Source organism: Moschus berezovskii, chromosome 4, assembly GCF_049115385.1.
Source record: "Moschus berezovskii isolate FMDL1 chromosome 4, NW_MosBer_1.0, whole genome shotgun sequence".
NCBI classification, from domain to species: Eukaryota; Metazoa; Chordata; class Mammalia; order Artiodactyla; family Moschidae; genus Moschus; species Moschus berezovskii.
Window position 1 is genome coordinate 2,302,785 of NC_142463.1, and position 143,015 is coordinate 2,445,799.

A 143,015-nucleotide genomic window follows, 5' to 3' on the forward strand; every position below is an offset into this window, starting at 1 on the left:
GCTGGGAGCGCCACAGCTCAGCCCTTCCAGCAACACCGAGGAGTCAGAGTCCCTAGAAACTCATCAACCGCCAGCTCTGTTCACACGCACGCAAGAGTGAAAGTGTCCACTGAAGTGCACACATCTTACAGCGGAATCAAGAACAGCGGGGATGTCGGGACTTCAAAGCTTCCATCTCCTCCTTGCCCTCTGATATGGTGTCTCAGGATTCTGGTAAGTTCATCCCTAAATGCCCTTGGGTTTTATCGTTGCCCGAGATGTGCGCAATCCACCACGTCCCAGCTGGAAACACCTTGTGTAAAAACACCCAGAGGTGCTTTCAGGTCTGGCGGTAAGGGGCCTGCAGCTGCAGGGGGCCACCTCCCTTCGCTCCCTGGGCGTGCAGGGCTCTGGGGAACACTGAGTTTCTATGGCCCCTGTGATCGCACAGTTTCCTCCCTTAAATCAAGCCTTGATCTTTGAAGCCCTGAGGTTTGTAGATTTAAACTGACCTGAAGGGACTGAGAAAGGACTCAGTGAGGCTGGGAGTCTCCCCGGCTGCTCTGAACACAGCAGGGAAGGGTTGGATTGCTCACCCCTCTGAAGGGACCCCAACACCGCAGCTAACTTTGCAAAGACTCCTGAGGTTAGAAGGGCTACAGGGTGGGCCCGGGCTGGGAGTCGGATCACGGCTTCTGCCCCCTCCAAACAGCCAAAGGGGGCATTGTAAAGCAGGGGCTCAGCTTGTGAAGGATTTGTGCCTGAATTCGGGCTTTTTTTTTTTTTTTTGGCTTTAAGCTGGACATTTTGCTTTGAAGGGAGAGATGACCATGGAACTGGAGGCCAGAGAGGCTGGACATGTACCTGCAGTGGAGTGGACACTCAGCAAGAGCTAGAGGGCCTCTCTGTCGGGCAATGATCCTGCTGTCGGCCAGGCGGCCTGGCTCAACTGCTGATGGTGATGTTTACTTTCAGTCAGGAGAAGTCAGTCCAGTGGGTTCTTCTCCTTGCTCAAGACCTGAAGCGGTGCTGGGAGAACAAGCTGCCTAGACGGCCTCCTCCAGCTGTTGGTAAAAGTGAAACCTGGAAGTGTAGCAGTTTTATCCAGAGCCTTTTCTGTGACGTGTGTTCAGGACCCCCTGAAATGGTCCCCTTGGCTTTGTCAGTTCCAGAGACCCAGATGGACACCATTTGTGCTATTGAAAGATGCTTCTCATGGCCTAGGTATTACGACCTCTTTCCACATTTCCATGGAAAACTTGTGGATGGCAATGTTAATTTAAGAAACTCTACCTGATTAGGTAGAGGGAGAGAGACATAGATGGGTGAGCCCTCAGACTACACGGCAGGTAGAGTGGCTATCAAGCCGCTAACTGGGCTGTCACTATTCCCATCACTGGGCCTAGAGCCTGGACCTGGAGAAGCGGGCTTCCTCTGAGCATGTGTCCAGACAGGGGAGGGATCCAGGGGCAAAGAGTCGGGTTTCGTGGGTCCCCAGATATGACCTGGGTTCTCTCCTTGGACTGTGGCCTCGGGGTCTCCTGACTCTCCGGTGTGGAGACTCTCTCGTGTGGAGAGTCCTGTGTGCCCACCTCCTTGTTCCTTGCCCACTCTGTGGCCACCCCTGGCCAGGCCCCCTGCCTTGGGCTTGGGTGTGGGAGGCTCATAGGGCCTGGTCACCAGAAGTAGAGACCAAGGGGCTGGTCAGTCTGCAGGGACTCAAGACACCCTCCAGCTCTAGGAGGAGGGGTGTGGACTTTACGATTCGGAAATCAAGAACGTTCTCTATGGCCACGCCATCGTAAGTTTTCAATGATTTGATCTGGCATTCCTCTAATCAGCCCCCGGAGAACGACCATGACCTTTGCAGTCTTCATGACCTCCAAAGGCCTCAAGGAACCTGCGGGACAGCACAAGACATGGCGGGACTTCATTGCCAAGACAGCAGCTCTGCCTTCCGAGGTCTCAGCAAGGAGTCCAGGTGCATGTGTGTGTGTATGCATCTGTGTTTGCTGTATGCAGCGGCCCCTGGGGCTCGTGCTGCAGGGCGCCGCCCCAAGGTCACTTCTAGGGGCCAGCAAAGTGATGGAAGTTGAGGACCGGCTGGCATTTCTGGAACGCCTGTCTTTCTTGTGGGCTCGGGCACAGGAGTAAAGAGTGGGGTGAGAAAGTTCAGGGTCCACCATGTTCTGGCACAGACCCCACTCTCCAGAACCCTGTCTGGAGGCGGTACAGGGTCTGCATGGCCTCTCACCCATGGACAGCTCCATCCAGCTGACCCAGGTACCAGCTGTCCCCCATGATCCATGCTTTTGGAGCCTCAGGGTGGTGAGCAGGTGACTTGCAGCTCCCCAGCCGGAAACTCTTTACCTGGGCGTCACCCCAGTTCCTACTGATGCCCACGGACACAGTAAGGGGGCCAGCAGGTGGGGAGTGGGACTTCCTGCCCACGTGGAGTGTGTCTGCACCGTCCCCCTGCCCACCCGGGCCAGAGTCTCCTTCTCGGCCACAGACCGTGGCCTTCGTGGGGCCTCTGCCCCAGGCTTCCTCCTTACCTGCACGCACAGCATTGCACCCTCACCCTTGCCCAGCCGCACGTACCGGGCTGTGGGGGGCGGGTCAGCTGCCGTAGAATTCGTCATCGGGGAAACTGAAGGCACTCAGAGCAGACAGTGACCAAAACGTAAGTGGGCACAGAGGTCGTGTCTGGGGGGAAGCAAGGAATTCCACCTGGGAAGGCTCTGCAGGGCTGGCCCTGGCTGGCACTGACCTTGGACCGCAGGGGTAGGGCATAGGATGGGTGGCTGATGGGGGTGGGGGATAGCAGACAGGCACATGGAGGGGCTGTGGCCGGCTTCCCGAGACCTGGGCCCGCTGAACACGCTCAACCACATCAACACTGGTGGCTCTAGAAAGTTCTATGGTCATTCACAGCCTGGCACGTCTCCCATCCCTCCTGGTCCCCCTTAAAGTGATGCGACTGTTATTTCTGCAGCCGGTTCCAAGCTTCTCAGGCCGTGCTTGGGCTGCAGTGTAGAGAAAAGAGACGGAAGACGGGGGCTGCAGGGACGTCTTTATTGTTCCTGGGAGGGGAGCAGTATACACAGCCACACTGCAGTCACTGAGATCGTTAAAGACACCTCAATAAATAAAACAAACAAGCAACATATACACTGAAACAGAAAATATTCAAAAAAAAGGCTAGCTGAGCGAACCATGGAGGAAGAGAAAGGCGAGAGGCGCGAGTTCCAGGCTGACGTGAGCCAGTCGTGCAGAGGCTGGGGTGGGCGGTGTGGGTGCAGCTCGAGGTTCCTTTGCTAAGAGCCTTGGTCCAGTTGAAACAGAATGTACAGGAAGGCATTTCTGGTTTATTTTTTTAAAAATATACACTAAAAATAAGGCACTTAGAGGGAAATACAAAATCAAAATCCTCATAAATGTGTTCCTGAATTCAGCGATCTTCAGAATCAATCCCCACCCCCTCAAAAAATAAAAAAAAATAGAACCCAGGGCTGGGGCTGTGAACACTCTCAAACAGCGGTGAGATGGACCGTGAGCGCCACTTCCCGGGCAGGGGCGTCTCGGGGGCGGAGGCCGCGCAGTCCAGGGGGGCTGCCGCTGGGCCCTTGTCTGGACGCCGTGCGGGAGCGCCGAGATGATGGGGCGGGGGGCTTCCTGGAGGTCGTTCGGGTTTCAGAAGTTGCAGACTCGGACGTTCCCCGATGCCAGTTGCACTCAGCCCCGCAAGAGAGTCTGGAAGATAAGGTACAGGGAGGTTGAGAAGCCGCTGCAGCCCTCATGTCCCGGGGCCGCATGGCTGTTTCACCCCACGCCCTCCCCGCGACAGGATGTGACAGGTGCAAGCTGTTCTGATACCTGGCTGCCCCCATCCTCCCGGCAGGAGCTGGACAGGCGGCCCGTGGTCAGGGCCACCAGGCACCTGCAGGCCGCTGCCTCCAGGGACCCAGGCCCGGCCCAGAGGGCTCCCTCTCTCCCCACCTCCACCCTCTGCTGCCGCTCCCAGACCCCAAGGGCCGGAAGCCCTGCCTCCTGCGCCCACCAGAGCCTCCTCCTGCACAGTGCCCCACAGGCTGCTGCCGCCCCGTGGAGGAGCCGCCCCAGCTGGGCTCCCGAGGACAAAAGCAGTGCCCCCCTGGTAGGGGAAGGGAGTTAGGGTGAGGAGACTGTTGGGGCTTCAGGGTCACGGTGAAAGCAAAGCCAGCTATGGGGGAGGGCAGGGAGTTGAGGATGCAGAGCAACAGGACGGCCATGGGGTCGGGGCTGACAAGGGGAGATGACTGTTTAAACCTGAGCTTTTTTAAAAATGTGCTTATTATGCTGCTTGGGTCTTAGGTGCAGCGCACGGGCTCAGCAGTTGTGGTGGGTGGGCTTAGTTGCCCCGTGGCGTGGGGGATCTTTGTTCCCCGACCAGGGACCGAACCTGAGTCCCCTGCATTGCAAGGCAGAGTCTAAACCAGTGGACCACAAGCTCAGTCCTTAAACCTGTGCTTTTGAAATAACTATATATTCACAGACGGCTGCAAAAAGAAAATGTATAGGGAGGTCCCACATACATCCCACTGGGTTTCTCCAGTCTTATCACCTCGCACTAGTCAAGTGAGGCGTCTCAACCAGAAGAGGGCCCTGGGCGTGGCGGGCAGGCTGACTCACACTTCACTCGTGCGCGCGCGCGTGTGCGTGTGTGTGTGTGTGTGTGCGTGTGCGTGTGTGTGTGTGCGTGTGTGTGCGTGTGCGTGTGTGTGCGTGTGTGTGCGTGCGTGTGTGTGTGCGTGCGTGCGTGTGTGTGTGCGTGTGTGCGTGTGCGCGCGTGTGCGTGGTCTGACCCCGCTGGGCAGTGGGCAGCAGCAGCAGGGATGTGCCCCGCCCTCCCCTGGAGCCTGGGCTCCACACTGAGGCTGCAGCTCAGGGGTCTCTGGGACCCGTGTCTGTATCCGGACAAACCCCTGCGAGTGTGAAGACCCTGCCTCCCTGAACCCCAGAGCCTGGAGACACACACGCACTCCTTTTTTCCAATTTCTGAGCACTCCAAATATGTCAGCCGTTTAAAGTGGTCCTGGGCAGAAAGTCAAAGGCTGCTCTCTCGGAGAATGTGGTTGTAATTAGATAATTAATAAGGGGGGCAGCTAGAGAAAGCTAAATGGAAGCCTTCCTCCATGGGAGGAAGTCATTACAACAGGTTTTGATATATGAGCCTCGCCAGCCCTCCAAGGGGAAACACGGCATCATCCGTGGAAGCCAGGACGGCAGGGCCGCCCCAAGCAGTGTGGGTTTCGGGGTTCACTCTGCACGCCCGTGGGCCCCGGGCCCAGGCGGGAGCCGGCGGCAGGTTCATTAGTTTTTCTGGCCGAGGGCCCCTGGGCCCACCCCCTTGATGTCACCCTGACCCCGGCCGAGTCTGCTGATGTGGGCAGTGCTCTCAGCCACAAATGTGAGACAGCTGGGGTCCTGACTGCCTCCTGCGTGGGACAGCCACCTGAAACCGTGTGCGTGTGTCCTGTGCACAGCTCAGCCGGCCGTGGTCTGCCTGTTCCAGAAGCGGGGCAGGCGGAGAGGCCAGGCGGCGGCTGAACTGAGAGGGTGGACACCCCTCTCACCCAGGCCAGACCACAGGGCTCTGAGAAGCAGTGGAGGGTCTTACTCCAATCTGTGTCGTGAGGGCCTGACATGGGGAGGGGGCGCCAAAGGTTCTCCAGAAATAGAGGTAGGTGGGCTTAAGGGAAGCACGCATTCTAGGGCCTTCCATTCGCTAACTGATCCCCACCCACCCATCCCTCCACCCACGGTCTTCCCTTCCTTCCTCCCTCCCCACTTCCTTTCTTCCTTCTTTCCATCCACCCGTCCATCCACCATCCACCCGTCCATCCGCCATCCATCTAGTCATCCATCAATCTACCCACCATCCATCCACCATGCATCCATCCACCCACCATCCATCCACCCACCATCCATCCACCCAATATCCATTCATCCATCCATCCACCATCCACCCACCATCCATCTAGTCATCCATCAATCTACCATCCATCCACCCACCATCCATCCACCCACCATCCATCCACCATCCATCTAGTCATCCATCAATCTACCATCCATCCACCCACCATCCATCCACCATCCACCCACCATCCATCCACCCAATATCCATTCATCCATCCATCCACCATCCATCCACCATCCATCTAGTCATCCATCAATCTACCATCCATCCACCCATCCACCCACCATGCATCCATCCACCCACCATCCAGTCATCCACCCATCCATCCACCCACCATCCACCCACCATCCATCCATCCACCATCGATCCATCAACCACCCTTCCACCCATCCATCCACCCACCCGTCCATCTATCCATCCCTCTTTCCAACAGGCACTGAGCACCTTCCACGTGCGAGGATTGCTGCTGGTTGTTTCAGAAGCTCAGGCACGGACCCGAGAAGTCCATCCAGGGAGGAGAAACATGCTGATAAACAACTAGAGCTCAGGGCAGACAATGGCAACTTTTTTTAGAGGAAGTGCCGCTGAGACTCTGCAACCAGAAAGTAAGGGACAAAATACCCTGACTTTTGTTGGGGCTACCAAAAAAGGCTGCCAGTGGGACACTGAAGGCTAGAAGGGAGGCCAGGAGCTGCTCCCCAAAGTTCGGGGCTGTGGCTGTGGCCGCAGCACGGAGCAGACGTCCAGGGCACTGCCCCAGCTCTCACGGCCCCTTCCAAGTGAAAAGCAGAGGCACATTCAGCTCCATAGATCCCGGCATCCACAGAAGGGGCCAGGCTGCTCTCGCTGCCACAACTCTTCCCTCCTCCCACTCACTGCGCCCTCAACTCCTGGGCTCCCACGGACACTGGGGTGGGGGTGGGGGTGCCAGGGCAGATGAGCAGGAGTGGGCCCAGCAGGGGAAAAGCTGGCAGCGGCTCCCCGCCCTGGCAGCTCTCCCCCAGTCTGCACAGTTGGGTTCCCCTGCCTCTCGGGTCTGTCTAGCACTGGCCTTCAGCTGCGGCCCTCCGGCCCCTCACCGAGCCTGGACCCAGCCTCCTGACCATCTGAACACAGCTCCCAAGAGCGGTTTGGAGGGAGAGAACCAACAAAACGTGCCGTCAATATGGGTAGAAAACAAATGACGACTCACAACAGGGGACTGAGGGCCACAGAGCGGAAACGGCCTTGCTGAGCACCACACACATGCACACACACACACGGCCCCATGAACAGGGACCAAACCCTCAAACAAGCAGAAATTATCATCACACAGCCAGGGGAGTGTGTGAAGATGAAACAGGGACACTCTGCTTTGAAAGCAGAGTCTGAGAGTCACCCACTGATCTGGCCGGGTTCTCTTCTTCCCGCTGGGTAAGGCCTCTAGGAGACCATGGGGCCCCGGGTGCAGCAGGCTCTGCTCGCATCCTTTCCTGCTCCTGGCCAGACTGGGATGGGCAGGGACAGTAGGTGGCCAGAGCAAAGCTCAGCCCCAGGGCCGCGTGCCTGCCCCAAGGCCATCTCTGTGACACGTTTGTCCAGGGATGAGAGGAGATAGGGGCTCTGCTTCCACGGCAGAGAATGGGAAGCCAGGCTTCAGGCATCGAGCTCCGAGCTCCGACCAGGCCTGGCTAACAGGACAGCGCGCAGGCGGTAAACAGCACCGCCCATTTGGGGACGGGGCCGAGGCCCGCCGGCACGGGTGGGCTCCCCTGGGACGGGTGGGCTGCCCTGGGCCATCATAGAGGCCGGGCTCCGGCCGCCCTTGCTGGGTGCTGGGCGGGAGAGGGTGGCTCAGAGGCGGGGCGTCCCGCCTGTTCGGGCCCCCTCCTCCCTGCGGCCTCTGGGCACCTCTCCTGGCTGGAAGGCCAGAGGGGCAGAAGCGTAGAGAAACGGCCATGCTGAACAACAAACCAGACCTGCTCCCGCGACTGCCTGGGAACCCACGCCTAGCAGGGCAGGAGCGGGCCGGAAGCCACTCTGTGCAGGTCCGACGTTATCAACTGCGACTCGATTTTCAGAGGAGTTTAAGGACACATGCCTGTGAGATGACGGTGGGCCAAGGAGGGACAAAAGCGAAGCCTGCCTCCTCTTCCAGCAAATGGAAACCCGAAGGCAGCCGGCCTGTGAGAGCGCTGCGCTGCTGCCGGCTTCCCCGGACGCAGCTCGCTCCTCTCCCTGTCCTCCCTGCCCTGGAAGGGGCTGTCAGTGGCCCCTGAGCCAGGCAGTGGCTTCAAGAGGCGGGACACCCCGGTCACTCTCTGCAGGCCCCTGGGCGCTTTGTCCGAGACGGCACAGAGGCCATGGCCAAGTGAGTCTCCTTAGCCCAGCCACCAGCCAGGAGGCAGCATACGGGGCCAGAGGTAAGATCCCACATTTCTCTGCTGGGGGCCGGCCCATCCCCTCTGGACAGGCCTGCTCACCCCAGAATTGCTGGGTTGGCAGGATCCCCTGACTACACCTCGAAGCTCTTAGGACTCCTGGCAGCAGTAGGGGCTTCGGCTCCTCTGCAAAGAAGCTCGGGCCCTGGCCACTCTGCTCGGCTCTGCTGGGACCACAAAGATTCCAGGATCTGTGTGTCCAGCTCCAGGGTGACACTCAGGACTGCCGCTCCAACCCTGGTACAGGCTGTGGGCTCCAAAGGGACCGTGCCCGTCTGTGCTGGTGGCCTTGGACCCCCCAAGGGCTCCCTGTCCCCTCTCGGCCTCCCAGACAAGCCCCCAGCTTGCAGACCCCATTTGCCTGGGGCCCCTGCCCTGCTCAGGGTCTGGGGTCAGTGGGAGGGTGAAGGGGGTAAGGACCCCTCTCTCCAAACTCCGGGACTCAGACGACTGAACCCAGACTGTCCACCACGCATGAGAAAGAGGATTCCCCTCTGGAAAGGCCGTATGTATGATGCCAGGGCACTTCTGTGGCTCCCTGGTGGCTTGCTCCCGCAGGAAGCAGGAGCTTCACATCCACTCAGAGCCAGAGCTGGCGCACGCTCTGTCCCTCCCCCCATCCTCTCCCTGGACTTGGCCTCGGTGACTCAGGCTGACGCGTCTGGAGGGGCCTGTCTGCCAAGGGGAGATCGCCCTGAGAACAGGCTGGGGAGGGGGCGAGCTTGCCTCTGGGCGACCCGGCAGCTCCCTCCCACTGGCTGCTTCCCAGCGTCCAGGCCTGGAAAGGCCCGCCCTGTGGGGCCCACCCCGGCGGCCCGCACCTCCGCAGGGCCAGCCCAGCTCCCCCGGGAGCTGCAGCAGGAAGGCCCCGGGTCCCCGCCGACCCACCCTCAGCGCTACCCTGTGCAGCCTGCCTCCGAGGGAGGCTGTCCCATTTCTTCTCCATGAGTCACGAGACGCTGCCGAGGGTCCTCCCACGTTTCAGAGACAGACAGGGAGTAAGTCAGCAGACAAGGAGGGCGCAGTCTCTTCCTGGTACACGGCCTCCCAACCTGGAACTACTTTAACCAGTAAACCAGCATTTCTTCAGATGCCACTGCGTCCAGCTTCCGGATAAAGCTCACGAGTGGAAGAGAGGGGACAGACACCCACCCTGCAGGCGCCCCCTTTCAGGCTGGAGGTGCAGCAAGTGCCTTTAGAGGCGGTCATCCAGGGCCATCATTTCAGAGATGGCCAGAAGGAGCCTGGGGGTGACTTCCCCCAGGTCACCGGGTGGGTGTGGAATCGCCCGCAGCACTCGGGTCAGCTGAGCCCTGGGTCAGAAGCCCTCCCCCACCCACAGCCAACTTCATTCCCACGACCCTTCTCTCGGGTCCAAACCTGGGGGCACCGACTTAACAAGCGTCTGTACGTGTTTGACAGATGAGTGTGTGGAGACACAAGGGTCCTAGCGACGGCGGCACCAGCACGAGAGAGAGAACAGCAGCTGAAGGGTTTCGGATGTCACGTGCTCTGCTGACACTGGTGTGTGGCGGTCAGCGGCACCTGGGCCCTGCTTCCAACCAGCTAACAGTTCGCTTGGGGACAGACAAGCATTATTATCACAAACTGCACTGTGCTCTAATGAAGGTCTAATAAAGGTACATAGAGGTCTCCGATTATTTCAAAGTCGCTCAGTCGGGTCTGACTCTCTGCGACCCCATGGACTGCAGCCCACCAGGCTCCTCCGTCCATGGGATTCTCCAGGCAAGAACACTGGAGTGGTTGCCATGCCCTCCTCCAGGGGATCTTCCTGACCCAGGGATCAAACCCAGGTCTCCTGCCTTGCAGGCAGATTCTTTACTGTTTGAGCTACCTGGGAAGCCCTCACTTTAAAAACACAAACATATAAATATCAATGATTATACAAAAATATAAGAAACATTGGGGCTTCCCAGGTGGCGCTAGCGGTAAAGAATCCAAATACCAGTGCAGGAGACATAAGAGACCTGGGCTCGATCCCTGGAAGGGAAGATTCCCTGGGGGAGGGCGTGGCTACCACTCCAGTGTTCTTGCCTGGAGAATCCCATGGACAGAGGAGCCTGGTGGGCTGCAGTCCCTGGGGTCGCAGAGTCGGACACGACTGAAGTCACTGAACAGGCATGCTCATGAGAAACGTTGTAATAGAAGTAAACCTATAAAAACACATAGAAAAGCGCAGAGAAAGCAAAGGTTACGTTTCCAGGCTTTGGGGCACTCTTCAGAGGGTCAGGGGCTGGCACCGGGTCTTCAGGAAGCCTAGTCTTGGGCAGGAGGGCAGAGGGTCTTGTGGGCAGAGGCGAGGGTACACAGGCACAGGCAGGTGTGCTGGAGGGAGGGGAGGACCAGGATGATGGAGCGGCAGCTCTGGGGCTCAGAGGTTGGTGGGACCCCACGGGGCAGCAGGGAGCGGGTGGACAGGGAGGAACGCCCTGCAAGACGAGCTGGACTTTTCAGAGATTACGGTGGGGAGGCCCCAAGGAGGCCTGGTGGGGAAGAAGCCTGGCAGGGCAACTGCTGCCGTCCAGGAGGAAGGGCCGGAGGACCCCAGGGAGACCCAGCAGCTGCGGAGAGTCAGCCAGAGGTGAGGCAGCCAGGGCTACAGTGCAGGTCCCAGGAGGGGCCATGGTCCCAGGAACTAAACGGGGGTCACGGGAGAAGGCGCCTTTGTGGGGAAGCAAGACTAGGTCTGTTTCCTAGTCTTGTGAGCAGCAGATGGTCTGAGGACTCCCTGAAGGTCAAGTTCAGCCAGCAGGATGCACAGCTCTGGCCCCAGGAGAGGGCTGGGAGCCTCACACTTGGGAGCAAGACCCTCCCCTTGGAAGTGATGAGGGCACCTTGCTTTGCCGGAATTTGAAGCCAGGCCTCTGGCGCCCTTCTCCATTCCTGCACACCCTGTCGGGGACAGAACCAGGGGACCCGGGCCTTTAGGGTCACATGTTCAGGGAACGCGTGGGGCTGAGCTTGAATCTTCTGTAAGAAGTCTTCTCAAGAAGACTCTTCCAGTCCCTTGGACTGCAAAGAGATCCAACCAGTCCATCCTAAAGGAAATCAGCCCTGAATATTCATTGGAAGGACTGATGCTGGAGCTGAAGCTCCACTACTTTGACCTCCTGATGCAAAGAACGGACTCACTAGAAAAGACCCTGATGCTGGGAAAGCCTGAAGGTGGGAGGAGAAGGGTCCGACAGAGGATGAGATGGCTGGATGACATCACCGACTCAATGGACATGAGTTTGAGTAGGCCCCGGGAGCTGGTGATGGACAGGGAGGCCTGGCGTGCTGCAGTCCGTGGGGTCGCAGAGAGTCGGACACTGCTGAGCAACTGAACAAGTGTGCGCAGCTGGCCAGCAGTGCCCCCTCCTGGCGGGAGGACCGCATCGCAGCAGAGAGCTAAGATTTTCACCCCGCCCTTGGGGTCCCTAGGTGAGCGGGGCTGGCTGGGAGCAGTCTTTTGCACATTGGAAGGAATGGGGCGTGCCAGGAGCTGGCTCTCCACAGGCGATTCTGCCCTCGTTTCCCACGTCTTCCACGTAAACACACCGTGTGAATCGCTGGGGTCAGAGCAGAGGAGCCAGAGCTGGGAAGGAAACCGAGACCCCTGCTGTTTGAAGAGGCCACCGCCCATCCCTTCCGGGGGAGGACAGCCTGGAAAATGCTAAAGAAAGTTTCCCATGAATGATGAAAATGGGGGACAGAAAACTGTTTCCAGGAACATGTAGGCTGTGATGACAACCTCTCCCTGACTACTGCCGGCCTTCAGTTCCCAAACGGATCTCAGAAAGGCAGGCGATTTTTAAAATGCAAAATGGTTTACAGAAATAGCTTCACCTTTATTTATTTTACTGGACACTCTTTCTTGCAACCACCAAGAAAATACCTGCTACGTTTGAAACATTATGTGCATAGGCGTGCAAACCCAGGAAAAAACAAAACCTTGGTGAGCGGCCGGAAGACTCCAACTGTGACCTGGTCCCCAGTCGGCCCGTCTCTGGGTGCCCTGAGTCTGGCGATTGAGGTGGACAAACCGACAGCACACAGGGGTTCCTGGCAGGAGGCTGTCCTTCTGGGCATGGGGACACCCCGGGTGCTGGGGAGAAGCCAGAGGCTTGGCTTCCCAAGCTCTGAATGCAGGTGCTCTGAGCCCATTCCCTATCCTCAAGCTTTAGCACCACCTGAATACAACTGACCTCTGCTGGGAAACATCATACTTAGAAATTGGCCAGGGAGTCTCCTGGTCATCCTACGGTTAAGATACCTCGCTTCCACTGCAGGGGCCAGGGGGCACAGGTTCAATCCCTGGTCGAGGAACTAAGATCCTGCATGCCTCTGGGCACGGCCATAAAAGAGAGAGAGAAAGACAGGACAGAAATGAACTGGTCCTCACTTAAGCGTGAAAGGCCCTCAGGCGTTTGGGTAAGATGAGCTCAGAGAAGCAGGGCAGGGTGAGTGAGTGACCCCGGGCCGGACCGGCTAGGCGGCTATGAGCGGTCAGCACTGCCCCTCCGGGTGGAGGCAAGGCGTGGGGTCCCTGGGAAAGGTGTGCATGGTGACAGGCCCTCCTGCAGAGCTGGGTCCCCTGCCCTCGGTGGTCACTAACTCTGACCAGATAACACCTACCTGATGGGCCTGCAGGACAGGGGTTCATGTGTCTCAGGGCAAATGGGGGGTTCTGGACTGGCCGCTCTTCCCAGGCAGCCCCCAGCCCCCAGCGAGAGGGTGACCCCAGGCCCGTGGCTCCCACCCTGTCTTATCCCTTGGCCTCCACATGCTGCTCATGACCACGGCCTCCTGCTGGCGGGGAAGCCAACACCCTCGCTTGTACAGACACTTGAGTTCCTGGCAGCAAGGAAGTGGGGTCCTCAGGGGACCAGCCGAGGGTCCCACCCCTCCAGATACACGTGTGCGTGTGTGTGGCTGTGAAAGTAGCTCAATCCTGTCCCACTCTTTGCGACTGTACAGTCCACGGAATGCTCCAGGCCAGATGCTCCTTCTCCTTCTCCAGGGGATCTTCCGAACCCAGGGACTGAACCCATGTCTCCTGCACGGCAGGCGGATTCTTTACCAGCTGAGCCACCAGTCAAGGTTACTCTGTGGATCTTCAAAGAACCTGGAGCTGCTGCTGCCTCTGGGAAATGTGTTAGATAATTTCTCCAAAACAAAGTCATCCATCACTCTCCTTCCAACAAAGAGCACAATTAATTCCCAATGACTAGGTTTTGAGATTCAAACTTCTAATTTCACAAAATACAAATGTAAGGGCTCTTTTGTCTGCTGAACAGACAAAGGTCCACTGAACCTAGAAGGACTTGTGCGTGTGGGCAACAGACTCTTTGAACTGAGTGACTGCTGACATTCCATGCTGTGCTAATCTCAGCTGGCCAGCAAAGTGCCTCAGTGATTCACAAATCTAGTCAGTCTTTTTCAGGTTCTTTTCCATTACAGGTTCTCACAAGATGCTGAGTACAGTTCCCTGTGCGATACTGCGGGTCCTTGCTGATTCTGTGTTTCATGCGTACATGTTAATATATGCCTGTGTGTACCTGTTAACCGGAACTCCTAATTTACCCCTGCCCGGCTTTCCCCTTTGGTAACCCTAAGCTTGTTTTCCATGTCTTCAGTCTGCTTCTCTTTTGGAAATGAGCTCATTTGCATCATCTTTTCAGGTCCCACAGTGAGTGCTATCACGTGGCACTGGTGTTTGCCTGACTTACTTCCCTGAGTGCGGGACTCTCACCAGGCCACTGCTAACTGCCCGCTGCTGACTGTCACTGGGGGCTGAGCGGTCCGCTCTGGGAAGGGTGGGTTCTGGGAGACCGATGCTGGGACGGGGGCCTTCTCGGCCTTGGCTTCCACGAGATAGTTCTGGGTCACGCCCTTGTCCCGGACAGCTCGCGGCCCCTGGGGCCAAGGATGGAGACACAGAAATATGCTCATTATTGCTCAATTTTTAAAAATTCAATTTTCCTGGACTGAAATCCCACATTTATAAATTACAGAAGACTCAAATCCTAAGGAATAGACTGTGTTTTTAAAATATTTGGAATAGGAAAAAAAGAAAACACCAAATTATTCTGTATTTTCCTACCTAGCGTTTTTCCACAAAAAGTGATGTGATGAGAAGTGACCGCCGGGTACACACGCGTCTGCCATCAGACCTCAGCAGCACAGCCCGTCCTAGGCCGTGCGGTGACCCAGGGGCCCCTCTATTTTAAAGGCTTTGTGGAATGGCTGGCTCTTCAGTGCCTCTTCCTAAGCTGAGGGCTGTTGCAGTGAAGCATTTGAAAATAAACGAAACCCCTCCCTGGATGCCCCGACGGGGAGGCGGTGACCTCTGCCCAGGGGTGTGACCAGGCCTGACCTGGGGACGTCCTGCAAGGCTGGGGCCGGAGGTCTGTGAGCCTGCAGCCTGGTCCTGTCTCTCATCTATAGCACGGGCTGCTTCTATCTGCCCAGGTGAGCTCATACCTGCCATATGACAGATGCCCACTTTGTGTCTGCGAGGAACGTTAGTGAATGAACCAGCTGGCATTCCAGGGATGGAAGCCCGTTTCAGGTCACACGCACCGGCTCCCCCGGATTTGGGATGACCGTACGGCACAGGCTGAGCAACTCGAGTGGCCTGATTGGATGGTACAAATACAAATAGACGTTTCTCTGAAATGCAACTGCGTATAACAAAGACCTGTCGTGCAGAGAGCGTGTGTGGGGCTCTGCAGACCCAGCAGGTGGTGTGGACAGGGGCAGGGAGCAAGGCCGGGGGCTTCCAGGCCTTCGGTACTCGGATCGTGTGTGCATTTGTGTGTACACACGTGCCACCATAGTCCACCTACCTATGTATATATGCACTGGATACACACACACACTCCACACATACACACATCACACAGAAATAGGCACACACACCGCCACACTCCTCTCTGAGAGGGCTCACCTCTGTCCCCAGGGTGCTGCTGACTTAGTGGTTTGGGGGTTGAGATCGTGCACTCACGTTGCTCCTGACGGCCCACTACACAGATGTTGGCAGGAATTCAGGGCCAGCTTCAATCAGACCCAGCCACTCCCCTGGGCATGATGGTTCAGGGTGCCTCCACGGCTCCTACGCTGAGACCAGGAGCCCTGGGGTGGCCGGGCGTGGACAGCAGATGGAGAAGGGGCAACTCTGCACCCTGGAGTCTGCCCAAGGAGGACACGGGATGCCCTCTTCTTAAAAGTACCTTTCTGATCGCTCGTGCCAACACTTCCCACCTCTTCCTTTCTGGTCGAGTCAGCCTGATAGTCACTCAAGGAAATCACAGATCTCCATGTGCCACACAGATCTGTGTACGCCCCTGACATTCCTCTGTAGTCCTTCATTGATTGCAACTGTATTCCTGAGTTTGCAAGCCGGAAAAGACTGCTTTTATTAGAGACAGCAGGGCCAAGTCCCAGAGATAGGGGATGAGACTGCAGAGTTAGGGTCAAAGCAGAGTAGGTGAATCTCTCAAAGCGAGATCTCACGTTTCTGAACAAACCAAAGGCTGCTGCTCCTTAAAGGGAATCACCCTTCCATAGTCAGTCCACTTCTAACGCGTCTGTTTACCATTCAGACTCCAGCTTAATATCCTACAGTAATTTCTTTTGCCGAGACAGACCCACGAATAAGGAAAGCAGTGTGTTTGTCAGTGTTTATAAAGGAATTCAGCTTCTGCTTTGAGTCTTAGACGTAGCAATCCACCTTCCCCTCTAGACGCTCTTTAATCAAGCTTTGTCAATAAATAGATGCAATGCAGATGTTCTGTGCAGTTTTAAAGAATTCAGGTTGAATCCACTTTAAAATAAACCACTACCCAGCCATCATGTACAGAGGAGGGAAGCTCACGGCCTGCAGACAGCCTCACCAAATCCCAAAACGGAGGCAGGATTCTGAAAAGCAGCAAATACACCGTGAACCAGAAACGAGAATTTGAATAACACTTCGGGAAAGCAAAGAAAGACCGAAACACTTTCAACAACTCACAGGAGTTACTTCAAGGAGATCTGGGTCTCACATTTGGTGAACAAAGAAAAGAAGCCACGGTTACACTCTGAAAAAGTTTCATGATTTGTTAAGAACTTGAGTGAAAAGCGCCCTTAGAAACGGAGCTGCCCTCCCAAATGAATCTGAAATGAGTTCATTTAGACAGTTCTCCCAAGCACACACCCACGTCACAAAGTGCGGTGAACACGTCTAAGGCTTCAGGACATGAGAGAGACCGACCCCTGTGTTGTCGGACTGTCTTCCCTCGCGTCACGGGGCGGGTCTGGTCGGGGCGAGGGTGGTGAGGCTGCAGCCACAGACACCCGCCGCCTTTCCTGGGGTGACACCAGGTCCTCGGTCTGTCTTCCTGCTCCTCCAGGCCTGCTGGGGCTCGACTCCACATGGCCACTCAGGACTCAGGCTGGTAGAGTCTGCGCTGTCTCTGCCCCGTGGGGGCACACAGCCCCCCAGCCACTCGGGACGGTGGCGGACAGACCCTAAGCTGTCCACACTGACTCCTGCACACGTCCACCCGGACATGCTGCTCCCACTTCCACCAGGAGCTCCCCGGCTGGTGCCAGTCACCTGGCCCGGCCCAACTGCAGGGTCTGAGGAGTGCAGCAGGGAGAGTCAGGCTTTGGGGGTGCCACTGAGTCCACCCCAAGGGCCAAGGCAAGGTTTTAAACAAACACTTCTCCAAAACACAAATAATTGGCAGACAGTCACTTGGGAGACCATCTGATCATCGATGACACTGTGTGTGTGTGTTAGTCACTTAGTCGTGTCCAACTCTTTGTGGCCCCACGGACTGTAGCCCACCAGGCTCCTCTGTTCACGGGATTCTCCAGGCAAGAATACCAGAGTGGACTGCCATTTCCTCCTCCAGGGGTTCTTCCTGATCCAGGGATCGAACCCAGGTCTCCTGCATTGCAGGCAGATTCTTTACCATCTGAGTTACAGCGAAGTCCCTGACTATACGACTTTCTCTAAATGTGGGCCTCAGAGTCCTGAAGGTTCCAAGTGGCAGAATCATGCCCGAATCACGCCTATGAGGGGCCAGATACTGGATGAATGTGTGAAAGAACGCAACCTTTAGAAAATAGTCATTGAGGTCAGCCAAGCCGGAATCAAGATTGCCGGGAAAAATATAAACAACCTCCAATATGCAAATGACACCACCCTCATGGCAGAAAGCAAAGGGGAAGTAAAGAGCCTCTTGATGAAGGTGAAAGGAGAGTGAAAAAGCTGACCTAAAACTCAACGTTCAAAAAACTAAGATTGTTGCATCTGGTCCCATCATTTCATGGCAAATAGATGGGGAAAAAATGGAAACAGTGACAGACTTTATTTTCTTGGGCTCCAAAATCACTGCAGATGCTGACTGCAGCCATGAAATTAAAAGATGCTTGCTTCTTGGAAGAAAAGCTATGATAAACCTAGACAGTGTATTAAGACAGAAATATTGCCGACAAAGGTCCATATAGCAAAAGCTATGGTTTTTCGCCTGGAGAATACCCAGGGACTGAGGAGCCTGGTGGGCTGCAGTCCATGGAGTCACAAAGAGTCGGACACGACTGAGCGACTCAGCACAGCACAGCACATGGCTTTTCCAGTAGTCATGTGTGGATGTGAGAGTTGGACCATAAAGAAGGCTGAGGACCAAAGAATTGATGCTTTCAAACTGTGGTGCTGGAGAAGACGCTTGCGAGTCCCTTGGACTGCAAGGAGAACAAACCACTCAATCCTAAAGGAGACAAGTCCTGAACAGTCATTGGAAGGACTGATGCTGAAGCTGAAGCTGCAGTATTTTGGCCTCCTGGTGAGAAGCGCTGACTCACTGGAAAAGACCCTGATGCTGGGAAAGACTGAGGGCAAAAGGATAAAGGGGCAACAGGATGAGATGGCTGGATGGCATCACTGACTCAGTGGACAAGTTTGAGCAAATTCACAGAGACAGTGAAGGACAGGGAAGCCTGGTGTGCTGCAGTCCTCGCTGTTGCAAAGCGTCAGACACGACTAAGCAACTGAATAGCACCACACAAAGATCAGCCAAAATGGCAAAACAGCACGGTGAACACAGTGAAGTGAGCCCCACCCAGCGGGGCCCCACTCACTGACCCCCACCCTGTGTAGCTGAGAGGATGTGCTGGCTGGAAGGGGGGTGCGGAGGGTGAGCACTGGGCTCCCAGGTGCCGCCCCCACTTTCCTCTCCCCACTCCAAGAGACGGGCCACCTGGCTCTCAGGAGTGGGTGCGCTGCTGTGACAGCTCCACCGTTACTTCAGGAGGCTGGTCATGGCGGAGGGAACATCCATCCTTGCTTGATACCCCCGGGCTTTGTGAAGGCTCCTTGCTGAGCTCAGACAACAGCTCCACGGGACACTGCTAACTCATTAATTCCAAACCCAGTATCCCAGGGTTCTGGAAGGCCTCCCCCTTCTTCCTGGTTGCTGCCCTGGTCACTTCACGCCCATCACGACCAGCAGGTGTAGCTGGGCAGCTCACTCGGGATGTCCGTCATGGTGAAGCTTCTCTGTGCTGGAGACAGAGCTCCCACTGACCCGACATTCGACTCCCCCACCTCCCCTGCCCGCTAGCCCCATTCAGCTCAGAGGGACCTCGCAGAGCCCTGCACAAAACGGCAGCCTGGGTGCTGCACACACACCCAATATCCCCCTGGCTCCAGAAAACAACCTAAAAGCTAACTCTCTCACATTCTGAGTGAGATGAAGTGGGGCTGGATGAGGGATTACCATGTACCCTGTGCTCATCTATCTTCAAAGACCCAGGAACCCTACGGCATATCCTGGGAAGGAACTTGGGTTCTCTCTCATACCTTCTCTTGGGGACTAGAGAAGCATAAATGTAAGCTTTTCAGTGAACCAAAAGGATGTGGAAGGAAACCAGTTCCTCCCCCCAATATAGTTCAGCCTGAGTTTCAAGAATTTTAATCACTGAGTTGAGCACAGAATTAACACTAAGTAAAGCTGTGACCCGGGATATTTACAGGGTTTCAAAGGTTAATGTCATTTCACTAGCAGCTGGGGACTCAGAACCCAGAAGAGGCTCTAGGCAGGTGGGAAGCATGGGGGCTGTTCTGTTGGTCTTTATAATAAAATTCACAACACAGTGGCTGTCTTAGTAGGGATTTACAAAAGCTAATGGTTTTCCCAATAAGACGTCCAATCAAGGTCCGTCTAGTCAAAGCTATGGTTTTTCCCGTGGACATGTATGGATGTGAGAGATGGACCATAAAGAAGGCTAAGCAGCAAAGAATGGATGCTTTTGAACTGTGGTGTTGGAGAAGGCTCTTGAGAGTCCCTTGTACCGCAAGGAGATCCAACCAGTCCATTCTAAAGGAGATCGGTCCTGGGTGTTCATTGGAAGGACTGATGCTAAAGCTGAAACTCCAATACTTTGGCCGCCTCGTGCGACGAGTTGACTCACTGGAAAAGGCTCTGATGCTGGGAGGGATTAGGGGCAGGAGGAGACGGGGACAACAGAGAATGAGATGGCTGGATGGCATCACCGACTCAATGGACATGAGTTTGAGTGAACTCCGGGAGTTGGTGACGGACAGGGAGGCCTGGTGTGCTGCAGTCCATGGGGTCGCAGAGTGAGACATGATTGAGCGATGAACTGAACTGAAGTTCAGACAGTGAAGATCACAAACATACTTAGAAAATGTAAAATCACCTTGGTTTCCTCAGGAAGTGACCCTACAGCATTCAGCAACATTCCCTCCACCTCCCCAGGGCCACAGAGGGCACTGACGGCCTGGTCTGCAGGATTCTCGGAGATCTCCGTGGTCAAGTCTCCTCACCACCCTCAAGCTCTTCAAACAGAAACTCACCTACTGACTGGCACCGCCCCCAGACCCTGACGTCCCTGCTGGGCTGGGGGCTGACAGAGTGGACCCCAAGGGCACCACACAGCCACGGGGGAAGTCATCAATAAACCTCCCGCCTGAATTTGTCCCTTGGTCAACTGTGCAAAGTAAACTCAGCTTTTCACCTTCTGTCACTTTGCCCAGATGAAACAGACCTGGCCACGCCAGGCAGCAGGCGTCAGGGCCTTGGCAGGGCATCCCGTGGGCCACTGAAGCTCAGGGCAACGAGTGGACACCACGCGCAGAGGGAGAGACCTGCCAGCCCTACAGAGAGCCAGGGGCTCCGAGAAGGAGACGGCGCAGCTGCCAGCCACCACCCTGTCTCCCCCGTTTGGGAGGCTCTGGGCACTGGAGGCATGAGAAGCCACCCCAAACCACTCCGAGCATCTCAGGGGCGCAGCTTCACGTGTATCCTAGGCTGCTGTGTCTTTTTTCATGGGGGAAACTCAGTGGACGCCGCCGCAGCCCCTCTGCCCCTTTATCCACCCCGGTCGGGGGAGGTGGATGTGGGGAGGGAAGCTGAGTGCTCAGCGCAGGACCCTAGGAGCTGGCTGCAGGGAGCACATCCCCACCCCACCATCAGCAGTTGCCCCCCTACACCCCAGCCCCGCGGGGAGGCCCCGCTTAGCCCAGCCCTGCCGACACAGAGCTGCGTCTGCCTAACCCCGAGCCCTCCATCTCAGCCACCATCTGTACAAAGTGGGGGCAGCCCACTCCAGGGGGAGCTTCAGAACCTTAGGGCTAGGGCTGCCCTCGGGAGTCAGGCAGCTTCACAGAGGAAAATTCCATCAGCTAAGCCCTCCCGCCTCCACTTCAACACCGGCCATCTGATGACTTTGGTCACGGCTCGTCCCCAGGCTGGACCTCACGTCAACTGGGTGGAAGCGGGCACCTGGCTTGAGGTCTCCATGGCCCTGGGGGTCTGCTGATTTTTGAGAATCTCAAGGGGAGGTGTGAGAGCTCCCTCGCCTGTCCCTGTGGGGGCACAGCTTGTTGTCACTGTTTAGTCCCTAAGTCGTGTTCAATTCTTTGTGACCCCTTGGACTGTAGCCCTCCAGGCTCCTCTGTCCATGGAACTCTCCAGGCAAGGAATACTGAAGCAGGCTGCCGTTCCCTTCTCCAGGGGATCTTCCGGACCCAGGGATCGAATCCACGTCTCCAGCACTGGCAGGTGGATTTTTCACCTCTGAGCCAGCAGGGAAGCCCCGGGGGCACAGGTAGTGTTTGATTAACCTGTTTGAAGACCTGGTTAGAGCTGCAGAATCCTCAGTTTTCCCAGAAGATGCTCAGCATTGAGAGCACACACACACCCGCTTCTTGAGGAGGAGGCTGGTTTAACCAGCAGATTTCTGAAGGGAAGCAAGAGGCTAGAAGGAACCCAGATAAACACTGCAGGGTGGGGGAGGCCAGGAGCAGTTGAAGCTGTGGGTCCAGATGGACTGAAGCCAGACGTGCCGCCCACGGCCCTGGTTTTGCAGAGCAGCCCTTATCGGCCATCGCTTCCGGACGCTTCGCAGATGTACAAGCAGAGAAAAGCCAGTTCCGTCCACCTAACAGTTGGGAGCCCAGCCACACGCAGCCCTGAGACGTCCACTCCCGAGAGCCGGTGCCCTCTGCCCCAGCTCCTCTGGAGGCCCCTGGAGCTGGGGTGCCGCTGACCCCTCTCCCTCCTTGCATCAGAGCTCCTCCCTGGCCAGGCCTCTAGAAAACTCTTCTGCTCCAGTGCTGAAGGGCTTCCTGCTCTGTCTTCAAAACCCCGGCCTTTTCTTTCTGCTGGAGCGGGAGGCGGGTGCGTGGCGACGATGGGCCGGCCTCACTCTGCCCTGTCTCCGTGCCCCCCTTGGCTCCCGGTTTTTCTCTCCTGATTTCTCCTGTTTAACTCAGGAGAGCCAGCCCGGCCCCTCAGGGACAAGCCGCTGCAGGAAGGTGCGGGAGGCGGATTTAAATCACAAATTTAAGAAGAGGGACGTGGTCACCTTCCGTGCTCCCCGACCTGTGCTCACAGCTCCCCCGCTTCTGGGCGAGGACGGACAGGCACAGGGCGACTTCAGGGGTCGGGGAAGCAGCCCCCAGCTCCATCCTCACAGTAAAACAGGATTCTCAGCAACGCCACGCTCTCCTCCAAGGGATAGCAGGCATCAGAAGCAGAAAATGGTGCCCCAGGAACCCGAGGTCTCGCGAATTAGCAGAAAAATAGATGCTGGAAAGAAAGAATCATCAGAGATGTTCACGTCCAGCTCGCCCCAGACTTCCCTTGGGCTGAGTCCCCAGGGGCCACGCTGTCCAGCCCCGTCTGAACACCCTTGGGCTCGGGGTCTGAGGACAGGCCAGACTTCGGCACTTGGGGGACAGCTCCAACCGTCTCAGGTTCTGATCCTTGGGCCACACTGGACGATACCCTTGGCCCATCACAGGAAGCTCTGCCTTTAAACCCCAAGGCCCCTGGACACACACCTCCCTAGGCGCACACCTGGACTGGTCTCCCTGTCCCCCCGGCCATCACCTGCCCTGGCTCTCGGCAGCTGGGACTGTCCCCAGTGCCCCAGTTTCCGGAGGGCTCGTCAGGACGCAGATTCTACTTGCTAAGAGAAGCTCTGTCCTTGGAGAACTCTTAAAACTGAGTTATCGCTTCTCAGTGATTCAAGCAGACTCACGCCCCAAAAGCTCCCTCACACAAAGCAAAGTGAATCCGTGAGCTACAAACAAATGTGCTCCTCCCAAGGAGTTCTCCTCACGAACTTAAGTGCTTTTACAGGTCATTAACTCCCTGGCTGAGGGGCTGGAGCAGGGAGAGAGCTGAGCTGGGGTCCTGGTGGCTGCCGCCCCGAAGGCCAATCAGAGTCGGCCTAAAAAGCTCTGAAATCATAATAACATGAGTCAACATTCAGCCAAATGAAATTTGCACATGCTTCTGAGCGCTGTCTGTTTTCTGGGGCTGGGCACCCTGGCACAGGGAGGGCCTCGGGGCTTCTGCGTTTCTGTTTAGGCCACGGCACAAAAGTGGAAAAAAGTCCTGATCTGTTTTCCAGCCGTTAACTGATTTCAGGTCCCAGCAGTTCGGAGGTCGGTCAGTGCAGGTGGATGGCGGTGCTGGTGCCAAGGGGCCCTGGGCTCCCAGGAGAGCACGGAGCAGGGGTGTGTCCTGCTCGGCGCCCTGGGCTCACGGGACCCAGCTGCTGCTGGGGGCAGCAGGAGAGAGCCCTCGGAGGAAGGGGAGAGGGGGCCTGGTGTGGACGGGGGTCATGGCCAGAGGCGCCTGAACCTAAATCCTAACCCTGTGTGCCCGTGAGAGGACGGTGAGTCTGTGTGTGAGAGAGTGTGTGTGTGTGTCAGTGTGAGAGAGAGTGTATATCTGTGTGTGTGTGTCTGTGTGTCTGTGTGAGAGTGTGTGTGTGTCTGTGTGTGTGTGTGTGAGCGTGCATGTGTGTGTGTGTATCTGTGTGAGCGTGCGTGTGAGTCTGTGTGAGAGAGTGTGTGTGTTTGTGTGTGTGTGTCTGTGTATGTGTGTCTGTGTTTGTGTGACTGTGTGCGAGAGTGTGTGTGTGTGTGAGAGAGTGTGTGTGTCTGTGTGAGAGAGTGTGTGTGTGTGTGAGAGAGTGTGTGTGTCTGTGTGAGAGAGTGTGTGTGTTTGTGTGTGTGTGTCTGTGTATGTGTGTCTGTGTGAGAGTGCGTGTGTGTCTGTGTGTGTGTCTGTGTGTGTGCCTGTGTGAGAGAGTGTGTGTGTGTGTGAGACAGAGTGTGTGTGTCAGTGTGAGAGAGTGTGTGTGTCTGTGTGTGTGTCTGTGTTTGTGTGACTGTGTGCGAGAGTGTGTGTGTGTGTGAGAGAGTGTGTGTGTCTGTGTGAGAGAGTGTGTGTGTGTGTGAGAGAGTGTGTGTGTCTGTGTGAGAGAGTGTGTGTGTTTGTGTGTGTGTGTCTGTGTATGTGTGTCTGTGTGAGAGTGCGTGTGTGTCTGTGTGTGTGTCTGTGTGTGTGTGCCTGTGTGAGAGAGTGTGTGTGTGTGTGAGACAGAGTGTGTGTGTCAGTGTGAGAGAGTGTGTGTGTAAGTGTGAGACAGTATGTGTGTGTCAGTGTGAGAGTGTATGTGTGTATGAGTGTGAGACAAAGTGTGTGTGTGTGTCTGTGTGTGTATGAGAGTGTCTCTGTGAGCGTGTGTGAGTCTGTGTGAGAGAGTGTGTGTGTTTGTGTGTGTGTGTCTGTGTATGTGTGTCTGTGTGAGCGTGCATGTGTCTGTGTGAGAGTGCGTGTGTGTCTGTGTGTGTGTCTGTGTGTGTGTGCCTGTGTGAGAGAGTGTGTGTGTGTGTGAGACAGAGTGTGTGTGTCAGTGTGAGAGAGTGTGTGTGTAAGTGTGAGACAGTATGTGTGTGTCTGTGTGTATGAGAGTGTCTGTGTGAGTGTGCATGTGTGTTTGTGTGAGAGAGAGTATGTGTGTGTCAGTGTGAGACAAAGTGTGTGTGTGTGTCTGTGTGTGTATGAGAGTGTCTCTGTGAGCGTGTGTGTGTCTGTGTGAGAGTGTGTGTGTAAGTGTATGTGTGTGTCTGTGTATGAAAGAGTGTGTCTGTGTGAGTGTGTGTCTGTGTGAGCGTGTGTCTGTGTGTGTATGAGAGTGTCTGTGTGAGCGTGCGTGTGTGTGTGTGAGAGAGTGTATGTGAGTGTATGTGTGTATGACAGTGTGTGCGTGCATGTGTGTGTGAACATGTGTATGTATGATTGTGTGTATGTAAGCGTGTGTGTGTATGTGTGTGTATGAGAGTGTGTGCATGTGTGTGTGTGAGCTTGTGTACGTGTATGAGTGTGTGAGTTGTGTTTATGAGTGTGTGAGCGTGTGTATGTGTGTGAGCATGTTTATGTGTATGAGTGTGTATGTGTGAGCGTGTGTGTGTGTATGAGTGTGTGTGTATGTGAGCGTGTGTGTGAGCATGTGTGTGTGTATGTGTGTATGTGTATGAGTGTGTGTGTGTGAGCATGTGTGTATGTGTATGAGAGTGTGTGTGTTTGTGAGCATGTGTGTGTATGAGTGTGTGTGTGACCGTGTGTGTATATGTGTATGAGTGTGTATGAGTGTGTGTGTGAGAGCGTGTGTGTATGAGAGCGTGTGTGAGCATGTGTTTGTGTGTATGAGTGTGTGTGTGAGCATGTGTGTGTATGTTTATGAGTGTGTGTGTATGACAGTGTGTATGCCTGTGTATGCGTGTATGTGAGCATGTGTATGTGTGTGTGTATGAGAGTGTATGTGTTTGTGTGTGTATGAGTGTGTGTGTGTGTATATATATGAGAGTGTGTGTGTGTATGAGAGTGAATGTGTTTGTGTGTGCATGAGTGTGTGTGTGAGCGTGTGTGTATGAGTGTGTGTGTGTGTGTATGTATATGAGAGTGTGTGTGTATGACAGTGTGTGTGTGCCTGTGTATGCGTGTATGTGAGCATGTGTATGTGTGTGTGTATGAGAGTGTATGTGTTTGTGTGTGTATGAGTGTGTGTGTGTGTGTATATATATGAGAGTGTGTGTGTGTATGAGAGTGAATGTGTTTGTGTGTGCATGAGTGTGTGTGTGAGCGTGTGTGTATGAGTGTGTGTGTGTGTGTATGTATATGAGAGTGTGTGTGTATGACAGTGTGTGTGCCTGTGTATGCGTGTATGTGAGCATGTGTATGTGTGTGTGTATGAGAGTGAATGTGTTTGTGTGTGTATGAGTGTGTGTGTGTGTGTATGTATATGAGAGTGTGTGTGTCTATGAGAGTGTGTGTGTGCCTGTATATGTGTGTATGTGAGCGTGTATATGTGTATGAGTGTATGTGAGCGTGTGTATGTGTATGTGTATGAGAGTGTATGTGTGTTTGTGTGTGTATGAGTGTGTGTGTGACCGTGTGTGTATATGTGTATGAGTGTGTATGAGAGTGTGTGTGAGCATGTGTTTGTGTGTATGAGTGTGTGTGAGCATGTGTGTGTATGTGTATGAGTGTGTGTGTATGACAGTGTGTGTGCCTGTGTATGCGTGTATGTGAGCATGTGTATGTGTGTGTGTATGAGAGTGAATGTGTTTGTGTGTGCATGAGTGTGTGTGTGAGCGTGTGTGTATGAGTGTGTGTGTGTGTATGTATATGAGAGTGTGTGTGTGTATGAGAGTGAATGTGTTTGTGTGTGCATGAGTGTGTGTGTGAGCGTGTGTGTATGAGTGTGTGTGTGTGTGTATGTATATGAGAGTGTGTGTGTGTATGAGAGTGTGTGTGTGCCTGTATATGTGTGTATGTGAGCGTGTGTATGTGTATGAGTGTGTGTGAGTGTGTGTGTGTGTATGAGAGTGTGTGTGTATGAGAGAGAGACAGGATTCCTGATTCATGGGTTGGAGTCGGGCTGGCGGTGCACACGGACAGGAAGCCCAGCTCCGCCCGGGTGGGCACTGTCCCCCCCCAGCCCTGTGATGCCCAGCGTCCCCATCGAGGGCTGAGCAGCCCCAGAAAGCACACAGACACAGGATCCCTCCGGGTCTGAACAGAACTGCAGGCACAGGTGCTGCGCAGCAGACCCTGCTGCACGGAGCTGAGCGGAGGTGGGGACCGGAGCTCGCGGCCAGGGAGGCGAGCCCAGCCCAGCTCTGAGCAGCAGCCCCGTGCCAGGTGGGCACGACCTCCCAGCCCAGCCCAGGGAGGATCCTAGGAACCCTCCCTGCGACAGAGGCGGGCTGTGGGCGCTGGTGAGTGAGGGGATGGGTGGATGAGTGAGGAGCAGAGGCAGGGGGGCTGAGCGCCCTCCGGGCCCCGGCCCCCGCTGGGGGATGTGCACACTCCGGGCTCACTGGCTGGAGGGTGAGCGCCCGCCGCTCACTCAACAATGATAACAAGCGGCAGCAACGCCCCACTGCTGCCCCCGCCCTAAGGCACCGGCGGCCCCAGATCCTGCCGGGGCCCTTCTCTGCCCACAGGGCACACGCTCTGCCTGGGGCCTTCCCTCCCTCCGGGCCTCCAGTCACGCCCACCTCGTCACTGCCCTCACCCCACCTTGACCTCCCACATGGAGACCCGCACTGTCTTGAGCAGATGACCGCAAACAAGAGCCCCGTGAAGGACGGTGACGGACCTCTGCTCCCCTCGTGGGAATGGAGTGCCCTCTCTCCTGGGTGCCTGGACCCCCAGCCCAGCCCTCCCTCCACATGTCCAGCAGGCTTCCCACCAGGGCAGCCTGACCGGGGGACTCGGTCAGTGTGGCTGTGATGAGCACAGCCCGGGGCCTGGGGCTAGACTCGGGATGGGGTCTTGCTAACACCCGGCCTGACGCCAGGTCCCTGCTATCACAGGGTGGGGGCAGCACTAGGCTCTCGAGGGGCAGGGTGGGATTTCTGCACATGCCTCTAGCTGGGCGGGGAGGGATGGCGAGGGGGGAGCAGGGCAGAGAGAGGACGGAGTGTTGTAGAAAGTGAGGAGCAATTCTAGCAAACATCCCCGGGAGCGGCAAGCATCAGAGAACAGGTCAGCAGCCCTGGAAGGAGGCTGTGCTTGTGTGTGCGTGTGTGTGTGCATGTTTGTGCATGTGTGCGTGTGTGTGAGTGTGTGAGCTTGTGTATGTGTATGAGAGTGTGTGTGTGCGCATTTGTGTGTGTACACACACGGGTGTGCGTCTGTGTGTGTGCACGTGTGTGTGCACGTGTGTGCACATGTGCTCACTGGCAGGATGACCACAGGGCACATCAGCTGAGACACTCCTGAGAGTGACAGGCAGTCACTGACCAGGGCTGAACCAGGGTGACCCCAGGCAGATGGGCAGGGACAGTCACCCTTTCGACAGGGCATCCTTTTCTTGCCTCCCCCTGCCACAGCCCAGAGGAGTCCTGCTGGTCGACCTCATCTTGGGTGCACCAGCCCTTGACCTCCTTAAGATGCTCAATCCCCGGCAAGACTCAGAGTCCCAGCGGGCACACGTCCGTGCAAGCGCACCCACAGCAGCGACCCCCTCCTGCCGTCTCTGCAGAGCACCCAGCGCCCCTGGCATTACACAGTTAGGATTCTTTTCAATCATGGCCTCGGGTTTATCCTGCGTGTCCCAGTCCTTCCCGCGATGACATGCCCTCATTGGGTATGTGTCATTGACAAATGCTCGCTGAGGCCTTCAGCACTAACATTTAATGAAGCGTGAAGAAGAAAAGTGACTCCTCCAGGGGTGGGCACGTGGGGTTTCCAGCTGAAAGCACAGACCCCCCACACTGTGAATCTGAACACACGAGTCAGTTGGCACAGGGGTTCCAGACGGGGCCTGATAAAGGCCGGCCGTGGGGCCTACATCCTGCAGACGCCCAGGCCTTCACTGCTGAGCCTCCGGCTTGTGTACGAGGTGGGCTGCAGCTGGGGAGTGTGCTGGCCTAGAGCTGGGGGCTGTGCTCACTGGCAGAGAACCTGGCTCTGCACAACCCCACGGCTGTTCCTACAGAGACCTGGCAAGCCCTGCCTTTCTGGAATCACACTCTGAATAGTGGCCCCTCTGCCTGCGCCTGGGGACCACAGATACTGGGGTGCCTCTGAGCTTTCCCTCAGGCTCTGCTTCATGCTGTTTCCTTCTGGTCTTGAACCCCTCCTATGATTCCAGTCCAAGGCTTGCTCAGAGACCCCAGCCCAGGCCACACCAGCCCGTCCTCCACACTCTCCGTCAAAAATCTCTTGGCTTTGTCTGTCGTCTGCATCTTCTGTGTTTCCCTGACAACAACTTACTTGAATTAAAAGTTACATTAAAAATATCCATTACATTGGGAAAGAAAAGGTACCTTCACGAGCGTACGTGTTTCCAAACAGCCTCACAGTAAGCGGAGCTTCTCATTCAGAAAAATACTGTGTTGGATTCCCCAGCTAAGAGATGTGCCTTATCAAGGCATAATCTACACACAGCACAAAAGAGAGAGAGAAAGAAAGAATTGAAAACGGACGAGCACAGAGCCACTGACCCATCAGAGCGGGTGTGGAGAGAAAAATCTACGCGTGTGTGTTAAAACTGGTGGGGCGCTGTGCTCAGTTGCATTCAACTTTGAAACCCCATGGTCTGCAGCTCTCCAGGCCCCTCTCTCTAAGGGGTTCTTCAGGCAAGGACACTGGAGTGGGTTGTCATTTCCTCCTCCAGGGGATCTTCTCAGGCCAGGGATATCGAATCTGTGTCTCCTGGATGTCCTGCATTGCAGGCAGATTCTTTATTGCTGAGCCGAGCCACCAGGGAAGCCCATGTTAAGCACCAAGAGTTAAAAGAAAAAAAACAAACTCAATAAATAGATGCAGCACAGTCGCAGTTCTTACCATGAAAGCACACACAGAAAATTTCTCAGCTCTTGTTCAAAAAAGTCCTTCATTTTTCTCATGAAGGATATGGGCAGTATTGTCAAGCTTTTGTTTCTCTGAATGGAGTCTTTTTGTTTTATTATATAATCTGATTGTTGATCCCTAGTGTGTATGAGGACATTCTTAACATTTATCTCCCGTTAGTAACCGGCCTCCATTCTAAATGTTCCTTTGCTTCTAATGGTTCTGAATTGGTTTCTTTTTTTGTTGCTGGGGGCAGAGGGGCAGGGCAAGCTCCCAGGTAGATAACTGTGTCTTCTCGGAGTAATAACACTGCTGCTGTTCCGCTTTCCAATCGTCCTGTCTCTACTTCTCCCTCCTGTTTCACAGGTTCGCATCCGTGTTCCAGGCAGCGTCGCCATACAGAACGCTGCCAAGGATGCTCCCGACCTTCATGCCAAGGCAGTGACGGCCACAACAGCTTCTGGAACAGGTATGCTTCGTGAGGGTGAGGACGAATCTTACTGTAGCTTCTGGAGACTTGAAATACCAGAAAAAGAGATTTTAATATCAGAAATGCATAACATTTTCCCAGATGCATCTTCAGCATCTATTGAGATGATTATATTTATTTTCTTTTTTGACTATGGATGGACTGGAAGGCGTGACTCGAGGGAGAATTAGGAACAATGTCAGTGCTTCTGAGACATATTGACAGTATGTCCAGAAACCTGGTGTGCGTGCGTGCTCAGTTGCTTCAGCCGTGTCTGACTGCAACCCCATGGACTGTAGCCCACCAGGCTCTTCTGTCTATGAGATTTTCCTGGTAAGAATACTAGAGTGACTTGCCATTTCTTCCTCCAGGGGACCTTCCTGACCCAGGAATCGAACCCATGTCTCCTGCGTTGCAGGTGGATTCTTTTACCGCTGAGCCACTGGGGAAGCCCCAAAACCTGGCCGAGAGACCCAAAAGTTCAACTGGTCTTCCAGTTCATAAATGAAACCTCCTTCTAGTGGGGCTTAATCTTGGGAAATACTGCGGAATTTATTTTTCCTATACTTTGCGTGGAATGTGATCTAAAAGGAGGTGGGTCGGTTTGTTTTTTAAATCTCCAACAGGTTTTCGTTTATAGATGTGACAAACACTGAGATGTTTTTTCTTTCTCTTGACTAGTTTCTGGGTGATGGAGGTGGTCCCCGGAGGGGCACTCTTCCTCGGTCCCCAGGGGAAGTGAGCACCCTGAAGCTTCGATGCTCCAAAGTAGGAGTCACCTGGATAGAGCTCACCTGGAGCCTGACGTCTCCATAGGCTCTTCATGAAACATCTGACAGCCATTCTTTTCGCAGGCTCTGCTCCTCTCAATTTTGAAATTCTTTAGAAGGAAGTTAAGAGCCACTCAGAGCCGCCTGGTCCCCAGTGCAGAGCTGCCTGTCTGTCCACTTGGACCCTCGACTCCCCTCTAGTGAGGGCTCAGCAGCTGCTGCGTCTCCGGAGGGCCCCCCGGTCATCTCACAGTTACCCAGGGCGCCGAGGCGGGGCAGGCGGCTGGGGCTAAGTTCTGCTGGCCCCCTCGCCATAGGCATTGAGTAATTTTGGACTTGAGCCCTGGCCTGTGGGCCTCGGGAGTCCCCCTGCCTCCTGCCATCCTGGCGCCTCCCTCCAGCCTTGCCAGACAGGGGAGCCCCACGAGAGATGGGTCCCCTTATCTTTGTCCTGCCTTTTCTCTATTGCATCAGAATCTTCTGAAGCAAACATTCACTTGGGATAGAGCTTTGCGATTCCAGGGGTCTTTGCCAAAGATCTGCGAGGTGACGTTTTCATCTGTTTATTTATTGTTTGGTGCTTGGGGACAGGGTAGAAATGTGCAGACACCCATGACCCCAAGAAAGCGGGCCGAGGGAGTCACCATGGGAATTGGTCCGGCTGATTTACGGCACTCCCGTGACCCAGGTCAGGAAGCTCAAGTTCACAGCATTTTCTTGGCACCCCTCTGCTCCTAAACATCCAGCTCACTGCAAGCCAGTCCCCATCTCAAGGTGATGTGCAATTCTTCAATTTCCTAACAAGTAACAAATGCCAGCCACGCGAAAACAGAGCACACAGGTTGCACCCTGGCTTGGAAGGCTTGGCCGCCATCACACAAACTTTTCATTGCTCTTCTTTGATTTTTTGAGTCCATTTGTTCTCCCCTCCAGGGAGGAGGCTGCTGGAGTCTGTCCCAGGGGGTCGCACCGCCGGAGGGGTCTGGGAAGTGGCCTTTTGAGCCTTGGCTAAGCCCTGCAACTGGACCTTCCCTCTCATCTGTCATCAGGGCTCCTTGAAGGGCCAAGTGTCCACCGTGTCCCAGCCCAGAAGGAAGACACAGAGCTGGCTCCACTGTGGCCTGAGACCATGACAGCTTCCAGATGTCCCCTGTCCCCGGCTGGGGTCTGCCCACTTGAATCAAGCCGTGGAAGAGACAGGAAAGCCAAGGACAGTTCTGCGTTGTTTCCTGAGTCCTCTGGTTGTAAGACAGGAGATCGTGTGAGGTTGGGAATGCCCTGCCGTCCTCTCATTTTTGTGCTTTCATGCATTCGGCACCAAGTCACAGGCAGAGTTTCCATGAGCACAGGGGCTCTGCAGGGAGGGGTCCAGTATGGCAGAGAGGGAGCACGTGTCCCTGCCCCTGGACAGCTCAGGAGCTTGGGAGCCCAGGGCAGATACAACCACAGCAAGCATCCAAACGATGCCCACCTTTACCTTGCCAGGGAGGCGGCCTCTGCAGGTGCTCCAGGAGAGGAGCAAAGAGCCGGATGTAAGATTTTTTTAGAAAACTACCTCAAGGCATTTGGAAATGGACCTCAATGGCAGTTGGTGGAGACTGGCATCCACCAGGGAGAAAGTCAGTGGGCCGGTGTCCAACCAGGACACAAATCATTGCAAAAGTTCAGCCTTCTGTTCAGAGGCGAGGGACGTTGCAATGTCTCGTTGGGCTGTATCCTAACATTTTTTCCATTCTTTTGCAAAAGGCGAACATTAAATAACTAAATTGGACACTTTAAGCCCCAGTAACATGGGACTGAAGAGGAACACTGTGCTTGCAATTAAGATAACCACAAGAGGAAAGGCAGGAGCTTTGAGCAAATGAGGTTTCCATTCTACTGGGCTCAGTAACGCAGGAGGAGTCCACCAAGGGCCTGCAGACAGCCGTGTCCCCACAGCCTTGCTTCCCTTGAACAACGGAGGCTGCTAACTGCCCCCGTCCCCTCCAGCTTACAGTCTCGGCCTGCCATGCTGCAGGAAACCCATCTTCTGGGAAGATGGTGCCCACCCCTCACCAGCTTGCCCAGCCCCCTCGTCTCCCAGAAGGGTTCCTAAGTTCTCCAAGACACAGGCCATGTCTCAGCCTGGTGGAGAACAGCCAGTGATTATCAGCAAGGTTAGAGTGAGTTACAGCCCAGCTGTGGGGTGACGCAGAGTCCCCGTTTTCTGGGCAGGTTTGGGGACAGGGACCATAGACGCCTAGGTTTCCAGGCTCTCCCAAGCAAGATGTGAAAAAAACACATTTCATTATTTTGCTTTTGGCACTGAGACATTCCAGAACATTCCTTACAGCCTCACTTATCAAGTCTTTCAAAGACAAATGGGACTCTGGGTTGAGTTTGGCTTCTGTCCTCCGGGAGGGGGGACTTGGTAGCACATAGTTGAGGGGGGTACGTGCAGGTGTGGATTCCAGCTGGCTCTGTAGCCCGCCCTCCCCCAGCCAGCCCCACCCCACCCCCACGTGCACCCCACACCCTGGATGCTCACCCCCCACGCCTGCCGTCCCCTGCCCCTGGGCCCTCTGGCGACACCCTGCTCAGTTCTGCTAACCCTCCACCTTGGCAGGACCCCCTCGCTCCAGGCAACCCTCTGCTCAAGCCGCCTCTTCAGAGAAGCCATGAGTGGCCAGGGTGACACCAGCCTCCCATCACCCCCTCCGTGCGTCCCCAGCTTTGCCTTCCTGCACAGCCCCTGTGACAATGACTTGAAGTCTGCTTCCCAGTGTGTGTCCTGCCTGCTGTCCCCTGCCCGTCAGGCCAAGCTCTGTGGAGGCGAGAACCGTCTTCCTCTGCCCTGAATCCCAGCCTCTAATCAGAGCCCAGCACACAGCTGGAGCTCAACCAGTTTCTGCCCAAATGAAGGGCTGAGTCCACAGAGTCCCACACTTCTGTCTGGCCTTCCCAGGAGACGAACCCACTGCTTCCTGGTTTGGAAACCATGCTCACACCACACTGATGTCCAGCATCACAAGTGGGGGCTTGCACGTCTGTCTCCCCAACTGGGTGGGGCATCCTCCACAGGAGAAAGCAGATCAGGATCACCTTGAGTCTCCAAGCAGCCAGGGCTCAATAAACGTGTGTGCAACGTGCAGACAGGGCTCCGAGCGCCAGCGCCTCTGGACCGGCCCAAGAAGGCGCTCTGGGCCGCGCGTCCCAGACCTCACGTTCGGACCTGCAGGACGGGGAGGACTGTTCAGAAGGTGAACTGGCACCGCCTGGGCCCAACGCACCTGCCACCTCGGCGAGGCCACCTGCCCCCAGGCACGTCCCACCACCCAGGACCTGTTCCTCTTCCCGTTAGCATGGCAGGAACACGTCCTGAAAGTCTTTCTTTAGATTGTAGTGAAAAATATATACCATTACACATTACTATATATAAAATAGGTAACCAACAAGGGCCTACTATATAGCACAGAGAATTATACGCAACAGTTTACAATAATATATAAGGGGAGAAACTCCGAAGGATACATTGGTGATGTTCACTCACTAAGTCATATCTGACTCTTTGTGACCCCATGGATTGCAGCATGCCAGGCTCCCCTGTCCTCCACTATCTCCTGGAGCTTGCTCAAACTCATGTCCATCAAGTCGGTGATGCCATCCAACCACCTCATCCTCTGTCGTCCCCTTCTTCTCCTGCCTTCAATCTTTCCCAGCATCAGGGTCTTTTCCAATGAGTCGGCTCTTCACATCAGGTGGCCAAAGTACTGGAGCTTCCACTCCAAGGATGGACGAATGCCTGTTCCAAGGATATATATGTGTGTGTATCTACAGTATCTTGCTAGTTTGGGGATACAGCACAGTGACACAGCTTTATATGTGAATACAGACTGCATGCTGCTGGTCAGTCACTAAGTTGTGTCCATGGACTGCAGCCAGTCAGGCTCCTCTGTCCATGTGATTTCCCGGTCAAGAATACTGGAGTGGGTTGCCGTTTGCTTTTCCAATAGATTATACACACACACACATACACACACACACACACCCCTATGTGTATAACTGAACTCATGCAGTATACCTGAAACTAACAGACAATAAATAAACTATACCTCAATGTTTTAAATAAATGTGGGGAAGATGCAGCATAAAACTTACCATCTTTACCATTTTAGGTGTATAGTTCAGTAGCATTTAAATATCACACAGTTGTGCAAGCAACCTCTGAAACTTTCCCATCTTGAAAAACTGAAGCTTTGTACCCATGAAGCAGCATCTCTCCTATTTCCTCTTCTGCCCAGAATCTGTCTCTAGGACTCCGACCACGCCAGAGACCTCACATGAGCGGAATCGCACAGTATTTGTCTTTTTGTGGCTGGCTTATTTCTCTTGGCCTAATATCCTCAAGGCCCATCCACAGCGGAGCCTGTGTCAGCAGGCCATCCCCTCTCAAGGCTGAGCAACTTCCCCCTAAGGGATAAACTCCGTTTTGCTCATCCATTCAGCCCTCAGTGAGTACTCAGGTGGCCCCCACTGCTTCACTGTCCTTTCGGGAGATTTACTCGGAAAGGGAGCTGCTAGATCCCATGGCCATCCTGCAAGCTTCTGAAGAACCGCCACACTGTTTCCACAGCCGCGGCACCATCTTACACGCTACCAACGGGGCACGTTTCCCCACATCCTCACCAAGGCTTGCTGCTTTTCGGCTTCATGGAAGCAGGCACCATAACAGGTGTGAGGAGGTATCTTACTGTGGGTTTAATTTACATTTATCTCATGACGAGTAACGTTGAGTATCTTTTCCTGTACTTGTCAGCCATTTGTGTATTGTCTTTTTCATTTCTACTTTTTCGTGTTCTTTGATGCAATTTTTAAAGTCTTTACTGAGTTTGTTACATTACTTCTGTTTTATGATTTGTTTTCTTTGACCCTGACGCATGTGAGATCTTGGCTCCCCCATCAGGGATCAAACCCGCACGCCCTGTGTTGGAAGGTGAAGTCCTAACCACTGGACCCCCAGGGGAGTCCCTGCGTATCAACTTGGAGAAACATCTGTTCAGGTATTTTGCCCATTTTAAAATCAGATCTCAGTCGTTGCTGTTAAGGTCAGAAGTCCTTCACGTGTCCTGGACTTGCGCGCGTTTTCTCAGACACACAATTGGCACCTACTGTCTCCCATCTGTAGCTGCCTTTTCACTCTGTTCGTTGAGCCCTGTCACGCACAGAAGTCCTTCCAGTGGATGGAGGCCCATCAGCCTATTTTTGCCTGTCTTGCTGTCTCCTGAAAGTTTTACTGCCAGAGCCTAGATTGTTCTTTTTGGAAGGAGAAGATTCCATCACCACGGGGTAAACAAGCCGCGGCAACAGCAGCCGGTGCCAGCACGCCTCGTGAGCTCCCTTCCTCCAGAGAGCTCCTCGCACGCTTGCCTGGTTTCTGTTCTGTGCCCTCGAGCCCACGATGCCCCCTCCTCCGTGAGCCATGCCTGCCTGGCCACTTCTCCGTGGAGTCCTCCCTGGCCTCTGCAGGAAACAACTCAGATTTCAGGTGTCTGCATCCCCCACTCCCCGCCATCTGACTGCCCTCCGTCAGTGCAGTCCACCCCGTCCCCTCATCTGACCGCACAGCACCCCCGTCACCAGCGTCAGAGCGGGCAGAGACCAGGGTGCGGGGCGTCCCACCGCAGCTGTGCTGAGCCACCGCCTCTGATCCTTTTTCGTCCCCACGTCCCCCCGCTCCGGAGGCTGGACTGTCGTGGGGACTGGTGGGTGCAGGACCGGGCAGGGAGGGGCTCGCCAAGCCTGTGTCCTGTCCACAATGAGCCCGGCTAGCCACATCTGCACGTGTGAGCGACAGAACGGCATGGGGGCCCGGGGCCCGGAGACTCAGCCAGCTTGCCTCGCAGACTGAGCCACGGCCCACCCCAGAGGACAGCACCTTCTGTCCTTGGGGGACCAGCCAGGGGCTCCCGTGGGTCAGCCGGCAATGGCAGGATGGAGTGACACCGAGGGGAGGGCACCGCAGGCTGGGCCGGTCCTGCCCCCAGGTGCTGTGTGACTCGGCCCCCTCCCCTCCTCCACCTGAGACCTGCAGCCTCATCTCTGCCCCGAAACCCACTGGACCGGAGCCTTGCCCAGCGTGTGCTGGGGTGAGAAGGCAGCTCTAGGCAGATGGCAGTTTGGGGGCTTGGAGCCCACCAGCTCTCTGCTCCACCGAGCCCCCAGGATGATGCTCCAGACGATGCCCAGGCCCCTGAGTCCCCCGGGAGCCTCAGGCTGGTCCGGCCAGCAGAGCCCCAGCACCCGGGCTTGCATCTCAGGGACGCGGTCAGCGCCGCGCTGTGCTGGTGCGTGCTGGTCAGGGAGGTGGTCCTGGGGTGCCAGCTGCTGCCCCGGGCTTCCACTACCTCCGTTCCTCCCTTCAGTCATCCTCTCATTCCCTGTAAAGGGCCTCACGCCGGCGAAGGCAGGGCCGCCTCCTGCCTCAGTCCTGCAGGGCGTCACCTCTGGCTCCTCCTGCTTCTGGCCGCCACCTGGCACACCCCACCCTCTGGCCCTCCTTCCCACATCATCTAGGCCCTTGGGGAGAGAGCTCGGTGGGGGGGCTCCCTGCCCCCGGCCGCTCTGCCTGCTCGTCAGCTTCTTTCTGGTGAGGAGACTGCTGTGCTTCAGCCCTGGGTTCGAGGCACGTACCAGGCGCAGCAGGGTGACCTGGAGCCCACGCCTGGCGGCCAATCTGTCCGCCCTGCCCTCCGTCTCTGCAGGCTGTTTTCTGGCGACCTGACCAGTGCCCACCCTGTGCGCCTGGGCACACGAGCCATCCTGCAGCCTCTGCAGTAAACGTGTCTTCTGTCTCCTCCACGGCTAACCAGACTCACCCCCTCCTACTGCAGCCGCCCCACTCCAGGAGGGGGCTGGGTTCTCCTTGGTGTGCCCTGACCCTCAAAGCCACTGCAGAGAACCTGGTGAGTGTGTGTGAGAGTGTGTGTTGAGGTCAGGGGAGATATCACACGGTGTAGAGCAGCAATTCTCGAAAATCACCAGAGTCACACCCGAGATTCACCAATCACCCTCCCCCCGATCCAGGTGTGTGTCTTCCCCATATCACCAAAGATAACCACTCACACCCAAAAATCACCACTCACACCCCAAATCACCAGTCACGGCCCCCAGATCCGGGTGTGTGTCTTCCCCCAATCACCCCCCTGCCCCCGCTAGGACGCACTGTGGCAGCCCTCTGTTCCTCCCCCCGCTCTCTCCCTCTGCAGAGAGCGGCTCAGGAGCTGTGTCCCCTCCAGCGTCACAGCCCACCCCTGCCCCCGCAAACCATCCCCGGCTCCTAGGATGGACAAGGCCGACGCTCTGTTGTCCACAAGCCCAAGGCCCCCAGCCAGCATCCGGGGAACCGCACGTCACCAGCATTTCATTCTGTCACCCAGAAAACACACTCCTGTGTCACAGACACAGCGTGATTGCTTTGGGCACTTGGTAGGAAACAGAGGACCCCCCCTGCGACCCCCTCGCCTGTATTTTCGCATCATGCAAACATGCCCCGTGTGCAAGCTGCAGGCCCGGCCTCGGGCTGGGCCAGGCGGGTGCCCACATAAGTAGGCCACGGCCCCCAAGGTGCTCAGGCCATCCTGAGGGTCAGACGTGCCTGGGGAGGGTTCCAGAGCCAGGGCCAGAGCGGGGAGCGCCACACACACCACAGCCGGCGGGCTGCAGCCAAAGCCACACAGCTTCCCCATCTGCAGACTGACAGTCAGCGCACCCACTCACGGGCAGTTGCAGGATGAGAAGAAACTCTGCTCGTCAAGCGCCGGGACCCGCAGGGAAGTGCTGCACTCACGGCCTCAGCAGGCCCCTCCTTGGTCTCACTGGCTCCCTCTGCTTCTCCTGGGCCATGTGGTTCTGCCCCGACACCAATCTGGAGGGGTGGCCCTTACACCCCCATGCAGCCAGGACTGTGGGTGGGAGGCACTCCCCCCCCGAGCCACCCCTGAGCCACCCCCAACCCTGGTCTCACCCAGCTGCTCCCTCGGGGCCTCTTACCCCCATGGACCCATCCCTTAGAGCACAGGAGCCCAGAGAAGGGACTGCTCAAGGGGAGGTGCCCGGAAGGCAGTTCTGAAGGGTGGGGTGCAGGGCACGGAGCAGTGCTCCATCTGGGCCCGAGTGGGCCAGGCCAGAGGCACCCAGGGGCGGGTGGACCCCAAGCAGGGTGGGCCCTGGGCCCTGCATCTCTGCAAAGCAACCCAGGCTGGCACCCGCCTCCCCCAGACCTCCTTGACACATCGCACGCAGTCCTGGCCCCAGCCTAGGTTCTGACATCCTGGGCCCCTCGTCCCCTTGCCCAGGCCGGCCCTCAGGAGCTGGGCGCTGCCTCTTGCCCCGGGTTCCTGGCGCCCCATTCAAGCCTCCCTGCTCTGTTTATCTGCACAGCCAGAAGACAAAAAGCCATCGCTCTGAGTCACTCCTGTTCCCCAGTCGGCTCTGATTCATGCAGGAGGCCCACGGCGGGGACTAACCCGGCCGTTAACCTCTTGGTTTCTTTATGTCTCTACGGCAAAGGCATGTGTGGTTTCGGATTGAGAATTCAAGCATGGCCCGCTGCATCCGCGTGCTTGTGGGAGAACTGCTGAGGACGGGCGGCCCGCAGGAGAGGGCCTGCTCCGGGCTTCCCCTCCTGGACACCTCAGAGCCACCTCACCCGACAGTGTTGGAAACTTACAAACATTTCAATCATCGTCCTGCAAAGGATCGGGCCATCTGGCAAGGGTGGTTCCAGGATGTGCCAGAAGTATGCACCAACACAGCCCCGGGTGTGAAAGAAGACAGGCTCAGAGAAAATTCGATTATGGTTCAGAATCGGAAAGGAAATGTGAGGTTCAAAGCCGGGCTCAGCCTGGGGACCCTTGGTTGGAAGGTTGCAGATACAATTCAGACCCTAGAGGAGGCTGAACCCAGGGGTTCCAGAGAACCTGACTTGCCCAGATGGGAGGGAGTGGAAACCCACTGGCACCACCAGCCTCTCCTTGGGTCCTGAATGTGTGAGGTTTGTCCCCGAAGGCCAGGAGTGAGGGGTGAGCGATTTCTGTCTCAAGTCCCAGTGACCGGTGAACACAAGCGCCCCCAGAAGGGAAAGTGGTCCTCTCTGGGCCCCTCTGAGTCTGGGTTAGGGGGACCGCCTGTTCACTGTATCTTCTCCACTTGCTTCTATTCATACAGATCTGAAATGGTGCGTGATTAAGAGCAGATATCCCCAGTACAGACAGAAGAACAGAAAAGAAAGACGAATGGGGAGGCTGAACCCAAACGGAGGGCGGGGGTGACCACGGGGGCAGAGGATGAGCTCAGCGCCTGTGCCGATCTGCCCGGGAGATAAAGGGCAGAAAACGGAAAGGTGCCCGCCCCCGGCCCCCCACAAGCCGGCCCCGGGGTTCTGCTAGGGAGCCCGGCTGGGCCAGGTTGGCCGGTTCCGGGAGAATACGTTGGATGGTCAAGCACGGAAGGCGCTGCCGTGTGAACACAGCGGACGGGGACAGAACGGTGCCCGGGGCTCACAGGAGACGCAGAAACCGTCTCGGAGTTACTCCCGCGGAACCGAAGCTGGGACTGGGAGAGGAAGCTCCGGCGAGGGCGGGCCTGTGCGAGGGCAGAGGGCTGCACCGGGCGGGGGCCGGAGGGCGTGGACGAGCCCTTCACCCTCTCTCTCTCAAAAAGTCCCAGTGGCTTTTCTCAAACTGCGTAAGTGGTACACGGCATTTGCGGAAAATTTGGAAAATAAAGGAAAGCAGTAACAGTACGGAGGAGAGCTCCGGTCCACAGACATCGTCCTTCACCTTTCTCTGGACGAGGACACCCACGCAAGCACACACGCTGACTCTCCAATCTGCGATCGTATTGGGTCTACCCGTTTCCCTCCCATGATTACATCTCTGCTGAGAGGTGAAGGGAAGTGCAAGTCGCTCAGTCGTGCCCAACTCTTTGCGACCCCATGGACTGATTCTCCAGGCCAGGATACTGGAGTGGGTAGCCGTTTCCTTCTCCAGGGGATCGTCCCAACGCAGGGATGGAACCCAGGTCTCCCACATTGCAGGCGGACTCTTTACCAGCTGAGCCACCAGGGAAGCCCTACATCTCTGCTGACGCCACAAAACTTGCTGGCTGTATAGTGCTTCAGCTTAGGGATAAACCACTTATTCAACAGCTTCCCAGGACACTTTAAACATTCCCCTAGTGTTAGCAGAGCTGATAAGAGTGTCTGTGTTGCAAGACAGAGCCGCAGTGATCCACTCAAGATAACTCCTGAAAGTGGATTTGCTCCACCCAAGCCACTTCCCAATTTTTCAGTCTTTTTTCAGTTCAGTTCAGTTCAGTCGCTCAGTCGTGTCTGACTCTCCGCGACCCCATGAATCACAGCACGCCAGGCCTCCCTGTCCATCACCAACTCTCGGAGTACACTCAAACTCATGTCCATTGAGTCGGTGATGCCATCCAGCCATCTCAGTCTCTGTCATCCCCTTCTCCTCCCGCCCCCAACCTTTCCCAGCATCAGAGTCTTTTCCAGTGAGTCAACTCGTCACATGAGGTGGCCAAAGTATTGCAGTTTCAGCTTTAGCATCAGTCCTTCCAATGAACACCCAGGATTGATCTCCTCTAGAATGGACTGGTTGGATCTCCTTGCAGTATACCTACTGTCAAAACCTCTTTAGAAAGATTTTACAGCTTATCTTCTCCCTGGCAGGGACAAGAGGCCCTGGCTTCTCACAGTTTCCTCAATAATGGGAATTATCATCATATATTTTTATATATATTATTATATAATAAATTATATAATACATAAAATAAATATATAATATATAATAAAATGTATAAAAAGTGGAAAATCCACTCTAATATAAAATCATGTCCTCTTATTTTATTTTGAGTTTCTTGGCTACTGTTGAGGTTCAACACTTTTTTATGTGTACTGGTCAACTGAATTTCCTCTTTTATAAATTCATATATAAATTCATATATTTTGCCCTTATTTTCTGCTGGGTAATTATCTTTTCTCTTATGGATCTTTAAGGGTTCTTTGTCTTGTTATGAATATTGATTCATTATGAAACAGATTGTAAATACTTCCCAGGATATACTTGTACATCCTTTCAAAACTCTGGATATCCTAGTTCTTTGGTGCTTGGAAGTTTAATTTTTTAGACTTTTTCTTTGTGACTTGTTTGCTGTTCCCGGATGAAGCTCTGAACGCAGGAGTAGGCTGTGAAGGCTCCATCAGCAGTGTCCCTTCAGTTCCCTCCGTGTCCCCTGTCAGACTCTGGGGTGGGTGCACCCCGGGGTTGGGGGGCATGCATGTCAGCGATTCCTGTCGAACAGAACCGCGGACCTTGGCGGGACAAACCACACTCACTGTGTCTGCCCAGATTCACTGGGAGGCCCGATTTTCCACTAGTTTTGGTGGCAGACGTTTTCTCAGAGAGGCTGGGCAACACCTGACCAGCTCTGGGCACAGGGAGAGGGCGAGGTGGGTGGAGGGTGCTCCCTGTGTGCGTGTCTCCCTGATGGCGCAGGGCCAGTCAAAAACCTCATGTAACGTCTTGTGGAAAACCCCAAATGAACGTTTTGGCCCACCTGATATTTCTGACTCGATGGGATCACCGACGAGATGGACATGGGTTTGGGTGATCTCCAGGAGTTGGACAGGGAGTCCTGGCACGCTGCGGTCCATGGGGTCGCAAAGAGTTGGACATTACTGAGCGACTGAACTGAACTGATATTTCTGAAACCCAGCTGGAGGAAGGATGGAGACCCCCCCACCCTGACCCTGGACAGTGCCCTCCCTGGAGTGTTGGCCCAGTGTCCACAGAGTGGCCCACAGGGGAACACGGCGAGCCCCTGGCTCAGGCACTCAGAACAGAGGTGGCAGGACAGCAGGGCAGTGTCCCCGGGCACAGAGACACTGGACTGCACGTGTGCACAGTGCCCTCGTGAATCAAAGCTCACGCCCTCTGCATCTGGGCTCCGTGCTCACACCTGCGGGAGGAAATGCACCGCAGGGAGGCATCGGGGTCCCCAGATGTGTCTGGCTTGTGGGGGGCCCCTGGGTTCTGGTCAGGGAACCAAACCACTTAGCTCGGGAAGCCGACGGACAGCCAGGGTCCTGCCTTGTATCTCCATGTGAGCCCTCATGGAGCAGCTCGGGGGAATCTATCTGCCTCCCTTCTTCCCCTCCTGGTGGCTTTCTTTTCTTGGGGGGAGGGTGTAGGGGAAGAGGGGAACAGCAGCAGCAAATCTGCTTGCACCCCTCCTGGGAAGAGTCTTCTCCATCAGCTTCCAGCTCTCCTGGGCCCTCTCATCTGGATTCTCCAAACACAGCCCATGAGCCCAACCCCACCTGTGGGGTTTCTGCCAGCAAGTCAACATTCGGACTGGGCAACACCATGAAGGTGGTGGTGTCTTTAGAAACGGACCCGAACCCCGGCAGAGGAAGCCCCAGGCAAGCATGCGCCCTCCAGCCCTCTTGGCGGGTCCCCAGGGCGGTGGCCAGAAAACAGGTGAGGGGTGAACACGTTCACAAGGGCAGCATTCCTGTTGGCAGCCCAGCACCACTGTGCCCAGGGACACTGCTCTGCCTGGAGACAGTGCTCTGCTGTCCAAGCACCTCTGCTCGGAGCAATTGAACTGGGGTCTCACCACGACCCCCTGGGCGCCACACCCCGTGGACACCAGGCCAACACTCCAGGGAGGACAGCAGACATACATCCGTAAGGGAAGGAGAGAGAGACGACCCCCCAACCGGCCCTGAACAATGTCCTGCCCGCGCCGTCCCTCTCTCTGTGGGCAGCCCCCACGAGGCTGGTCACACGTCCACTCTGCACTGGGCCAGGGTTCCGGCCCTGAGAAAGGTGACTTTGGAGAGAGAGAGGGATTCATCCACAAGAGCAGCTCAGGGCCTCAGGCCCCCTTCTCAGGAATCACCAAGTCAGGGCGGCCACAGAATCCGTCCCCTGTGAGCCTGCAAACCGGACTGAAATGGTCTGATGAGTGGGTGGGCCCTGGGCTTTGGGGAGCCCAGTGTTGGATACGATGGGCTCCAGGGATCCCAGGCCAGCCACTCGCACGGGTGTGGAAGATGCTTCTGCTCTGGTCCATTGGGTCGACGGCCAGCAGGGCAGAACCCTGCGGCCACTCACTCCCCTGCCCCCTGCCCCGCCACCCCAGCGCCCAGCCCCCAAGCAGAGGCTTCTAGAGGTAAATCGACGGGCTGCCAAATGTGCTGTCAGAATTGTTTGAGGAACTTTTCTGATGAAGATGTAAGAGAGATTTCAAAAGGAAAACGCTTTTAGGCTTCACAAGTTGACGAGATAAGAAGCCTCTGATGAGGCCTGAACCACGTGGGCCAGTGGACAACGTCTCGGGAAAGTGGACGAAAGCAGACGGTCTCACCCACCTCTACCCTCGAGGCCTACTGGTCACCAGAGAGGCCCATGGTCTGACTCACAGGGGTTTTTTTTGGTGCCAAAATACACACAATATACAATTTATCGTTTCAACCATTTTAAAGTATACAATCCAATAGAATTTCACTCGGTTGTGCAAACATCACCACGATAGAGTTCCAGACCGTTTCCATCACCCCAAACAGCAATCCCACACCCGTGAAGCGGCCCCACCCAGCCCTGGTCCCTGGCAACCACGAATCGGCTTCTTCTTTTTCCGGATATTTCACACAAATGGAGTCACACGCTCTCCGGTCTGTTGTGTCTGAGTTCTTTAACTCAGCATATGATGTTTTCAAGGTCCGCCCATGTTGTATGAATAGCCTGAGCCAGAGCACCGTTCCCTCGGCCGAGTGATACTCCACTCGACAGCCAGAGCGCGCCACGCTGACCGCCCCCAGCTGGCGGGCGTCTGCATCGCTTTCAGCTCCGGCCGCTGTACGCAGCACTGCTGGGAACATTAGTGAACACTTCGGTCTAAACACCTGCTTTCAATTCTTTGTTGTATACGTCCAGGAGGAAATGGCTGGTCCGACCGGCTCTTGGAATGTTGATAACCACAGGGCTATCTGCACCTTACTCCGCCTTTTTACAGACAAGAAGACTGAGTCCAGCAAGGCTATGCCATGCCTCAGCCCAGAACGGCAGGGCTGAGAGCAGGACAGTGGTGCCCACTGCATGTTCAAACCCAGGGAGTCCTACTCAGACTCTCCCTGCCTTACACACGAGACAACGGGCTTCCCCCAACAGAGTCACTTGGAGACCGAACCTGCTCCCACAAGAGCAAAGCCTTTGCTTTCTAATTATAGTCTCCCCAAATAGAAAAAGACCATGTCAGAGAAGTTCTTTCTAAGGGAAGGAATTACAGATGGTTTATTCTGGAAACGGTATTTTCACTGAAATGAAAATGCATTGTGGAGAGAGACGATGACCACAGACAGTCACAGACATTAAACCCTCAGAATTCATGAATTGCTGCTTTACCCTAGGAAGCATCAAGCAGAAGAGCGCTCAGCACACGATGGAGACACAGCAGCTTTGCCTTCTGCGTCCTCACGTCCCCTTTGCCTCTTTCTGATTAGAAACAGTGAAATTATGTAATTAACACTGAATGACACTCGCTGTAACTTTCAAGAAATACACAACACAAGCAGATTGTACAGAGCGCGCGTCACAGAATCTGCACATTGACACACTGCTGAGGACGAGCCAGGAAGGCGAGCTCTGCCGTCCAGCAAATAACACTTTATCACCGTTAGGAGCTTGACCACTTCAGCAGAAGGATGCTTCAGGAGATGGACAGTGTGGTCGCTCGGCTTCTCTCAGCGCAGCCAGGCTTGTCTGTTTCCCCTGCCACTCTCGGAGGTGGGCAGGTGTCTGTAGATGAGGGGAGCTTGAAAGTGAAATTTGGCGGATGGGGCTGGATCCCCAGGAGAAGGAAATAAACGCTGAGCTCCCGCTGCCTCCCGTCAACCTTTACAAAGACCGAGCCACACTGGGCTCACACTCAGGCATCCGTCTGAGTGACCTGAGGGTACATCAGGAGCAGGTCCAAGACCCACCCGGTCCAGCTGAGCACTGCGGAGACCCCCATTGTGGAGACCCACCCCTAGGCGGAGGGACCACCCTGGCCACCGAGCTCTCAGGGACCTCTGCTTTCTCGGGCACCGGAGGCACCAAGGGACGGGGGCGGGGTCCTGCAGTCGCGGGCCACCTCTGGGACGCCTCTGATGCCGCCTGGGGTGACGCTGAGCCCTGGGGGCACATGGCAGGTGAAGGCTCTTCAGGTCCTCGTTTAGAGGCCCCGCAACCTCCGGCCTGGGGTGTCATCCCAGCAGGGCTGAGGGGGCCCTACTGGATTTTACAAAGTGCCACCTTCTGGGAAGACCAGGAGCGTGTGGCTCTGATAAACCACTCTTTTCTAGGTTCCTGAGGGAGCCTGGGTGGTGGGGGATGGGTCTGCAGGGACAAGCAGGGGGAGGGCCAGCTTCTGTTTCCTTATTAAGGGGCCTCAATCCCCTTGGTCACCCTATTTTTGTGTGAAATTCTCCACACACTGCTTTTCCTGTTCATACCTTCACTTTCTCTTTTATTTTGCCACTTTTGCTGAAAAAGTTACCTTTGTCATACTATAAAGCTTTAAGTGATTGATTCATGTTTACAGCATCACTGGAGATGCATACAAACACTGAATTACTCAAATACAATTGCTCAATGTAATAAAACAAAAGTGGATGCAGATAATAGCAATCTTTTAAATGAGCGGATAAATATATCATAGTCCCTGCTTTTTGCTTACTGTTTAATTAAAAGAGAATCTCTATCCTCAAAAAATTGTCTTAAAGAGATTTCTGGAACTGGCAATAATTTAACATCCAGCAAAACAGCCTTGACTTAATTCTGCCCTTAGATACCTGACTGTGTGGACTCTTGACACGAGAGGGAGGAACATGAGTATCTCGTGCAGCTCTGAAACGGGCTCCATGAAACTCCAGCCCCGGACGCACTCGCTGGTGGAATCACCATGTCATCCATGCAGTTCTGGCCGGCTGAAGCAGGTCATTTTACACAAGAGAGATCAACAGAACAGGACACACCACCCTTCCTTGGGTACAGACATCCATTAGGGGGACTTCCAGTAACAGTGAAGCAATTTTCCTAAAAAAATATTAGCGACAGTCACTAAGGAGAAGGAGTCGCCAAGCACACGGGCGTGTGCGGTGCGGCGGGGGGCGGGGGCATCTGACCGCACATCTATTGCTGAGCCCACTGGACTCCCACCCAGAAGCCCCGGGACCGCCCAACTCAGACAGCCTGAGATGTGCGATGATTCCGTGTCTGTGCGTGATACTGTGGGGACGTGATGATGGGTTTTGCGTTCCTCCTGTATCACCTGCTGTGACTTAAAACCTTATGTGGACTCCAGTCAATAATCGTGATAGACTTCAGTTAGAGAATAAGCACAAGAAAGGGTGGGGGTTGTGGGTGCCAGGAAGCGGGAGGAGCTGAAGCAGAAAGGCTCACGAGATCAAAAAAAAAAAAAAAATGCACAAAGGACCAAGTCTGCTCAGGTTCCACCAGCGCACACACATACCATGAAAGAGGACAGCCACCTGGCCGTGTGCATTCTGAAGATTTTGGATAGTTTAGGCCCCGCGTATAGTACGCAGTTTGGAATGATTTAAACTCAGGAAAATTAATCTTCAGGGAAGACATTACTTGTCAATTGAACCCAATTATGTGAACAGAGTGGTTCCATCCCTGGGTCGGGAAGATCCCCTGGAGGAGGGCATGGCAACCCACTGCAGTATCCCTGCCTGGAGAATCCCGTGGACAGAGTCTGGCGCTGCCGTCCATTGCACTGCCAAGAGTCAGACACGACTGAAGCGACCTAGCACGCACAGATGCACGTGAACAGAGATGCGGTGACGCTCAACTTGAGACAGAAAATAAAGACTTTTCCTCCCTCCTTTCCTCTCCAATTTGCAGTGAGGCAGGCATTTCCCAAAGAAACAATAAGCACCTGTGTACAGGTCAAGGCAGTCTCTAAGAACAGGGCTTTCAACATGCCCGGCCCTACGGAAGTGACCCAGTAAGGATCGATCCTGCCAGCGCTGCAGGCGAGCTTGCTGTGTGCTTCCTCCGTGGACTTGAGCGTCCAGGTTCTGAAAGCAGACGAGCAGGGAGCAGGCACTTCTGCAGCGACGGGGCCAGAAAGTCAAACAAAGCAAATGGCTTTTGACTTCTGATCCCACTGCACTCCCTGCAAACGAATCTACTTAAGGGACTGAGATTATGAAAGGAAATAGCGGCTCAACGTCCATTTCTGGGTCTCCTGATTGAAAGAGCACGCCGCCTGCTCGCGTTCTGACTTCCAGGATGTTAAATCAAAGTGGAACACACAAAGAAACCCACCGCGGCAGCAGAGTCAGAGATGGTAAACTACGGGCCTGTGTTTTCTTTCAGGGAGTTTGTTTATTTTACAAGCTGTCCCTCAAGAAGCCCTCACTTGTCTCTGGAGCAGGCAAACGTCTCCTGACTCTCTAAGGAGAGGGAGACTCTCAGAGAGAATGTAACAGAAAGGCCAGTGTGACATTTTATTTGTACAGCCACAGAAGACTGCAGGAACAACAAAAGCTGGGGCATCTGTTCCCCACGGGGAGTCGGAAAAAGGCTCCCCACGCCTCCCTTCTCCAAGCACAAAGCTAAACGCCCACCCTCAGGTTTCCTTCTGAGTTGCTCTGCCTGACTCTCCAGAGAGGCTCTGGCTGTGACCCCACCACAAACCTCAGCTCCCAGGGTTGGGGTTGGATGTCTGGTCACCATCAAAGGGTTAATACGAATTAAAGTCTTTACCCAAATCTTTCCTGCCAGTCACACGCCAGATCTGCATGTCCAGAAAACCAAATGCAAACTCTCCATCACAAACAGCAAGAAAAAGGAATTTAATGTCAGACAAGTCAGTTGACCATTCCCTCCACCCCAAAGATGCAGGTGGCTATTTTCAAGACTGAATATAAGTTAAAAAGAAAGGAGTATTTTTCAGAATAACCGAATTTGATAACTTAAAGCTCATTGGATTCAACCCCGCCCTTCATTCAATCGACGGGAAATTCTGGTCTAAATAAAGGAGAGACGTGCCCAGTTTTAGAGGCACCGCTCTTAGGATGGGAAAAGTGAAATGACCATTCCACAGGAGCTGTCACGAGAAGCTGGGTCATCTTAGTCTTTCCCTGGTCAAATAACAGGAAAACAAAATGATGGGAAGAAATTGAGCAATAACTAAGAGCCTCCACAGACACCATGCCTCAACTCTCCCAGTCAGGTCCCTTCTTACACATAATCACAGGATCATATTATTCTGAACGAGAGCGTTGTGGATAAAATAATACAGACATTCAAAGCACAAAAGACATTGTTATGATTCAAAATGACTCTCTTTTCAACCAACCATGAAACATTTCTCTTACGTCGGAATAAAGTTACATGTTGACTTTTCCAATTTCTGATTTGAGTCTGCTCTTAGCGTGATAACTGCTAGCAATCACGGAAGAAAAATCCCACCGTGCTTTAGTTGACATCAGCATGAAAATCAGTGTTAATATCGCCGTGTCTCACTCCAAAACAAACATTAAGTTAAGGCTCATTTAATATAACTAAATTGCACTCAAAGACTTACTGCTGAACCTAAACACAAAATACGTCCCTATTGACAACAAACAAATCCTAATGTAAAATAAACATGACTGAGTTTAGGATTTGATACCTGTCTGTTTTTCTCTTTCTCTCCCTCTCTCCCCCCGCACCCCTCAACTGTGTATGACTCCAAATACTAAAAGTTCAAGCTCTCCACTTCTTGGATGAATAATTTTGATAAATCATTGGCTTTAGAATAGTTGTGTGTGTGAGAGAGAAATGTAAGTCAATGGAGACAGTATCTTACAAGCAAATGTTGTCAGTTTCAGCCTTAGTATCTTTCAAGGAAATGTGTCAGTTTCGATCAATATTTCCGAAAATTCCTCTGAAAAATATATTCTTGATTAGCACAGGAATAAATATATCGATTGGTATTTCTCCTCCAGATTTCTCAGATTTTACTCTTTGTTTCTGAATGATAAGGAACCACTTCTAAATAGTTACATGTTGAAAATATGAGCAGTCCCCTTATATTCTGAAAAGTGTAGTAATGCAAATAACATCAGGAAAAAAGTGTATTTGTTCTCAAAGCATATTTTTGGCTTATTACTCTGAGATGGGTATAATCCTTCCTTATATAATTTGCTCACTTGAATGAAACTTTTAAAATTCTTGTGGGATACCTTTTCTTTTGTTTTAAAGTGCTTTTGTGTGGAGCATTGTTTACAGTCTTAACTGAACTTGTTACAATATTGTTTCTGTTGGTACAATTGGTGTTTTAACCATGAAGTACTTGGGATCTTAACTCCCCGACCAGGGGTGGAACCTACACCCCCCCTGCATTGGAAGGCAAAGTGTTAACCACTGGACTGCCAGGGAAGTCCCCTGGAATATCTTTTCTTTTAAATTTTTTATTTTGAGTCAAAGTTAGATTCACATGACGTGGTAGGAAATAACACACAGAGATTCTTTTACATTCTGCATTTCGTTTCCCCCAGTGGGAACATCTCAAAAAACTATATACACTATCACAATCAGGAGACTCACACTGACACACCCTCCAGACCTTATATACAGATTTCGCCAGTTTTACATGTACCCGTGCGTGTGTGAGCGCGCGCACATGTGTGTGCATATTTCATTCTATACAGTTTTATCACATATGTACCCAGGGACAGGGGAGCCTGGTGGGTTGCCGTCTATGGGGTCGCACAGAGTCGGACACGACTGAAGTGACTTAGCAGCAGCAGCAGACTCTGACCATGTAAAATACGTTTTTAAGCAGTTTCTGCTTGTAGGGTTTCACCTTGGCTTTACTTTGAATGCACCCATGTGCGTCTCCCTTAGATTCTGTGACTACTCTATGGCTCTCTCCGTATCTTGGCTATGCTAACCTAGTCATCTCTGCTTTGAATTTTACTGCCTCATCCATGAACTCTTTCTTGCAGAAGGCTTTGTTTTTGGTTGGCTTTTTGCAGCACATTTATCCTTTCCCAGGACAAGACACAAACATAAACAGACATTCCAGCATACATTCACAGGGTTTTTAAAGATACCAGTGAGAATAGATTAATATAAATACTAAGCTTAAAAACTGTCATAAAAGTTCAGCCTTTAAAATTGGCTTATTAAAATATTTGTTTTTTTAAAGCCCAGATTTAAACTGCAGTTATGAGTTATAGTACTCCGCTCAGAAAGAGTTTACTTTATGATCTTTCTGCCAGGCAAAAGGGATCTGGCATCTCTGTCGTCTGTCCAAAATATAGAGAAGCAATGAGCATGAAAACTCAATTCTTTCAGGCTCAAGACTTGCCTGAAAACAGTACAGCCCTCAGAAAACCTCAATAAAGTACTACATTTCAAATGACCTCAAACAGCCACTCTCAAAGTCCCAAGCCTCCAGCCCCCACTCTGGCCAGATGGGCAGCGAGACCTGCTTCCTGCAGATGGAAAGAGTAACTACAGACATTTAAGGGAACAATATCCAGGAAGGGAGGTCAGCCCCTGCATTGGATCTTTTCAATGGGTGTTTTATAACAAAATGTTGCTTATATTTCAAGTAGCTGGGTCATTCATTCTACTTCTTCCCATGACCAAGCAGAAGGTCGATTCGGATTCTGCATTTCCATTCTCCATAGGCAATTCATTTTCTTTCAAGACCAGCTAGCATTCCGAATGTAGCTATTGACAGGTACCTCCAAGAAGTCAGTTTTCTGAAGAGAGGAAAAGGCTTACACATATTGGATGATTAGAGGGTCACCCTCTGTTCTCCAAAGTAGCTAAAAGTTCTTAGGAAAACAAAGCTAGTATGTTGAGAGTAGGGACCTATGGGAAACCTGCACATAGTGCTGAAGTTAGAGAGATGTCTTCTTTATCCACAAAGCAGGGAACAGGAAAAATGTCCGGTAAGTAACCACCTCAGCCAGGTGCCTCTGACCATGCACTGGGACTCAGGCATTTATTGAGAAAACAGAAAACTCCTTTAGAGATTTTCTGCTTAGATGAACGCAGATGACTGTCCAAAGACACCTGATTTATTGTGTATTTGCATTTTTAAATACCAGGCCAAAGAAGAAGGTCAGGATAAACGTTAGCACCAGCCAAACTCCAACATTTCCTGTGTCTCTTTGTACTAAGGGACAGTTTTGCCATTTAACAGCATTGCTACTCATTTAAACACAGACTTTCTCATGCATCTCAACAGACACTAAAATCGCATACCACTAACGGGAAGGTCTAGAATTTCTTTACTAATACATATGCCTATGTTTTAACATTAATATAACCTATGCAGCAACATTTTCAGGAAATCAAACCGATTATGCCTGTATTTACACTCATACAGACTAACGGGTTAAAAATGGAAAGAAAGCAAAAGTTGGTTGAACACGCCTGACAGTAAAAACACGGCAAGTCCAGAGTCATCCGTGTGTCAGCAATTTTCACATTTCCCTTCTCATCCCGTACACAGTGGGCATCTGTCTACTAAGGAAACTGCTTTATCAGACCTAGTCAGTCACACTCAAGTATATAAAAGTAAATAGTGGGTCCCACAAAGACCATTTGCTCTCCAGCTAAACCTGTTTCTCTCTTACATTTTGCAGATTTTTTCCCCCAAGCACACTCTTAAACACTTTTCATTTATTCATTACAAATAATACCTTTCATTTTACATATTGTTTAATTGTGATCTATGTCTGATAAGTTTCAGGAATGCACTTCTTTTAAAGTGAATTTTATATGATCCTAAAAATTCTTGCATTAAGGTAATACCTCTTGCTTTTGCTTTCAATAATTTTCTGGAGGGAAGCCTTAATGATAATTGTGTTGACATTTTCCTTAAACAAGGCTATATATGTGTACATTTTAAAAAGATGACCTTCCTCGTCTGTTTGTTCTTATTTCAGATGTGCTATAAACTATGCGTGGTGGAAAGGGTAAATGGAATTAACTAATGGACCCTCATAATTTAGGCAGCAAAAACCAGAATTAATGTATTATACCACTGCAGCATTTTAGTACTCGCCAATCCAAACTTTCTTTCCTGGGAAAATATGTGATTGAGACATTTTCCATCTGCTTTCGACAGAGATCGGAGAAGATCCCCGTAAGTGACTCTCTACTAAAAATTCTTTAAAAAAAAAAAGCCTATAAAATGATTATTATCTTAGGGGCCTATTTCACAAACGAATGTTCAGTGGCACAGAAATGAAAACTAAAAAAAAAAAAGAAGAAGAAATAAAATCCACCTGTGCTAGAGGAGCCTTTCCTCCCCGCAGCAAAAACGTGCAGATATTATAGAGCAGATAGGAAAGAAGGGCATATGCTTGGGAGAGAGGGCGGCTGCACGCCCGTGATTAATCTAAATTCCTTCTGTGTGAAGTGGAGACGCGAAGAAAAACACTGCGAGACGAGAGAAAGCCCAACAGACCAAGGAGGGAGGCTTTTTAACTGGGCCCTCTCCCACCAAAAATCGTCAGCCCTTCCTTCCATTGCCCGAGAGACAGGCACGGTCACAGAGCCTTCTGGAAGGGACAGAACAGCATCTCCGCGGATAGGGACGGTCTGAGGGTCTCCCGAAGTGTCTGATGATAGGGGGCCGGCGCGGGACGCCCCCCGAGCGCTCCCCTAGAGAAAGCCGGGACTCGCCGGCTCGGGAGGCTGCACTCCTTCGCCGGGTCCCGCGCAGGCCCCCGCTGCACCGTCTCGCCTCCCTTCCCACCGCCCCCTCTACCCCCGCAAACCTGTCTCTCAGCCTGGACCCTGCGGGGGTCCACCCAGACTCTGGAGGGTCACAGCTGGGGCCACAGACCGCCAGCTCCGAGGTCCACGCCACCTGCCCGCGGGCAGCCGGGGTTCCCGCGGCGATGTCTGCCTCCGGCCTCCGCGCTCGGGTCTCCGCGCCTCCGCCTCGGCCCTGTCCTCCGCCTGTCGGATGCGGACGGTCCTCGGCTCCCGGGCTGCACTGGCCCCGGCGCCGCCCGCGCGGGGCAGGGTCCTCCCGCCTTCCCCAGGCCAACCGAGGCGCCGCCGGTCCGCACCTCTGCGCCCACCGGGCAGCCAAGGCGCCGACGGCCGGGTCCCCGAGGCGCGGGCCGGGGTACCTGCACGAGCAGCCAAGGAGAAGTGGGTGTCCGTACGACGAAAGCGCGCTGCCTCTCCCAGGGAATCGTGCGAAGCCACCGTCAGGCCCGGCAGCTTCGCCGGCGGCCTCCGCTCCGAAGGACGCAAAGAACGACTGGTCCTCAGCCCTTTGCCCCCCGCCGGCTTCAGGCAATTCTGATGTCCACTCCCCCGACAGTCAACCGCAGACCTTTACCCACCACTCCCACAGCACCAAGGATGGAAAATAACGACTGTCAGCAGTCCGCCCGTTCCCTACCGATACCCTGCCTGGGAGCTTGTCCCAAACCACAGGGATGCCCCTGGGACCTGGCAGCTTCCCGACCGACCCCCATCTCTGGCTAGGACGAAAGGCGCACCCCATCCTCGCAGCCGCGGCCCGCGGGCCTGCGCCCACCGCGCGCGCAGCACCTACCCTGGCGCGCCGGTCCGGACGTGGGTGGCGCGGCGCTAGTGGGAGGCGGACATGGACCACGCGCCCTCCATGCGCCACACGGAGAAGGCGTAGCTGAGGCGCTCATGGGCCACGTAGCTGCAGCTGGTCATCTTATTGTCCATCTCGTCGCTCTGCAGGACCTGGTAGAGGAAGTCTATGTACCTGGCGGCCAGCTTGAGCGTCTGGATCTTGCTGAGCTTGTCCGAGGGCAGCGTGGGGATGATCTTGCGCAGCGCAGCGAAGGCCTCGTTGAGCGACTGGGTGCGCTGGCGCTCGCGCACGTTGGCCAGGATGCGCTGGCTCTGCAGCTCCTCGAAGGACTGCGCGCTCGGGCTGCCCTTCTTGCCGCGCTTGCCGGGGGTCGGGCTGCCATCTTCGCTCGACTTCTTGCTGTAGCGCCGTTTCCGGCCGAAGCGCTTGGGCTGCCGCTCGAGCTCCTCCTCGCTGGTGCCCAGGCTGTCCACAGGGGACACGGGCGAGCTGGAGCCCTCCTCCATGGCGCCCGCCCGGCGCGCGAGGGGCTGGGGGCGCCGGGCGCAGAGCGCACGCCGCTGGCCAAGCCCGCGGTCGCCGAGCACACGCTCCCCGAGTTGCTCGAAAGGCTCTGATTTCAAGGCCGGCTTGTGCAAAACCGAGGTCTCCGGGAGAGGAAGTTATTCTAACTTTTTTGGAAACCCTAGCCGGGCTGGGTTGCTAAATAGTTGTCAGTAGCGAGGGCGGCGCGCTGATTGGTCGCCGCGACCGGGGGCAGGACGAGTTCTGGGGCCTCCGCCGGCCGCCCCCGCCCCCCGGCGCGGCACTTTCAGTTTTGCCTCCCCCTTCGGCCCCGGCCGCGGCGGGCACCCGGGACTGCCCGGCCCTCGGGCGCGCCGCCCGCGCCTCCGCCCCGGGCTCTGACCGCTCTCCGGCCGCGCCGCGGGCTCAGCCGATCCCGCTTTGTCTGCTCCTTAACTGGAGATCGGGCCCCGCCGAGCTGCGGGGTCTCTCCCGCGGCGCGAGGGGTGCGGGAGGCAAGTCCTACCCTAGATGCGCTCCCAGGAGGTGAGGACGCGGCGGGGAGGCCCCGGGGACGCCCTGGCCAGTGTGAGCCTTGCCTGTTCCCGGGCACACAGCGAGTTGGCGAGGTGGCCCGCACGTTCGGCCAGGGGAGGGGGACGTGCGGGACCAGTGGCCCTGTCTGCGGGCGGGCTGACACTCGGGTGCCCTCGGAGACGCGGCTACCTACGGCCGCGCCGCGGGGATCCTTGGAGGCGCGCGGCCCGCTTTGCCCAGCTGTTATATGGTGGGGTGTCTCACCCCAACTTGCTGAGGAGCCCCGTCCCCCCCGACGCCCTTCGCAGGCGGTCCTTCTAAGTGCGTTAAAATCTCAGCACCAGCGCGCTCCTCCGCGGGAGCGCCCAGTGCCCACGGAGCCCACCTGCCTGGCCCAGCCCGGGGTACGAGAGCCGGCAGGGCGCCGGCTAGGCCGCGGGGCCGGGCCTCCCCCTCTGCGAATCGGCTGGGGACGGAGGGCGGTCTGGGGAGGCGCCCGGCCTCCCCTACGCTGGGCGCCTGCGGGCAGCACGAGCGGCCGCGGCGCGGGGCCCGGCCCGGCTTCCGCGGGCGACCCGGGCGGGGGCCGCCGGCCCCGCGCCATCTGGACGCCGAGCGCGGGCGCGTTTGAAGTGGTTCGGGGGCTCTTTGTTCGCCAGGCCGCTCTGGCTTGGGGCCTGGAGGTGGTTTACGGCCTGGATGCCTTTGAACCTATTCCCAGGTGAGCCGGGCTCAATTAGGCCCGGGCCTGAGCGGGCTGTCAGGCGAGCCGCGTGATCAAGGGCGCGCTGGGCTCTTTTATTGCAGTTGAACTCGGGGCCGGGGGAGCTCGGCCTCGGCTGCTCCTAGGCGGACCGCGACCCCCGCGTTAGGAAATCCAAGGGCGAGGGCTGCGCTTGCGGCCGGGCGGCTCAGGGCGGCCCCCACAGCCGGCGATTGCGGGGCAGAGCAGCGGGGCGAGGCCTTGCACAGCGCGGTAGCGTTCTCGCTCTGTGGGCTTGCAGCTTCTCCTGGGCGGGCCCGCGGGCCGCAGGGTCCTGGGAGTCGCCGCGCCCCGTCCGCCCAGCCTGACCGCCTGCCCCCTTCTCCAGCTCTGCTATGGCCCTCACATTTTCCAGGGCAGCGCTTTCCCTGTCTTTAAAAAGTCTAAAATCTTAAGGAACAAGAGAGGGCGAGAAAGGCCCGGGGAGCGATCTGGCCTCGAAGGGCCCCAGCCTCACCGAGGCAGGGCTCCCGCGCCTTCCGGAGACATGAAGAACTTGCTGCTCTTAACCTCTTCTGTTTCGCTCAGTGTGGGGAGGCAGCTTCCAGAGCACCGCTTCCTTCACGCTTAAATTAGTCCAGAGACATCCCTCCCCTCCGCCTGCCCTTGAACCTGGCGGTCTAAGGAGCAGAGGAGTCGGCCTGGTAGCCTGCTCCACCCGGCTGTCTGTCTCACTGCGCTTGGGCCTAAGAATAATGTCTGGAAGTTGGGGTCTAAGAGCCAGGCATCCGCCTCAGCTGCCGCAATAGGTGGAGTAGGCTTGTGAGCTGCTGACAACTGATGTCCAAGTAACACTGTTGCATACAGGTGAGATTCTCCTGTTAGAAAATCTGCTTTAAAAATGTCCCCTTGAAAAGTCGCTCAGGAGGGCACAGGACAAGCCCTCATTATGCTGCTTGTACCCTTGCCTTGTACATATGCGTGCTAAGTCGCTAAGTTGTGTCCAACTCTTTGTGACCCTGTGGACTGCAGCCCGCCAGGCTCCTCTGTCCATGGGATTCTCCAGGCAAGAATCCTGGAGTGGGGTGCCATTTCCTCCTCCAGGGGATCTTCCCAATCTTAGCACAACAAGGCTTAAAAGCATGGTTCCCGATGTACGTGGTGGGTATGGTGGACAGATAGGTGCTCACTCTTTCCTTTGCATCCTTGTTCTACTGTTCCTTCCTGAATCGCAGGGGATGAAAGGCTGCAAATGACCTCGCTCAGCCTTTGGCAGCCCTGGTCTGCAAGATGTCATCTTATGGGGTGTGGGATGGAAGAGGGCTGTGGCCCTGCCTGCCCTGTCCTTGGTGAGTCTCGGGTGGAGGTGTTTGATTGCTCCTGGTAATGCAGTGTCTGGTCACATCTAGAGGGGAGGGAAGGTGTCACTCTTCTGGAGCAGAACCCAGCAGCCCGGGGGGCTGGCAGAGATGGCAGTGGCAGTCACTCCCTGATTCCAGCCCGGTTCTGGAACCAGTTTTCCTGATACAGTGGGTTAAGGGCTCCACTTCTGCACTGCAGTTTGCAAGTCAGTCCAAAACATTCTACCTAGAATCTGTCATCAGTTCCACTGCAATTACGTCATAGTCCCTAATAAGTTGTTTCCCACATAAACCAGCCACAGTGTGAGCCCTGTTCTCTGCCAAAGAACCCCAAGACACCCCCACTCTGGACTGGGGTGTGGGAGACAAACACCAGGGCTCTCCCCAGGGGGCCTTGTTTTCTTGACAACACTCACTCGTAATGTGAGATAACACGGGCCTTTGCCACACATTTAGGAATGCCTTTAAGATCAAATCAACAACTAACTCACACTCTGACTTTTTTTTTCACATGGAATATATATACCAAATTTCAATTTAAAAACAACACTGGAAAGATCAACGGTGGCCTAAAGAGAATGGAAAGAGAGAAAAGAGTGAAGGGCTCTGGGACAGGAGCCAGTCTCCTCTGCATAAACCTTGTTTTGTAGATTTGACTTTGGAACCATGTAAGTGTTCCGCATAATTATTTAAAAATTGAAGCAAAATGAGGAAAAATAGAAATCCCAAAAAGTCAAAAGCAAAATCAGACAGATGTACCTAATTTTGTATCATCTTGGTGGCTTACCCAAGCAGGCAGGAATAATTAAAGATCACTTTAAATGCTGTGATTTGACTGCACGCATCCCTGGAGGGGTACACTGCAAAGGAGAGAGGAAAGAAGGAAATCCAGTCTGAATTTGTTTTCAGTATTCATATTCCTAGTAACGGGATTGCTGTTGTCATTCTGAAACTGTGAGCTAAAGCAAGTCATTATGTTTACATCTTTGGGAGTCAAGATTTCCAGCCTAGAAGAAGAGAGATACAAACATACAATGAAAGACTTAGGAACGTTCTTGTTAAACTTGCTGGAACTATCAGTGTGAGCTCACTGTGTCCTCCCTCTTAAATCAGGCATCTGCTGACCCTGACCAGTGAAAAGACAGAAGCACTGAGTGGCCCAGGGGCAGTGAGCACCACCGGTGTCCAGTTTATGGTCTGTTCTTGAAGAAATAGCTGGACTAAGGGCCAGAGCAAGATGTGGGCCAGGTAAACAGGGTGCACCTTCTCACCAGAGAGCACGGGAGCTTTCGGTGACCCCTGGTCTTGCTGGGGTCTTGTCACTGCACAGGAACTTTCCCACCGTAGTGGACTGGGAGAGGCTGTCATCCAGTGTGGTTCTCGGAGTTGTTATTCAGTCTCTAAGTTGTGTCCAACTCTTTGCAACCCCATGAACTGCAGCACACCGCGCTTCCGTCCCTGAGTTTGCTCAAACCCATGTCCATCGAGTCGGTGATGCCATCCACCATCTCATCCTCTGTCGCCCCCTTCTCCTCTTACCCTCAATCTTTCCCAGCATCAGGGGCTTTTCCAATGAGCTGGCTCTTCGCATCAGGTGGCGAGAGGATTGGAGCTCCAGCTTCAGCACCAGTCCTTCCAGTGAATATTCAGGACTGATTTCCTTTATGATGGACTGGTTTGATCTCCTTGCAGTCCAAGGGACTCTCAAGAGTCTTCTCCAACACCACAGTTTGAAAGCCCCAAACTTTAATGAGCCTCACTTTAATTCATGACTCAGGAAGGTTTGTTTTCTCTCCCCGTCCCCACCCTTTTCAAATAGTTCCTTTGAGTTCTCACTGTCCTGTCTTGTTGGTTTTTAATCTTAAAATCTGTTACTTACATCTTCTGCCCACTCCTTCCCCCTCACCATCAAACCCTGCTCTTCAGACTTTGCACTTCCCAGTGGAGCCCGGCAGATCCTGTTGACTGATGGGTGAAGAGATAATATGGCCTGTGGTCAGTGCAGTCAGTTCAGTCGCTCAGCCGTGTCCGACTCTCCGCGACCCCACGAATCACAGCACGCCAGGCCTCCCTGTCCATCACCAACTCCCGGAGTTCACTCAAACTCATGTCCACAGAGTCGGTGATGCCATCCAGCCATCTCATTCTCTGCCGTCCCCTTCTCCTCCTGCCCCCAACCTTTCCCAGCATCAGAGTCTTTTCCAGTGAGTCAACACGTCACATGAGGTGGCCAAAGTATTGGAGTTTCTGCTTTAGCATCAGTCCTTCCAATGAACACCTAGGACTGATCTCCCTTAGAATGGACTGGTTGGATCTCCTTGCAGTCCAAGGGACTCTCAAGAGTCTTCTCCAGCACCACAGTTCAAAAGCATCAATTCTTCGGCGATCAGCTTTCTTCATAGTCCAACTCTCACATCCATACATGACCACGGGAAAAACCATAGCCTTTGTTGGCAAAGTAATGTCTCTGCTTTTTAATATACTATCAAGGTTGGTCATAACTTTCCTTCCAAGGAGTAAGCGTCTTTTAATTTCATGGCTGCAATCACACTCTAGTAAAAGCATGCACTTTGTTGCCCACTGTGGAGAGGACTGAACAGAGAACAGAAGAGGGTCAGTCCAGCCTTTAAACTGTCGCTGACTGTGCGCTTGGTATCAGAGCCGAGAAGGGGAGGCGGGGCCACCTAACAGAGACTTCACGATGCAGCACATCGAGGGGTGCAGTGGAGTGGTGAACCCAGACCGAGAAGGGAGAGCAGGGCAGGTCAGGGAGGCCAGGAAAGACATCAGCAAAGGGCGAGCAAGTCCGCCAGGAGACGTGAGGATGTGCAAGGCCACAGGGTGAAAGAGGCGTGGGTGTCCCCACTGTGGGCAGGCTCCTGCAGGTGGGAGCTCGGAAGATCAGTGGCCGGCACTCTTGGCTGTAGGTAATACACGTATAGCCCGTGCCTGCTTAACAGAGGAGTTTGCTCACTGCTCGGGGAGCTCAGGCTCCAGCGGGCTTCAGGCTCAGGATCTGGGGTTCCAGTTGTCGTATCTCTCCCCTCTCCACCCTGCAGCTCTGCTTCCCTCTGTGTGGGGGCCTCACACAGGTGCAAGGGGGCCTCCCCTTTCTGCCTGAGGGCGACAGGCATCACACGCCAGGGTCGTATCCTCCTGGGGTGGCATCGCTGATTCGACACAGTTTTCTCCTGTTGCTTTAGCATAAAAGGTGAGCATGGAGCCCCATCTGGCTGGACTCCACCATGTGGCTGGGGGCCCTGAGAGTGGGTAGGTTCCCCCGGAAGAGACATTGGGCCCATGAGCAAGGTGTGTACAATGCGGGGTGCAGCAGCAGCACCATGGACGAAGGTTGGCGCCAGGCTCTCCAGAGTCTCAGAAGACCGGTTACCAAGGTGGGATTTCCTTCTGAGGGTGATGGAGACGAAAACAGGGCTCTGAGGAAAGACGTGATGGCCAACTGTTACTTTGAGAGAAGTTGAGAGCCCCGTGGGAGGTCACAGCCAACTGGGAGGCTGTCGAAAGAGCCCAGCCAGTTGACCTAGGAACCAAGAAACCAGGGAACCAATGGACCAGGGAAACAAGGGAGTAGAGAACCAAGGGACCAGGAACCAAGAGACCAGGGAACCAAGAGACTAGAGAACCAAGGGACTGGGAACCAAGGGACTAGAGAACCAAGAGACCAGGGAACCAAGAGACCAGGGAACCAAGAGACCAGGGAACCAAGGGACTGGGAACCAAGAGACTAGAGAACCAAGGGACTGGGAACCAAGGGACTAGAGAACCAAGAGACCAGGGAACCAAGAGACCAGGGAACCAAGAGACTAGAGAACCAAGGGACTGGGAACCAAGAAACTAGAGAACCAAGGGACTGGGAACCAAGAGACCAGGGAACCAAGGGACTGGGAACCAAGAGACTAGAGAACCAAGGGACTGGGAACCAAGAGACCAGGGAACCAAGGGACCGGGAACCAAGGGACCGGGAACCAAGGGACCGGGAACCAAGAGACTAGAGAACCAAGGGACTGGGAACCAAGGGACTGGGAACCAAGGGACTAGAGAACCAAGGGACTGGGAACCAAGGGACTGGGAACCAAGAGACTAGAGAACCAAGGGACTGGGAACCAAGGGACTAGAGAACCAAGGGACTGGGAACCAAGGGACTGGGAACCAAGAGACCAGGGAACCAAGGGACTGGGAACAAAGGGACTAGAGAACCAAGGGACTGGGAACCAAGAGACTAGAGAACCAAGAGACTAGAGAACCAAGGGACTGGGAACCAAGGGACTAGAGAACCAAGGGACTGGGAACCAAGGGACTGGGAACCAAGAGACTAGAGAACCAAGGGACTGGGAACCAAGAGACTAGAGAACCAAGGGACTGGGAACCAAGAGACTAGAGAACCAAGGGACTGGGAACCAAGGGACTAGAGAACCAAGGGACTGGGAACCAAGAAACTAGAGAACCAAGGGACCAGAGAACCAAGAAACTAGAGAACCAAGGAACCGGGGAACCAAGAGACTAGAGAACCAAGGGACTGGGAACCAAGAAACTAGAGAACCAAGGGACTGGGAACCAAGGGACTGGGAACCAAGAGACCAGGGAACCAAGGGACCAGGGAACCAAGGGACTAGAGAACCAAAGGACTGGGAACCAAGAGACTAGAGAACCAAGGGACTGGGAACCAAGGGACTGGGAACCAAGGGACTAGAGAACCAAGGGACTAGAGAACCAAGGGACTAGAGAACCAAGGGACTGGGAACCAAGGGACTGGGAACCAAGAGACTGGGAACCAAGAGACTAGAGAACCAAGGGACTGGGAACCAAGGGACTAGAGAACCAAGGGACTGGGAACCAAGGGACTGGGAACCAAGAGACCAGGGAACCAAGGGACTGGGAACAAAGGGACTAGAGAACCAAGGGACTGGGAACCAAGGGACTGGGAACCAAGAGACTAGAGAACCAAGAGACTAGAGAACCAAGGGACTGGGAACCAAGGGACTAGAGAACCAAGGGACTGGGAACCAAGGGACTGGGAACCAAGAGACTGGGAACCAAGAGACTAGAGAACCAAGGGACTGGGAACCAAGAGACTAGAGAACCAAGGGACTGGGAACCAAGAGACTAGAGAACCAAGGGACTGGGAACCAAGGGACTAGAGAACCAAGGGACCAGAGAACCAAGAAACTAGAGAACCAAGGAACCGGGGAACCAAGAGACTGGGAACCAAGGGACTGGGAACCAAGAGACTAGAGAACCAAGGGACTGGGAACCAAGAAACTAGAGAACCAAGGGACTGGGAACCAAGAGACCAGGGAACCAAGGGACCAGGGAACCAAGGGACTAGAGAACCAAGGGACTGGGAACCAAGGGACTAGAGAACCAAGGGACTGGGAACCAAGGGACTAGAGAACCAAGGGACTGGGAACCAAGGGACTAGAGAACCAAGGGACTGAGAACCAAGGGACTGGGGACCAAGGGACTAGAGAACCAAGGGACTGGGAACCAAGGGACTGGGAACCAAGGGACTAGAGAACCAAGGGCCTGGGAACCAAGGGACTAGAAAACCAAGGGACTGGGAACCAAGAAACTAGAGAACCAAGGGACCAGGGAACCAAGGGACCAGAGAATCAAGAAACTAGAGAACCGGGGAACCAAGAGACTGGGAACCAAGGGACTGGGAACCAAGGGACCAGGGAACCAAGGGACTAGAGGACCAAGGGACCAGGGAACCAAGGGACCAGAGAACCAAGAAACTAGAGAACCAAGGAACCGGGGAACCAAGGGAGCAGGGAACCGAAGGACCTGGAACCAGGGAACCTAGGGGCCAGGAACCAAGGGACTAGAGAACCAAGGGACCAGGGAACCAAGGGACCAGAGAACCAAAGGACCAGGAACCAAGGGACCAGGGAACCGAAGGACCTGGAACCAAGGGACCAGGAACCAAGGGGCCAGGGAACCAAGGGGCCAGGGAACCAGGAAAAGGCAAGGCATGAGGTGGGGAGGATGAGGAGGGATTTAAGAGAGAGAGGCTGCAGGACTTGATTCTGAGGAGGAGTCAGGATTCGATGTCCTGTCATTGACCGGGGTTAGGACCAAGGTTAGTCCCCGGATTAGGGACTTGGCTGTTTCTTCCTCTCAGTGGGAATCAGTTTCCCCTCTGTTAAATAATAGGTTGGGGTGAAAGATTCCTAAGGTTCCTTGAACATGACAGTGTCCAGGCTCTGTTTTCAGAAACTGAAATCCCAGTTTGGTAACTTAAGCTTCTTGTCACACTTGGATGCATTGTGGAGTTTTAGAAAGGCAGGGGGCAGGGTAGATACTTCCAGAACTTAGGGACTCTGATTTTCTTTAAGTAATGTGCAGGGGAGCCTAGGTGACCACATATGCCCTGACCCCTCATAAAGTCCTTCCCCTCCTGTGACCTGGTCATAAACTTTCCTGAAAAGGTCATGTGAATTTATCGTCCCCAATACTTTATAATTAGAAATTACGGTCTCCCTTCCACATGACACTTTTGAGTTCTAGCAGATCTTAAATTAAAACTGTATACATGTTTCAAAATGTTCTTTGGAAAAGTTGAAATGTGCAAGTTGAAAATTCGATAAGGTCCTGAACAGCTATCTAAATAAACAGACAAATTCGACCTCAAATGTTTTAGAGAACACATGTGGAATTAAATGTGTGTGTTAAAACTCTGATTATATCTTAAATATAAAAACTCATCAAAGAAGTCTTCTAGGGGAAACACTTCAGGGTGTGTGGCAAATTTCTCTTTTATGGAGGTCACCGGAGTGGTGAGGAAGTGGGTTGCAGGGCTCTCCCAAGTGACCGGGAGACGGAGCGATTGGCTGCCCTTGTTTAAAGAAGAAAATGTGTGTTTGTGTGTGTGTGTTTACGTAGGGGTAAAGGGCAAGATGAGCTTCCCCAGGCTACACAGTTTCTTAAGCGTTTTTAATTATTTTACTTGACTCTGTGTCCCTGCTTCATTTCTTTATCTTGTACTTTGGGGAAGATGGGTAGATAACGACCAAGAATACCTCATTCCCCTCCTTTTGGGTGGAAATCTGGTCGGAAGCTGGGAGGGGCCTTAGTCCCACCCAGGTTTTTCTCCCTCTAATTTGCCTTCCCCCTCCTGGCTCCGCTGACTTTCCCTTCCTTCTCTTCAAAGAGGCCCTCACACCTAACTCCGAGGAGATGCTATCTGAACTCTTCTGAATATAAAGGAAAGCTAGTTTTGTTTTATTTTTCTGATGGATACCCCCCCCACTGAGGAACAGTTCATGAACACTGGCACCTCCATCAGATAACGGAGGTGTCACCTCTATCCCCCTGGGCCACACAGGGAGCAATTTGACCATACATGGTGCATCTTTTGGGTGTGACTTCGGTACTCTGGATCCATTCTGAAATCTGTGGCTTGCTGGCTCGCGGCTGAACAGCTTGAATCATAATTGATTATGTTTTTGGCTGTACAGAGGTTTGCAGGTGAAGAGGAAAATGTTTGCACTCATTTTCCATTTTTACAGTCTTCGTGTAAAAACTCTGGAATATTGTGTTTCTTAAATCCTGCAGGAAAAGTTTTTGGATATACTAATATTCAAATAACAGCAATGCAAAGAATGGAGATCCTCAAGTAACTAGGTGTTTTCTTACTGATCAGACTGATGAAGAGCAAGGTGGAGGAGAGAAGGTGATGAAGGTGCTGATTACGTTAACTGAGAAAGAAAACAAAAGCAAGAAACAGAAGCCAGCCTGCCAGCTCTTGTTGCTGGGGTGGGTGGAGAAGGGTCCAACGTCCCTCCCCACGGCCTCTTCCGACTCCTTGGTTGTGTGTTTTGAGACACTGAGATCCCCAGTCAATAAGCAAGTGTATCCCATATACTCAAGCAGGAAAGTGGTTCTAAGTTATGCAATGAAGAACTGGGTCTCTTTATCCTTTTTAGAAGGCATGTGTATGTATGCTTAGTCAGTCAGTTGTATCCAACTCTGCGACCTCATGGACTATATATAACCCACCAATCACCTACCCCAATAAACTGCACCCATTTTGAATTTAAAACATGATGCCTTTTGATGAATGTGGAACCACCTCTTCAATGCAAACATTTCCACCACTCTGGAAAGTTCCCCTATGCCCCTTGCAGTCAACCACCTCCTCCTCCCCAGCCACCAGCACCCACAGATCTAATTTATGTGCCTGTTTTGCTTTTTCCAGAAAGTCATAAAAACAAAGTTGTACAGGACATAGCCCTTTGTGTCTGGCTTTTTACGCTTACAACACTGCCTTTTAGATCCAGCCACACTGTGCATGCATGCTGAGTATTCTGTCGTATGGAGAGAGTACAGTCTGTGTCCATCCATCTATCAGCTGATGGACGTGGGGGTTGTATCTGGCTTTTGGTGATGTGAATAAAGCTGCATTTAAGTCCTTTTTCTTCTCTCTCAGGTAAATACTTAGGAGTGGGATTCTTGTAAGTAGATACTTAAGAAGAAACTGCTCAACTGTTTTCCAAAACGGCAGGACTATTTTGCATTCCCAGCAACAATGTATGAAATTTCAGCTGTGGATGGCTATAAACAACAACAAAAACCCAGCAAATGGCAAGAGTGGGCAAGGATGTGGAGACACTGGCAGTCTCACACCGTGCTGATCGGGGTGTAACATGGCTCAGCTGCCCAGAATGACAGCTTGGTGACTCCTCAATGGGTTAAATATAGAATGATCACGCGACCCAGCAATGCCACCCTAGGGTACTAAATACCCCCAATAATTGAAAATAGGTGTTCAGCAAAGCCTGTACACAAACGTTTATAACAGAGTTATTCAAAATTGCCGAAATGTGGAAACAGCACCAATGTCCACTGATGGATGGACGGACTTACAAAACGTGGTGCAGCCATACAATGGAATATTACTCAGTCTTTAAAAAGAATGAAGTACTTGTTGGATGTCCCTTATGTACAGAATCTAAAAAATATAACACACTAGTGATGGTTCAAATGGCAAAGCGTCTGCCTCCAGCGCGGGAGGCCCGGGTTCGATCCCTGGGTTTGGAAGATCCCTGGAGGAGGAAATGGCAACCCACTCCAATACTCTTGCCTGGAGAATCCTACGGACGGAGGAGCCTGGCGGGCTACAGTCCACGGGGTCGCAAAGAGTCGGACACGCCTGAGCAACTTCACTTTCCAGTGACTATAACAAAAAAGAAGCAGACTCGAAGATCTAGAGAACAAGCTAGTGGTTAGCCGTGGGGGTGCTGAGGGGAATTTAGCGCTGGGGAGTGGGAGATACACACTGCCGGGTGGAAGATGGGCTCCAGGATGTATGGTGCAGCTTGGGGAATACAGCCCATATTTGGTAATAACCGTAAATGGAAAGTAACCCTTCAACATCATGTAACACAATTTTTAAAAATAAGGAATGATATACTTAGGTATGCTACAAAATGGGTGGACCTTGACAACATTATATAAAATGAAATAAGCCAGGGAAAAAAATCATGGATTGTATGCTCCCATTTATGTGAAATGTCCAGAAAAGGCAAATCCATAGAGACAGAAATTAGTAGTTGCCAGGGGTTAGGAGGAGGGGATGTATTAATCATGTTTTCCATTTTCTGTATTTTATAATGCTTTGACATCTTGGGGCCTCGTGGGCCCACAGGACTGCCCCTCCCAGAGTCAGCTGATTCCTGGAGATAGCAAACAGCTTGCCTAAGGACATCCCTTTGATATGTAAACCAAGCCAGCTCATCTGTCTGGAACACGGTTCCTTCCCTTAAGCGCTCCAGGCTCAGTTCAGTTCAGTTTAGTTCAGTTCAGTCGCTCAGTCGTGTCCGACTCTCCGCGACCCCATGAATCACAGCACGTCAGGCCTCCCTGTCCACCACCAACTCCCGGAGTACACTCAAACTCATGTCCATAGAGTCGGTGATGCCATCCAGCCATCTCATTCTCCGTCGTCCCCTTCTCCTCCCGCCCCCAACCTTTCCCAGCATCAGAGTCTTTTCCAGTGAGTCAACTCGTCGCATGAGGTGGCCAAAGTATTGCAGTTTCAGCTTTAGCATCAGTCCCTCCAATGAACATCCAGGATTGATCTCCTTTAGAATGGACTGGTTGGATCTCCTTGCAATATAAGGGACTCTCAAGAGTCTTCTCCAACACCACAGCTCAAAAGCATCGATTCTTCGGCAATCAGCCTTCTTCACAGTCCAACTCTCACATCCATACATGACCACGGGAAAAACCATTGCCTTGACTAGACGGACCTTGGTTGGCAAAGTAATGTCTCTGCTTTTTAATATACTATCAAGGTTGATCATAACTTTCCTTCCAAGGAGCAAGCGTCTTTTAATTTCATGGCTGCAATCAGCATCTGCAGTGATTTTGGAGCCCCAAAAAACAAAGTCTGACACTGTTTCCACTGTTCCTTCCCTCAAGCACTCCAGGCTCAGTTACCAACAACTCGGGGCCACCTTCACAGAACCAGCTGCTCCGAGTGTTTCCCTCTCCAGCCCGCAGTCTGCTCGACTCGCTGCCCCACCGTGCCTTGCCACTCCCGCACAGACCGTGAGGCAGGCTCCACCCTCTCCTCTGCCTCCTGGCCACCCCGGCATTTTCTCCAGTGGCCCTGCTGTCTCTTCCCTAGAATCTGGAGTATACAAAGCTCCTTCTTCCTGACCGTCACATCTGTTTCCATGTGCCTTAGCTGACCTAGTTAAAACAAACCCCAGGAACATTTGAAACAGGGGGGAATAGGAAGTGACTTTAATGTGTATAGGTTTACCGTTTGAATTGATAAAAATATACTGGAATTAGGTAGTGGTAATGCCTGCTCAGCATTGTGAATGTGCTAATTGCCTCTAAGGGTAAATTTTATTCTGTATTTTGCATTTCTACATAGACACTCATGTTGTCTCTGAATAAAATGTTTGCATTCATTCTTCCTTATTATGTGCCTTTTTTTTTTCTTGTCTTATTGCACTGGGTAGGACCACCATACAATTCTGAAAAAAAAAATGTTGTGAGCAGAAACCCTTGCCTTTTTCCCAAACGCAGGAGGGAAGTATTCAGATTCTTGCCATCAAGTATGATATCAGGTGTAGGCTTTTCATAGGTTCTCTTTATAGGTTGAGGAAATTCCCTTCTATTTTTAGTGTTCTTAGGGTTTTTTAATGAGTAAGTGTAGGATTTTGCCAGATTCTCTTTCTGCATCTGTTGAGTAGATCATATTGTTTTCTCTTTTTCAGTCTGTTGGTACAGCAAATTATATTCACTGATTTTATATATTGAACCAATTTTGCATCTCTCAGGTGAAGTCTGCTTAAACGTGATTGGTCATTCTTTTTATATATTGCTGGATTTAATTTGCTAATATTTTGTTAAGAGTTTTTATGTCAAATGTGGCTGTTTTTCTTTGTAACGTCTTTCCTTGGTTTGGACATGAAGATAATATTGGCCTCATAAAATAAGTTGGCAGGCGTCCCCTCCACTTGTGTTTTCTGGAAGAGATTGCGTAGAATGGATATTGCTTCTTTCTTGCTGTGCTCGGTCATGTCCAACTCTTTCTGCCAGGCTTTTCTGCCCATGGAATTTCCCAGGCAAGAATACTGGAGTGGGTGCCGTTTCCTCCTCCAGGGGATCTTCTCAACCCAGGGATTGAACACACGTCTCTTGCATCTCCTGCATTGAAGGACAGATTCTTTACCACTTGCACCACCTGGGAAGCCCCATTTCTTTCTTAAATGTTTGGTAATAGAAGTTCATGAAGACATCTAAGTCTGTACTCTTCTTTGTAGCATCCAGAGAAATTCAATTCACTATGAACTGGTAGGATTCATAGTGAATTGAAGAGGTAGGATTATTCAGATTATCTGTGTCTTCTTGGGACAATTCTGGCAGCTGGTGCATTTAAAGAAATTGTTTCATTTCATCTGCCTTGTAAAATCTGTGAAGTTGTTAATCAGTTCAGTTCAGTCGCTCAGTCGTGTCCGACTCTTTGAGACCCCATGAATCACAGCACGCCAGGCCTCCCTGTCCATCACCAACTCCCGGAGTTCACTCAAACTCATGTCCATAGAGTCGGTGATGCCATCCAGCCATCTCATTCTCTGTCGTCCCCTTCTCCTCCCACCCCCAATCCCTCCCAGCATCAGAGTCTTTTCCAGTGAGTCAACTCATCTCATGAGGTGGCCAAAGGATTGGAGTTTCAGCTTTAGCATCAGTCCTTCCAATGAACACCCAGGATTGATCTCCTTTAGGATGGACTGGTTTGACCTCCTTGCAGTCCAAGGGAATCTCAAGAGTCTTCTCCAGCACCACAGTTCAAAAGCATCCATTCTTCGGCAATCAGTTTTCTTCACAGTCCAACTCTCACACCCATACATGACCACAGGAAAAGCCATAGCCTTGACTAGACGGACCTTGGTTGGCAAAGTAATGTCTCTGCTTTTTAATATGCTATCAAGGTTGGTCATAACTTTCCTTCCAAGGAGTAAGCGTCTTTTAATTTCATGGCTGCAATCAGCATCTGAAGTGATTTTGGAGCCCCCAAAAATAAAGTCTGACACTGTTTCCACTGTTTCCCCATCTATTTCCCATGAAGTGATGGGACCAGATGCCATGATCTTCATTTTCTGAATGTTGAGCTTCAAGCCAAATTTTTCACTCTCCTCTTTCACTTTCATCAAGAGGCCTTTGAGTTCCTCTTCACTTTCTGCCATAAGGGTGGTGTCATCTGCATATCTGAGGTTATTGATATTTCTCCTGGCAATCTTGATTCCAGCCTGTGCTTCTTCCAGCCCAGCGTTCCTCATGATGTACTCTGCATATAAGTTAAATAAACAGGGTGACAATATACAACCTTGACGTACTCCTTTTCCTATTTGGAACCAGTCTGTTGTTCCATGTCCAGTTCTAACTGTTGCTTCCTGACCTGCATATAGGTTTCTCAAGAGGCAGGTCAGGTGGTCTGGTATTCCCATCTCTTTCAGAATGTTCCACAGTTTGTTGTGATCCACACAGTCAAAGGCTTTGGCATAGTCAATGAAGCAGAAATAGATGTTTTTCTGGAACTCTCTTGCTTTCTCCATGATCCAGTGGATGTTGGCAATTTGATCTCTGGTTCCTCTGCCTTTTCTAAAACCTGATTGAACATCTGGAAGTTCACGGTTCACATATTGCTGAAGCCTGGCTTGGAGAATTTTGAGCAATATTTCCATCGTTTATAAAATTCTGGGTGGACAGCAGCTTTTGCCTTTCATCTTTCAAAGATGTCACTCCACTGTCATTTGGCTTTTAAAGTCTCTGACAAGGCATCTTCTGTAATTCTTATCTTTGTTCCTCTGTTTACAGAGTTTTTTTTTTTTCCTCCAGTTTCTTTCAAGATCTTGTCTTTATCTTTGGTTTTTAAATATTCAGCTATGACTGGAAAAGGTCAGTCCTCATCTCAGCTCCCAAGAAGGGCAGTGCTAAAGAGTGTTCAAACCACTGGACAATCACACTCATCTCCCAGGCTGCTAAGGTTATGCTTAAAATCCTCCAAGCCAGGCTTCAGCATTACATGAACCGAGAACTTCCAGATGTTCAAGCTGGGTTTAGAAAAGGCAGAGGAACCAGAGATCGAATTGTCAACATTTGCTGGATCATATGGGAAAACAGTGGAAACAGTGTCAGTCTTTATTTTTTGGGGCTCCAAAATCACTGTGGATGCTGATTGCAGCCATGAAATTAAAAGACACTTACTCCTTGGAAGGAAAGTTATGACCAACCTTGATAGTATATTAAAAAGCAGAGACATTACTTTGCCAACTAAGATACGTCTAGTCAAGGCTATGGTTTTTCCCGTGGTCATGTATGGATGTGAGAGTTGGACTGTGAAGAAAGCTGATTGCCGAAGAATTGATGCTTTTGAACTGTGGTCTTGGAGAAGACTCTTGAGAGTCCCTTGGACTGCAAGGAGATCCAACCAGTCCATCCTAAAGGATGATCAGTCCTGGGTGTTCATTGGAAGGACTGATGCTAAAGCTGAAACTCCAATCCTTTGGCCACCTCATGTGACGAGTTGACTCACTGGAAAAGACTTTGACGCTGGGAGGGATTAGGGGCGGGAGGAGAAGGGGACGACAGAGAATGAGATGGCTGGATGGCATCACCGACTCTATGGACATGAGTTTGAGTGAACTCCGGGAGTTGGTGATGGACAGGGAGGCCTGGCGTGCTGTGATTCATGGGGTCGCAAAGAGTCGGACACGACTGAGTGACTGAGTTGAACTGAACTGAGAGAAAGCAAGGGAATTCCCGAAAAACATCTCCCTCTGTTTCATTGACTTTGGTAAAGCTTTGACTGTGTGGATCATAACAAACTGTGGAAAACTTCTAAATAGATGGGAATACCACACCATCTTACCTCTCTTGAGACACGTGTGTATGGATCAAGCAGCAACAGTTAGAACCCTGTATGGAACAACTGACTTGTTCAGGATTGAGAAAGGAGTACAGTAAGGCTATTTGTTGTCACTTCTTTATTTAACTTATGTGCAGAGCAAATCATGAGAAATCCTGAGTTGGATGACTTATAAGATGGAATCAAGATTTCTAGGAAAATATCCATAACCTCAGATACACAGATGCTGCTGCTGCTGCTAAGTCGCTTCAGTCATGTCCAAATCTGTGCGACCCCATAGACGGCAGCCCACCAGGCTCCCCCATCCCTGGGATTCTCCAGGCAAGAACACTGGAGTGGGTTGCCATTTCCTTCTCCAATGCATGGAAGTGAAAAGTGAAAGTGAGGTTGCTCAGTTGTGTCTGACTCTTAGCTTCCCCATGGACTGCAGCCCACCAGGCTCCTCCATCCATGGGATTTTCCAGGCAAGAGTACTGGAGTGGGTCACCAGTGCCTTCTCTGATACACAGATGATACCACTCTAATGGCAGAAAGTGAAGAGGAATTAAAGAGCCGCTTGATGAGGGTGAATGAGGAGAGTGAAAAAGCTGACTTGAAACTCAATATTAAAACAAACTAAGATCATGGCATCCAGTCCCATCAATTCATGCAAATAGAAAGGGAAAAGGCAGAAGCAGTGACAGATTTCCTCTTCTTGGGCTCTAAAATAACTGCGGGTGGCGACTGCTTCTTGGCAGGATAGCTATGATGAATCTAGACAGCATATTAAAAAGCAGAGCCATCACTTTTCCGACAAAGGTCCATATAGTCAAGCCTGTGGTTTTTCCAGTAGTCATGTATGGATGTGAGAGTTGGACTATAAAGAAAGCTGAGCACTGGAGAGTTGATGCTTTTGAACTGTGGTGTTGGAGAAGACTCTCGAGACTCCTTTGGAAAGCAAGGAGATCAAACCAGTCAATCCGAAAGGCAATCAATCCTAAATATTCATTGGAAGGACTGATGCTAAACTTAGGCAAACTATGGGAGATGGTGCGGGACAGGGAAGCCTGGTGTGCTGCAGTCTGTGGGGTCAAGAAGAGTTGGACACAACTTGGCGACTAAACAGCAATGACAGAATGATGCATTTCAGGTCATGATTTGTTGTTATTCTGCTTGAGGTACTTTGAGCTTCTTTGACATTTTTTGCTTTGTTTTTCTGTCAGACGTGCCCAACTGCAACCCCGTGGACTGCAGCACACCAGGCCTCCCTGCCCTTCACTGCCGCCCCGAGCCCGCTGACACTCATGTCCACTGAGTCGGTGATGCCATGCAGCCTTCTCATCCTCTGTCACCCCCTTCTCCTCCCGCCCTCAATCGTTCCCAGCATCAGAGTATTTTCCTATGAATCAGCTCTTCGTATCAGGTGGCCAAAGTATTGGAGCTTCAGCTTCAGCGTCAGTCCTTCCAATGAATATTCAGGACTGATTTCCTTTAAGATTGACTGATTTGATCCCCCTGCTGTCCAAGGAACTCTGTCTCCAACACCACAATTTGAAAGCATCAATTCTTTGGGGCTCGGCCTTCTTTATAGTCCAACTCTCACATCTGTACATGACCACTGGAAAAACCATAGCTTTGACTAGACAGACCTTTGTTGGCAAAGTATTGTCTCCGCTTTTTAATATGCTGTCTAGGTTGGTCATAGCTTTTCTTCCAAAGGAGCAAGCACTTTTTAATTTCATGCCTGCAGTCACCATCTGCAGTGATTTTGAAGCCCAAGAAAATAAAGTCTCTCACTGTTTCCATTTTTTCCCATCTATTTGCCATGAAGTGATGGGACCAGATTCCACAGTCTTGGTGTTTTAAATGTTGAGTTTTAAACCAGCTTTTTCACTCTCCTCTTTCACCTTCATCTAGAGGCTCTTTAGTTTCTCTGAGATTTCTGCCATTAGGATGGTATCATCTGCATATCTGAGGTTATTGATATTTCTCCTGGCACTCTTAATTCCAGCCTGTGCTTCATCCAGCCCGGCATTTCACATGGTGTACTCTGCATATAATTTAAATAAGCAGGGTGACAGTATACAGCCTTGACGTGCTCCTTTCCCAGTTTTGAACCCGACTTTGATTTTTAGTTTGTTGTTTTTCTTTATTGTGGTGCATTATCAAATACTGACACACAGTCTTTCTCTTGCTGGGTTCGTTTTATACTTCCCTTCTCACATTGGGACTAAAATTATGTATGCTAGGTTGCTTAATATTCCCCACAGTTCGTGGATGCTCTGTTTCATTTTTCTGGTTTGTTTTTTCTTGCTCTGTGTGTGCATGTATGGTGTGTCAGCCCGGATAATTTCTATTGACCTAACTTCAAGTCTAACTGAATTTTTTTTTAATCTATTATGTCCAAATTTTCAATAAGCTTGTTGAAGGAATTCTTCATCTCTTATATGGTAGGCTAACATTTTTTTTTTCTTGATTTCCATTTGACTGCTATTTATGGTTTTATTCTGCTGAAATTTCTCATGTGTTCTGACATGCTATTTACCTTATCCTCTACCTTATTTTGGGAAATGGAATGGCAGCCCACTCCAGTATTTCTTCCTGGAGAATTCCATGGACAGAGGAGCCTGTACAGTCCATGGGATCGCAAAGAGTTGGACACGACTGAGCGACTAATGCACACTACCTTATTTATTATATTAAAGTGAAAGTGAATTCGTGTCCCACTCTTTGCAACCCCATGGACTATACCCCACCAGGCTCCTCCATCCTTGGGATTTTCCAGGCAACAGTACTGGAGTGGGTTGCCATTTCCTTCTCCAGGGGATCTTCCCAACCCAGGGATTGAACCTAGGTCTTCTGCAATGTAGGCAGACGCTTTACTGTCTGAGCTACCTACTTAACTTACTTATTATACTGACTACAGTTACAGAGGATTAGCTGGTTGGATGGCATCACCAACTCAACAGCCATGAGTCTGAGCAAACTCTGGGAGATAGTGAAGGACAGGGAAGCCTGGTGCACTGCAGTACTGCAACTGCTGCTGCTAAGTCGCTCCAGTCGTGTCCGACTCTGTGCGACCCCATAGACAGCAGCCCACCAGGCTCCCCTGTCCCTGGGATTCTCCAGGCAAGAATACTGGAGTGGGTTGCCATTTCCTTCTCCAATGCATGAAAGTGAAAAATGCAAGTGAAGTCGCTCAGTCGTATCCAACTCCTAGCGACTCCATGGACTGCAGCCTACCAGGCTCCTCCGTTCATGGACTTTTCCAGGCAAGAGTACTGAAGTAGGTTGCCATTGCCTTCTCTGGCACTGCAGTCCAAGGGGTTGCAAAGAGTCAGACATGACTTGGCAACTGAACAATAATCTGATAGTTCTAACATCTAGATCATCTCTGGGTCTGGTTTTCTGATTATTTATCTTTTGACAATGAGTCATCTCTTTTAATCTTTCTGTGTATGTCAAAAAAGGTTTTTTTAATAAATAAAAAATTTTAAGACATGCTTTTAAATTTGGGACATTGTATGAGAATGAACAGTAGAGACTGAACTTAACAGTATTTATGATAAGGGGGCGACAAAGGAGGAGATGGTTGGAGTCTGAGCAAACTCAAGGGGATGGTGAAGGACAAGGAAGCCACAGCCTGCAGTTCACGGGGTCGCAAAGAGTTGGACGCGATCTAGTGACTGAACAACAACAGCTCTGCCTAGAAATGGGCACGCATTTTCCTGAGAGACTTGCTGGCAGGGGGGTGAGTCTTTCTCTTCAGTAGTTGACTTAGGCATGGAGTTGTTGCTTTGTTGCTAAACTCCCTTCGCTGAAGGCTGCTTCTTCCCTCTCTTTACTTTGGGCCTGCAATGTTGTGGGATTTTCTTCCATCTTCACACTGCACCCTCAGCTCTGTTTTCCCTGTACTTCTGCTCCACGAAGAGGAGCTTTCTTTGACCCTCTCCCCGTGGTGGTCTGTGGTTGCAGACCCTGCAGGCAGGATGCAGAGAGGTTTCTCTTCTCTTGCTTGGGTCTGTCTGACATCTGCACCGAGGTCTCAGGCATGAGGCTTCCTCAGCACTCCTGCCCTCCCCTCCTGACTGCCAGATCCTCCCTTGCTAGCATGGGGGAGGGTCTTGGATTGGAGAGTTTCCTGACCCTCTTCCTACTGAGCTGGTCTGGCCCCTCCCATGGGGTAGACAGCTTTTACTTCTTTCCCAGCTCCGAGGCAGAGCATCTTCTCCTGGACCCTGGGGGCTGACCCTCCCCCCATCTTGTCTTTTGCTTCATCATAGAAAAGGAAGCGGGAAGGGTTTCATGCCTCTGCACCACTGAGAGACCCTCCAAGGTCTCCTTCTCTGCCCCTGATCTTTCTTTTAATATTTTTTTTTAAATTGGGAAGGTTGAAATTGTAATTCACATGTTATTTATTTATTGGCCACATGATATGTGGGATCCTAGTTCCCTGTTGAGTTCAATTCAGCTTAGTTGCTCAGTCGTGTCCAAGTCTTTGCAACCCCATGAACCGCATCACTCCAGGCCTCCCTGTCCATCACCAGCTCCTGGAGTTCACTCAAACTCATGTCCATTAAGTTGGTGATGCCATCCAACCATCTCATCCTCTGTCGTCCCCTTCTCTTGCCCTCAATCTTTCCCAGTATCAGGGTCTTTTCAAATGAGTCAGCTCTTCTCATCAGGTGGCCAAAGTATTGGAGCTTCAGCTTCAACATCAGTCCTTCCAATAAACACCGAGGACTGATCTCCTTTAGGATGGACTGGCTGGATCTCCTTGCAGTCCAAGGGACTCTCAAGAGTCTTCTCCAACACCACAGTTCAAAAGTGTCCATTCTTCGGTGCTCGGCTTGCTTTATAGTCCAACTCTCACTTCCAAACATGACTATTGGAAAAACCACCAGAGATCAAACACATGCCCCCCACATTGGGAGCATGGAGTCTTAACCACTGGACTGCCAGGGAACTCCCCCTCCCTCCCTCCCCCGACCTTTCTAGAAAGAACTTGGAAAAGGCTCATAGGAAAACACTGGGGAGCGAGTACAGACTCCCCTTGTGTCTGGAATTACCAGGGATGCTGAGCTGCCTTGTGAGCTATTGTATTAGTTGATTAGCGCTGCCTTAAGGAGTTACCACGCTTGCTGGTTTGAAACAACAGAAATTTGTTCTCTGGCAGTTCTAGAGAACAGAAGTCCTCCTTCGGCCCTAGGGGGGGCCTTGTTTCTTTGTCTCCTGGAGCTTCTGGCAGCTGCTGGCATCCTCCATTAATGGCTGCTGCACACCAGCATCTGTCGTCACACCACCTGTGTCTTTGTGTCTGTCTTCTCTGTGTGTCTCTTAGAGGGTAACTTGCCATCAGATCTAAGACTCACTTGATAATCTGGGTGACTTCATCTCAAGATCCTCAACTCACATCTGCAAAAACCCTTTTCTGAAGAAGAAACAGGTTCCAGGGATTAGGACATGGACAAAGCTTTTGGGGACCACCACTGGGGCGTCCCAAGAGGCTCAGCAGGTAAAGAGCCCGCCTGCCAGTGCAGGAGGTGCAAGCATGAGGGGTCGATCCCTGTGTGGGAAGGGCCTCCTGGAGGAGGAAATGGCAACCCGCTCCAGTATTCTTGCCTGGGAAGGAGCAGCCTGACTGGCTGTAGTCCGTGGGGTAGCAACGAGCTGGGCGTGACGGAGTGACGGAGTACACACATTCAACCTAGTGCCCCCATGCTCTGAGTTTAAGAAATCGTTCACTTTCATTAACAGTTTCTTTTTGCCTGCTTGTATGCTGACTACCTCTTTTTCTGCTGTGTCAAACACAGGGTAATCCATGTGGCCCACCTCTCCTCACACGTGGGCTTTAGCTTCTCTGTGGCCTTTTGAATTCAATTCACTAGGGACTAGAGGAACATGATGATCTCGTAGATTATCCAACTGCTCACCGTCAGAGTAAGAGCAGTGGTCCCGGCAACTTTTTACAACCCAAGTAGAAACAGTTCGTGCAGGCTCAATGGCTCCATCTCTCAATCGTGTCTGATTCTTTGCGACCTGTGGACTGTAGCCCGCCAGACTCCTCTCTCCATGGAACTTTCCAGGGAAGAATGCTGAAGTGAGTTGCCATTTCCTATTCCAGGGGATCTTCCTGAACCAGGAATCGAACCCATGACTCTTGCATCTCCTGCCCCTCCAGCACTGGCCGGCGGATTCTTTACCCCTGAGTCTCCTGGGAAGCCCCAGATGGAAGCAGATTCCACCGAAAGCTCTCCCCAGCCACATCTCACAGCCACCGTCCCCCTGCTGGTCACTGTTACAGGCATACATGAGACATGCCGTGTAGTGGCCTCACCCGTTCATGGCTGTTTGCGGTCAACAGAAGCATCTAGCTTGTCTTCTACATCACTTGTTACCAGAGCTTATATTCAACTTGCATCTCATGAATCTCTTTGTCAGAGTAATTTTGTTAGTCTTCCAAGGCTTAGGGGAAACTAATTTGTAAATTGTCAAAGGTAGGAACTTTATAAGCGAGAGTTCTTTCCCGTGTGAAATCTAGTATCAGGAAGTGCCTCGTATCCACGCACCCCTCGTCCAATCCAGGACCCAGATGGACGAGTCGTGTCTCTCTCTGCCTGCGTGGTGACTGAGATGGGCATATCCAGAGAGGCACATCTAGTCTCTGCCCTCCCCTTCCACCCAAAACGCTCATCTGGGACTACCACCTTGCAGGAGGTATGAATCAGATCCCAGCGCGACTATTAGAACACTCGCATTTGCTCTCAGAAGTGTCACTCTTTGGACACCGTATTAAGCAGGCACCCTCCTCCTCGGGCACCAGGGGATCCCGCTCAGCCGGAACGTCTTGGCGCTTGGTGGGTCTTGCACCTTGAACTGCTCCTGTGTTCTCCCAATCCCCAACCTCTTGCTTGGTCCCATTCTCACCCTGAGTGATGACCACTCAGGGCTGACCCTCACTGTTCTTGGCCGTGACACTTCTTTTGGAGGCAGCCTCGGGGAAAGGTCCTATTTTCCCCCTCTGCCCCACGGTCCCTTCCCAGGTGCTGACTCAAGGGACCCAGGCTTCAGGGACAGGGTTGGCTCAGCGCTGCCGTGATGAATCCAGAGCCCAGGGAGGCAGAACTCTCACGTGCAGAGTCTGCGTTGAGTGGGACAGCTGGCTCACACATTTGTGGATTTATCCTGAAATCCAAGCTTGTCGGATGCTGAGGGTGGCTCCAAGCTGGGGATCTGTACAGACCCAGGACCCATGAAGCGTCTTCCCTTCTTTCCCGGAACAGAGAGTGGCGCCTGATGCCGGTCACGTGGCAGTTCACACTCATCCCTTGGCACCGTTCTCCTCTTCGTTCTGACATTCCTTATCTTCTGGGTCATAAACACATTTCACATGGCGTGCATTTTCCTTTGAGTCTTTCTCCTTTGTTCAGAGGAGCTGTCTCTCCCCTCCTCTTCTCCGTGGGGAAGGGAGCCCCTGAGCCCTGGACTTTTGGAAGGACATCCTACCATACTCGAGCACACACACACACAACCTTTGATCCTTTCTCTGACACATGGCGCATTGATCATCCTTCACAGACTTGCATTGTCTGTGGCTTACATCATGAAGCGTCGTCCTGTGAAGAGACTGGATCTGAAGAACACATGAAACAGAGAATGCGTATTGTCAAATTGATTTAAACTTAGAGGAATCAGCAGGAAACTGTTGGCATCATGAATCATGGGTGAAAGATCTTTGCATCACAGGCTAAATGCTTCATTCCACTGTCTGACGGTCTTACCCTGATGACTCCTTCCAGTAAGGACTTCCCCTTGGAAAGCATCACAAAGAATGAAAGGGTACTTTCCCAATTCTTTTATTTTTCCAGGTTTATTTTTAGAGCAGTTTAGGTTCACAATAAAATCGAGAGAAGAGGGTTTCCATATATGTGCTGCCCCCACCCCAAGCACAGCCTCCCCCACCCCCCACACCCCCCACCGCGGCGCGGGCACACGTGTCACGACCGCGGACCTATGCTTTGTGGCTGTCGTCCCGTCACTGGGACGCGTCCAGCTCTGTGACCGCATGGGCTGCAGCATGCCAGGCTTCCCCCGTTCACCGTTTCTTGCAGTTTGCTCAAACTCCTGTTCCTTGTGTTGGCGATGCCACCCAACTGTCTCATCCTCTGTCACCCCCTTCTCATCTCGCCTTCAGTCTTTCCCAGCATCAGGGTCTTTTCCAGTGAGTCAGCTCTTCACATCAGACGGCCAAAGTACTGGAGCTTCAGCTTCAGCATCAGTGCTTCCAATGAATATTCAGGACTGATTTCTGTTAGGATTGACTGGTTTGATCTTCTTGCTGTTTAAGGGACTCTCAAAAGCCTTCTCCAGCACCACAGTTCAAAAGCATCAATTTTTCATCACTCAGCCTTGTTTATGGTTCAGCTCTCACATGCATACATGACTATTGGAAAAACCATAACTTTGACTAGACAGTTTCCCTGGTAGCTCAGTCGGTAAAAGAATCTGCCTGCAGTGCAGGAGACCTGGGTTCGATCCCTGGGTCGGGAAGAGGCCCTGCAGGAGGAAATGGCAACCCTCTCCAGTGTTTTGCCTGGAGAATCCCATGGACAGAGGAGCCCGGCGGGCTGCAGTCCACACGGAGGTGAGAGTCAGACACGACTGAGCGGCTAAGCCGCCAGTGACTATACAGACCTTTGTCAGCAAAGAGATGTCTCTGCCTTGGAATACGCTGTCTAGGATTGTCACAGCCTGCTGTCTAAGGAGCAAGTGTCTTTCAGTTTCATGGCTGCAGTCACCATCTTCAGGGGACCTATGCCGGCACGTCGTAATTAGCCAAGGTCCATGTGCTTCATACAAGGCTCACTGCTGCTGTTGCACGTTCTGTGGGTTTGGACAGTACATCCATCAGTACACACATGATACCACACGAAGTCTTTTCACTGCCCTGAAGATCATCTGTGTTCCTCCCATTCATGCCTCCGCCACCCACTGGCAGCCGCTGGTCCATAGTTTTGCTTTTTCCAGAATAACATAAAGTTGGAATCATACAGTGTGTAGTTTTCTCAGATTAACTTCCTCTGTTTAGTGATAAGCATTTAAGTTTCCTCCATGTCACTGCATTGTTTGAAGGCTCATTTCTTTTTAGAACTGAATAATATTTCATTGTCTGGATGTACCACAGTTTATTTATCCATTCACCTAGTAAGGCACACTTTGACAATTATGAATAAAGCTGCTATCAATATTCGTGCTAATTTTTGTCTGAACATGAGTTTTCAACTCCTTTGAGTAAATATCAAGGAGAATGTTGGCTGAATCCTGTGGCTAGAGTATGCTTAGGTTTGTAAGAAAATAAACTGCCTTCAAAGAGGCTGTATCACTTTGCATTCCCACCAGCAGTAAATCAGAGTACCTGCTGTTCCATAGTCTCGGCAACATTTGTCGTTGCCGGGGTTCGGATTTTGGCCTTCCTGATAGGTATGTAGCAGCATCTCGTTGTTTCAATTTGCATTTGCCTGGTGACCTGTGGTGGGGGTCCCTCTACTTTTTGTCATCAGCACATCTTCAGTGAGCTGCCTGTCAACATCTCGGTCCATTGTTTAGTCAGGTTGACGGCACTTTCAGTGTCGCTTTCCAAGAGCTCTTTGCACGTTTTGGAGACCGGCCCTTTGTGTTCCTTTTGCAAATGTTTCCCTCTTGTCCACAGTTTGTCTTCTCATCCATTTAACATTGTCCTTGAGCTCCTCTGGTTGCTCAGCCAGCAGAGAATCTGCCTGCGATGCAGGAAAGCCAGGCTTGATCCCTGGGTTGGGAAGATTTCCTGGAGAAGGGAATGGCAACCCACTCCGGTATTCTTGCCTGGAGAACCCCAAAGACCAAGGAGCCTGGTGAGTTACAGTCCCTGGGGTCACAAAGAGTCAGACACGACTGAGTGACTAACAAACTTGCAGGACTGAAGTTTTTATTTTTAATGAAGTCCAGCATATCAATTCTTTTTGTCATGAATGGTGCTTTCAGTATTGTACCTAAAAAGTCATCACCACACCCAAGGTCAGCCAAGTTTTCTCTTATTTCCTAGGAGTCTCAAAGTTTTACATTTTATGTTTAGGTCTATGATCCATTTTGAGTTAATTTTTGTGAAGGGTATAAGGTCTGTGCCTTACACAGACCTTCCTTAGATTCAGGTTTTTGCATGTGGATGTCTAATCGTTCCAGCACCATTTGTTGAAAAGATTATCTTTGCTCCATCCTACTGCCTTTACCCCTTGATCAAGGATCAATTGACTATATTTGTGGAGGCTGTCCGTGTTCTTTACTCTATTCCATTGATCTATTTGTCTTTTCTTTCACTAATAAGACACTGTCTTGATTTGTAGAACGTATACTTTCATGATTCTGAAAATCTTCCATCAAGTCTTGAAATTTAGTAATGTTAGCCTCTGACTTCATCCTTCTTCTGTAATGTACTGACTGTTCTGGGTCTTTTGTCTCGATGTGTAAACTCTAAAATCAGTTCTTAATGCCCACCAAATAACTTGCTAAGATTTTCATGAAGACTGCTTTGAACTCATAGATCTACCTGGAAAGAATTGGCATCATCACCATGTTGTCTTCCCGTTTGTGAACATGGACTTTCTCGCCATTTATTTAGTTCTTTGATTTCTGTCATCGTGTTTTCTTCATACAGATCTTGTACATGTTGTGTTAGTTTTATACCTAAGTATTTCATATTTTGGGAGTGCTAATATAAATGGTATTATGTTTTCAATTCCAGTTGATCATTGGTGGGTTTATAAGAAAGAAACTGACTTCCTTATATCCTGCAACCTTGTTTTAATTAATACCTTACTAGTTCCAGGAGGGTCTATTTTTTTGTAGGTATATTTGTATTTTTCTACATTGACAGCCATGTCATCTACAAACTAAGACAGATGTATTTCTTTTTCCTATACTATATACCTTTATTTCTTTTTCTTGTCTATTGCATTAGATAGAACTTATGCTTTCATGATTCTGAAAATCTAAACTCATCATAAAAGCGGAAAATGAGCAGTCATGCCTCAATTTGTACTCAGACTCTACCATTTACGAGAGAGGCACACAGAGTTGTGATCTTGGGCAGTACCTTAATGTTTTGTAGCCTCACTTTCTTTTTCAGTAAATTGGGATGATGATGATATATACTCCAACAAACTGTTGCAATGAGTAAGAAAAGAAAGCAGAAGAATGAAGCCTGATGTAGGCATTAGATATTTTTTTTCATTTTCATTCTCACATGTTTTGCCTTAAGATTTCCAGGCTTCTTCTTTAATGACCTTGTTCCCTCTTCACAGGTGATCCCAGCTGGGCCCCACAACCAACAAGTGTTGTTCCGTCGCTGAGTTGTGTCCAACTCTGCAAACCTATGGACTGCAGCGTGCGAGGCTTCCCTGTCCGTCACCATCTCCCAGAGCTTGCAAGAACTCATGCCCATTGAGTCGGTAATGCCATCCAACCATCTCTTCCTCTGTCATCCCCTTCTCCTCCTGCCTTCTATCTTTCCCTGCATCAGGGTCTTTTCTAGTGAGTCAGTTCTTTGAATCATGTGGCCAAAGTATTGGAGCTTCAGCTTCAGCATCAGTCCTCCTAGTGAATATTCACATGTGATTTCCTTTAGAATGGACTGGTTTGATCCCCCTGCTGTCCAAGGGACTCTCAAGAGCCTTCTTCAATGCTACAGCTCAAAGCATCAGTTCTTTGGTGCGCAGCCTTCATTATGCTCCAACTCTCACATCCATACATGACCACTGGAAAAACCATGGCCTTGTCTAGACGGACCTTTGTTGGCAAAGTAACGTCTCTGCTTTTTAATATGCTGTCTAGGTTTATCATAGCTTTTCTTCCAAGGAGCAAGTGTCTTTTAATTTCATGGCTGCAGTCACCATCTGCAGTGATTTTGGAGCCCAAGAAAATAAAGTCTATCACTGTTTCCACTATTTCCCCATCTATTTGCCATGAAGTGGTGGGACCAGATGCCTTGATCTTAGTATTTTAAATGTTGAGTTTTAAGCCAGCTTTTTCACTCTCCTCTTTCACTTTCATTAAGAGGCTCTTTAGTTCCTCTTCACTTTCTCCCATAAGGGTGGTGTCATCTGCATAGCTGAAGTTACTGATATTTCTCCCAGCAATCTTGATTCCAGCTTGTGGAATCCAGCCCAGCATTTCCCATGATGTACTCTGCATATAAGTAAATAAACAGGGTGACAATATACAGCCTTATACTCCTTTTCCATTATGGAACAACTCCATGTCTGGTTCTAACTGTTGCTTCTTGACCTGCATACAGATTTCTCAGAAGACAGGTGGTCTGGAATTTCCATCTCTTGATGAATATTCCATACTGTGTTGTGATCCACACAGTCAAAGGCTTTAGTGTAGTCAATGAAGCAGTAGTAGATGTTTTTCTGGAATTCTCTTGCAGAATGATAGCCCTTTAACATGCCCATATCCTAATCCCCAAGACCAGTGAACTCTTTACCTTACACAGCAAAGGGGACTTTGCACCTGTGATTAAGCTAAGGGTCTTATGAAGGGGAAGTCATCCTGGGTTATTTGGGTGAGTCCAGTGTAATCACAGGGATCCTTACAGAGGGAGGCAGGATGGTCTGAGTCAGAGAGATGGCGACAGGACAGCAGAAGCAGAAGTTGAGATGTGATGAGGCCATGAGTCAGAGAATGCGGGTATCCTTTAGAAACTGGAGAAGATGAAGAAGTGGACTCTCCCCTTGAGCCTCCAGAAGGATCAGTGCCCTGCTGACACCTTGATTTTAGCCACGAGACCCATTTCGGACTTCTTACTTCTAGAACTGTAAGATAATGGAAGTGTGCTATTGAAAGCCTGGAAGCTTGTGGCAACATGTACAGCAGCCACAGGAAACAAACGCTGGTCCTTCTGGAGGTAAAGCCCTTTACCGAGGCAAAGCCCAAGTTGATGAGGCCAAGTGGCTTGGTGTCTGCAGCCCCATTAATGCTGTTTGCTTTTCTGTTTGAAGTCTGGCCTAGGGAGCTCCTGTCACACCAGACAATTGGATTTGCTTAATAGCTGTATTTGCTTTCATTTTCCTCCTAAGAGTCACCGTCTCCAGGCCCTCCCAGGAGGCCTCTGACCAAATATGATAATGGCTTTCATGGACTGTAGTGAAACCTCATTAAGATCAATAATTATTCTTTCAAAATCAAAATCTGCTCCAAAAAGATCTGGTTGGGCTTGTCCTTGATGCCCTGGATTTATACCAGCAGTGGTTCTGGGCATGAGGGTTGCAGAGAAATGCCTTATCCTTCCAACACTGTTTACACATTTGCCCCAGAGCCTTCTCCTAAGTATACCAACCTCCAGGCACATTAGAGAAATAATTTAGAAAATATTTACGAAAGCAGTGTAGGACCCTGGATAAAGGAAGCTGTATATTTCTTGCCCCAGAGAAATGTAAAAATTTATTGTCAGTTAAAAAATCACTCTAGGGACTTCCCTGGTGGTCGAGTGGTTAAGACTCATCCTTCCAATGCAGAGGATGGAGGTCAATCCCTGGTCTGGGAACTAAGATCCCATGTGCTGTAGGGCAATTAAGCTTGAGTGCTACAACTTCTGAACCCATATGCCACTAGAGAATCCATGTGCCTCATTGAAAGATCCTGCATGTGGCAGCTAACACCCAATGCAGTCAAAATAAAATGTTTTTAAAATTAATAAAAACAATCACTCTGCATTGCTCTAGCTTTGACATTCAGAGCTGCTGTCAGCTGTGTAGAACTGAGGAATATGACTCAATAAACCTTGCCAACTTTAGGGGTTGACAATTCATTGAGGATAATAACAGAAGCAAACGGCATGAAAACCTGCGTCACTCGGGGTCTTGTGCAAGAGAAACAGATCTTCTCCAAACCTGACCTGTTTCAGTGGTCACTGGACAGGGATTTCTGAGCCACCTGGGCCTTTAGGAGGCTCGGGTGCACGCGATCTGTGTGGTTTTGTCACCAGGCAGCACCCTGGGCCCTCCCAGCAGGCGGTCAGCCCTCTTTAAGCTGCAAAGGCAGACGCAGGCCAAGTGCTCCAGAGGCTGGTTTTGGAGCTAAAACGTCCACAGTGGTAACACTTGTCTGAAACAATAGTGCTGAGTCAGCCTCCGGGCCGATGTTGGAGCTGCTTCCAGGGCCCAGATGATATCTGAGGTCTTTTCAGTCACTGTCAAGTCAGGATTGCCCACTTCTAGGACACAGCACATAAGTGAAGCCTCAAGGATGGTAATTCACATTGCTGATTGAGTCTCAAGTGCCAGGCATCCTGTGAGCCTGGGAAAAGGCCTTGGAGAGAAACTGGAACACAGTATGTGTCCGATCGGTGTTGGCTACTGTGATTATTAAGGTCTGTGACGGCTCCTGAGACAGATGTGAGGTCGTCTTAGCTCTGAGACAAGGTGGGCCCTCCCTAGAGGGAAAGAGCCTTTCACTTCACGCACCGCTCCACACCCCCAGCAAATGCACCGAAGACTCGCCTTCCGCCCGTGCTCACCACACTGTCCTGACTTGAAACGATGTCCCAGGCACGTTCTTTTTTAAAGTCCACAATACAGAACCGAGAGCGCTTTGTAGAAGCGAATGAGGAAGGTTCTGCCAGCGCCCACTGGCTACTTAGTGAACACGTGTGTTTCACGGGCTTTGTTACCAAGGAGCTGGTCTATCCTCCCCTGAACCTAAAGTGAAATCACAGCTCTGGCCTTAATGAGATCATTCTTTCCATTTTGGACAAATAAAAATGTTCAAAAAAAATTCTCCTCAAAGTCTGCTTTGAAGAGCCAGCGTGAGAGTTTGATAACAGAGCAGGATGCAATCAGAAGTAACTTGTGACTTCCAGCCTCCCTTTTTTAAATCTCTGATGAGCCTTCTTTCGTGAAAGCCTCGGTTATTAATGCAACACCCTGTAGATAGAAACAGGGGTCCCTGGAAATGAAAGCACATTCGAGGCCAGAGTGGGCACGAAGCCCACCTCCCCGCCCATGCCATCCCTTCCCCAAGACACCACTCACCATCGTAACATTTCACATCAGATGGGCTGGTCGAGATCCTTTTACTGAAAGACCTCAAAAGATCCAATTACTTCCCCAGGCTCAGGAAACCAATAACAGCTGGAATCAGTTTGAATAGAAGGCGCCTAACGACCAAGCATGGGGCTTCCCAGGTGGCACTAGTGATAAAGAACCTGCCTGCCAGCGCAGGAGACATAAGAGACGTGTGCTTGATCCCCGAGTGGGAAAGATCCCCTGGAGAGGGAAATGGCAGCCCACTCCAGTATTCTTGCCTGGGAAATCCCATGGACAGAGGAACGTGGCGGACTACAGTCCGTGGGGTCGCAAAGAGTCAGACATGATTGAGTAACTAAACAGCAACAAAACGCTGCCTGAACTGCGAAAGTAAATAAGCACGTGGATGATTTAAGAACTGGCATCAACACATGATCACTGAAATAAACGTTGCAAGAGAGTATTTGGAAGATAAAAGTCAAGACATTTTTTTCTCCAAGAAAAATAGAGCAGTATGACAAGGAAACAAGCAAACCAGAGCCAGGATTCTCCCAGATTGTCCTGGATCAGTTCCACCGCGAGAGGGCACCTGCTCCAGCAGCCTCAGAGTGACTCGCCTTCCTCACCACCGTCCTCAGCGGCTCGTCTGCGATGGATGCCTGCTCAGCACCACCACCTGTCAGTCGCACCCCAAACCTGATGAAGTCGTCTTTCTTCGTAAGCTCGTGGACTTGCTTTCTTGTGGACTTGCTTCGCCAGTGAGCTTTATCTGAAATCTGAATCTTGTTCCTTACACCCCAAGAACAATCCACTGTTACCCACATAACCTTGTTCGACCCACCCTCCATACTCACATCTCCAGCTGTATCTCAACTTCACGCCATCAGACTGCCAGCTGACCCTGGTCCAAGGGCACGCACTCACCTCTTTGAAAGGGGACAACAGTGGTTCAGATGGCGGCCCAGCAGGATCTGGAGAGGCAGGCCAGGAGGAAGCACTGTGGTCCCAGCGCGGCATCAGAGGATCAGCCCCATCAGAGGTGGGGAGTGTGGCCTCTGGGCCGCCTGGGCTTGTGCGCAATGCCCAGGTGGGCAGCGCCCGGTGCAGACCAAGCACTCAGGAACCACTGGCTCTGCCTTCCCGAGGATTCACCACCGCTGAGCGCCCTCAGCCAGAGTGGCTGGTTCTAGCTCCCTCAGAGGAAGCAAGGAGTTGGCCTGCAGCTCACTCCGAACTCTTGCTGAGGATGTGCCGTAACCTCCAAGAGCCTGTGAACTCTTAAGAGTGGGAGGGAGGCAGGAAGCAAGGCCAGCCTCTGCGGCATGTCCTGTCACCAGCCTTCGGCTCAGCGTTCTCTGCTTCCCTGCATCCTCTCCACACCCTCAAGGCAGGGCCGACACTCTCCGTTTGCAGGAGAGGAAAGGGAGGCAGCAGTGTAAGCGACAGTTGCCCGAGGACCGGGCAGAGAGGAAGAGGCAGGGCCAGCCCCCGGACCAGGCGTGAGCCGCGGAGGTTGGCAAGCGCTCAGTGAGGAGTGGAGAAGACTCTTCCTGCTCTGGTTGGACGTAGGCTGTCGGGGTGGAGGCTCAGACCCCCACAGTAAGGGCCCCACTCCAACAGCTCAGGGGGCCCCAGAGGACAGAGGCTCTGGAAACACAGTTTAGAATCTCTAGGACAGACAGAAGGAGAGACGAGCAGCCCAGAGAGAGTCCCCTTACGTCAAGGAGGCCACAGACGAAGGGCCGCAAAGCTGCGCTGTGATGCTGAGGGCCTGCGGGTCTAACAGTCGAAGAGCATGCTGAGCAACGGCTACGGAGAGAGAAGGGAGCCCACACCCTGAGCTCAGCCAGGCTCAGACTGAGCGCAGAGGGGAGACGGAGCATCACACAAGAGCTCTGGCGTGGCCCAGGCTCAGGCAGGACGGACGCCCAGAGCCCCCTCCATCCTGGAGCACGGGGGAGAGGCCTCCAGAGGCGGGTTCTCAGTGAGCGGGGTGGGCAGGATGGGCGCAGGAGGACGGTATGTGGGAAAGCCCTCCTCCAGGAGCAGGGGCCGGCGGTGAGGTCTGCTCTGGGACCAGACGCCTGAGGGAAGGGGCAGGAGAGCTGTCCCGGGACAGTGATTAGGACGATCTCCCTGGGAAGAAAGTTGGCATCAGGAGCTGAAGGGAAGCAGCCAGGATGCAGGAAGGGGTCAGGTTGAGGAGGGATGTGGAGCTGGACCAAGGCTCTGAGCTCGATCGCTCACAGAAGTCGAGAAGGACCTGCTTCTGGTGACGATGGACGGAGGATATAGACCAAGAAACACTGGGAATGGGGCGCCAGCCAGGAAGGCGCGTGGAGAGCCTGGGGAGGGAGGGCGCGCGAGCCTCCTGAGACCGGACACAGCCCGGGGAGGAAGGGCGCGCGAGCCTCCTGAGACCGGGACGCAGGGACAGAAGGGAGGACCCGGAGAGCAAGCGGGAGAGCAGAGAGGGAGCTTGTCCAGATCCTGGTTACCGTCAGCTCCCCACACAGGCTGCCCAGCTGCTGGGAGCCACAGCTTCCTCATCTTTAAAACATAGGTATCCTGCCCCCCCTCCCCATTCCATCCTTTCCTCCCCCCTCCCCATCCTCCTTCTACCCATCCCCCCTCCCCCTCCTGCCATGCAGAAGTGCGTGTGTGTCAAGGACTTTATGAGAAGCTGTAGGTAAAGGGTCCAGGACAATAGCTGGCACACAGCTCTGAATGAAAGGGCAGAGATGACCACTGACGTCCATATCCAGGAGGCCTCACTGTGAGGCTGCAGGGTTGAAAGAAGGGGTCACCATGGATGCACTGAAGCTGCGTGTACAGGAACCAAGGACGGGATGGTTCCCGGACGAGGCGGGGTGGGGATCGATCCCCCCTGCCTCTCCCAGCGCTGCTGCTGCTAAGTCGCTTCAGTCGTGTCCGACTCTGTGCGACCACATAGATGGCAGCCCACCAGGCTCCCCTGTCCCTGGGATTCTCCAGGCAAGAACACTGGAGTGGGTTGCCATTTCCTTCTCCCAGCGCTAGGTGATGTCAACTACAAATTGCCAACCACTGAACAACAAAGGCGTTTGCCATCTTCCTTTGCCAAGACTGAACCCCATGCTGTATAGCTGTTGACCTTCAGCAACCCCTGAGGGAGTTCAGGGTGGAGTGAGGCACTCTGTGCTCCAGGGAACCTGCTGGGGCAGGTCTTTAGATCAGTTCAGTGCAGTTCAGTTGCTCAGTCATGTCTGACTCTTTGCGACCCCATGGACTGCAGCACGCCAGGCCTCCCTGTCCATCACCAACTCCTGGAGTTCACTCAGACTCAAGTCCATCGAGTCGGTGATGCCATCCAACCACCTCATCCTCTGTCGTCCCCGTCTCCTCCCACCCCCAATCCCTCCCAGCTTCAGAGTCCTTTCCCGTGAGTCAACTCATCACATGAGGTGGCCAAAGGATTGGAGTTTCAGCTTCAGCATCAGTCCTTCCAATGAACACCCAGGACTGATCTCCTTTAGAATGGACTGGTTGGATCTCCTTGCAGTCCAAGGGACTCTCGAGAGTCTTCTCCAGCACCACAGTTCAAACGAATCCGTTCTTCAGCGCTCAGCTTTCTTTGTAGTCCAGCTCTCACGTCCACACATGACCATGGGAAAACCCGTCTTTAAGCAGCTGGGTGTTTTAGGGACAGATTTTATGATCTCAATCCTGCGTCTCCTCACATCTAGAGAGGTACTAAGTCCCTTCACGGTGACCTCAGATCCTTGGGATTGGCAAAATACCTTTTGTAAAATGAGTGCTTCATGGTATTGAACTCCGCCTTCCCCAAAACCTTCTATATTGGCCTTCCCTGCACTGCCTCTTCGGAGAAGGCAATGGCAAGCCACTCCAGTGCTCTTGCCTAGAATATCCCATGGATGGAGGAGCCTGGTGGGCTGCAGTCCGTGGGGTCGCTAAGGGTCGGACACGACTGAGCGACTTCACTTTCACTTTTCATTTTCACACATTGGAGAAGGAAATGGCAACCCACTCCAGTGTTCTTGCCTGGAGAATCCCAGGGACTCGGGAGCCTGGTGGGTTTCTGTCTATGGGGTCGCGCAGAGTCGGACACGACTGAAGTGACTTAGCAGCATCAGCAGCACTGCCTCTTTGGAACAGTCGCTCAGAGCTATCTGAGGTGCTGCCTCCCAGGCTACAGTCCGCATTTTGCCCCAGATGAAACTTAACTCACAAGTCTCAAGCCATGCATCTTTTTAGTGGATGCTGAGCAGTGGGGTGAGACTTCCTGCCACCGTCTGAAAGAGGGCGAGGGTCTGCTGGGCACCATAAGTTCCATCCTGCCCACTTTATCTCCCAAATGTCCAGCTCGCCCCGCCTGCTCTGACACTTCTACAATGGAGAGAAGCCGGAGAGCTGGGTCACGTGCCTCCCGTCCATAGCTGCCCTCCAGAGAACTGTCTCCTGTGAGGGGTGTTTCTCATTCAGGTTTCCAAACACGAACAAACAAGTTACAAGCAAGAGCCCTCTGGCTGAGGCTGTTTACTCAGAGACCATGGCCTCCGGGAAAGTGGGTCCTGGCCCAGGAATGAGGAGATGAGAAGCTACAGGCCCACTCGGGTCTATGGTGCTTCCTAGCTGTACCCAGATGCGGCTGAGGTCAAGGCAAAGAAAGGCATCAGAAGGGGCACTGGCGTCTTCAGATGCCAAATGGCTGAAATGGGAAGTGGAAAAAATACATCCGTTGGCTTCTTTGGCCATATGGAATCACCACTTGCATTGTTTCCATTACAAAAATCTTACAAAGATTGTATTCAGCAAAACCATTTACATATTTAGGTTTAACCTGGGATTAACTCAATACGAATTGTTGCTTGTCCATCTGTTTCCTTTTCTGTTTGATCCTTAGACATTCTAATGTAATCAACATTTTTTTTTCAGAGTTGATGTTGAAGTTGAGGATGAAGGGGAGAAAAAAGAATACTTAAAAATGAACGTGGGCCGGGTGAACGCTGATTTCATCCTGACAAAAGGAGGAAGACGGAATACAAGTCCCGGGCCTGCACTGGAGCCTGCGGAGCTGAAACGGACACATCTGCTCCCGGCGCTCGGACCGCCTGCCATCAGCGTGTCTACGCCTCCTCCGTGTCTGTCCGTGTCCGTGCGTCAGGCTCTTGATGTCTCATGTTTTCCCTCCACCCCCTATTCAGAAATATTTGAGAAGAGTCAACAGATGTGGTTCTATCTCTGTGTCTCTTTGTTATTCAAATTAGGGAGGAAAGCAAAATTTTAGGGAAATGGTTTTAATTAGCAAATGAAATAACAACGTCTTCCACTCTCAGACCGGTAGATCTGAAATTGATTTGCAAATAAAAGTTTTGTTAATCCTTTCAATGTTTCCTAAGATATGGTTGTGGAAAATCTTATTCTGCTTTTAAGCGGAGAAGCTGGGCTCTGTGAGAAGCAAGTGGTCATATATTAATGAGGACCCTTTGAGAGGCAACCGCTTTAAACTCCTTGTAAACATCATTTGAAATGAAAACCAGAACGAGGCTGCGTCTTCATGAATCACTCACACCCAGATGTGGCAGAGTTAAGTGGAGAACTTTCTTGTTCTGATTTCCAGATGACTTAAAAAAAAACACAACTTTTTTTTTATCATTGGACTGTATCATATCAGCCTTAGGAGATGGTGAAAACTTCCTGCTACATGGTGGGGTGGGGGGACTGTCAGAATGAAACAGGCCATCTTTCATGCCCGGGGGCCTTTTCTATTGTTCTTGGAAGGGGCCCGGAACAAACTAAACCATGAACAAGAAATTCCAGAGAAGAAAGGACTGTCCCGGGAGGAGGGCTTTCAGAACTGGCATTCTGGCTCCACAGGTCAAGTCTTTCCTTCGGTATGATTGAGTCTTGGAGCAAGGTGGATGTCTGACCCCCAAAAGTATATCCTTACCCTAAACTCTGGAAACTGTGAACACGACCTTATTTGGAAAAGGGGACTATGCAGATTAAGACAAGGATTTCAAGATGAGACCACCCTGGATTTTTCAGTTCAGTTCAGTCACTCAGTTGTGTCCAGCTCTTTGCAACCCCATGGACTGCCGCATGCCAGGCTTCCCTGTACTTCACTAGCTCCTGGAGCTTGCTCAAACTCATGTCCATTGAGTTGGTGATGCCATCCAACCATCTCATCCTCTGCTGTCGCCTTCTCCTCCTGCCTTCAATCTTTCCCAGCATCAGGGTCTTTTCCAATGAGTCGGCTCTTCATATCAGGTGGCCAAAGTGTTGGAGCTTCAGCTTCAGCATCAGTCCTTCCAGTGAATATTCTGGGCTGATATCCTTTAGGATGGACTGGTTTGGTCTCCTTGCTGTTCAAGGGACTCTCAAGAGTCTTCTGCAGCACGGACCCTAAACCATCCGTATAAGAAACAGAAGAGGAGAGACTCAGTGAGAAGAGAAGTCCATGTGAAGGCAGAAGAAGGGTTTGGAGCAATGCAGGCATGAGCAAGAGGCACTTGGAGCCTCTGGAAGTTGGAAGAGGCAGGAAGAATCCCCCTCTGGAGCCTCAGAGGGGCATGGCCCTGCTGACACCTAGACTCTGGAGCTCTGGCGCCTAGAACTGTGAGTGAACGCGTCCCTTTGGGAGCGCCTCAGTCCTCGTGTCTGCCTCAAGCCCTTCAGGGCACGTGGAAGGTCAGAGGCCGCAGTGGCTAGTGACTCAGTCCGTGTGAAGGCGGGTCACTGTTGTTGTTGCTGTTTGGTCACTAAGTCGCGTCCGACTCTTCGTGACCTCACAAGACTGTAGCCTACCAGGCTCCTCTGTCCTTGGGATTTCCCAGTCAAGAATACTGGAGTGGGTAGCCGTTCCCTTTTCCTGGGGATTTTCCCGACTCTGGAATCAAACCCGTGTCTCCTGGGCCTCCTGCATTGCAGGCAGATTCTTTACCACTGAGCCACTCGGCAAGCCCTTGGCAAGTGCCAACATTTAGTTGGCATTTGAAACCACCAGGTTTGTGATACTTCCTTATGGTGGCCCCAGGAAACTTATTACAGGCCTAACACAGAGAACACAGATAAATAAAGAAGCCACTGGAGTCACCTTCCTGTCTCTTAGACCCACTGGAGGGGAGGAAGTGGGGCTTGAGCAGGGAAGGGATGGAGGTGGCCCAGGCTCTGACACAGCGGAGAGAGGGGGCGGCTGTTCTGACCACCCTCCTGTTGGCTCAGATGGGGAGGACCAGAGCACTCATCAGGGGGCCCAGTAGAGGCCTAGACCACCACCCGCATGAGGTGGGCCAGGGGTTCAACCTCCCAGAGAGCAGGACCCACACCTGTCAGGTGTAGCAGCCAGAAATTGAGCCACGAAGCACCTGCCACATTTACCTTAAGATCCACGGGCTTCAACTAAAGTAGGGAGACAGGCAACTGAAGGAAGTTGATCTTATTTGTTGTCAGGGGGAGGCACCCAATCCCCAAAAATGGGTTTCCCCAGGACTCCAGGCTCTATAGGATCCTTCGATTAGAATCAACCTTAGTGATAGCGAGGAAGACCTCACACCTGATCTGATCACCAGGCAGACTGCAAGCCCTACGGTGGGAGGACCTGTGTCTGAGCAGAAGTCCCTGGAGGTTCAAGCATGGAAATCACAGATTGAGTAGCCTGTGGGTGTAGGAGGCCTCCTCACTACAGGGTGGAACAGTGCACGTGAGTTAACTATTTATGGAGGTCTGGATTCGCAGCTTTAAACGTGTACACGGTTCACTCAAAGGCATTTCTGCCTTAAGTAAGGTTTGAAATATGACTTGGAAGGACATGGTGAGAAATGCACCATTTTAAAAATCATATGTACTCTATTTAACTCAGCAGTGGCCACAGGACTGGAAAAGGTAAGCTTTCATTCCAATCCCAAAGAAGAGCAATGCCAAAGAATGTTCCAATGACTGTACAATTACACTCATTTCACATGCTAGCAAGGTCATGCTCAAAATCCTTCAAGATAAGCTTCATCACTATATGAACTGAAAACTTCCAGGTGTGCAAGCGGGGTTCCAAAGAGGCAGAGGAACCAGAGACCAAATAGACAGCATTCATTGAATCATGGAAGAAGAAAGAGAGTTCCAGAAAGATATCTGCTTCTGCTTTATAGACTATACTACAGTCTTTGATTGTGTGGATCACAAGAAGCTGTGGGAAACTCTTAAAGACATGGGAGTGACAGACCACTTCACCTGTCTCTTGTGAAACCTGTATGTGGGTCAAGGAGCAACAGCTGAAACAACATGGAGCAACAGACGGGTTCCGTATCGGGAGAAGAGGACAAGGCTGTATACTGTCACCCAGTGTATTTGACTGACACGTAGAGTACATCATGCAAAATGCAGTGCTGGATGAATCACAAGCTTTAATCAAGACTGCCGAGAGAAATATCAACAACCTCAGATGTGCAGATGATACCACTCTAATGGCAGAAAGCAAAGAGGAACCAAAGAGCCTCTTGATGAGGGTGAAAGGAGAGAGTGAAGAAGCTGGCTTAAAACACAATATTCAGAAAACTAACATCACTGCAGCTGGCCCCATCACTTCATGGCAAATAGATAGGGAAAAAGTGGAAGCAGTGACAGATTTTATTTTCTTGGGCTCCTGGATCACTCCACATGGTGACTGCAGCCATGAAATAAAAAGATGCTTGCTCCTCGGAAAGAAAGCTTTCATAAACCTAGACAACATATTAAAAAGCCGAGACATCACCTTGCCAACAAAAGTCCATATAGTCAAAGTTATGGTTTTTCCAGTAGTCATGTTTGGATATGAGAGTTGGACCACAGAGAAGGCTAAATGCTGAAGAATTGATGCTTTCAAATTGTGGTGCTAGAGAAGACTCTTGAGAGTCCTTTGGACTGCAAGGAGATCAAGCCAGTCAATCCTAAAATAAATCAAGCCTGAATACTTATTGGAAGGACTGATGCTGAAGCAGAAGCTCCAATACTTTGGCCACCTGATGGGAAGAACTGACTCATTGGAAAAGACCCTGATGCTGGGAAAGACTGAAAGCAAAGGGAGAAGAGGGCAGCAGATAGCATCACTGACTCAGTGGACAAGAATTTGAGCAAACTCCAGGAGATAGTGGAGGGCAGAGGGACCTGGCATGCTGCAGTCCATGAGGTGGCAAAAAGTAGGTCTTAGCAACTAAACAACAACAGCAATCTGTTTAAAACAAAGATACAATCCACAATAATGGCTACTTGAAAAATATAACTGAAACAGCAAAATTAGAGACTCAGTGGGTGCACTCAATAGCACAATGGAGAGTGAAAAAGAATCAGTGGACTTGAAGAGGGAGCAGTAGGATTTATCCCCATCTGAACACTGGAGGAAAAAATAGACCAAAAAAGAGAGCCTCGGGACCTAGGGCTTACAACCAAAGATCTAACATTTTTGTCTCTAAGGAGGAGGAAAGAGAGAGGAAAGCCCTACGAGTGTTCAAAGAAATAATGGCTGAATAATTCCCCCAAATTTGGCAAAGTTTACAGATTCAGGAAATTGAGAAAAACCCAAATAAGATAGATTCAAAGAACCCAGTGCCAAAACACGTCATAACCAAACTTCAGAAACTAAAGACAAAGCAAAAATCTTGAAATTGGTGAGATAGAAATGATGTTTTACCCATGGAAAAAAGAGTTTGAATGACAGTGGGTATCTGGACAGAATTCACGGAAGCCAGAAGGACATGGTAAAACGTTTCAAGTGCTGAAATAAAAGTACTCAACTGAATTCCGTATCTGATGAAATTACCCTATAGAAATGAAGACGGGGGAAAACACATGCTCAGACAAAGGAAAGCTAAAGGGATTGACTGCCAGACAGCTTTGAAAGAAAGGAATTCCTCTAAATAGAAAGAGTGGAAAAACTCTTGGAGCAGCAAGAAAGACAAGAGAAGAACTGAAAAAGCAAAAATATGGATCTCCGTATTTTGGAGCCCTGAGCCAGCAAGTAAGAATCTGACTACTCTGAAACTGCCATGCAAAGAGCCACATGAAGACAGAAAGTTGAAGTAGGGAGAATTCCAGTACAGCCTCAATGCTTGTGTTATTCCCACCTTCTGCGAATGGGTGGGGCCATTATCCTGGACAGCCTGACCTCATCAGCTGATCCCTGGAAAAGATGGTCCAGAGGTCAGAGATGTTCCTGATGACTCTGGAGAAGCTCTTGTGAACTGCTGCCCACAGAAGCTGAGGACTTAGTCCTACCACTGCTAGGAACTGAATTCCACCAGCAACTTGGTATTCAGCCAGCTAAGAGAACCCAGCTAAGCTGTGCCTACATTCCTGACCCACAGAAGCTATGAGGTAACAAATGGATGCTGGTTTAAACCACAAAAGGAAAATAGGCATATACAGTCTTTTGACAATAGATGGAGAAACAGTGGCAGACTCTATTTTTGGGGGGCTCCAAAATCACTGCAGATGGTGACTGTAGCCATGAAATAAAAAGACGCTTGCACCTTGGAAGAAAAGTTATGACCAAACTAGACAGCATATTAAAAAGCAGAGACATTACTTTGCCAGCAAAGGTCCATCTAGTCAAGGCTATGGTTTTTCCAGTGGTCATGTATGGATGTGAGAGTTGGACTGTAAAGAAAGCTGAGTGCCAAAGAATTGATGCTTTTAAACTGTGGTGGTGGAGAAGACTCTTGAGAGTCCCTTGGACTGCAAGGAGATCCAACCAGTCCGTATGAAAGGAAATCAGTCCTGAGTGTTCATTGGAAGGACTGATGTTGAAGCTGAAACTCCAATCCTTTGGCCACCTGATGTGACGAGCTGACTCATTTGAAAAGACCCTGATGCTGGGAAAGACTGAAGGCAGCAGGAGAAGGGGACGACAGAGGATGAGACGGTTGGATGGCGTCACCGACTCATGGACGTGACTTTGAGTGAGCTCCGGGAGTTGGTGATGGACAGGGAGGCCTGGCGTGCTGCGGTCCGTGGGGCCACAAGGTGACTGAACTGATAGTCTTTTGAAAATAAAGATATGATCTAAGTCAATTGCATTAGGTATCTGCCATCATTTTGCCTGAATGAAAAACCCCAGATTTATCTGAATATCAAAAACTTTACAAAAGTCAATGCATTCAGTGATATAAACTCAATAGAAATATTTTTCAGCAGTTTCACAAAGAATTTGAAAATATGCCAGGCTGTATGAACCACAGGCTGGAATCATGATTGCTGGGAGAAATATTAACAACCTCAGATATGCAGATGATACCACCCTTATGGCAGAAAGTGAAGACGAACTAAAGAGCCTCTGGATGAGGGTAAAAGAGGAGAGTGAAAAAGCTGGCTTAAGACTCAGCATTCAAAAAACGAAGATCATGGCATCCAATCCCATTGCTTCATGGCAAATAAGTGTGGAAAAAATAAAAACAGTGACAGACTTTATTTTCCTGGGCTCCAAAATCACTGTGGATGGTGGCTGCAGCCATAAAATTAAAAGACGCTGGCTCCTTGGAAGGAAAGCTATGACAAATCTAGACAGTACATTTAAAAGCAGAGATATCACCTTGCCAACAAAGTTCCATACAGTCAAAGCTATGATTTTTCCAGTAGTCATATATGGATATGAAAGTTGGACCACAGAGACTTTTGCTACTTGCAAGGCCTGGTCCAATTTTGGCACACTGAGTGGCCCATCACTTCCCTAGACCTGGGAATGAGCCTTCCCAGCACCGCGGGACACAATGGCCATGAAATGGTGTCACATGGTCAGATATGTGGCTATGAAGGAACCCTGCTGACTGGAAGTTGGTACTTGCCAGCTGCCTCTACAAAGATTACATCATGACCATTGCAAGCTGCTGACCTTCAACACCCCTTGAAAGAAGTTCAGGGTGAAAATCAGGAATGAGGCACTCTGTGCTCTGAAAAAACAAAAAACAAAAAACAAAAACTGGCAGAACAGGTCTTCAGATAGTTAGATCTTTTCAGAAAAAGGTTTTATGAGTTCCAATTCTTGCATCTTCTCATACCTAGAAAAACACTGACGTCATTAATGGTGAAATCTGCTTTGGCTATTAAAAAAAAAATTTTTTTTTTTTTTTTTACAATTAAAAGTCAAAATAGAGTAGCTATGGTTCAGACATCCTGGGAAATAACTATTTCCCAGATATCCCGAAAAATGATATTATGGGTGTGATTTCAGATTAGACGCTGTGACCTGATGTAGAACTTAATGCTCCTGTAATGCATTTTTGCTTCTGTACTTTGCTTGCTGCTCGTAATACCAAAGTTACTCCATTTTAAGATAAGGTTGTTTTTAAGTAAAGATTCCTAAAATTGTTTTTGAAAGTTGGACCATAAAGAAAACTGAGAGCCAAAGAATTGATGCTTTCGAACTGTGGTGCTGGAGAATAATCTTGAGTGTCCCTTGGACTGCAAGGAGATCAAACCAGTCCATCCTAAAGGAAATAAAGCCTGAATATTCATTGGAAGGACTGATGCTGAAGCTGAACCTCCAATACTTTGGCCACCGGATGCAAAGAACCGACTCATTGGAAAAGACCCTGATGCTGGGAAAGATTGAAGGCAAGAGGAGAAGGGGATGACAGAGGATGAGATGGTTGGGTGGCATCACCGACTCAATGGACAAGAGTTTGAGCAAGCTCTGGGAGATGGTGAAGGACAGGGAGGCCTTGTGTGCTGCAGTCCATAGGTTTGTAAAGAGTTGGACAGGACTGAGTGACTGAACAACACAGTGTAACATTAACGGTGAAGCAGTTTAGTTAATCAGTGCCTTTGCTATTGTTCCTGTCTGATACCTTCTCACAGGCCCACTCATGTTGGTGTTGAGAGCACTGACAGCTTAATGTCTCTATGGTGCTGTATTCACGCAGGCGTGTGCTATATGCCAGGAGAAAGAATGATCTACCTCTGCACATACAAACCCCACAAATCCAGAGTGAGTGAGTGAAGCCAGACACAAAACATCCATGCTCCGTGATTTCATCCCTACAAAGCATGAAAACAAATCTGTGGCCAGACGGACCTGTGTTATCAACAGTTTTGATTGTGGAGTTTTTTCACGGGGGGGTGGGCAGGGGTCGGTTAAGGCCTGGAAGCAGGCCGTGTGAGGGACTTTTGGGCACTGATAGTTCTGATGGCTGGCTTCGGAGGCGGGTTTACCTTTATTTACACCTGTACTCTTTTGGATGTATGCTGTGTGTCATTAAACTTTTAAACGATGAAGAAAGGTCCTTCAACAATAAAACATGAGTGAAATATTGATATGTTGGAGAATCACATTGCCCTGCCCAGGCTGAAGATTCACCTTCTAAGAAGGGTACCATGGTACCAACTGCATCTTTAAAGTGGATGCCAGAGAGTGCGAACAGAGCTGTGGTATCACTGGGGCAGGAGAGGTCAGCTGTATCATTCCATCACGGGGTGGGCTATGACAGCAGCTGGGGTGCACACTTGGAGAGAAATCACCTTCTCCTCGGTTTAAAGCCACCAGTGAATGCACTCGTCTGCCTCCAGATGAAATGCTCAGTGACCCCCAGGAGTAGGCGGCTGTGTAGCAGATGCCCTGCTGTGGCACTGTTGGTGTCAGGCAGGACCACCACCCCTAACCCCACTCCCGGCTCAGGGTGGAAAAAGGACTGTGGCCAAGAGTCAGCTAAGTCACTCCAGGGAAGAAGCAAAGAGGGGTGGGGGTGCCAGTCCCTCTCCTTTGCTCTGAGTGGGGTCCTGCCTTACTTCTGGCCTGCAGTGGGCGGTACCCACACCACTGCCTCACCCTGCCTGCTCCCATCAGTGGCTGTTTTAGGAGGTGGGACGGGAGGGAGGAGTCAGAGCAACCCCCCAGATCGCTGGACGCCCCTGGACTCTGGAGCATGCATGTAAATCTAAAGCTGGGCAGAGGGGGTTGGGGGGTGACAAGCTATGGCACTGGCGCTCTTCCCTGCCCTGACTGGGAGCCAGCTTGGTCCTTAGTTCTGCAATTTGTCAGGCTCTCCCCCTCCCAAAGGCCGAGTGATGTGATGGACCCTTGCTCCTTCTCCCGTATATGTGCATCAGACTTAGACTTGGGAGAATTTTTACCTGGGTGTGGGATGGTGCTCAGTCGTGTCCGACTCTTTGCAGCCTCAAGGATGGTAGCCCACCAGGCTCCTCTATCCATGGGATTTTCCAGGCAAGAATACTGGAGTGGGCTGCCATTTCCGTCTCCAGGGGAGCTTCCCGACCCAGGGATTGAACCTGTGTCTCTTGTGTCTCCTCGTCTCCTGCATTGGCAGGGGGACTCTCTATCAGCAGCGCCACCGAGGAAGTGCGTGGGGTGGAGGCGTCACATGCCACCGGTAGCAGGCACTCAAAGGCCGTTCTTCCTCCCCTAAATGAACAGAGAGCCGGGGGGATTGCTTTCACCCAAGGCGACACTTCATTACAAAATACTCACAACCAAATTTTCAAGCAGCTGTTCCTTTTAATTCCTTCATCATTTTTAAGATAAGAGTCTGCTTATAACCATAACCACCAGAAAATGATTAACAACTGTTTAGAGACATAGCTAGTACAGAAAAATGAGTGAGACGTGCCTGTGCGTTTTGGAAGGCTAGTGGGCAAGGGTGAAAGATGGAGGTTCCCTCCTGCGCCTGTGCTTTCCTTGGCTTTGGGGTGAGGAGAGTATCCTTTTTCAATCACCTAAACCCGTCTCCCTGCAAACCGAGATTCACTGTTCGCTGGCCTGCCATCATTGTTCATTCTTTCAGACTTCCATACTTTTCTTGTCTGCTTCGAATCACACGGCTGTGTCTGAAGCCCATTTAATTGTACTTTTCAGAGCAACAAAGCTCACACAAATCAGCTTTTAAGGTCTGTAGGAGACGCGTCATATTTATTTTCTCAAATTATTGGATCTGATCCCACGCCCTGAGAGATGCAGTGGAGAGGGAGTCTGTTTGTCCCACAAAGCATGTTTTCATCAGTATTAAAAGTCTTCACCGTAGAGCTGATTAATAGAGAATGTTTGAATTAACGAGTCATTTCATGCTTCCTGTGAATATGTTTTAACTGAAAAAGGCAATACCGTTGGTATGAGGCGACTTCTGGAAACTTCTAGGGGAGGTGGATATACGATTGTTTGAGCAGGAAAAATACTCTTCTGAATTCTTAAAATAACAAAATTAAGTTTAAATTTCAAAACATATTAGGTAATCTGTTTCTGTCTCTGGTATTTTAATTTCAGGATTGAAGAGGCAGTCGTTATTTGGGGGCAGCGGGGAGGGAAGACCATTCTCTTTTCAATTAGCACAAAAATAATTTTATAATTACTTCTTTCATCAGCTACTACTCCATTGATTTTTAAGGTGTGAGTTAGGTTTTTTTTGTTGTTATTGTTAAGTATTTATCTTAATGCTAATAAAATTAAGTCCAATGACAGGTGAAGAAAGTTTGTGAGAACAAACTATACATTACCAAATTCCCAGTGGTCCCCCAAAGTGGCGGGGCAGCGTCTGTACTGTGCAGGGGTGTGTTGCAAAGCTCTACAAACACCTTAAAGGGATACACATTTGTAGGAGAAATTGCAACACACTTGGGGAGGGGGCTTTCTCTGTATTAACTTGTTAATGATCTCTGAGACAGTCACACTCAGGAAAGGAGCTGGTTGATCAAACTGTGGTGGGACAAAGATTCAGGAAAGCTTTGATGCTTCCTCAGAGAGGAATTGGAGACCTAAGGGGGAATGATGGTGGCCAAGAGCTCTTCATAGGAAAGCACATCACGGCCTTATTTTTCCTTTCAAAGTGCTTCCCACACGTGGTGGAAATGCTGCAGACATCCCCTCTGCAGACCTGTTGCAGGAGGACGCGGTGATGAGCAGGGAGTCTGTGAGGTTGCAGTGGAGTGCATTCTTTGACTGAACTCAGAACCAGGCTTTCTGGAATCCTTCTGCTTTAAGGCAGTCCCGGCACGGGGCTCCTGCAGCAGCCATGGCCAGCACCAAGCTGATTATCTCTGCTTTTTATCTGCAGGCGGAAATGGGAGCAATACATGCAAAATTAGCTCCATAAATAAATGCTGAGGTCTGATGGCCCGGTCGGCCCTGGCCCGGGAGGCAGTGGGTCCTCCCGTCTCTTCCATCTCTGGTCATGGCTGCCCAGGGTGTAGGAAACCTCGAGTTTTCTGCCTGCAGAGGCGAACTCTGATGGCCTTCACCCATTTTCATAGCGGAGAAATGTTTACTTTGTACTAATTGGTCTCCCTCTTGGCAGCCCTCTGTGATGGCCCCAATTTTTGGAGCTGAGGCTGAGTTTTGTGTGGAAAGGAGAGAAGGTGATAGGTGGCCTTGGTCAAGGGCAGAGAACTCATGGATAACTGCACTCACTATTCTAGAACCTTCTTACCAAGTGATGAGTCCCAGAACAGGGACCTGCTGTCCTCAAAATCACACAGGATCTTATCTCCCTAGAGAAAAGTTTCTGACAACAGCAACACAGGGTCATTCTAAAGGCAACATTCTGAGCCATTCTTCAGGCCAACGGGATTCTCTTTCTATCAGGGGCTTTACTTTTCTTCAACATTCCCTATTTTGCTGTGCTTATTGTAAAGCAGCCTTACTGTAGAAAACTTGGAAAATGCAGAAAAATGTAAAGAGATTTAAAAAAAAAAGAGTCTTCAACAATATAGGCTCAGAGACGGCCACCCAGACCATCGAGACCTGTGTGCTCATGGCCCTTTCCACGTGCAGTATCATCGCCTGCTTTTTTTCACTTAACTTTATCCCAGGTACATTTTCTGTTATTCCAAACTCTTAGGAAATTGTTTATACTGCCTGTGCGACATTTCATCACTTAATTTTCATGATTTATTTGGAGACGTATCTCTGATGACGGACACTGTGGTTATTTTCAGATGTCATTATTATAAATGAGGTGGTGATGAATATCTTCAGGCATAAATCATTGTCTCCATTTTTGATTATTTCTCTAAAGGAGATGACTCAGCGTGGCAAGTCTGGGTCAAAGACAATGGACACTTGGTCAGTGTGAACACGTACCTCCGATCACTTTCCTAAAGTGTTCTATCAATTTGTAACCCCACCCCTGCCAAAACCTAGGAAGATACCTGCCATTCCCCCACCCTGCCCTCAGCATTGGACATTCCGTTCTGTCGCTCAGTCGTGCCCGACTCTTTGCGACCCCGTGGACTGTAGCCTACCAGGCTTCTCCGTCCATGGGATTCTCCAGGCAAGAATACTGGAGTGGGTTACCGTTTCCTTCTCCAGGGGATCTTCCCGACCCAGGGATATAACCCGGGTCTCCCGCATTGGAGCCAGACTCTGAGCCACCAGGGAAGCATTGGACATTAACATTAAAAAAAAACACTCTGATTATAACATTGTTTTGATCTGCATTTCTTTGAACATCAGCAAAGTTAAACATATTTTTAACTTACTCTTATCACATTTTGTACTGCCCTTATTTTAAAAATAAACTCCTTAATCTTAAAGATGATGACTGTATAAAGGAGATGCAGAATGGGTTTTTCTAAGTAGCTAACTCCTACGAGCACCATTCACTGGGTGGCTCAGACTGTAAAGGATCTGCCCGCAATGCAGGGGACCCGGCTTTGATCCCAGGGTCAGGAAGATCTCCTGGAGAAGGGCATGGCAACCCACTTCAGTATTCTTCCTGGAAAATCCCATGGATGGAGGAGCCTGACAGGCTACAGTCCCTGGGGTCACAAAGAGTCAGACACCACTGAGCGACTAACTCTTACCCTTACCCAATCACTGCTTTGTGATACCTTCTTTGTCAAATATTTGTGTCTCTTCTCTCTTTCTGGGTCACCTATTCTATTCCTTCAGTCTGTCTGTCCCAGATCAGTCAACCAACATCATGGTTAAGGGTATTATTTCTCTGTGTTCTGACATCTGGTCAATAATGAGACATGGGCAACTGTCACGCTGTTATTCCTTCACTGAGTATCTTTCAATCACTGACATCTTTCATGAACTGTCTTTTTATCCCTGGTAGCTTTTCAGATTTTTTTCCCCCTGATCCTTGATATTTGAAGTTTGCTATGTTCTGTCTTCATTTAAATTTGCTTTTATTTATCCTGTCTGGGATATTTATCCTTCCTGAAGATAGTTTAAAATCACAGCACTCATGTTTTCTTTCAAGCCTGGAAAAATTTCAGGTGTTATCTCTACAAATCTTATTGGATACATATTTAAGCATCTTAATTGACTACAAAGGTCCATATAGTCAAAGTTACAGTTTTTCCAGGAGTCATGTATGGATGTGAGAGTTGGACAATAAGGAAGGCTGAGTGCCGAAGAATTGATGCTTTTAAATTGTGGTGTTGGAAAAGACTCTTGAGAGCCCCTTGAACTGCAAGGAGATCAAACTAGTCAATCCTAAAGGAAATCAAGTCTGAATATTCATTGGAAGGACTGATGCTGAAGCTCCAATATTTTGGCCACCTGATACGAAGAGCCGACTCATTGGATAAGACCCTGATGGTGGGAAAGATTGAAGGCAGGAGGAGAAGGGGATGACAGAGGATGAGATAGTTGGCTAGCATCACCAACTCAATGGACATGCACTTGGGCAAACTCCAGGATACAGTGGAGGACAGAGAAGCCTGGTGTGCCACAGTCCATGGGGTCGCAAAGAGTTGGACGCAACTTAGTGAGGGAACAACAACAGCATTTTATTCTCTAAGTGTCCCAGTTTCTTACTTGTCTGTCCGTTTATTTTCCCGTGCTGTGTGTTGATGAGTTTCAGACTCTTTCCAGTTTGTTATTTCTTTCTTCAGCTACATTGTGTCTACTATTGGAACTTTGAAAAATCCACTAACCCAAAGTTTCTACTTGATCGTATTTCAATTTTTTTTCTCTTTCATTATCACTGGTTCTTGTTTTAACTGTTCTTACCTTTTTTGAGTCTTTGAATATTTAGAGTATTTTTGGTTTAGAGTTTCATTCGTACTATTCTGTTAAGTCTAGTTCCTCGGGTGTGAATTTTCCCATTGTGGGGAGTGGATTCCGTGATCCGTCTCAGGTGACTCTGGACTTATCTGTAGTCAACTCTCACGTGTGACTTCATTTTCAGGATGGTGCTTCCCCGGGAGAAGAGGTGAAGCTGGGTTTCCCACCTAGCACAGCACAGGCTGAGTTTCTTCTCATCTTGCTAACAGTCTCACAGCTTGTTAAAGGAAGTTTTCTCCCAGGATATGACGTGGGGCCAGAACACAGGGATTTCTCTGCTCTTTGTTCACGTGCGGAGAAGAACTTTCTAATTTCCCGTCTCCTAGATTCAGATAAGAAGAGCAGTTCCAGATTCTTGCTGCTTAGGGTCACGTGTGGCCTCTGTTGTTGTAAAAATGCCAGCCCACACCCCTGTGGAGCATGAGCCCAAAACTCCTGCTTTTAGCTGAAATTTTCCTCCTTACTTCTGGGAACTGGAGATTTTGCCGTTCTTGCTTTTATCTTGGCTCAGTATTTTAGGTTTAAATCAGCAGTTCTAAGTGTTTGGAACAGGCATGAACAAATCTCATTACTGCTGAGTCTTTTGTAAGGACTCAGTTCAGTTCAGTTCAGTCGCTCAGTCGTGTCCGACTCTCCGCGACCCCATGAATCACAGCACGCCAGGCCTCCCTGTCCATCACCAACTCCCGGAGTTCACTCAAACTCATGTCCACAGAGTCGGTGATGCCATCCAGCCATCTCATTCTCTGTCGTCCCCTTCTCCTCCCTCCCCCAACCTTTCCCAGCATCAGAGTCTTTTCCAGTAAGTCAACTCGTCGCATGAGGTGGCCAAAGTATTGGAGTTTCAGCTTTAGCATCAGTCCTTCCAATGAACACCCAGGATTGATCTCCTTTAGAATGGACTGGTTGGATCTCCTTGCAGTCCAAGGGACTCTCAAGAGTCTTCTCCAGCACCACAGTCCAAAAGCATCAATTCTTCGGCGCTCAGCTTTCTTCACAGTCCAACTCTCACATCCATACATGACCACGGGAAAAACCATTGCCTTGACTAGACGGACCTTTGTTGGCAAAGTAATGTCTCTGCTTTTTAATATACTATCTAGGTTGGTCATAACTTTCCTTCCAAGGAGTAAGCGTCTTTTAATTTCATGGCTGCAATCAGAATCTACTTAATTATCATGAATTGAAAATTGCTGTAAAGTCCTTTTTCTTCCCATTCTTTACTTTCTTTTCCCTTTTATCTTTCCTTTTTTTCCATTTTTACATAACTTTTTTTTCCAAGGCATCTATTTTTGTGAAGTTAGAGAAACCTTGTGAGAATTTTAATTTGAATTAATTTAGGAGGAATTTTAATTATAGGATATTCAGTCTTCTGAATCAACTCGGAGTTCCATGCCCATCATTCTGTCATTTACTTTTACACTTTCTTTTCCTTCAAAATGTTTGTTCAAATATATGCAGCATTTGGGGTCATTGAGGTGATCAATTTTCAAAATTTGCCTATTCAGGTTCTTTCAGAGAGCCTAGGAAAGTTTTCTTCAATTATAACTTTGATTTGCGTTCTGTTTTCCTGCTTCTCTTTAACATGGTTTCATGGATCTTCATCCTCTGTCTTCTTTGTCTGCCATTTTCTCCCTCATGCTGCTGCTGCTAAGTCACCTCAGTCGTGTCCGACTCTGTGTGACCCCATAGACGGAAGTTCATCAGGCTCCCCCATCCCTGGAATTCTCCAGGCAAGAACAGTGGAGTGGGTTGCCATTTCCTTCTCCAATGTGTGAAAGTGAAAAGTGAAAGTGAAAAGTGAAAGTGAAAAGTGAAAGTGAAGTCGTGTCCGACCCTTAGCGACCCCATGGACTGCAGCCTACCAGGCTCCTCCATCCATGGGATTTTCTAGGCAAGAGTACTGGAGTGGCTTGCCATTGCCTTCTCCATTCTCCCTCATAATTTTCTTATTTTAATCTGCATTTCCAGATAATATTGCAGAAGCTTATTTTCTTCACTATAGATTCACCTTTCACAGGGGAGCTTGGGGTCCATGGTGTCCACTGTAGGAGGAGTCCGGGGTCTTCGGTGTCCACTGTAGGGGGCACCCGGGATCTGCAGTGTCCACTGTAGGGGGAGCCCGGGGTCTGCAGTGTCCACTGTAGGGGGAGCCCGGGGTCTGCAGTGTCCACTGTAGGAGGAGTCCGGGGTCAGCGGTGTCCACTGTAGGGGGCACTCGGAGTCTGCAGTGTCCACTGTAGAGGGAGCCCGGGGTCTGCAGTGTCCACTGTAGGGGGCACCCGGGGTCTGCAGTGTCCACTGTAGGGGGAGCCCGGGGTCCGCTGTGTCCACTGTAGGGGGAGCTCAGTGTCTGCGGTGCCCACTGTAGGAGGAGCCCGGGGTCCTCTGTGTCCACTGTAGGGACACCCGGGGTCTGCAGTGTCCACTGTAGGGGGAGCTCAGTGTCCACGGTGCCCACTGTAGGCCCACAGCCTCCATGAAGCCACTTCTCCCCTCTCTGAGCAGCTGGCTCTAGCCTTGTCACCCCAACACCTGCCCCCGAGGCTGCACAGCCACACAGCTGGCGCAGACACAGAGCTGGGAGTGACCAGGCAGCCATGCAGGCCGATGGCTGTCCACGCCCTCATCCGCCACACCTGCTCGCTTCTGGGGAAGCATGCTTTGGTCATCCTCTTTCTCCTCAGCCCACCTTCCCCGGCCCCGCAGTTGTCAGAAGCTCCTCCTTTCTCTGACACACCCGGCCCATCCCACCCCCACCACCACTGCTTTGGACCAGATGGAAGGTTCCGTGTGGGACTCTTTCAGGAGTTCCTTCTCCTTCACCTGTGTCTTGTCTCCTTTCACCTGGAGAGGGCTTTGGCCACCAGCAATCTGCTGGCTCAGAGCTGTGGCTGCACTCTCCCAGAAGACCAGCCCCCTCCCGCCTCCAGGGGAAGCGTTTTGACCAGCTCTGTTGGGGTTATGCCCACCCCTGGCCTGAGGTCCCCCTGCACGGATGGTCAGCCCCTCCAGAGCCACTGGTTCATGGAGGGAAGGATGAGTTCCCCGGTAGGAGAGAGGATGGATCCCAGGAAAGGGAGGAGAGCTGGAAAGCGGAGTAGAGTGCGCACCCACAGTCTGGTCTGTATTTAGAATTGAGCATTGTCCTTTCCAAGCTTCCAGAGTAGCCTCTGAGTCAGTTAATGAAATGAAAAAATGTTGCCAATAGTCTGTTGGTGTCCTGGGGCTCAAATATCTGTCAAATTCATTGAATTCACTTTGTAACCTATTGTTTCTCCGTTTTTCTATTAATGCATACTTTACTCAGTAAAAGTAATCCTTTTTGGTTTTGACAAACGTCTTTAACTGTGTACCCACCAGCACAGTTAAGATATAAAACAATTCCATCACCTTCCAAAATCCCTAACCTATTTTTGCATCAAGAAACTATAACCAGTGGTGCATAAAAAAAAAAAAAAAATGAGATTTCGTTTTAAATGAGATTTAAAATATTTAATCCATAAAGAAATAGTCACAGTTCTCCTCCATCATATTTATAATTGAATTTGTCTAAATTTAACAAGTTTAGAATGTGGCCAGTAAATGAATGTGTGCGTGTGTTTAACGCCAGCAATCCTAATTCAACAAAATTGCCTTCAAAAGCCACCCAAGTTTTCTCTCTCCTGCCAACGTGCACAGCCCCACGTCCTTGAAATGCCCACCCAGGTTGAGTTGCACATCCCTTTGCAGAATTTAGAGCAGAGTAGGAGTTCCACTTTGGAGAAGGCAATGGCAAGCCACTCCAGTACTCTTGCCTAGAAAATCCCATGGATGGAGGAGCCTGGTAAGCTGAAGTCCATGGGGTCGCTACGAGTCGGACACGACAGAGTGACTTCACTTTCACTTTTCACTTTCACACATTGGAGAAGGAAATGGCAACCCACTCCAGTGTTCTTGCCTGGAGAATCCCAGGGACGGGGGAGCCTGGTGGACTTCCGTCTATGGGGTCACACAGAGTCGGACACGACTGAAGTGACTTAGCAGCAGCAGCAGCAGCAGGAGTTCCACTTAGAGGGAAGTGGACTAGGTACCCGGGGGAAGGGAGCCGAGAAGGATGCCGTTGAACCACCAGTGCCTTAACGCCTGAAGAAAGGAGAAAGATTATAGAAGGAAGGGAGAAGGGCAGAAGGGGTTTGGTGAGAAGCCAGCACAGAGCAGGGCTGGAGCGGACCAGAGGAGATCAGGACAGAGAGAAGGCAGGAGACGCTGAGCGGGCCGGGGCCTGGGCTGAGGGCCCCAGCGGAGGCTGTGATGTTGGTGGGAGCAGTGGCCAGCTCCCCGCCCACCCCCCGGGCACAGCCAGCCAGCATAGGAGTGTGAGTGAAGCCTCTCAGAGATGACGACAGGGCCACCAGGAGAGCGCTTTGCCAACTTGTTTTTGTTTCCCTCTAACACACGTGTGTGATCACACACGTGACTCTTCTCGGCAAAGGCCATTCCCCAAAAGCAAACCTTTCATGATGAAGGCCTCCGGGACCTAGCTGCAGCAGAGACCTCTCGGGGTAAGGCAGTGTGAACTGGGTTAGAGTCGGACGATGCTGTTTTATTCTCAAAGAAGGGTAGCCTCTAGAGGCAGACAAGACAGGCCTCTGGGTTCAGGGACAGCACTCAGAACGAAGGCAAGCAGGAGGATGCGACGTCCCAGCTCTCTGGCAGGTGTTTGCTCCAAGTCAGACCTGCAGAGGCAGCTCATGTGACACAGCAAAGCCCCGCCTGGAGCCTCTGCCGTCAGCATGTGGGATCCCGGGCAGCCTCGTGTCTTCCCAGGAACGACCATGCTGGCTGCGTCCATGCTGATGTTTCCACGTCTGCAAGGTGAGGGTCTCTTACCACGTGAACAGCACAGTAAATGTCATTATATGCCTTCAAACTAGAAGAAAGAGTTCTTGCAAACTCAGGGAAATTGTGTAGCCTATTTTTCCAATTTTTTATTAAAGCACAGTTCACATTCAGTAAAAGTCATCCTTTTTACTTTTGACAAATATATATTCACGACAGGGGTTTCCCAGGCGGCGCTAGTGGTAAAGAGACCTGTCTGGCAATGCAGGAGATATAAGAGATGCAGGTTTGATCTCTAGGTCAGGAAGAGCCCCCGGAGGAGGGCATACCAACCCACTCCAGTATTCCTGCCTGGAGAATTCCACGGACAGGGGAGCCTGGGCCGGGCTGCAGCCCCTAGGGTCGCAAAGAGTTGGACACAACTGAAGCGACTCAACATGCATGCACGTGCTTACGACATGGGCACTCAAAGAGTCAGACACGACTTAGCGGCCAAACACCACCACCACCACCACAATCGAGACATGCATTCCGGTTTGTCGCAGAGCAAAGTCAAGGTCAGGACAAGCTACTACCACTGCAGGGCTGCTTAACCACACGGCTCTGATGGCGCGTGGCTCTCAGCTTCACGTCCTGGCCACGGCCCTGGACGCTGAGTGACTCTGCATGGGCAACTCAACCTTCTGAGGGTGTTCCCAGCTACAGGGGGAGAGGACAGCACTGGTCACCTGAAGGGGGCCGGGGGTGTAAGGAAGGGAGGAGCTGATGGGAAGAAGGGAGGCATCTCCGGGCGTGCGTTGTCGTCAGCCTCCCGCGGTCACTGAGCTGGGCGTCAGCACACCCGGGAGTCTGCCCTCGGCCTGAGATTCTGGGTTGCGTTTCAGCTGGAACTGAGGCCCACTGCGAGGAATGCAGAGCAGCAACAAGCGACAAGCAACACGGCTGCCTCTCCCGTGGCACTGTCTGTGCTCCGAGCAGGAGTCTGGGTGTTTAAAGGAGATTGGCTCCTTTAATCCACACAATGCCTGCTGAATCTCCATCCTACACATGAGAAAACCGACGTACACAGGAGGCCATTTGCCCAGGAATTCACAGCTGGGGAGGAGCGGGGTGAGGTCTGTGGCAATGTCTGTGTTTTCAACCACTACATGACCCCCTGTTTCATGGGCGAAGTCACAGTGAGGAGGCAGAAAAATAAGCTGGAAACCATGCAAATAGATGTTCATTTATCTACGGGGAAAGATGTTCCCCATGTGTAAGGTGAGAAGAAACCTCTATAAATCTAGGTACACCAAACAACAACAAAACAAACAATCCAGTTTAAAAGTGAGCAAGAGACTCAAGTAGATGTTTTTCCAAAGAAGATAGGCAAGTGGCCAACAAGCACGTGAAAAGAAACTCAAAATCACTGATCATTCGGGAAATGCAAATCTTCATATTTTTCACTTCATGTCTATTAGGATGGCTGTTATAAACAAACACAAAAGTGTCTGCAAAAATGTGGAGAAATTGGAACCCTTGCGCATTGCTGGTGAGAACGCAAAACGGTGCAGGCCCATGGGAAACAATATGGCAGATCCTCAAAACAGTAAACAGACAATTACCATAGGATCTAGCAGTTCCAGTTATGGGTATAAACCAAAAGTATTTCAAACGGGGATTTAAGCAGATGGGTGTGCACCCCTGTTCCCAGCAGCATTATTCACTCTAGCCAAGAGCTGGAAGTGATCCAAACTCAATCTACAGTTGAATGGATGGATAAATAAAATGTGGTCTGCCCACACAATAGAATACCATTCAGCCTTAAAAAGGAAAGAAATTTTGATGCAGGCTGCAACATGGATGAGCCTTGAGGATGTTATACTTGGTGAAAGAAGCCATTCACAAAAGGACAAATCTGTCTGATCCCACTTAATGTGAAATACTGAAACCAGTCAAATTCGTGGAGAGAGAAAGTAGAATGGTGGTTGCCAGGGGCCAGGGGAGAAGGGAGGGAATGGGGGGCGTGTTCGGTGGGGCCCAAGCTTCACAGGAGGATGACAAAGCTCTGGAGATGGTGGTGGTGACGGTTGTACAAGAGGGTGAATGCCCTTAAGGCCACAGAACATACACTTATAAATGATTAAGATGGTATGTGTATCTGTTGTGTACATTTTATCAGAATATTGAGGTTTTATATCATGAACCCATTTGCAAGCCCAAAAGGAAGGAAGGAGGGAGATTATCAGATGCGGTCTCTGGCGTTTCCTCGGTGAGGAACGACCTTTCTCTCCTCCGTCACACTTTCCATGCTTTCTGACGCGCTTTTACAGCAACTCTAGGCCATTTACTGAAATCTCTTCCCTCTCCCCTGCGCTCCCTCCCCACCCCCCACTTCTATCCACACCTGCCTTTGTGCTTCTCTTTGGTGCATCCTCCATGGAGGGGGCAAAATACAGTGAGACCCATTTTGCAGAGAACAAACTGAAGACTCTGAGAGGCAACTCCAGCGGGCCCTTCTGGGGAGGCCAGAACCTCCCCCCACCCCTCACACCCACCCCCAGCCCCCGGCTACCTTCCTCCAAGAAGTGGATCGCTGGAGCCCTGATCCCAGCTCAGCATCTCTATGGGGAATGTGCTCGTTTGCAAGGGTGGAGGCCTGTGCCTATGAGCCCTGGTGCAACAGAGGCAATGGCGGTTAGGTGTGGGGTATGGGTGCGTGCTCAGCACCCAGTGGGAAGCCGGGCTGCGCTCGGCCCTCAAACGTGCAGACCAGCCGCACTCCGACTGTGTCATCTAGAGAAATGGCAGCCAGGCCCTCACTTCTCACCCAGTTGACCTTCACCCGTGACCTTGCAGAGGCGAGGGCTGCCCAGACCACAGGGCACTCTGGAGCCAGCACCGCTGACTCAAACCGCCAGCTACCACTGTATTCTAGCTTTTCAGAACGGTCTTGGTGGAGGCTATACTAAAGGTCCGTTTCTACTGTGTCTGAGTCCCATTTGTAAATCTGTTATCTTTTCTCCTCCCTCAGATGCGACAACCACAAATCACATTGGTTTACACTCACTTTTATACTCCACTCACTTACGGCTTTTATCTGCAATCCTAGGAGATTTCTCTGGTAACCGAAACTGTTTCTACACATCCAGCAACTGGAGCCGCAAACCAACCGCTGGCTGCACTCGGCCGGGCTCTGCAAGACTCCGAGTGGTGCACTGGCCGGGCCGTGGGGTCCTCAGCCTGGGTCTCCATCAGCGTCGGGAGGTGCTGTGTGCTGCAGCCGGGGGACACAGGAGCCTGGGGGGCAGAAGGGGGCCGTGGCAGACAGCCCCCCGCTTGGACCAGTCACTGGCCTCTTTCCCAAGCTGTGCTCCTTCTTGGAGGTTAGGCAGCCACAGCGGCTCCGTCTCCGATGGAGGAGACCAGGGTCTGTAGTTTTTCTTAGCATCTGTCCTTTCCAGCTCACGTCATGCAGGCCCGGGCTGTGTTTATTTGGATCTTTCCAAAGATCCCTCTAACCGTATCCATTTCTGTAGACAGACTTGGCTGAGTGATGGAGCTTTCCTCCTCTTCTTTTTTTAAGTTGCAAATGCTTAAAATTCTGCTGGCCTTTAAGCTCCCAGGGGGACCCCCAGCCCCAACCCCCCTGTGCCGTTACCATGGCAATCTCCCCTTCCCTTTAAAGTCTGGAATGCCACATTCCATAAGACTCCGAACAGAAAGTCGCTTGATCATAGGCGAAGCTCTGGCTGTCGATCTCGAACATTCTGTATCAATAAACATGCTCGAGACCCTCTCGCTGCCTTGCCGTTAGAAATCAAACTTGCAGACTCATTTAGGAGACTCTGGAGGAGTCCAGGATAAGAGAAGCCCCAGCCTGAGTATAGCTCGAATCATCTCCTGATTCTTTCCCTTGGCAGGCTAGCATTTTAAACTATTATTATAAAAACAACGGCCTGCATTACAGAGCAGTGGTAAAATTATATGTGTAGTCGAACCCAACACCGACCAGGCTCAAAATACTGAATTTTACACAGACACTAAGGCCATTTAAACTGTTAAAGCAAATTTAAATCCTTAAATAAATAACTTTAATTACATAAAACACTAGATTTCAAGGAAATTATGGTTATTTGCTAGAGGAAAATAACCTCTAAAGTTGTCTTTACGACTTAATGGCCAGTAATTTTTGAAGGAATATTCTCTTCTCTGAGCCCACGTGTTCAACCATTTTCTGAAACAGAGACAGGACTAATTGCTCTTGAGTAAAAGATTGTTCCTTACTTTGTGTCAGATCAGAGGGATGAAAATAAACAAGATACAATGTTTCTTTGTACAGAGAACTTGCTTTGTCCAAAAGAAAAGTTTCCACAATCAAAATAAAGCATCAGGAAAAGAATTGCTATTTTGTTACAATGAAACCTTGTAATTCCTCTGTATTGAATAATGATGGATTTTATGTTTGTTACTCGGCAGAGGGCTTTTTAAAAATTATTATTATTGTGTCAGGAGTGTGTTCTTCCTTGTTTGTAACTACGCTCGCTGTGATATTAAACAGTGAGGTGTTAGCAACTGATTAAAGGAGCAAAAGAAAGCCCTGCCAATTACAGCGAGACCTGGAAATCAGTTTCTGTTGCTGGACGAGATGACAGCCGACACACCTGCAGGGTTTTACAAGCAGGAGCAGTGTGGAGACTGAGTTCGGGCAGTCAATGCTTGTAATGAATCCAGAAAAAGGACACAACTTGTTTTACCTTAAAGACAGAGGCGGCACGGCAACATTTTCAGATGTGCTTGGTTGGACGCTGGAGCTGGGGGTGGTTTCCCTGCAGGTGTGTCCACTGCTATAAATCTGTTGGGAGCGCTTGCATGATAAAATAAGAGAGTGTATCGTCTGCTTCAAGAAGACAGCTCCAGGAAATTGCGAAGACAGAATAATGCACACGAGTCCAAGCAGGGAGGCTGGCTTCCTCGTGCCTGAACAATCAATTCTCCAAACATCCAAGACCACTTAAATGCAGAGTTTAGGCTGGATGGGGTTGAATCTGTGTTTTCACCCTAAACAGAGAACGTCCACTGGAATATTGCATCATGTTAGCTTCAGGAAACTTTTCACTCCTGCTATATTGTTTTCTCATTGTGAGATATACTTTCTATAACAAGGCTCGGTAAAGAACCAATAATCCGAAGCCTAATTTTTTTCCCCATAAAGCCTTTATTGTGTAACAAGCCGATGAGCTGAAAGCATTCACTTTTAAACACTGTGGGTGTATATATTAGAAACATGCTCTGCTCTGCAAAGACTGTGTTTGTGTATTTGTGTCAGTGTGGGCACACATGTTGTAAAAGAGTTAGACGCTCCAGAATTACAGAAATGAAATCATTCTCAATTTTAGAAATGTCTGGAGACAGAGAATGTGATTTCTGTTGCTAATTTAATGCAGGTTTTTAAAAATGCCTTATAACTTCAAAAAAATTACAGATGGAAAATATTTTTGTCCTTCTCTTTTATCTAGACAAATTCAGGAAAACCCAGAGATTTGGGATGACATTTTCATCAAAAAAAATATCACCGTGCTGTGTTAGAAACACTCCTGTGGAGACCGGAAGGTAGGATTGAAAGCCTTTTTTCATTGAGGACACCCTTTCAGGGAGATACACTCAAAATTACCCACATTTCTACCAAAACATAAAGTCTGAAGAGAGTCTTCAGTTAAACCAGAGATTTTGTTTTTTTAAAGAAAGCTCTATGATTTAAAGCTCTATACCTTTTCCTGCATGATTTTAAATTATTTTTTTATTTTTAATTAGATGTGACATTGTTTGCTAAGGTCTTGGTACCTTCTGAAGGATTATAAAGAAGAAATTCATTTAAGCTTAAATTTAGCAATTTGCAGTTTTCCAAGAGCTCAAAGGAGTGCAAATAAAAGACTCATATTCCAAAGAACTCCACCAACTACAAAAGAGTCCATACTGAGTTTATTAAAAATTAATGAGCTGCCATGAGAACACGTTTCCAGTTTTAAAAATTAGTTTCCAAACACTTAAGGAGAATATCATCTAGGTAGCAAAACTGGAAGTCTGTCATTAAAAAATCCAGTTGTTGTTAACGGAGGCTGCAGTTTCAAACAACATCAAGACTTGGAGTCACGGAAATAGCTCGTCCTCCAGATGATTTCTCAGTGAGCGTTTCACGTAGCACATCCCCAGGTTTTCCACGGAAATCCACCTTCCATGACACTTTCGTTTTCTGAAGCACTTTGCTTCAGAAGTTCACAAAGAGAAGAACAGCTTTATGGTTCCCCGTGAGGATTTTATATAACTGTATGTGACTTTGTCTCACTGTGCTTACTTGCTATTTGAGCAGCTCATCTGAATGTCAGGTCACCCCTAGGGCTTTGCCTGTCGGGTTCTGGAGAGTTGAAACCACCGGTGCCTGCAGCCGGAGGGGCGAGGACCGGGGGTGCCTGGGGGCTGCTGTCCTTGTGTCCTGGGCTGTCCCCCTGCTTGGACACGCGCACTTGGCCGGCGCAGGTCTGCCCAGGCCACTGCCCTTCTCTGGACCAAGGATGTCCAGTAAGCCCAGAGTGGGGCTGAGGGGACCTGTCTCTCCTGAGTGCTCAGAGATGTGGAAGGAACACAGGAAGTCTGTTTTCACAGGAAAGGGTGAGCCGGGCGCAGGATTTTGAAAGGGACGTTTGCTTAGAGCCAGGAGTTGTGGAAGAATTGCACAAGGGCGATGTCACGTTCACTTTGGCCTCGGGCTGTGATTCTGACGCGGGGAGGGGGCCTGGCTGGCGTGAAGGCTGCGGGGAAAGCAGCCCCGGGGTGTCAGGGGGATGCGAGCGCACACAGAAAGCACGCGGTCAGTGTGAGGGCCGAGCGACAGTCCGTCCCTGCTCCGCGTTTCCATTCAGGACATGGAGGTGGGGAGTGGTAAGCAAAGGCACAGGTCGAGGAGGGGCTCGGTCATCAGAACGATGAGGCTGTGGCGACAGTGCCCGGAATGGGGCATGTACCTCGCGAGCCTCAGGCTGTGCAGGAGGAGCCGTCACCCCACCCCACCCGCTCTGATGACCTCTGGTGCATTTGGTAACTGCCCATTGCAGAAGTACCTTTTCAGCAAACCAACACTTATTCTGTGCTTTCAGATCACGTGAAAGGACATTTCTTTTCAGGTTCTGGATTTTTTTTTTTTTAATCCAATTCCAAATTTCAAACAACATCTGATCCCGGGCTGTATAGCCCATGCCAGATGCCAGGATGGGTGAGCTCCCCGGCAAGAAGGAAGGAATCTGGGTTGCACCAGCACACCTGTGTCTCAGGGGAGGGCTCATGGACACCTGGCTGGAGGCAACGCACCACCCCCCCAAGAGGGAGATGGATTGCCCGGCTTCCTGTCATGGGCAGTTCACGCGATGCTGGCTCCCCCGCCAGGAACTGCGGAAACAAGCCATGTGTCCAGCAGCAGATGAATGGAAAAGCAAGTTGTGGTCCCTGCACACTGTGGAATAGTACACAGCCTTAAAGGGAAGGCCTCTTGGGTACAGGCTACGACGCAGAACCTCGAAGCCTGAGGACCTTATGCTCGCTGAACTAGAACAGTCACGAAAGGACCAAAACTGCATGCTTCTGAGGCGGCCCCTAGGAAAGTCAAATTCGCGGGGATGGAAAGTCAAATGGGAGATGCGGAGGAGGACAGGGAGTCAGTGTCCAGTGGGGACAGAGTCTCAGGCTGGGACGGTGAGAAGCTTCCAGAGAAGGATGGTGGTGATGGTGGTTCAACCGTGCAAAGACGCTCGATGCCAGTGGACTGCGTGGTTAAAGTTGGTTAAGATGACACATTTTATAAAGGCGCTCACATTTTACTACAATTTATTAATAAAAATATGTTTTTAAAGACCAAGTTCAAAAAGCACCAGAACTCGGTGAGCTGCTCCTCATGAGGCCAGAGCAGCCACCTCTGATCAGGACAAGTGGTCAGAGGAGCCAAGAGACGACCTCTCAAGAAGACCGGGGCCCAGGTCCTGGCCTTTGTCTGGACATTCGGGTCTCTCCTGTCAGGTCCCAGGAAACAGGCTCTGTGCAAGGCTAGGCTGCGGGAGAGATGGTGTCAGGGCAGGAAGAGGGCTGGACGCGGACGCAAGAGTGACCACCTGCCCGCGGGACGCCTCAGAGCCGAGGCAGAGCCGGGCCCTGCCCTCAGCGCCCATGCCTGGCCCCGCCAGGGACCGCGCAGACCCCGTGCCTTCTGCTGCGGCAGAGCGAGGGACCGAGCTGCCTGCCTGCCGGAACCGCTCTCCGGTTTCACTCCTGAGACAGCCAGCAGGTCGCTGAGTGATCTCAGGGAAGATACCCACACCTCCAGACTTTAAATTCTCTAATTTTGTCAAAGAAAGGATTTGAACAAGATCATCTCAGAAATTCCCTCCAGCTTGGACATCCTGTGGTTTTGGACAGCCAGAGAGATGACCTACCATTCTGACATTTTTTAAAAAGTTATAAAAATGTCATGTTCATGCTATTTCTTCTTGACAGAGGAAGGTGATCCTGATGAAGCGTCTCTCTCTCTTACACTTTTGTGTGCATGTGGAAAAAAGGGTGCCCAGCGGCGATGCTTTCCCTGATGGAGAACGTATTTCCACTCGTGCAAAATCACAGCCTCCTTGTAGCTTGCCTTTGAAGTTTTTCATCTGCTGCGTGACCACAAGAGGGCGGTGCGGGCAGAGGATTTGGTCAGCACATCTTGGAGCCAGATTTGCTGTTTGTTCTTTCCTGGAGCCTTCTGGGGTCTCTCTCTGGGGCTCAGTGCCTGCCACAGCTTCTTCAAAGGACTGAGGACACATACGGAGGCAGCAATAGAGCTGAGACTATTTTAAAATAGGATACCTCATACTCACCAAATAGGATTTATTTAATGATAAAACTAGCTATAAAATATTTTAGAGTCAGATATTGACCACTGTCCAGGGTGTGTCCAGGTGCACAGTGGTAAAGAATCCACCCACCAATGCAGGAGGCAAAGGAGACACGGGTTCAATCCCTGGATCTGGAAGATTCCCTGGAGAAGGAAATGGCTGCCACACCAGTATTCTTGCCTGGGAAACCCCACGGACAGAGGAGCCTGGTGGGTTAGAGTCTTTAGAGTCACAAAGAGTCAGATACAACTGAGCAACTGCACACATACACACACACACACACATACGCACACACCCATTGATTTCATTGCAAAACAGTATAGGAAGTACTCAGGGCTTAAAAATCAAATGTCATACCCCTCAGACTTGCAGACTCTGGGATGATGAGTTTCCAGACTTCGGAGTGGGTCAGGCTCTTCCTGGCTCACCACGTTGCCACGAGCTTGGTTTCATCACAGTGCGCTCTACAGACCACCTGAGACTGTGCTGGTGACCCATCCTGGTACCAGACTGGAAACAGGCAAAACGAGTCCGTAAGGGGAGACACACTGAAAAGTTCCTCCCCTAAGCAGGCCACCCTCCTGGCCTCAAGACTTCTCCTTTGGTCTCACAGGACACAGAGGGGTCACTTGTGTCCTGTGTCCCAGTCCATCCTCCCCTAATTGAAACGTACAGCTGCCTGTCAGGTTGGCATGTATACCACGTCCTCCTGGTTGATCATGACCTCCCCTCCTTTGAAGTCAACACCTGCTCCCCACACCTGCTCCCCCACACCTGCTCCCCACACCTGGATCACCACACCTGCTCCCCACACCTGGATCCCACACCTACTCCCCACACGTGCTCCCCCCACCTGCATCCCCACACCTGCATCCCACACCTGCTCCCCACACCTGCATCCCCCACACCTGCATCCCACACCTGCATCCCCACACCTGCATCCCCACACCTACTCCCAACACGTGCTCCCCACACCTGCATCCCCACACCTGCATCCCACATCTGCTCCCCACACCTGCATCCCCCACACCTGCTCCCCCACACCTGCACCTGGACCCCTGATTCGAAGCCCCTTTTCATGGATCCTGCATGAAACATTGTCCTGGGGATGAGTGAGGTTTTTCTAAAAGCCCAGGCTTATAGTAACTGTTTTGTTTTTTTTTTTTTTTATTGGAGTATAGTTGATTTACAATGTTGTATTAGTTTCAGGTATACAGCAAAGTGAATCAGTTATATGTATACATGAATTCCCTCTTTTTTTAGATTCTTTTCTCATATTGGCCATTACAGAGTATTGAGTGGAATTCTCTGTGCTATATAGTAGTTATCTGTTTTACATACAGCTGTGTGTATATGTTAATCCCAGTCTCCCAATTTCAGGTGATGTTGTAAGCAGTGACTACCCACCAGGCTACTGCCCTAAGTTTTCCATTGGTGGAGACTCACTTGTGTTTTCCAGTTGACTTGCATTATAATTTTGTTTGTGACCAGTTTTCAGTGGCGGCTAACATTTCTGCTTTCGCTTTCTCTAGTCTGTGCTCCTTCCATCCCCGAAAAGCCTAGGACAGCATGTGATCACGGCACTGCTTCAGTGCACTGCTACACCTTCCAAGTCGCCCTTTTCTTGTGGTTGGAGACTGGTATTTTGAAGGCTCAGTACCAGGCAGAGAATGCAGACACAGTGCTGTTGAGCTTAGGTACACGTTTGTGGTACTCTCACTCACCTCAACCCAAATTCGCTTACAAACATGTGTGTCTCCTATTTGTCTTTCCATTGATCAAATACTTATTAAAAGACTGAAGTACACAGACACATTGTCAGGCCCTGAGGATGTTCTAAGAAAACATTCAACAGGCTCCCTAGCCTCAAGATTTGCATCGAGAATGAACAAGACCTATACACACAGGCTTCCCTGGTGGCTCAGAGGCTAAAGCGTCTGCCTCCAATGCGGGAGACCCGGGTTCGATCCCTGGGTCAGGAAGATCCCCTGGAGAAGGGAACGGTAACCTACGCCAGTATTCTTGCCTGGAGAATCCCATGGACAGAGAAGCCTGGTAGGCTACAGTCCACGGGGTCGCATAGAGTCGGACACAACTGAGTGACGGAACGGAACGGAAGTATACACACAGACGTGTACGTGGCTGTGGTCGCCCTCTCTAGGCTTGTGGGAAAGGCCTTCTCCTTGCTTTGTGACTCCCCGGTTGAGTTCACATATTTGTGTACCCAGGCACTCAAGGTGTGTTCAGTACCCATTGCGGTACCTGGCCCTGAGGCAGAGCCTAGAGTGCGGAAGGCGGGGAAGATGACTCGTGGGATGGAGAAGACAGAAACACAGCAAAGCCCTCACCACTCCCTTCCTCCTGAGACAAAAACAAACAAAAACCAGACCAAAGACGGGAAATAACTGTTTTCAAGACCCTGGAATCAAGCACTGATGGACAGTGACCCCTGAGGAGTGGTGAAGAAATGTGGGGAGCCCCCCAAAAGCCTTGGACTTTCAGGCCACACCACAGGAAGAGGCCTCAGCCAGGCTCCAGCAGACCCCCTGAGTTGAGAAGACAGGGTTTAGCGTTTGGGAAAACCAATGCAACTACATTTTATAGGGTGTCGTACCAGAGCTGAGAACCCTGGAGGGCTGCACAAGCTCACCCTGAAGCATTGAGCTGATTTCTGATCAGCAGATGTGTGTGAGAAAACCACCCAAGACTGGTGAAGATCAGGATGCACACGTCTGGGAATACTGCCTGTTCCAGCCCAGCTGGAAAGACTCAGGAGGCCCTGGGTACCAGCACCTGTCTTAGTCATGGAGAATAAGTACCCTGATTAAAATGAAGCTCTTCAGTGCAGTTCACTTCAGTCGCTCAGTCGTGTCCAGCTCTTTATGACCCCATGGACTGCAGCACACCAGGCCTCCCTGTCCATCACCAACTCCCAGAGTTCACTCAAATTCATGTCCACAGAGTTGGTGATGCCATCCAGCCATCTCATCCTCTGTCGTCCCCTTCTTCTCCCGCCCCCAATCCTTCCCAGCATCACAGTCTTTTCAAATAAGTCAGTTCTTCACATCAGGTGGCTGAAGTGCTGGAGCTTCAGCTTCAGCATCAGTTCTTCCAATGAACACCCAGGACTGATCTCCTTTAGGATGGATTGGTTCGATCTCCTTGCTGTTCAAGGGACTCTCAAGAGTCTCCTCCAACACCACAGTTCAAACGCATCAATTCTTCAGCCCTCAGCTTTCTTTATAGTCCAACTCTCACATCCATACCTGACCACTGGAAGAACCATAGCTTTGACTATATGCACCTTTGTTGGCAAAGTACTGTCTCTGCTTTTTAATATGCTGTCTAGGTTGGTCATAACTTTTCTTCCAAGGAACAAGTGGCTTTTAATTTCATGGCTGCAGTCACCATTTGAAGTTATTTTGGAGCCCCCCAAAATAAAGTCCGTTACTGTTTCCACTGTTTCTCCATCTATTTGCCATGAAGTGATGGGACCAATTGCCATGATCTTGGTTTTCTGAATGCTGAGTTTTAAGTCAATTTTTTCACTCTCCTCTTTCACTTTTATCCAGAGGCTCTTTAGTTCTTCTTCACACTCTGCCATAAGGGTGGTGTCATCTGCATATCTGAGGTTATGCTATTTCTCCCGGCAATCTTGATTCCAACTTTTGCTTCATCCAGCCCAGCGTTTCTCATAATGTACTCTGCATATAAGTTAACCCACCAATAGCAAGACTCAAGAGGATCAAAGTGTTTTCAAGAAACTCAATTACATCCCAGAACAAAACTTAAGAATATTTACAAGAATTCAAAAACACCCAGGACCCAACAGGATGAAATTTACAAAATCTGACATCCGATCAGGTAGGCAAAAAGAAATACAACTTACAATGAGAAAAATAAAATAAACTGAAAGAGGCCTAGAACTGAGGCAGATGTTAGAATTAGAAAAGTAATTAATATAATTATTGTAGACTGCATTACAAATATTCCAAAAGCTAAGACATGGAAGATACAAAAATATTTGAAGAAAAATGGAAATAATAATTTAAAATATCCAAATTTGATGTGAAAACTGTAAACTCAAAAACCCAAGAGGCTCAGTGAACTTCAATCATGAAGAATATATGAAGAAAGTTATAGCAAGTCACAAGGCTTCCTAGGTGGCACAGTTGGAAAAGAATCTTCCTGCCAATGCAGGAAATGCAAATTATACAGGTGGAGAAGATCCCCTCAAGTAGGAAATGCCAACCCATTCCAATGATATTCTTGCCTAGAAAATTCCATGGACAGAGGAGCCTGGTGTGCTACAGTCCATGGAGTCCCAAAGATCTGGACACCACTTAGCAAGTGCACGCGTGCACACACACACACACACACGGCAAATCACATCACACTCTGCTGTCCAAAGGCAGCAAAGGAGAAGAAAACCAAAACCATGGCCAGAGACAGATGGCATTTTATGTAGAGGAACAAAAGTAGGACAAGAACAGATTTCTCATCAGAAACAGTTTAAGTGGGAAGATGGTAAAGCAGCGGGTTTAAATTACAAAAATAGAAAAGCTGTTAGCCTGAAATTTTATACCCAACTACATTATCTTTCCAAAATGAAGTTAAAACGAAGTCTTTTATTAAACAAACAAAAGCGAAAAAAAGTGAGAAAATGGAAGTACACTCTTTCAGGGCTCCTGTACTCTGCTTGCTATAATATAGTATCACTGGAAAATGGACTGTGATAACTTAAAGATCTACAGTGTAGACCCTAAGACAGCCACTCAGATAACAAGACAAGGAACCACAACTAACAAACATTATAAGGGGATAAAATGGAGTCAATTAATTCTAAAGAGGGCAGAATGGGAGAATAAAAACAGATGAATATCAAGAAAATAGCCTTAAATTGAATCCTGTCAATAATCACAGTAAATGTAAATTGCCTAAATGCCTCTATTGAAAAGTAGATATTGCCATATTGGATAAAAAACAAAACTCAAACTCTGTGCTGCTTACAAAAACCCCACTTTAAATATAAAGACACAAATGGATTAAAGGTAAAAGGATGGTAAAAAGATACACCATGCTATACCAGTACTAATTTACATAAAGCTAGAGTGGTAATCTTAATATTTGACAAAGGCATTTTGAAGCAAAGAATATCATGCAGGATAAAGGAAGCTATATCGTAATGATAAAGGGGTCAATGCATCAAGAGGACTTAACCTCTTTTATTTTAATAATTATTAAAATAAATTAAAATTTATTTTATTAAAATTATTAAAAGAATGACAGAATTCTATGAAAAATTCATGCCAATAAATTCATGGTCTTTGATGAAGTGAACCATTCCTTTGAAAGACAAACTATCAAAGCTCACTCAACAATTCTTCTCCAACAACAAATACAGCTGGTGTTGAAGGAGCAAGTCTCCAACATCTGAAGAAATGAGTTCTGTAAACCGGTTCCAAATAGGAAAAGGAGTATGTCAAGGCTGTATATTGTCACCTTGCTTATTTAACTTATATGCAGAGTACATCATGAAGAACGCTGGGCTGGAAGAAGTACAAGCTGGAATCAAGATTGCTGGGAGAAATATCAATAACCTCAGATATGCAGATGACACTACCCTTATGGCAGAAAGTGAAGAGGAACTCAAAAGCCTCTTGATGAAAGTGAAAGAGGAGAGTGAAAAGGTTGGCTTGAAGCTCAACATTCATAAAACAAAGATCATGGCATCTGGTCCCATCACTTCATGGGAAATAGATGGAAAAACAGTGGAAACAGTGTCAGACTTTTATTTTGGGGGGCTCCAAAATCACTGCAGATGCTGATTGCAGCCATGAAATTAAAAGACGCTTACTCCTTGGAAGGAAAGTTATGACCAACCTAGATAGCATATTAAGAAGCAGAGACATTACTTTGCCAAGAAAGGTCCTTCTAGTCAAGGCTATGGTTTTTCCCGTGGTCATGTATGGATGTGAGAGTTGGACTGTGAAGAAAGCTGATCGCCGAAGAGTTGATGCTTTCAAACCATGGTGCTGGAGAAGACTCTTGAGAGTCCCTTGGACTGCAAAGAGATCCAACCAGTCCATTCTAAAGGAGATCAATCCTGGGTGTTCATTGGAAGGACTGATGCTAAAGCTGAAACTGCAATACTTTGGCCACCTCATGCGACGAGTTGACTCACTGGAAAAGACTCTGATGCTGGGAAAGGTTGGGGGCGGGAGGAGAAGGGGACGACAGAGAATGAGATGGCTGGATGGCATCACCGACTTGATGGACATGAGTTTGAGCAAGCTCCAGGATTTGGTGACGGACAGGGAAGCCTGGCGTGCTACAGCCCATGGGGTCACAAAGAGCTGGACACGACTGAGCGACTGAACTGATTTCTGAAACAGGAACCACGGATAATGTGAGCTCGAATCTGGGTTAGTCACAGGTGAAACCCCTTGCCCAAAGTCAGGGAACAAGGCTGCAGAAACAGGAAGTCTTCACTCTACTCAGAAACTCTGCAAGATGGAGGTCTCCTGGCCCCCAGAATTTCCAGAAGGGGCCACAGCATACCTATCAGTCCTGAAACTTCACTTCCCAGATGACCAACTGATGGAAAACGCCTGGGGCTTTGTAATCAGGGAGGTTCAGAAAAGACCTGCCAGAACAAAAGGAGAAAAGGCTGAGATGCGAAGGAAAAACGGACTTTTGGAAATGGTTTGCTCTAGGACACGTCAGTTAATCTCAGGAAGCATCCTCTGGAACCTCAACATAATCCAGGAGAACAGTTTCCATCAGCAAGGGACAAATAAGTCTGTAACAGACAAGCACTGTTCCTGCCCACCTATGACCCCTTCCCAGCCCCAGGCCAAACCCTACCCTGCCCCATGTTCCACCCCACCTTGAACTCTGACCCTGACTTTGTCCTCTCCAGTTGCACTGCTGTTCTGCCAGGTCTGTCCAACCAGACCGTGGTGCTGTCTACTCCCATCACAACCCGTGGCACCAAAGACCTGTGGCTGGACCGCCGCCTCTGGGATCACTGTCCGCAGCACACGGCATACTTCCTCTTCCTGGGTCTTGTTCAGGTCCTTTCCTCTGCCTGAAGCAGCCTCCAGACTAGTCCCTGGAGTTCAGGGTCCCAGGCAAGCTGCAGCGAGTCACACAGTGTCCCCCTGCTCTCAGCCAGCGGTCAGAGCTTCATCTGAAATGCCCAGCTGATGCACAAACCCCACAGGTGCACCCGGGCATCGGGCCATCTGCTGGCCTGAGACTGAAGCTGACTTTCACCCCCAGCTCCAGCTGTGGTCTTTGGTGCCCATGGGAGGGGACAGGACCAAGCCTCAGTCCCCACAGCCCTGAGACCTGCTCACTGTCCTTCTGCCCAGGCGGGGCCCTGGGGCAGGTGCTGGGTGCTAAGTGAGCAAGGCCCTGGCTCTGAGTCATCTGGACTCATGACACGAAATCACACCCTGGATCTTTCAGCAGCTATATTTGAGAAGCACGGCCAAGCCAAGGCCTCAGGCTGCCCAGAGCGGCCGTACCCCTAAAGGGCCGGCCAGGGGTGCTGGTGCCCCCGTGGGGATGAGTGGGACCCGCCCCCTGAGCAGACCCCTGGTGCTGCCCTCGGCTCTGAGTGTGGCCGGGGTGTGGCTCCGCCCGTCTAAGGTATAGGAGAGCGGGAGGGTCCAAGCGGGAACCAGGCGGCCTCAGATGAAGCGGGAAGGTGGGGCCAGCGATCCGGGCCACGCTGTGACTTCTATGGGGCCCCCGCGGTTCCTCTCCCTGACCCCCCTCAGCCAGTGCTTCCAGCGAGGCCAGGGGCAGAGAGGGCGGCCCTCCCCCGCTCGCACCCCATTCAGCAGATCCCCGGGTTGATTATCAGAGTGCCCCTTCCTCCTGCTGCTCGCCGGAGTCCCCAGGCCCCAGGGAGGCGGGAACCACCCTGGCCGACCTGTCTTGGCGGGAAACTAAAGGAGGAGGAGACGCTGGGCGCGCCTCTCATTCACCAGGCTGTCCTGAGCGGGGCTCGGGTAGAGCCCCAGGGCTCCCCGCGGGGGCGGGGGTGGGAGACTGCCTGTGCCTCCGGCCTTCCGCAGAGAGTTTCCTGAAAGAATTCATCCACCAGCACTTGACTGCGGGAAGCCAGTGCTCTCTTCACAGCTGAGAGGCCAGAGAGCGGGTGACAAGCTGCCTGACCCTGCGAAGGTCTACCTCCAGCTTGACTGACCCTCTCCCGCAGGAGAGCGGGGGGCAGGCGTCGCGGTCGAGGCTCCGAGTGTCCGGGGCTGTGTTTGGAAGGTGCTGTTGGTGGAGCCACAGGGCGGAGACCCAGGGAAGTTGGCCTTCTCAGAAATGAGCAGAACAGCAGGGCCGGGACTGAGACTGCACACGCGGATCCGTGCTTCATGGCTCACTTGCAGCTCCACGGGTCCGACGTCTCTGCCGCTGTCCATGTGTCATCTGAGGGTCTGAACCCCCTCTCTCCCACAGGGATCCGAGACTAGGCTCTGCGGAAAAGCCGGCTTTGGGGTGTGGCTCTCGGCAGGCACTGGGCTCCCCCCATAGCAGCAGACAGGCCGGCTCGGCAGGCAGATCCAAGTGCTGCGACGCTCAACAGCGCTTCTGGTCACGTCAGCCACTGGCCTGGCACAGCCCTGGCCTGCCTTTCCCTCTGGGGGCCCCTCTCTGAATGCCCCGGCCCCAGGGTGGTCCTCGAGCCCAGCTCCAGCCTCGCTGTGCCCCCTCTGTCAGTTCAGCATCTCCACTCGGCTGGACCCAAGGCATCTCAGGCCAAGTGCCCAAGACTCCGTCGCTTCAAACAGTCTGCTGTCTGCCCAGCTGCTTGACACAGAACCACGGGGACCTCAGCTTCTCCTTCCCCCTCCCTCCCGTGGCCAGTCACTTCCTCACCCACAGTGGTTCCTCTGCCATCCCTCTGTGCCCGCCACCCCTGAGCTTGGACGACGGCGGTTTCTGACCTTGCTTCCGCTGGTCTCAGGGCACAGCCGTGGCAGCCAGGACAACTTACATATGCAGATGGCATCCGCGGCTCACGTGTCTCAGACGGCCCAGCCGCCCGCACACCTGAGCAGAGCCTGCAGTCTCCGCGCTGGCAGGAGCTGCCCCCACCTCCCTTCTCTCGCGGCCCCCAAGGACACCCCCACCGCCCAGACTCCAGGTCTGAGCCCCTCTGGATGCCCTCTGTGAACCCCCATCTCAGGAGGAGCTCCCCCACTCCCTTTATTCCCTGTCACAGGCCGTTTGTCTCTTGCCAGTAGCACCTGAGACGGTTTACAGCTACTAGTTACTACTAGTTACTTCTGTAATAACCAGTCTCGGCTTGGTCTCCTCTTCCAAGCGTAGGAGCCCACAGGTCGGCGCCGGTCTATTTCCTCCACGCTAACCATGGCAGACTGCCCTGCACACAGCCAGCACAACAGAGGCCTGCTGATCAGGTGAACCAGTCCTGCTTGTTCAGATCTCTCCCCGTTATTCTCTGCCCGCTGGAGCGCTTAGAGATCACCTCCCCGGGGAAATCCTCAGGGATGTCCTCCGGTCACTGGGGGCTCTCTCACATCACTTTTCCTGCTCTTCTGACCAGCACTGAACGTGGGAAGCCTTGTCTTTTTTGAGCCGCCTCTGGAGATGCAGCCCCTGAGTTGGTGACCTGGGGAGCCTTCATCTCAGAAGCTGGGTCTTTTCTGACATGCATTGCACAGAAAAGACATCCTGTCTGGATTTCCTGGACCTGGAGGCTGTGGCTGCCTCTGGCATCGGGCCATCGAGGTGTCCCAAGGAAGCAGACTGCCGTCCTGAGGGGTCACAGAGGCAGGCCAATGCCATTCACATCTCAAAAACTTGTGCCCAGAGGCCTGGGACTCTTCAGAGTCCCCTGAACTGCAAGGAGAACAAACCAGTCCATCCTAAAGGAAATCAATCCTGAATATTCACTGGAAGGACTGATGTTGAAGCTGAAGCTCCAATCCTTTGGCCACCTGATGTAAAGGGCTGACTCACTGGAAAAGACCCTGATGCTGGGAAAGATTGAAGGCAGGAGGAGAAGGGGACGACAGAGGATGAGATGGTTGGATGGCATCACTGACTCGATGGACACGAGTGTGGGTAAACTCTGGGAGTTGGTGATGGACAGGGAGGCCTGGCATGCTGCAGTCCATGGGGTCACAAAGTCGGACCCAACTGAGTGACTGAACAGCAGCAGAGGCCCGGGTGGGTGTCTGGAGCAGGCAGGACACAAAGCCGGAGCTCGGGGGTGGTGGAGAGGGACACACTGCACCGCACAGGCTGCACGGTCCTGGCCGGAGCTCCGTGGTAACCTTGGCCGTTGGGATCATTCCCGTGTGTGATAGTTTTAACCCAGAGGCTCTCCATCTGGCTTCTTGATTGGCTGTGATTTCTTCTGAAAACATTCACGGTCCTTTGAAGTATTTATAATTGAGTGGGGGCTGGGGCAAGGGATCCCTCTTGGCAGTGTTTAGCAGTTTCTGAGACCAAAATTAGAATTTGGCCTGATAGCCAGGTGGGTGGGGTTGTGGGCCAGAGGTCAAATTCCACTGGTTCGGTAATGAAGGCTAATGAAGTGATGGGGGGGGGTGCTCTGTGTTACAGGAGGGAGCCGCAGGCTTGGGGAGGGTGGAGGGGGGTGCTGGGCTGGGTGGAAAGAGGCTGAGTAAGAAGTGTGCCGTGCCTGCAGGCGACCACCAGCTCCTGGTCCAGGCCTGGGACAGGTGGGGGGCCATTCGCCATTCTGTCTTCACCTGCTCAGAGGAGGCAGGTGGCCTGTGGAACAAACGGGTTGGTTCTGAAAGCCCGGGGCAGTCTCCCAGAGCCTTGATCCTCTGTCTAGGCTAAGGGACGGGGCGGGGGTGGGCGTCGAGGCAGCTGCATCCCGTGACAGGACCTGTTTTCCAGAGGGAGCTGGCACGGAGGCAGGTTTGATCAGTGAGTCTCCTGGTGTGGGTGGACTCTGTCTCTCTCAGGGGTGGGTCCCCCCACACCTGCCCCCTGGCCTGGGACTGCAGCCTTTTCCCAGCCTCCTTCATGGGGAGCCAGGGGTGGGGGCTGGGAAAGAAGGAAACCCCAGGGCAGCTTGCTCCTGGGCCAGAAACAGCGCTTGCTATGGACTGAACTGTCGCCCTCAAAATCCCTAGGCTGAAGCCCACTCCACCAGGACCACAGAACGTGACTTAGGAGCAGGGTCGTTACAGACGTATCCGCTGGACATGAGGTCACATGGCAGGAGGATGCCCCATCTAATACGACGGGTGTCCTCATGAAAGGGAAGAATCTGGACACAGACGTGAGACGTGGGTTCGATCCCTAGGCCGGGATGATCCCCTGGAGGAGGGCCTGGCAACCCACGCCAGTATTCTTGCCTGGAGCATCCCAAGGATAGAGGAGCCTGGGGGCCACAGTCCGTGGGGTCGCAGAGTCGGACACGACTGAAGCGACTTAGCAGGCCCACAGGGAGAGCACTGTGTGAAGACAGAGGCAGGGGCTGAGGTGACGCTGTCTCTGAAACAGTGTAATGGCGTTAAGTGTTTTCACGTTTGACGCCTTAACTGTTCCGTCAGCAAAATCAACGAGCTGCACTGTGGGTTTGTAACAAGTGCAGAAGTAAAAGGAGGGACAGCAGCAATCCCGAGGGGGGGGAGGGACAGTGCGGGTGACAACAGCACGGCCTAACGACAGCGTCTGCCAGAGCAGACGTGCCGCGAGCAGCAGCACGGGCCCACAGCCAAGAAGCCAGCGAGGAGGCGAGGTGGAGCCACATTCAGACAGGGGACGTCAGGTTCGGTTACCCGGCGCTCAGTGCTGGGGCACGTGGGCATTCTCATCTGGCTGCGTCCAGTTTCTCAAGAAACAGAAGCAAAGTCACCAGTGCAGAGTGAACTTTCATTTATTCATCTGTCACAAAAATACTGTAACTACGTACCCTGCCCGGGACCGATCTAAGAACTGGATGAGTAAAATGCCCCCATTGAGTGTACATTGCAGGGGTGTAGACAAAGATTCGCACACCGTCGTTGATTAAGTGCTGTGAAGGCACGTGAAGCTGGGCACGGGAGTGCCAGGGGCCGGGCCTCCTCCCCGTGGGTGAAGGAGGAGGGTCCGGGCTGCAGGTGGCCTGGCTCCCGGGCTCTTGGTGGGCTGAGGCGTGCATCCTGGGGTGAGGGCTGATCACCACATGGTGGATGGAGGTGGTCCAGGCCGTGGCAGCGGTAGGAGGCGGGAGAGGATGTCCGGGGATGTGAGGCGGTGAGTCTGGCTGGGGGCTGGCAGAGCTCCGGGTCCCTCCTCATTCCTGCCAGTCTTGTTGGAAGCCAGGGAAGGAGGAGTCACGTCTGGGACCCAGGGGGCTCCCGGCCTGCCTGGACTTCTGTTGCCGAGAGAGTTGGGGCCGGAAGGCATGGTGACATCTCACAAGACAGGGAGGAGCCGGTGAGGTCATTGTTTGGGGAGCAGGGGAGCAACTGGAGCCTTGGAGTTGCGGGGACCCGTGTAGAGGGAAGGGCCAGCATGTCACAGCTTTTTCTTGGACGTGTACCTCTGTGGCCAGACCAGGTGAGGGGTGTGATAGTTGGCTTTGAAAGTGAGATGGGGAGAAGGACCAGAGAGGTAAGCTAGGCAGGGATGGTGGTGTTGACGGAAAAAACTGTGCAACGTGAGACTTGTGCATTCAGTTTTACTTGGTACAAAATGAAGACTTATGACCCAGGAGACTGTTTCGGGTGGCTCTGAGAAACAGCTCCAAAGAGACTGCGCGGGAGGTCAGTGTGCCTGTGACTTTAGTGAAGGGGGTACGTGCGTCGAGCACGTATTTGGCAGAAGGTTGCCGCTTGTCACTAGGAACAGATGTCTGCTAATGGTTTCAGTGCTTCTCAAGACACGAGGAAATGCAAGAATTGGGCTTATAAAATCTTCTCCTGAAAATGCCTAACTATCCGAAGACCTGTTTTGCCCGTTTTCCCCAGAGCACAGAGAGCTTCATTTCTGCTCTCGACCCTGAACTCCTTTCAAGGGGTGTTGAAGGTCAGCGCTGCAGTGGCTCATGATTTAATCCTTGTAGAGGTGGATGGCAAGTGCCCATGTGTCAGTGGCAATGGTGATGGGCTGAGAGGGAGGAGGGCACCTGACCGCGGACGTGATGAGAACCTGAGTTACTCTCCTGAGGGCACCTGACTGCGGGCGTGATGAGAACCTGAGTTACTCTCCTGAGGGCACCTGACCGCGGGCGTGATGAGAACCTGAGTTACTCTCCCCAACCGCCGTCTAATCAGTCTTTTTCTCTCTTTTGGGAGTGCTGGGAGGAAGTTCAAATGGAAAACTACCAGTAACATTAGGTTTCAGATATGAAGAAGTGAAGTCGCTCAGTCATGTCCGACTCTGCAACCCCATGGACTGTAGACCTCCAGGCTCCTCCATCCATGGGATTTTCCAGGCAAGAATCCTGGAGTGGGTTGCCATTTAATTTGGACAAATACAAAGAGAAGACACTGCACTGTGAGCTTATGGACATGAGACCCATCCTGGGGGCGAGGGAGGAAAGGAAACAGACAAAGAGGAAGCCAGTGGTGTCTCCTCCAAATCCGGGTACTTCTATGGCTCCCCAGCTGGGGGCTCCCAGAGCAGGGAGCCGCTGACAGGTCTGTGCCCCTGCAGAACCTTGTTCTTTCAGTGTCTTTAGCCCCATCTTTTTAGTTTGCTTGTTTTGTAATTTTGCTTTTTTATTTACTTCCGGTTGTTCTGGGTCTTCGTGGCTGCACTGGGGCTCTCCTCTAGTTGCGGGCACTGGGGCTACTCTTCTCGCTGCGGGGCTTCTCTTGTCGAGACGCACAGGCTTCCGTAGTTGTGGCACACGGGCTCAGTCGCTCCGCAGCATTGGGGATCTTCCTGTATCAGGATCGAACCTGTGTCTCCTGCATTGGTAGGCAGATTCTTTACCACTGAGCCACCAGGGAAGCCCCTTTTTTGTTTATTTGATATAAGAAAAGAATTATCCCATGGTCAAAGAAAATATCTATCTGTACTGTTGGAAGTCGAATAAAATACATTTGCAGAGGATTTGTGGGAAAAGGAAGAAAGGAACTTATTCTGACTCCTGCTAAACAATGTTAAGGCAGACTGTTTGGGCTATAGGTGCAGGGGCCACTGAGGCGGGATCTTGCAGTAAGGGAATGAGGCTGGGGTCGACTCCAATCATAGCTGCAGGAAGAAAGGGTTTGGAAAGGGGAGAAAACAGGGATTTGGCTAAACAGAGCAAAGATACATAACAGTATGATCTATATAAAAATGGGTGCTCAGTTGTGTAGACACGCAGGTGAGACCTTGAAGTGTTACAGGAAGGGGGACCCCTTCCGGGGCCCAGGAGTGGGCTCTTGTCTAACTCTCAGAACTGAATTGCCCTAGGACACATGAGCTGACAAGGCAAGAGGCTTTACTGGGAGGGGCACCCAGGCAGAGAGAGCAGGGTGAGGAACCCAGGAGGACTGCTCCGCCCCGGGGCTCACAGTCCAGCTTGGAAGGTGATGGGGTTAGTTTCTGGGTTTTCTCCCGCCACACACTCTGACTCAGGGTCCTTCCTGGTGGCCCTGCATCACTCAGCAAGAAGGATCTCAGCAAGATGGATTCTTGGAGACTGGATATATGGACTGGCATCGCCACTCTTCTTTTGACTTTTCCCAAATTATTCTGGTTGGTGGTAGCTTGTTCGTTCCCAGTTCCTTACCAGGACCTCCTGTTTTAAGATAACTCATGCCAGTGGTCACTATCTTGCCTGGCGAGGGCAGGCAATTTTGGTCAGTGGTTCCCCAAACAATTTAATGAATGAATTATGACTTTGTGTGGCTCTGTATAGTGTTTCGGAAGAATAACCACTGGATAACTTCTCCTGTAATTAGATTTTCATCTGTTCCACAGCTCAAAATTTCCATTGTCTACTCTAATACATTTTTGGTAGATGAATATAATTCATTTTGGCACCATTAAAACTTGAAAATTCAAAGAAGAAAACCACAAGACCATCAACACTGAAATATATACTGTCAATTTGTGTTTGAATTGTAAAGACCTTTCAAATACAAATTTATAAAGTCCATAAAAAAGCAAAGATAAATACCAGTTTTTTGTTGCAACCCTCAGATTGATGACTTACAACTGTCTCCTAATAATTTATAAAATACATTGATTTAAATGTTCATTTAATAACATTTATTAGTATACCCCTCCATGGGATATTATTTTGAAATGCATTTAAATTGTCTCCATTGTTAGTTTAATGGTTTAATTTCTGCAAAGTAGCCTCTGTTTACATGACATTGGCTGATTTTTATGGACTAGCATCTCCCCATTCATTTTCCAGAGGGCATTCTTCTGAAACTTGCAATCATTTTGCACACACTGATCTACGTGTGATCTGGGGTCGGAACCTGAGATGAGAATGTCTCTGATTAAGGCAACACAGGCAGCCTGGGAGCAGAGGGTGTGGATTTCCTATGGAAAGGTCAGAATGGGGTATCCCGGCTTATAGAAGATGGGGCGGTGTTGTGCGCTGTTTGCTCGTCCGAGGCTGGCTCCTGACTCTGCACCTCGGGAGGGAGCAGGCTACCACCTTCTGAAGCCTTGGGCTGCCATCCTGCGAAGGGGCCCACAGGGAGCTGTCCTCTTCAGCACTACCCTCCTGCAGCAAGACCTGGGCACACAGGCTGGACAGCAGCTTGATTCTCAGAAGAGGTGGGCAGACAAGGGTGTGCCAGGGGTCCCACTGATGCACCCCAGATGGACAGCCAAAGGGGAATGCTGAGAGGTTCAAGACTAGTTCCAGAAATCCAACTGAAAGAAGTCTTGCTCAAAATCATAGGCAGATGATCCATGACTTGTTTTAATGACCTCAACCATCTGCCTTGTTAGAGAGATTGCCAGTGGTTTGGCATCAGCAAGAATGCACTTGGCAGAGCTGACCCTGAAACCAACCCCTATGCTGGAGTAGCAGCACTCATCAGTCAGGGCCTCGCCATTAGGCCAGTGCGTTCGCGTGGGATCAGGGCACCTGCTCGTTGCTTTGCCACTGGTGACCCCAGTAGAAGGCAGGGGACAGAATGAGAGGATTGACGTGTCACCAGCCTTCAACTGAAAGGTGTAGTGAGGTCATGCTAAACCCCGCCCCAAGTTTAACTTCCAGCAAACGTTCGCAGGAGGAGCACTGTGAAGACGCACAAACACAGGCTTCGCTGTTGGTGAGGGCAGAGAGGAGTGAGAGAGAATGGCCTGACACTTAGTGCCGTGGGATGATGACAGATACAGTCTGCGGTAGAAACAGCATGCAGTTCACAAGCAGGCAGAACCACACGGGAGGCGGTCAGATCCAGGCTCTACCCCCCTGGCAACGAGGGCACAGCTTTGAAAAACAGCATGAGTGCCCACTGCACCCAGGACCCGAGAACACCTAGTGCCTCCCCCCACACAGCCTCTGCCCATCGTGGAAGCACGAGGAGATGTGGTTACACTGAGGGGACTCTGTAAGCAGAGATTCTAACGAGTTATCTGAACCATCTCCCTTACTGAGGGTGCTTCTGATCCTAAGAGAGGGTCACTCTGAACTACTGCCAACTACCCTCTCCCCACTACTACCTGGTCTTATGTCAGTTCAGTCGCTCAGTCATGTCCGACTCTTTGCGAACCCATGGACTGAGGCACACCAGGCTTCCCTGTCCATCACCACCTCCCGGAGCTTGCTCAAACTCATGTCCATCAAGTGTCCATCAAGTCCATCCAACCATCTCAGCCTTTGTCGTCCCCTTCTCCTCCTGCCCTCAATCTTTCCCAGCATCAGGGTATTTCCAGTGAGTCAGCTCTTCTCATCAGGTGGCTAAAGGACTGGAACTTCAGCTTCAGCATCAGTCCTTCCAATGAATATTCAGGCTTGATTTCCTTTAGGAAGGACTGGTTGGATCTCCTTGCTGTCCAAGGGACTCTCAAGAGTCTTCTCTAACACCACAGTTCAGAAACATTAATTCTCAGCTTTCTTAATGGTCCAACTCTCACATCCATACCTGACTACTGGAAAAACCATAGCTTTGACTAGATGGACTTTTGTTGACAAAGTAATGTTTTGCTTTTTAATATGTCGCCTGAGTTGGTCATAGCTTTTCTTCCAAGAAGCAAGTGTCTTTTAATTCCATGGCTGCAGTCACCATGTGCAGTAATTTTGGAGCCAGGCCCAAGAAAATAAAGTCTGTCACTGTTCCCACTGTTTCCCCATCGCTTTGCCATGAAGTGATGGAACCGGACGCCACGGTCTTTGTTTTCTGAACGTTGAGCTTCGAGCCCGCTTTTCACTCTCCATCGAGAAGCTCTTCAGTCCCTCTTCGCTTTCTGCCAGAAGGGCGGTGTCATCCGCATGTCTGAGGTTCTTGATATTTCTCCCGGCAATCTTGATTCCACCTGGTCTTAATCTCAGGAAAAGAACAGAAAATTTTGCTATGTTTCAAGAAGTGTCAGTATAGCTCCCCTTCAGCTGCAGAACTAACATACCCTGGGACGTCTTAGGGTGTAAACTGTCCTATAATCCACAGTAGGCTTGCTCAGATTTTCCCAGAATCACTCTATAAGCTAAAACACTCATTTCATACGTGGGGAGATGGAGACTTCCTCTGAAATTGGCTCACATTTTGTCCAGTCGCAAGGGAGGAACACACACACACACACGTAGGCACACAGGCACTCACAGGCACACACATGTACACACAGACACATCACATGCAGGCCACTCACTTTTGGCCTCTTCAACTGTTGTCTCAACACAGCAGCCAGTATGATCCTTTCAAAACTGAGTCAGATCACATCACTTGTCTGTCACAACCGTCTTATTTGGGAGTGAAAACGGAGGCCCTCACAGTGAGGGCCAGGTCCCCGTGAGCCTGTCCCCCGGCGCAGTCTGCCTGTGTCCTGGGCTGCTGTGTGCCTGGGCCCCTTCACACAGCCACAGCGGGCCCCTTGCCGGTCCTCAGACAGCCATCTCCTCTGGGCCCAGAGCCCGCAAGCGTCCCATCCTTCCAAAATGGTCTTCTTGGACATCCACATGGCTCCTTCAGGTCACGGGTCAGTGTTTCCTGATTTTCCCGATAATCCTATCTGAATTCCCCCCAGGACTCCTGACGCCCCTTCCCTGTCTTGTTTAATCCATTGCGCTTGTCACCTAATTAAATATGCGAGCATTTGCTTTCTGTCTCTCTACTCTGTCTTGAATATAAACTCCACGAGTCTCTGGCTTGTCTGATACACACACACACAAAACAGATACGTGGGCATGCAGCTAGCAACAAGGACAGTAATAAGTAGCAATAATGTGCGTGAATAAAATCTATTGAGTGACATATTTTTACATATTTTATAATGAACAATATGCTAAGGAAAAGAATACATTGATAATGGTTTAGCGTGCACTTCAGATATCCAATACAAATATTTCTAGACTCTATAATGGCCACACAAGGCATGAACATAAGACAAAAAATTACAGAAAGCTCCACATGTAAAAGCAAAAACGTGTCACTGCCAGTAAAACACTGACTTGAGAATAATATTAAATCTTCCACTTTACTTCACAACCTATTTCCTTTGTGATTTCCTTCTTCTCCGATATTTCCATTCAAAACTAGTTTTCTAATCGAAGAAGTTCTTGCTTCTTCTAAGAATAATCAGGACCCATGCTGAATATTCAGGATTGACTTTTACAGCAAAATCAAAGCAGAATGATGCTTTTTCCCTGTGTTGCCCAGAGGCCCACAGTATCCGTGTGGAGCTGGCTGGTAAACCGAGGAGGCATCGTAAGGGCCAAGGCCTCCTCAGTTCAGTTAGATCATCATCATGTATGTTCTGCTTCCAGATAATTCAGCACAAAACTATCTCAGCATTCCTTGTCTCTGTCCATTTGGATCCCAAGCTTCTTCAATGGTGTCTGTATCTTTATTAAGATAAAGTCGAGAGAGTGTGGGTGGTTTTTAAAACACACTTATTCTGTTTCCAAGGAGCTAACATTAATTGGCCAGCAGATCTCCCCCACAGAATAAAAATGCCTTTGAGGATATGAATGTGTTAGAATTTGCCCCAAAGAAAGATGGGTGAGAGCAACATTTCCCTTTTCTATTGTTTAAAGAACAAAATATGTTTCTTTTTATCCTCATATAAGAGTTAATGCAATCGTATAATAAAAAGCAGAGATGGAATTTCTTCTGTAACGGAATTTCAAAGAGACACCATCTCCTTTTGAAAAGCTGAAATGACTTCTAAGCGAAACCTGTTCGATTCATGGGGTGAGTGGTTTTTACCCACGCCCACCACAAGTTATTATTCACCTGACAACTGCGTGATTTGTTCAAATTGAAGAGGATGGTGGGGACCCGTGAGGTTACCTTTGCCAGCATGAGAACTATGACAAAAATTTGTCTTTGAGAGTTTTCATTTTACTACTTAAAAAAGAACTTGGCCAGTGCAGTCCCCTTCTTGTACATTCAGGGCTCCATAAATTAATTCCAGTCTTTTTTTGAGGTGAAAGAAATTTCCCTGATAAAAAGTCATTGATGTTTTCACGTTTTTCATCATCTTTAAAGAAAAAGCTGTACCGCAACATTTTATAAAACCTAAATTTAATGGAATGTCATGTTCTTTGTTTTACAGTATGGATCTGAGAAGAGAACAGCCTGGCTTTTTTTTTATAATGAAAAGCAGAGTTTTAAACATTAAAAAAAAATAAGAAAAAAGCACTATGTTATGGAATATTAGTGTTATGGTATATTGATGCAATTATTTTTAAAAAAGAAAAATAAAGTGATCAGGGTTTTTCAAACGAAGAATATATGGATTCATTTAAGGAAAAACCATTTTTATGGATGCCCAGCATTTTTTGTATTACTTTTATTATGATGATGCTTGAATAGGCATAAATATAAGCCAACGTACTGACCCTTTATAGTAGCCTTTATACAGCAAATAATGAAAAGAAATATGCATAACAAGAGCAGATGAAAGAGATCCTTGTTTACAGCATCACCTTAATAAATGATGATGTTTTGGTGAGATTAATCTGTCTCTAAGACAATGCCCTCCTAGGTGGTGAGAGCCTGGTCCTGTGGCTCACACAGACCCAAGTCCACAAGCTCCGGGAAAAGCTGCTTCTCTCACCCCTGTTTGCTTTCCAAGCATGGACTCCGCCGGCTATCACCTGGTGCCACTGCATCCCTTACTCACGGGCCACCCCTGTTCTTCCTCTTTACTTTGAGCAGTTACACACCTACGCCTCTCCACCCGGACACAGTACTAACTTTGTGCCCAAATTGCGTGGCTTGGTTGGTTCTAAGCTGGCCGTCCAGTCGATCCAAACAAATCAAAGGCAATATTTTAAAATGCTGCTACAGAGTGCTCAAGTGGTTAGGAGTTCTCCAGCAAGAATACTGGAGTGGACTGCCATGCCCTCCTCCAGGGGATCTTCCCGACTCTATGACAGAAACCATATCGCTTTCATTTTTCCTGATGGCTCAGACAGTAAAGAATCTGCCTGCAATGCCGGAGACCCGGGTTCAATTCCTGGCTTGGGGAGATCCTCTGGACTAGGACATGGCAACTCACTGCAGTATTCTTGCCTGGAAAATCCCATAGACAGAGGAGTTTAGAGGGTTACCGGTCCATGAGGCGGCAAAGAGTCAGACGCGACTGAGCAACCAACACTTTCGCTTTCACTGGTGGTTTGGACTCAGATCAAGTTGCCAAAGTCCGCTGGATCATGGAGAAAGCAAGAGAGCCCCAGAAAAGCATCCACTTCTGCTTCATTGACTACTTCAAAGCCTTTGACTGTGTGGATCACAACACACTGTGGAAAATTCTTCAAGAGATAGGAATACCAGACCACCTGACCTGCCTCCTGAGAAACCTGTATGCAGGTCAGGAAGCAACAGTTAGAACCAGGCATGGAACAACAGACTGGTTCCAAATTGGGAAAGGATTACATCAAGGCTGTATATTGTCAATCTGCTTATTTAACTTACTTGCAGAGTACATCATGGTAAATGCCCAGCTGGATGAAGCACAAGCTGGAATCAAGATTGCCAGGAGAAATATCAATAACCTCAGATATGCAGATGACACCGCCCTTATTGCATAAAGTGAAGAAGAACTGAAGAGCCTCTTGATGAAAGTGAAAGAGGAGAGTGAAAAAAAAAAAAAGGTTTAAAACTCAACATTCAGAAAACGAAGATCATGGCATCTGGTCCTATCACTTCATGGGAAATAGATGGGGAAACAGTGGAAACAGTGTCAGATTTTATTTTTCTGGGCTCCAAAATCACTGCAGATGGTGACTGCAGCCATGAAATTAAAAGACGCTTACTTCTTGGAAGAAAAGCTATGAACAACCTAGGCAGCATATTAAAAAGCAGAGACATCACTTTGCCAACAAAATCTGTCTAGTCATAGCTATGGTTTTTCCAGTGGTCATGTATGGATGTGAGAGTTGGACTATAAAGAAAGCTGAGCACCGAAGAATCAATGCTTTTGAACTGTGGTGCTGGAGAAGACTCTTGAGAATCCCTTGGACTGCAAGGAGATCCAACCAGTCCATCCTAAATGAAATCAGTCCTGAATCTTCATTGGACGGACTGATGCTGAAGCTGAAGCTCCAATTGTTTTTCCACCTGATGTGAAGAACTACTCATTGGAAAAGACCCTGATGCTGGGAAAGATTGAAGGCAGGAGGAGAAAGGAATGACAGAGGATGAGATGGTTGGATGACATCACTGACTCGATGAGCATGCGTTTGAGCAAGCTCTGGGAGATGGCGATGGACAGGGAAGCCTGGCGCGCTGCAGTCCATGGGGTCGCAAAGAGTCAGACACGACTGAGCGACTGGACTGACCGCCTGAAGACTCAGCGCTTTCACAACTGGGGCCCAGGTTCAATCTCTGGTTGGGGAACTAAGGTTTCAGAAACTGCATGGTGCAGCCAAAAGTAAGTAAATAAATCTAAATAAAATAAATATAAAATTCTGTTAGGAGCACTTCTGCAGACCCCAGATAGATCAACGCTAATGTCCTAGCTCGTCTCAGGCTGACAAATCAATGGTTGAAACATGTATCATTGTAAAGCCAGGTTTTCATCTTTCTCCTTAGTTCTTCTTTCTTTGCAGCAAGTTCTTCTCATTTGTGGTCTAGAAAACTGCTAGTCTCACTGCAGGATCCCCCCACGAATGTCACCGCTTCCGCAAAGTCCGTAACAGCTCAGGTGTGTGCATGCACACACCTGCACACACACACACGCCAGGTGAAGTCGGCCTTCACAGTCTGCCAGGCCCTGGGGTGGCGCTTCTCGTGGCAGACCATTCCCCCCATTTCTACCTGCCCCGGTCCCTCAGTCTGTCCACAAACTCAGGAAGAAGGGGCCCCGTTTCTTCATCTCTGTCTTACTGGAACCAGGCGTTGACAGGCTCTCAGGAAAGGCTGAATGGATGAAGTGTCACGGGATGGTCAATTGTATGCATCAGCTTAGCTCAGATGGGCGGTCAGACATCTTTCCTGGGTGTTTCTGTGAGATTACTTCTGGAAGAGATTAGCCTTTGAATCTGCAGACCCAGTAACGTGGGTGGGCAACGTCTAGTCCCCTGAGGGCTCGAGTAGACCAATAAGGCAGAGGAAAGGCGAATTCTTGCTGTCCCCTTGAGCCGGCCATCCATTGTCTCCTGCCCTAGGACGTGGGAGCTCCTGGTTCTCAGGCCCTCAGACTCCGGAGCTCACACCAGCAGCCCCTGCGGTTCTCAGGCCTTGGCACGTGGGCTCAGTTGAACCACCAGCTTTTCCGGTTTCCTGCACGTGGTGGGTCGCAGGACTTCCCTGCCAATGTAATGACATGATACCAGCTGCCCTCACAGATCTCCTTAGACACCTGCGTGTGCCATGGGTGTGTCTCCCTGGAGAACCCTAACTAATACACGTCAGGATGCACAGGTGTTGGTAAAACTCGGAATACAACCAGCAAATAATCAAAATGCAAAGGAACCAGGGGATGGGTGGTGGGCGCTTGTGGTCCCTCCCCATCCTGCCCAGACCAGGAAGACATGGGCTACTCATCAGGATTCTCTTCTGTTCTCAGCAGATGTTTCGAGTGGTTCTTGCAGCCATGCACCCCGCTGCTCACGCCATGCCTCTCCAATAAATCCCTTACAAACTGAAGCTTGGGAGCAGGAAGCCTTGCCACGCAGTTGTTTTGCCTCCAGGCCTGAGTGAAGATGGGGTGTGCTGGTTTCCTGCGGGGAGCAGGTGGCAG

At 50.9% G+C, this 143,015-nt stretch overlaps 2 protein-coding genes across 2 annotated transcripts; one reads left to right on the top strand and one right to left on the bottom strand.

Moving 5' to 3' along the window:
• Window positions 1-724: 724 nt before the first annotated feature.
• TWIST2 (twist family bHLH transcription factor 2) lies at window positions 725-55,123 on the bottom strand. The gene is made up of 2 exons (XM_055402293.2): window positions 54,429-55,123; window positions 725-3,732 (listed from the first exon to the last, which is right to left on the bottom strand). The coding sequence occupies exon 1, from the start codon at window positions 54,944-54,946 to the stop codon at window positions 54,464-54,466; it is 483 nt and encodes a 160-aa protein (XP_055258268.1). The 5' UTR covers window positions 54,947-55,123; the 3' UTR covers window positions 725-3,732; window positions 54,429-54,463.
• Window positions 54,945-60,389, top strand: LOC148777959 (uncharacterized). Its single transcript, XM_088834815.1, has 4 exons — window positions 54,945-55,085; window positions 55,256-57,051; window positions 57,420-57,533; window positions 58,659-60,389. The coding sequence occupies exons 1-2, from the start codon at window positions 54,945-54,947 to the stop codon at window positions 56,204-56,206; spliced, it is 1,092 nt and encodes a 363-aa protein (XP_088690941.1). The 3' UTR covers window positions 56,207-57,051; window positions 57,420-57,533; window positions 58,659-60,389.
• The last annotated feature ends 82,626 nt before the right edge of the window (window positions 60,390-143,015 follow it).

Bases quoted from the DNA above. Each gene is read 5' to 3' on its own strand.
- LOC148777959 (XM_088834815.1), top strand. From the start codon at position 54,945: ATGGCGCCCGCCCGGCGCGCGAGGGGCTGGGGGCGCCGGGCGCAGAGC. The intron at 55,086-55,255 runs GTCTCCGGGAGA...CGGCACTTTCAG, and splicing joins CCGGCTTGTGCAAAACCGAG to TTTTGCCTCCCCCTTCGGCC.
- TWIST2 (XM_055402293.2), bottom strand. From the start codon at position 54,946: ATGGAGGAGGGCTCCAGCTCGCCCGTGTCCCCTGTGGACAGCCTGGGC.